The 142,934-nt window shown below is 45.4% G+C and overlaps 5 protein-coding genes and 2 pseudogenes across 6 annotated transcripts; 3 read left to right on the top strand and 4 right to left on the bottom strand.

Annotated features, from left to right (window-relative positions):
* Positions 1–4,025: 4,025 nt before the first annotated feature.
* On the bottom strand, positions 4,026–13,680 carry LOC113178333 (uncharacterized). Its single transcript, XM_077793174.1, has 5 exons — positions 13,607–13,680; positions 11,329–11,416; positions 8,258–8,384; positions 7,464–7,592; positions 4,026–6,436 (listed from the first exon to the last, which is right to left on the bottom strand). The coding sequence occupies exons 2-5, from the start codon at positions 11,341–11,343 to the stop codon at positions 4,584–4,586; spliced, it is 2,124 nt and encodes a 707-aa protein (XP_077649300.1). The 5' UTR covers positions 11,344–11,416; positions 13,607–13,680; the 3' UTR covers positions 4,026–4,583.
* A 4,995-nt stretch (positions 13,681–18,675) lies between these two features.
* Positions 18,676–28,566, top strand: LOC113178622 (uncharacterized). The gene is made up of 5 exons (XM_077793182.1): positions 18,676–18,879; positions 22,453–22,540; positions 24,986–25,112; positions 25,531–25,659; positions 26,189–28,566. Exons 2-5 carry the CDS (start codon positions 22,472–22,474, stop codon positions 27,244–27,246), a joined length of 1,383 nt encoding a protein of 460 aa, XP_077649308.1. The 5' UTR covers positions 18,676–18,879; positions 22,453–22,471; the 3' UTR covers positions 27,247–28,566.
* A 9,715-nt stretch (positions 28,567–38,281) lies between these two features.
* On the bottom strand, positions 38,282–40,597 carry LOC144250396 (vomeronasal type-1 receptor 4-like; annotated as a pseudogene).
* A 5,381-nt stretch (positions 40,598–45,978) lies between these two features.
* LOC144250392 (uncharacterized) lies at positions 45,979–55,943 on the top strand. Its single transcript, XM_077793184.1, has 6 exons — positions 45,979–46,106; positions 48,848–49,085; positions 49,671–49,758; positions 52,204–52,330; positions 52,749–52,877; positions 53,728–55,943. The coding sequence occupies exons 3-6, from the start codon at positions 49,744–49,746 to the stop codon at positions 54,630–54,632; spliced, it is 1,176 nt and encodes a 391-aa protein (XP_077649310.1). The 5' UTR covers positions 45,979–46,106; positions 48,848–49,085; positions 49,671–49,743; the 3' UTR covers positions 54,633–55,943.
* An 11,031-nt stretch (positions 55,944–66,974) lies between these two features.
* Positions 66,975–67,883, bottom strand: LOC144250470 (vomeronasal type-1 receptor 2-like). Its single transcript, XM_077793309.1, has one exon. It carries the CDS (start codon positions 67,881–67,883, stop codon positions 66,975–66,977), a length of 909 nt encoding a protein of 302 aa, XP_077649435.1.
* A 5,617-nt stretch (positions 67,884–73,500) lies between these two features.
* LOC113178334 (uncharacterized) lies at positions 73,501–84,089 on the top strand (annotated as a pseudogene). Its single transcript, XR_013342480.1, has 6 exons — positions 73,501–73,525; positions 76,059–76,296; positions 76,882–76,969; positions 79,418–79,544; positions 79,950–80,078; positions 80,609–84,089. The product of XR_013342480.1 is annotated as an uncharacterized LOC113178334 (transcript).
* Positions 84,090–91,203: 7,114 nt separating this feature from the next.
* LOC113178195 (uncharacterized) lies at positions 91,204–105,725 on the bottom strand. The gene is made up of 5 exons (XM_077793173.1): positions 105,668–105,725; positions 102,246–102,333; positions 95,247–95,373; positions 93,844–93,972; positions 91,204–93,301 (listed from the first exon to the last, which is right to left on the bottom strand). The coding sequence occupies exons 2-5, from the start codon at positions 102,258–102,260 to the stop codon at positions 91,281–91,283; spliced, it is 2,292 nt and encodes a 763-aa protein (XP_077649299.1). The 5' UTR covers positions 102,261–102,333; positions 105,668–105,725; the 3' UTR covers positions 91,204–91,280.
* Between the last annotated feature and the right edge of the window lie 37,209 nt (positions 105,726–142,934).

Here is a 142,934-nt window from a genome sequence, read left to right as displayed (position 1 = left end):
GGACTGACAGCTGGGAAACACCCAGACTACTGCAGCTGTGTTCACCAGGAACCAGTTGGGATAATAAATGCAAAACTGAAAGATGCAGGAAAGTGTATAAAAAAAAAGACAAAGGTGCTAACAGGAAGGAGGATGGTTTGGGGGACTCAGGACTCAGGGGAGAACCTGGGGAGCTGGACTTATGAACATGCTGCATTCTCTGCTGGTGCCTGTGCAGGATGAGCACCATGGAGCTGCTGGCCCAGAGCATGAGCCCCCCCCACACACACCCCACCCACACACACGACATCAGGGAATGTTAGCAATGCTGTCTGCAGTGAGTCTGTGGTTGTGTCATGACGAACACTAGAACACTCTCCAAAATCTTTTAGGATGGTGAAGTTTTTGGTGCTCTTTTTTCCAGTCATGTACATAAGAAAATTAATATTTGCAAGGAGTTACAAAATTCTGCTCAGGTATATGGAGAAGCCAATGTACTTGAGAGCCTTCACTTTAAGCACTGACCACCGCAGGCTGGTCTCTGGGCCTATTTGAAATTCAGATGGCCCAAAACATTCCAATTAAGAGGACACACATTAATAGACAGGAGATCCATAAGCAGATCTTTAATATTACTGCACACCAGGTGGACCTCCCACACCAACCCAGTACATTGTATCCTAGGGAGGTAGGAAACGCATCTCTTAAAATCCACAAGGAACATCTATCTACAGGAGGGTCCATAATCAGGTCACACATCTTCAAATTCAGTTTCAGAAACTTGAAAGGACCCCAATTTTCTTCCTTTGCACAATGAAATAAAGACAGAAGCCAACTGCAGAAGAAAAATCAACACCCCCAAATATGGAGAAATGAAACACCTCATTCTTAACCAACCAATGGTCACAACGGGAAAAGGATTCAGAAAACATCTGAAACAAAAGCAAAACAAAAATAAACACACCAAAACTCAGGAAATGTAGTGAAGAAAAAAAAAAGAACATAGGAGAATGTTCGTGTAATTAGACTTTACAACAAGGTCAAAGAAACCCAGGAAGGCTGACTACGCATCTCAAGAGGAAATGAGCCAACTAAAGCAAAGGGAAGGAAACACTGAGCACTCTAGCAGAGGGAGCTGGTAGAGAGGACAGGAACCCCACCAAGCAGCAGGTTTACTTTTTTAAAAGGTTAACAAAAATGACAAAAGGACTCCCAGGACCATGCCCAGTGGTGCCTCCTCATGGGTTCCCTGCCACCAGGTCACAGGGGATAGAATCTAAGTGTAGAGGAGAGGGACTGAGGGCGGCCCAGGGGAGTGCAGAGTCATGTCAGGCCAGCAGCTCCCAGGCCCAGCACTGCACAGGGGACTCAGGACCACCTGACAGCATCACTGTACCTCAGTGACAGCCATTCCTGACCCCTTTCCTTTCCTCCTCCTCTTCAGGGCTGTTTCCTCAGGTAACACGAGTCTTCACAAGTCAATCCTGGAAGGAGGAAACGGACTGTTTAAGGCTCAGAATCATCACACCTTTCCTGTGCCACAGCCACACACACAGGGAGGACCTCAGCATGTGGGAAGATGGTCCCCAGCTGTCCACTGCACCAGGGACACCCAGGCATAGTACAGTCCTGCAGAAAGGTGCACAGGAGACTTCTGTGACTCCATTCTTTCGACCTCATTTCCCTGCTGGTGAAGCACACACAGGCTGCAGCAGTGGGGGACTGGGCAGCACTGGGCTCCCATTCAGGACACAGTCTGGCCCTGACCGATCTGAAGGTCAGAGCAGCCCCCCTCACCTCTCATGGGATCTCAGGCTGATCTCAGCCCTCAGGATGGAGGACACAGAGCTGGTACCCAATGCTGCACAGAAGAAAATCAACATCAACCTGAAGTATTATTAAGGATGGGCACCAGCCTCACTCCATCAGTACGATGCCAGTTAGTGGACATATTTACTGCAAAGTACCTCAGCACTATAAAGGCAGCCAGGGTTGAACACGTACCAGAGGGGAAGGCCCAGCCCATTGCCCATGCCCTTCCATCATGATGAGTACAGGGCCCAAAGCAGGTGGCAGCCAATCGGGGGTTGGAACCCATGAGTCTGAAACCGTGAGTCAAAACGAATCTTTCCTCCTTGTTCTCAGGTGTTTTGTCACAGCAACAAACACAATGAATGACCTGGCAAAATTGTTTAACCATATCTATTATCTACCAAACATTTACAACAACAGTTTTCATGGAACTACCATACAAACGTTAGGTAACTTGTCTAAACAGTATTTCAAAAACATGTTCAACAATCATACTGTAGAATGGGACCTACAGGCGCATCAGGAAAGAAAATTTGACATGACAAAAATTGTAAGTTCTTCTATGCCAACCAAGAGCCCAGAGAACCAGGAGTAAACACTCAGGGTTGTGCTGGAGTCTGACCCACTTTGATGTTTATTGTTGACACCTTCAAGTCTCACTACTCCCTTTCTATGGTGCCATCTGGGCAAGCTGCTGATAACCCTAAGTGTTCCCTTCTTTGGGCAGCAGCTGGGAATTCTAAAGATGGCCAGGTTCCCTCACTCCAGCACCACCCAGGACCCCCATAAGAGGAGGCAGCCACTTCTGGACAAGTGTAGCAAGTCCACCCTGCGTCCCTGGAAGGCCTCCTTATGTTGTGAACTCTGCAAACACTTCAGTGTTTGGCTTCGCCATTCCTGACAAACCAGCCCAACTGGGTGGGGTTCAGCCCTGAGTTGGGACTGGTCACAAGTGCAAACCAGCAAAAATGTTAGGGGCAAATACATGAGTTTCCACTTCCCATACAAGAGAAATTCCATCCTGGATGTTCATTCTGAAGTGGAAACTCATGAACGTTAACCTTTTCAGTATATCTCACAAGTACTTCAAGGACACAAAGGTATTCGTACACTTATTCCCTGAATTTTCTTATGTTTCATATTCTTGCTGTATTTCAATTTTCACTCTATGTAAATTAAGGTGCATTCCATGCAGTTTTGCTAAAAATGTATCATAAATCTCATGTAATAAAATTTAGTCTCTTTTTTATTATTACCAACAATCATGTTCCTTTCCTCATTAGCACAGAAGATAGAGGTATTTAGAAATAATACAGTGCATGTTCCATAACAGTGAGGGCAGGATGTCAGTCTGAACTACATTTTGTACTTTCATTATACACAGTAAGTGTCCTAGTCAGACTACAGAGATGGGAACACAGCATTTCTCCAAGGGACTGTGCTTCTACTAAGTGTAGAAAGAAAATATATGTGAACGTGAACAATCACTTTACAAAGAAAAACATGAGGTATTTCCGCATGGGAACAAATGAAGGGGAGAACATTGGGTGTCCTGTGCACAGTGAAAAGAACACGTACATCATGTCTGTCTGATTTTGCCAGAATAAATCCTCTCAGGACAAGAAAACCTCGAATGTTTGAAAAAGAAACAGTACACTCCTTACACTTGGATGGTTGCTCTCTGGGGCACATGATTAATTTCGGCACAAATTAAATCATTCCTCCTTGTTCTCTGGTGTTTTGTCACAGCTTCCTCAAAGGTGTCCCTTTGATGCCCCCTGGTTCTGAGGCATGAAAGTCTGTCCTATGTGCTGTGATGGTGACGGATGTTGCTCTTTAGTATGGACTCTGACCACTGCTTGAATTCATAATGCAGGGGGTGCCACACTCGCTGCATTCAAGCTCTACCTCTAGGACATCTTCTCACATGTTGTGCAAGCTGTGAACTGTGCCAGAAGAGCTTGGCACCTGCAGACATTTCCATGGTTTCTCTCCAGCGTGGATCAACTGATGTCCACTGAGACATGAGCACTGAAGACAGGCTTGGCCAAAGTCATGCTTTTGTGACTTACCTGACGTGTACAGAGGGCTGAGTGCATACTAATGATTTGCCACCTTGGTACATTTGTGAAGTTTTTTTCCAGCAGGAATCCTGATGACAGACTTTGACATTAAGGTCTGTTTATATCAAATTATGGATGAGGTTCCTCTCCATCACAGACTGACTGAAAGTTTCTAAGCTTTAAATGAGGCCTAAAGGTTCAGATATTCATTACATATAGAAGATAATTTCTCCACTAGGAAATAAAGTGGTATTACATGACTTGTATTCTGACAAAGACTGTGCTTAATTCATTTGTGGTTTTTTCCTAGGATGAGATCTTGAAAATCTGCGTGATAGGAAATGTCAGTGAACACCTTGACATGCCCTCTTGGTGTGGATCACATGATTGGCCAGGCCAGATGCACCCTACAGGTTTTGCCACATTCATCATATTCATAGGGTTTCTCTCCACCATAAATGCTTGGCATGTGATGTGCCAATGTGACTGAAGTCCCCAACACATTCATTGCATTTCTTTTCCTCTTTGGGGTATGGGAATTGAACCCAGGGACTGAAACATGCTCTACCATCATTTTCCCACTGATCTACATCCCCAGCCCTTTATTTCATTTTGTGAGCATCTCACAATTATGTCCAGGCAGAATTTGCACGTGCCATCCTCCTGATTTTTGCAAAACAGCCGAGATTACAATGTGACCCCCCAACCCTGCACACACTGATTACACGTCTAAGGCTTCTCTACACTATGGATCCTGCGGTGATGGGCTAGGGATGAGTTCACACTGAAGACCTTGCCACAGTCATTACATTTGTAAGGTTTCTCCCCAGTGTGGATTCTGCGATGACATGCAAGATGTGAATTTTGACTGAAGACCTTGCCACAGTTATTGCATTTGTAAGGTTTCTCTCCAGTATGAATTCTGCGATGACATGCAAGATGTGAATTTTGAGTGAACATCTTGCCACAGTCATTACATTTGTAAGGTTTCTCCCCAGTATGGATCCTGCGGTGATGTGCTAGGGATGAATTCAGACTGAAGACCTTGCCACAGTCATTACATTTGTAAGGTTTCTCTCCCGTATGGATTCTGCGATGGCATGTAAGATGTGATATTTGACTGAAGACTTTGCCACATTCATTGCATTTGCATGGCTTCTCTCCAGTATGGATTATCAGATGTTCTGCTAGGTATGAGTTACGGCTGAAGCCCTTGCCACACTCATTGCATTTAAAAGGTTTTTCTCCTGTGTGGATTCTCTGATGATTTGCAAGGGATGACTTCTGACTGAAAACACTGCCACACTCATTGCATTTGTAAGGTTTCTCTCCAGTGTGAATTCTGCGATGTTCTGCAAGGTGTGAAATCTGATTAAAGACCTTCCCACATTCATCACATTTGTATGGTTTCTCTCCAGTATGAATTCTTCGGTGACTTGTAAGGATTGATTTTTGATTGAAGACCTTGCCGCACTCATTGCATTTGTACGGTTTCTCCCCAGTGTGGATTATCAGATGGTGAACGAGGTACGAGTTGCGACTGAAGACCTTGCCACACTCATTACATTTGAAAGGTTTCTCTCCTGTGTGAATGGTTCGATGTTGTGCAAGGTGTGAAATTTGGTGGAAGACCTTTCCACATTCATCACATTTGTAAGGTTTCTCTCCGGTGTGGATTCTACGATGACTTGCCAGGTGTGAAATCTGATTGAAGACCTTGCCACATGTATCACACTTGTAAGGTCTCTCCCCAGAGTGAATTCTCTGGTGGTTTGCCAGGTAGGACTTCTGACTGAAGACTTTGCCACAGTCATCACATCTGAAAGGTTTCTCTCCAGTGTGGATTCTCTGATGTTGTGCAAGGTGTGAACTATGATTGAAGACCTTCCCACACTCGTTACACTTGAAAGGTTTCTCTCCAGTATGAATTCTATGATGACGTGTAAGTTTTGATTTTTGAGTGAAGACCTTGCCACATATATCACACATAAATTGCTTCTCTCTTGTACAGAGTGTCTGATGTATAGTACATTGTGACTCTTGAATAAAGGATTTTCCAAACTCATTACATTGGTGAGCGGCTGGAGGAATGTCTGTTTTTGGTTCTGGTATAAACAAACAAGAACCTATAAAATCATGTTCATATTTATGAGAAATGTTTGCTTTGACACTAGAAGGAATTCTTTGGTGGGCTGGAAGCAAGGAACCATTGTCGAGAGCCTGCTCACTATCGATCCATTTATGAAGGTTCCCTTCATCTTGAAAGGACTGTGGTTCAGGCAGATGTGACTGAAAGCTGAATCCAAGCCAACTGTTGATGAGCACCTTCCCTGCATCCCTGCCTCCACGTTCACCTCTGCAACCAGGGGGACTTTCCTCTTGAGTCATAGAAAATCCTGTGTGATGTCTTCCTACATTGCTCCAACAACATAAGTCCCATGTACTCTTGCGGGTTTCATCCAAGCATGATCCTTCAATGGCACGGCCGTCACATGTCTTCAATGTCACCGTGTGGACTATTTCTCCTGTACAGCTGTGCTGATTTGGTGAACATTCCTTGATGAAACGTTCTGGAGTAATGTCTAGAAGAAAAAAGAAACCACCGGTTTATGACTAATTACTGAAGCAAAAATATTATCTTACACATAAATATATAAGGTTATACCAAAGTAATACTTGTGTTGACAACAGTTATGAGGATTACATGATCATGATTTTATTGTTCAGAAAAAATATATGGAACTGGACTTTTACAGAAGGAAAGCTTGTTTACATGTAATTCATGTAATCAAAATGTCTTTAACAGGAAAACTTAGTTTAAATAAATTCTGACCAAAACACTCCTGCTGTATCAACTAATTAAATAGGGACCTTGATCATGGACTTTGCAGGCCCCAAAATGTGAGAAATAAACTGCTGTGGTTGAAGTGAATAAGTCTATTGGATTTCTAATAGTAATTGGAAGTGAATTGACAGGAAAATGACCATCTCATCAAGATCATGAGAGAAGGCTGACAAATCTTATTCAACAAAAAGGAAACAGTGAATCTTTAGTATAAAATATGAGACATTCTTTACTAATTTACAGCACTGATTTTTAAAAACCTAGAGGTAAATGAAGAATGAAATCATGGCATTGGCTGGTGGGTGGAATGGAAAACATTGTGCTAGGAGAATGAGCCAGACTCAAAAATTGAGGGTCAATGGTTGCTCTCATATGTAGAAACTAGAACAAAATAAGGGAGAAAAGGGGTTAGAGGAGGTGACCAGACATCATAAAGATACAGGGAAGACAGGGGAAGAGAAGGAAGAGAACAAGAGGAGGGAGGAAGGAAGGAAAGGGAAGAAAAATGGAATGAATTTAACAAAATCAGGTTACACTCATATATAAAGATAAGAAAGGGGACGACATCCTCATGTATACATAGAGTAAGTTTGAAGGAGGGAGAGTAGAGAAAAGGAGGAGAGGAGGAAAAGGAGCTTGAAAGCAAATTCCTTGCATGTAAAGTCCAGGAAATGGACTTCACCTTAGCCCTGACCCCCCCCATTGCCAAAGGGCCCCAACTCTACTTAGTGGGCAGCTGCCTCTCTGCCCATGTGAGCTCTTACCTGCGTTCACACCCTCCACACATGCCCACTCAATTGCAGGCCTGGATATTTCCTCTGGGCCATTCACAGTCCAGGGCTCCCTCTCTTGCTCCAACCAGGAGAGGACACTCAGGTCTGAAGGACACATTCCTGCTTGTAAAGAGAAAGGAAGCTGATGCACTGTGGCTTCTCCACAACCCAGCCCTATCTGCACGTGAGGAAGAGGACATTACAGAGGGATACAGAAAATATTTCACTATATCATGTAGGTATCTACCTCTCTTCCTAGAACCACTGAAACAAAAGCACAGGCACAGAAAACAGGTAATGGGTATTTTAATTGTTGTTGTTGTACCAGAGATTGAAATCTGGGAGATTTGACCACTGAGCCACTTCCCTAGCCATATTCTGTATATTATTTAGGGTCTCACTGAGTTGCTAAGTACCTCACTTTTGCTGAGGCTGGTTTTGAACTTGCAGCAATATTTCTGATCCTTGTACCTCAGCAAACCAATCCACTGGGATTGTGGGCATGTGCCATCGCATCTGGGTAGAACTGGATGTTTTAAGAGTCGGCTGTGGGCTTTATGTTGTGCTTCAGCTCTGGAACCACCACTGCAGTATCATGAAGGGGACAGAACATCTGAAGGAAGGGAACAAAGTGCAGAGGCTGCACGATGAAGCTTTCTTTAACCTGCACCAGGGCTTCAGTCACTCAGTCAACTCAGAGGATCCCAAACTCAAAGGGGAAACACAAAGGTATGCACTGAAGATCCTGGCATGGGGCAGGTGCAGGGTGGGGAAGTCAAGCTCACCCAGGGAGACCAGGTTCCTGTAGGTCTCCAGCATCACGTCCCTGTACAAAGCCCTCTGAGCAGGGACCAGGCACTTCCACTCCTCCTGGGAGAATTCTATGGCCACATCCCTGAATGTCAGCGGACCCTGAAATTAAAACAGACTTCACAATGGGGCATTGGGGACAGTTACATTCTTCATGCAAAATGTGAACCACAGAACCCAGGCATGGTGGCACATGCTTGTATCCCAGCTATCCCCAGGCTGAGGTGGGAACATTGTAAATTGGAGGTGGGACTGGGAAACACAGCAAGATCCTCTCTGAGAATGAAGAACATAGGAGTAGGGATGTAATGGCAGAGGGGACCTAGGTTCAACCCCATTACTGCAAAGAAGTAAACAAAGAGAAATGAGAAGGGAGGAGAAGTGTAAGCATGAAACTGATTCAAGTGAGAAGAGCTGCACTGTGAGGCTGTAAACACACATTTGGTATCTGTCTGTCTGCTGATGTCCACCTGGAATCCCTGGAGAGCTAAGAAAGAGTTCTGTGCTAGTGAGAAGACAGGTGCCAAAGCCCCCTAGAGAGCTTCACGAAGGGGCTTTACCCAGAAAGCCTCAGGCAGGAGAGGCAGTTGTAACACAGTCCTGACACCTACCTCCAGGGAAGGGAGAGGGACTGAAGTCCCAACTGATCACCATCACCCAGGATGTAATCAAGCCTGCCTACATAATGGAGCCTCCATAAAATCTCAACAGGACGGGGTGAAAGGGTGTTCAGATCAACGCATGGGTGGAGGGTCCTGGAGGGTGGCGCACCACACAAAGTCATGTGAGCTCCACGTCCTTTGCCCACACCTTGGCTATGCACCTCTTCCATCTGCGTGTTCACCTGTCTCTTCTCAACAGGCGTCACCACAAGGCAAATGCAAGTCAAGTCCTTCACAGATTTACAAAGCACTCTGACCACTTTTTGAATGTGAGGAGGGGATGAAGGAAGCCCCATTTACAGCAGGTCATTCTGAATCATGGGCCATACTTTAGCCTAAGACTGACATCTGAAAAGCGGGCACTCTTGTGGGACAGAGACCTCAGCTCTTGGATCCATCGAGTATCTACACAGACAGTGTCAGGATTAGATGAAATGACAAGGTGCCCTCTGAAGAACTGCTGGCCTGGTTGTGGACATAAACCCTCTCATCTGGGATCACAGAAGATTTCTGGGTGCGGAGTATATACGAGGAGAAACTGAACTTGCTTTGCCTATATTCTCACATGATCTGGTATATTTGAGCATGTTAAATCTCTCTAGTTGTGCTTTATTACACTTTTCCTTAAGATAAAATACTCGCTACATCTGTATAGATGTCTTCCTTACAGACACCACAAGAAACATAGTAGCTGGGCACAGTGTACACAGCTGTAATCCAAGACTCGGGAGGCTGATTCAGGAGGATTCGCATTCAACACGAGCCTCAGCAACTTAGCAAAACGCTGTCAAAAAAACAAACAAACCAAAACCAAAGCAAAACAAAACAAAACAAATCAAGACTGGGGATGTATTACAATGGTAGACTGGCCTGGGCTCAATTCCTGGTTTAAAAAAAAAAAATAAAGAGAGGAAAAGAAACATGCAGATGCAAGAAAACACAGGCTGCATCTATGAGTGGAGACCACATATTCCACACACCAGGTGATGCTCAGGTCTGGGTGAGCCAGAGCATAATCTGTGTCCTGAGAAGATAAGTCCACCCTCGGTGGACAATAGCAAAATCTCAACTGCAGGGGAGGACCACAGAGCAGTGACCTGGGTGGTGACACTTTTTTTTTTACACACCTTTTCCTAAATGCTTTACATGCACTAACTTATACAAAATGGCCCAGGAGAGGAAGAAGGATTCCTATCATTCTGAACACATCATACTGTCACAGACGCCCTAGGAAATTTCCCTTGGATCAAGGAATACAAAATTACAGAGCAAAACCCAGCCGAGGTGATTGGAATCAGAGCTGAACCTGAGCAATCAGAGACTTAGGGGCAGAGACTGTGCAGTGAAAACCGACAGCAGGTTTCCTACATGAGAGACGTGGACCAAGTGCAGGGCAACACCATGCATCTGCCCGGCAGGTCCCTGCAGGTGCACAGGCAGGGGCGGGCACAGGAAGGCGCCCCCACTACTGGCAGCACATTCACAGCCTAGGGTAGAACCAATCCGATGCAGACGAATGCAGGCGCCTCATTTTAAAAATCATAAAACTTACTTAGGGTACTCTGGTCTGAACTCGGGTGCTTCACCACTGAGTGACACTGCCAGACTTTTTTGTTGTTATTGTTATGGGGGATTGTCACCAGGATGCTTAACCACTAAGCCACTACCCAGCTTTATTTATTTTTTCATTTGATACAGATTGGGTCACAAATCTTAAAATTCAGTTTCAGATACTTGAAAGGACCCCACTTTTCTTTCCTGTAAATAACAGAATAAATACAGAAGCCAACTTCAGAGGAAAAATTAACACCCCCAAATAAGGGAAAATGAAACACCTTATTCTTAACCAACCAATGGTAACAACAGGAACAGGATTCAGAAAATATCTGAAACAAAAGTAAAACAATAATAAACATACCAAATCTTACAGAATGCAGCGAAATAAAAAAATTAAAATGAAAGATAGACCTTAGGGTAGTGAAACTTTACAACAAGGAGGAAGAAACCCAGGTCAACTAAGCATACACATCCAGGGGAAAGAGCCAACTGAAGGCAACAGAAGAAAAAGGCAGGAAACAATGAGCACTAGAGCGAGAGAACTGGTGTGGAGGACAGGGACACCACCAAACAGCACACTCACTTTTTTAAAAGATCAACAAAAATGACAGAGGATTCCCAGGACCATACCCAGTGGCACCTCCTCATGGGTTCCCTGCGACCAGGTCACAGTGGGATGGAATCTAAGCACAGAGGATAGGGTAAGGGAGGCCCAGGGGAGTGCAGGCACACTTGACAGGCAGGAGGCCACAGAGTCACGGGAGGCCAGCAGCTCCCAGGCCCAGCACTGCACAGGGGACTCAGGACCACCTGAGAGATCACTGTACCTCAGTGACAGCCATTCCTGACTCCTTTTCTTTCCTCCTCCTCTTCAGGGCTGTTTCCTCAGGTAACACGAGTCTTCACAAGTCAATCCTGGAAGGAGGAAACGGACTGTTTACTGGCTGCCCACTGCACAGCAAGACCCAGGCGTAGTAGCTCTTGCAGGGAGGAGCACAGGAGGCTTCTCTGACTCCTTCCTCTGGGCCTCATTTCCTGCTGCTGAAGCCCACAGGCTGCACCAGCGGGAACCTGGGCAGCACTGGGCTCCCCTTCAGGGCACCCCCTAGTCCTGACCAAAGTGACCCACACCTCTGACCCATCAGCTACCATCAGATCTCAGGCTGACCCCAGTACCTCTCCGGAGTTGGTCCTCAATGCTGGCACAAAGAAGAGAATCACCCTCAAATATTATTAAGGCGGGGCACCAGCCTCACCCCTGAGTGGATGTAAAATGACTCCTCACACTTCCGGGAAGCCAGCATGGAGCGCCTCCCAGAAGGGCAGGTCGAGCCCACCACCCACTTCCTGGCTCTGTCCATCTCTTGGACCCTTGTTCTCATCAGGATCCAGGTGTGGATAGTAAAGGAGCAGAAAGGGACAGACACAGCAAGCTGCATGGACCAGAGTGGGGGCAGGTTGTGGCCAGAGTGTGACAGGAGCTGGGGGTCAAGGAGTCTCCATGGAGCAGGTGATGTCATAACAAAGACCTGAGGGCTTGGACACCTGCAGCCCAGGGGCCAGGTAGAGGACTAGGTAGAGGGACAGGACCCAGTGAAGGCCCTGAGGCTGGAGCAATCTCTGGCCAGGAAAAGAAGGAGGCCCCTGTGGCTGGACGTCAGCAAGCAGAGGACACAGCAGGAGAAGGGGACAGAGGCCCTGGGGAAGAGAGCAATCAGGAGCCAGGTCTCTCCCCATTTGTCTCCCAAGCCTCCAGAACTGTGTGTACTCTAGGTTCCTTCCTACTCTGAAAAACTCATGTGGTTTTTTTTTTCATTCTCCTATAGAATAAAAAAAAACACATGCCAATGTCATAATACATTGTACAATTTTGATACATGTGGAGGTGTCCAGCCAAGTCCCCCAAGTAGAGGCTGGCCTTCCTGAGATGTTGAGGACTATGCCGGGAGGCGTCTGAGGAGCTCACTTTCATGGGAGGAACATGAAGGTGGAAAGGCCCCCTAAACATCCCGCATGAAGTTTAGGAGACAATGGCCAGAAGATTCTAGGGTTCATGGGAGCAATCTCCCAGAGAACGAGAGAGGTGAATGGTGTGTAAGGTGTGAGTGAAAGGAGGAGAAGAGACAGTGGCACACAGAAGCTGAGCAGAAGTGCAAGGCTCCACTGTGGGCAGCACCACAGTCAGAGAACAGTGTGGGGCCTGGCAGCAGAGGAGTTGCCAAAGTGATCCTTGGAGGAATCCCAATGAATGCAAGCAGAGTTTTAAGATAAGGAAGATGTCTGCAGAGCTAAGAAAAAAGAAGAGGGAGTCATCAACTGGGCAATGTGGTACTGACATGAGGAGATATGAGGACAAGCCATTTAAAAAGGAATACAGAAACGGTGATGTCACAAAAGACTGTGAAAATTAAACCATTAGCTTAGGGTGGATGAGAACGCTTGATTGGAAGATGTCACTCCAGAACTAGAAGACAGTGTATATAAACAAATTTTCAGCATGCAAATGTAGTCTAAAAGGGGAGTCCACATTACAGAGAAACAATGTGATTAACAAAGTTTTTTTTTTTATCTTTTAGAGACAGAAGAATGGAAAATAAAAGAGGCTTTATTTCATGTGATTGGAAATGCTCAATGCCAGTGTTCTGAGGATAATGACCAAAGGATTCTGCATGTGGAAAACTGATGATACACACAGGAAGGACACCACACCATTTTCAGACTGTGAGAGGGGCACAGAATGCTTGATCTCAGGGTCAGCACCAGCCAGAGGCAAAGACACACTCTCTTCAGGCAGCAGTGAGACACCAGCCATGAGATGGGAGGGCAGCTTAGACAAGATCTCTTCCTTTTACTGTCTGATACAGGAAAAACCCATCCTGTTTCAACTGCTCTGACATTCCCCAAACAATACCACCTCTCTAGTCACTAAAATGCATATGTGGTTGTTCAATAATGACCAGCTCTCTGCCAGACTCCTTCCTGGTATCTCAGGGTTCCCAAAACACCCTTCTCGGGTTCAGTCAACCTTTAGCATGGCTCTTTCATCTGCCTGTACCTCTGTAACCTGTGTCACTTTATTTGTAACAAGCATGCAAACAAAAGTACCATGTTTCCCTCCAGGTGGTGAGCAGGGGGTCCCAACTTCTCAAGGTGACTGGCAGACCATGTGGGGCAGTGCTGTAGGAGAAAGCTCTGTGTCATCTGATGCTATCTCCAGGTAGCAGTAGCCAGATCTGAATGTCATTACAGAACAGTGATTTGGCAGGTGGCACAGACACCCTGTGTTGGTGGGGAGAAATCCCCACACATTTACGTGACTAGAGGTGAAGAACTCTCTGCTGAGTGGTCACTGTTGCATTCAGCCCGACAAAAGCAAAAACACTTTAATTGCCCTTTCTATCTCCTACACTCCCTACATGACACCACAAATCAGGCAAAGGAAGGAGGGTGACCCTGGACACAATGAGTTCAGTCACTGCCTTCGGGCTGGATAAGGGAGCTATGCTGTTACCTCTAGAATTTTAAAATACACAAGCCTCATGGGCAGTAGTTTTGCAATTTCTTTCCTCACCTCTACTGTGCTCCATACCACCCCCACACGGGAGGGCATCCTGCTCCCTTTGCTTCCCTCTCCTCTCCTGGTTTCTCCCCTGCTTCCCTCTATTCCTTCCCTCCATCTGAACTTCCCCATTTCTGTAACTCCCTTCACCTCCAGTCAGTCTTTCTCCTGAGTCTTTGTCCCCAATCTCCACAGATTTCCACCTCTTTCTTCCCCATCCACACTCTCCATCTGCCCTGCCTGCTGCAGGCCCCTAATCCCATGCTCTGGATGCCTCCTCTCTAAGGTGCTCCTCTGGGCTCCCCTTGTCACCTGTTACCCGTCTTCTTATCCCAGCACCACAGCTGCCTTCTCCAATGTCTGCAGATAATCTGTCATCTGCTCCCACACTCTGCCTGGGGTCCCTCCCGGATTCTGTCTCTTTCTATGTCTTTCATCTCTCTAGATAGCTTGAAGTCTCTCCCTTGTTCTGTCCATATCCCTGTGTGGCTGTCCTTCACCTCTCTGGAGTTTTCGATTCTAGATTTCTCCATCTGCTTCTCTCTGCTGCTTTATGGCTTCTTCTTTCACTCTTGTGCCCTCCCTCTGCAATCCCTTGCCATCTGTGTAAGGTCTCTCTCTGTTGTCTCCTTTCTCTCACTTGTGGTCCAGCTCTTTGTCCAGAGCCTAGTGCCACACATCGCAGGGAGGGGGACCGTCTGGGATGCCCACCTCCAGGGGAGCCTATTTTCCCCTGGGGTGGAATCTGTGCACCTGCCCAATTAGTGTTCTTTAAGGACATTGAGATCTGGCTGTTGCTACCTGGAGATGGCATCAGATGATACCCTGGAAGTCACCAAACAGGCCCAGGTCACCTCCTGCAGACAACAGGGAGACTAATGGAGGGAAAACCTGCAGGGGGGACACCTGGCCAAGGAGGACATGGCAGGTGAGGAGGACAACGCCAAGGTAGACAGGGTCAGGTGAAGGTAGGGCCAGGTAGCAGGACAAGGCCTGGCAAAAGCTGGGCCAGTAGAGGAGCAGGGCTGGGTGAGGAACAGGGCAGGTGAGGAGGACAGGGCTGGTCGAGGGTAGGGTCAGGCCAGGAGACATGGCTGGGTGAGGACAGGACAGGTGAAGGCAGGACTGAGGAGGGCAGGGCCAGGTGATGGCAGGGCCTGGTGTGCAGATGGAGGCCCGCGCGCTGGGGGAGGCTGCAGGGCGGTCAGGAGGCCAAGCCTGACACCTGGCGGGTTCCCTGCCTGGCGCCGCTGCTGCAGGCCTGTGTGACTGTTATCTCTCTGGAGGAGGGGCAGCCACTGAACAGGGAACTCACGTGCCTCACTGTGACCGCTGCTCCATGATCAGCTTCCGGGTCTGGGAGGAGGAGCAGAGCGCTCCTGGAGAAGCCTGGCAGGGAAACAGAGGCGGTGGGCGGGGCCGCGGCGGGCGGGGCGGGGCCAGGGCGACAGGGGGCGCGGCCCCGGGAGAAGGCGGGTGGGGCGGGGCGCGCAGGGGCGTGGCTGCGGAGATTCTTACTTGGAACCTGGAGCCCCTTTTGTGAGTGACAGGCAGGAAATATGTAGGAAGTACCAGTTGAAATGCAAAACCGTCTGTGTAGATGGTGCCACTTTTCGCTGTGTCCCTCAAGTCCTGCATTAACTTCTTTTCCATTTCTATTCTCAGTTCACTTTGAAGGTGATCCTGCACCTGTGCTAACTTCAGAGGCTCTCCTAGGGAACACATCCATGTCGTGGGGCGAGCAGGGCTAAGGCCAGTGATAACTTACATCACCAACAGCTGCTTCACAGCAAAGATGACAGCAAGCTGTACTTTCAAACAGTAGATGCTTTGATGTTTTTATCTATCTATCTATGTATTTATTTATTTTTGTACTCGGGATTGAACCCAGGGACACTCAACCACTGGCCCATATCCCCAGCCCCATATGTATTTTATTTGGAGACAGGGTTTCACTGAGTTGCCAAGATCAGCATGGCCAAAGTAGCAGATTCCAAGGAGGGGCGATGGGAGATTGGAAGAGATAAGAGTCACACAGGCAGATCTTGAAGCTAACACAGCTGGGGTCTAGTGGGGAGCTGCTCTCTGATGGAGAAGCAGGAATCACTCCAGCAGTCTTTATTATATATGTCTCTAAATCAGATTAAAGATTGTGCAAGCATTATTCTTTGTATTCATGAAAGTTACAGAGTTAGCAACAGTATGCAGCTATTTCCTCAGTTACATTGTACAGTTGCAACCTGCAATGTTAGGAGCATTGTGCGGCTCTCAAGAAAGTCCATTGTTTAAATTTACTAATTCTGGGCAGATTCAGGAGCAGCAGAACTGGTGAAATATTGTGGCTATCTTAGCAAGGAAGTTCCTTCATTCCCAGGAGCTGCCCTGCCTGAGAATAAGGTCCAAGCTGATAAGACTCTAGCATGGAGGACATCTCCATAGCAACCAGGCATCCTATGCTGTTGCTCAAACAGCAAGCTACCTTCATACTAGAGGTTCCAAACATAGAAGCTAACTAGTGAGATCAAAATAAAGACATATAAACTAATTTACCTTTTTTTTGCCCAGCTAAGAGATGGCCCTTCCCGGCTCCTGCCTCAAGCCACCTGATGTGCTAGGGAGGTTTACACAAGAGACCAGCAGGAGAGAGAGGAGAGCAAGCCAGATTGTGGGCTTTTATTGGGAAACAAAAAATTCAGGGGAAAATTCCATGCAATGAAGGTCGAGGGGGACAGCACTCCAAGGTCAGGGTCAGTGGTTGGTTTCAGCGTCAATGGTCAGTCAAACCCCCATATGGACAGATCCAGTTGTAAAATGAAAGCGTAGAAATGTTATCCTGAGAGACGAATGCCTGGGGCAAGAGTAAGTTCCCTTCCCTTGCTATATCATTTCTTCAGCAAACCTAATTAACCCTAAGTCCCTACATTTTGTATTGAAAATATCTGAGTCTGAGACTCTGTTTTGAAACGCCAACAGTCTTGTGGGATCTAGTCCAGCTAGGTAAGTGTCCTACCACTCAGCCACAACACCAGACTGAAGAGTAGAAATTTTATGGCACGAAGTAGACTCTAAATGTTGTGAGAAACTGAGGATCAGTACTCAGCATTTGTAGTTTGTTCTCATCTGGTCCTGCTTGTGAAAAAGTTTGGAGTTGTCCTCCAAGAGTGCTACTTGCTGCTGCTGGACCAGTCTGTTTCACAACTGTTCATGGGCACTTCCTTTGAGACTCAGTATATTTCCCTTTATTTTTAAATTCCCACCTCAATGTAGTGCATCATTATCTCAGGATTAGCCAGGTGGAACCTCTTCCTGAATAAAGAAAGTTGGTCTTGCTGTGAGGTAATCTGGAGTCAACACAAGATGTTTACATCTGTTCAAATGTTGTTTGGAATCCAAGGTGACTTGGAGCCAAAGAGTTAGATGTAAAATGGAGGCAGAGATGACATGTCTCAGTCCTGCCTTTAGCCACCCATTGGATATTTGGAGGCAGAAGTGAAGAGTCTAAATCCTTGTGACATTTTTACAGTGCATATATCCTGCAAGTGACTCTGGTAAACCTCAGATATGTGCACTGGGATACCATGTTGTTATGTATATGCTATATACATGCAATGCAAAACTTTGATTGTGAGAAAAAGAAAAAAAATCCCCAAGCTTTGCTTGTGCATCCTGCTATATCCACTTCCATCAGAGCACACTATCTAGTTCTTTCATCCATTCACCTCAGAGGCAGGTACCCAACCCTTGGCTTAGTTCCAGGAACAATGTGATATCAGTCACAAGAGCAGGGTGGGGGTGGGTGGAGGTGTGGGGGGGTGGGATTTATATCCTGAGGGCCTCAGGGTGAAATTATACATGCTGCCCGCCACATTTTCCTTTCACATTCTGATTCGCATCGACTTCATGGATAATCCCAGGGTTTTTGAATTCAATTGCTAAAATTAATTGTAATAGCAGGAACTGAACTAGATCCTATCACCCAATGTTAACCCCACCGGCCCTCCCCAAGGGCGAAGTGACCTCCCACATTTCCATGTTGTCCCAGCTTACCAGGGAGTCTCACCTCCTTTTACAGTCATAAAACACAAAACCGGGAAAGCAGGATAATCAGGCCTCGCCCACACCCTTGCCCACTAAGACCCTGCGTTTTGGGGTTCATGCTCAGGTCCAGCACATCCTGGACCACCGCACTTCCCTGCAAGCTGACCTCACCCAATTCAACTGCTAGCATTTCTGTACCCAGCAAAGGTTCTCTATTCTCAGCACATTGGAAACTCCCGCCCCTGGGTTCACTCCCAGGGTTTCTCCGCCGAGGGGGGTCGGTACAACTTCCTGTCCCTGCCGGTCAGCCTTCCAATCCCGCCCACTGGGTGGGTTTCACTCAGTGCGTCCCGCCCTCTCCATCGCCACGCCCCTGTCCCTGAGCCTTGTAATCCCGCCTACTGGGTGGGTTTCACCCAATGAGTCCCGCCTTCTCCATCGCCACGCCCCTTCCGGTCAGCCTTCCGATCTCGCCCAATGGGTTGGTTTCACCCAGTGAGTCCCGCCTTCTGCATCGCCCCGCCCCTGTCCGTCATGTTTCCCGACCCCCGTCACTAGGTGGTTTTGCCCTCTGAGGCCCGCCCTCTCCATGGTACCCTCCCTGCCCGTCAAGCGTTCTGACCCCGCTCACTGGGTGGGTTTTAACCTGTGAGATCCATTCTCTCCTTCGTCAAGCTTCCGGCCCCGCCCACCAACTCCAGGTTCCTCCTTCTTTGCAATCTTCCTTGAGCCCACGCGTCCACCAGGAGCCTCGGAAGTGGATCCGGTCGTCTCCCGGCAAGTGAGTTCCCTGTCTCTGGGCTGTTTGCGCTACTGGGTCGCTGGCGGGTCCGTGGCGGGGACTCGGTCCCCACAGACCTCTGCGTCCCTGCCGCGCGCCGTCCACCTGTAGTCCCCTCGGTCGCCGCGGGAGAGTCGCGTTGGTCTGCGGCCTGGCGCGAGTCCCAGCCAGGGTTGGCCTGGGCCTCTGGACGCCCTGTCCGTCCCCGCTCCCGCCCCGCCGCCCGCAGCCAGTCCGAGCGCGGGTAGTTCTCCACAGAGGGCGCGTCCTGGTCTCCTAATTCTCCCAAGAAGGAGAAAAGGAAATGGAGAAATCTAGAATCTCAATCTCCAGAGACGTGAAGGACAGCCACCTAGGGATAGGGGCACAATGGGGAGGGACCTCAGGCTGAGCAGGGGAGGAGAGGATGGATTATCTGCAGGGATGGCCGAGGACAACTGGTGTTGGGACAAGAAGAGGTGTAACTAGTGACCAGGGCGCCCAGGGCAGAGGCCTAGTGATGTGCGGCCCAGAGCATGCGGACAGGGGCCTGCAGCAGGCAGGGCAGAGGGAGAGAGTGGATGGGGAAGAAAGAGGCAGACATCTGTGGAGATTGGGGACAAAGACTGGGCAGAAAGACTGACTGGAGGTGAAGGGAGTTGCAGGAATGGGGAAGATCAGATGGAGGGAAGGAATAGAGGGAAGAAGGGGAGAAACCAGGAGAGGAGAGAAAAGCCAAGGGAGCAGGACCCAGGATGGGGGAGGAAATCAGAGTGGAGGTGAGAATGGAGATGATCAGAGTGAGGGAGGGAAGCAGCAGTGAAGACAGGGGACCCTGGGTGTGGATGATGACCTTGTAACATATTGATTTCTGTCTCCAATAAGGTAAGTGTAAGTTAAGTTTTTGTTTGTTTGAACTATACAGCTGAAGAAGGGAATGACAAAACTGCTGTTTCTAAGTTTTGTGTGTTCTGCAGTTCTGCGATTAGGATAGCTTCCTTTTGTAGTCTCCTGGGCCCGAAGGCAGTGACTTGAGCCTTTCAGTGTGGGTTACCCTCTTGTGTTTTCCAGAGATGGTGTAGTGTTGGTGTGTAAGATAGGGAAAGCTGAAGTGCAACACTGTGTACAGCACTCTTAACTGTGGTCATCTAAATACATGGGAATCTGTCTCCGTCAGCAAACAGTTCTGTGTCATATACCATCTTAGGTTTCTGTAATTGCATCCAGATCTGGGCATCACTACCTGGAGATAGCATCAAATGCCACTGGTTGAGGGTTTTAGTACCATAATTCCATACACACCCCAGTTCCCATGCCAGTCACATGTCCTGGGTTGGGACCTGAATTCATTGGTAGGCTATCAATTGGAGCTTCCCATGATCCCTGCTCGGGTCTTGTTAATTTGCTGCATGGGGTTATTTCACTTAGGGAAATACTTTATTATGCATACAGTTACACATGGAAGAATATGCTAGAAGACTAACTGAAACCCAGGAGGGGGTTTTGGGCACCATGACTTTTATCCATTATCACACAACGATGAATGACAGCTCCCTATTACAGCATGTGAAGTGAGTGCCTTTGTTGTGGACTTGAACCCCTAATCTATAGGAAGCCATTTTCTTCAATAAATAGGATCGGTACTGAGATTGTGGGACACCAGGAATCTGCCAGTAGGGGAAACCACATATTGCTGAATAGAGGGGAGGCATTTTGTAATGATTGTAAGACAGTAGAAACAGTTGGGATTTTCTTCTGTCTCAGATAGTAAAGGAAAAGGAAAGATAGATTTTACACACACACACCCACACACACATCCCAAATATCCCAGTACCAAAAAATCCCATATAAAATATATAAAATGTAATGGGGTTTTTTTTGGTACTGGGAATTGAACCATGGGGGACTTAATCACTGAGTCACATACTTCGTCCTTTTAATTTTTATTTTGAGAGAGGGTGTGGCTAAGTGTCCCATGTTTCCATCTTCCTGGCCCAGCTAAGTAGGTGGGATTGCAGGTGTGCCACTGTGCCTGGCTTAAATGCAGTATCCAATTTCCCTTTTTCATTTCTCTTTTCTGTCAGTAGCACATTGCCCAGTTGATGACTCCCTCTTCTCTTTTCTCTTCTTAGCTGTTAGGACATCTGCATATCTTAAAACTCTCCTTGCATTCATTATGATTCCTCCCTGATCACTTTGGCAATTCCTCTGCTGCCAGGCCCCACCCCCTGTTCTTTGATGGCAGTGCTGCCCCACAGTGAGCCTTGTACCTCTGCTCAGCCTGTCTGTGCCCACTGTCTCTCCTCATCTTTTTGATCACAGCTTTGATACCATTCTCCTCTATAGTACTCCTGGAGACTTCTCCTATGAATATTAGAGTTCTGTGGCCAGTTGTGTCCTCAAGTCCATGCCTGGATGTTAGTGGACCTTTCTACCTTCATGGTCCATCCTGTACTTCTTTAGCTCCCCAGGTGCCTCTCCCCTGTAGTCCTCAGCATTTCAGGTAGGGTGATCCTGTACTTGGGGGTGTTGGCTAGATACTTTGACATATATCAAAATAGCACAATATACTATCATATTGGTAAGTTTTATATCTTCAGAGGTCAAAAGCAAAGATCACATGTATTTTTTCAGACAGGCAAGGAAACCTGAGTGCACACTGTTCTTGAGGCTTGGGAAAGATGTGGGAAGACCTGGGTCCTGGTTGTTCTGCTGCCTCAGGGCCTCTGCTGCTCAGCCACCCAGGCCTCTTTCCTTTTCCTGGTAGCAGTTTGCTTAAGCCTCAGGGCCTTCACTGGGTCTTGACCCTTGTCTAGGCCTCCTAGACACTGGGCTGCAGGTGGTCAACACCTCAGGTCTTTGTTCTGATGTTATCTGCTGCATGGAGACTCCTGTGACTGTCCCCCAGCTCCTGTAACACTCCAGCCACAACCTGCCCCACCTCTGGTCCATGCAGCCTACTTTGCATATTTCTTTCTGTTCCTTCACCATCCCCTGTCTGGATCCTCCTAAGAACAAGGTTCCAAGAGAGGGGCAGAGCTAGAAGGTGGGTAGTGGGCTGGGCTTGCCCCTAATGGGGGTACTTAATCCTGGGTTCCAAGAGAGTCCCGAGTCATTTTGCAATAATTCTACTAACTGGATGTGCCATTCAGGGGTGAGGATGTTACCCAGTTTTAATAATACTGAAAAATAGTTGATTTTCTTCTCTGTGCAGCACTGAGTAACTGGCTCTGTGTCCTCCATCCTGGGGACTAAGATCAGTCTGAGATCCCAGGAAAGGTGAGGGAACACTGTGCTGTGGTTCAGTTTGGTCAGGGCCAGGCTGTGCGCTGAAGGGAGCCCAGTGCTGCCCAGCTCCCCACTGCTGCAGCCTGTGTGTGCTTCACCAGCAGGGAGACCAGGCCCAAAGAGAGGAGTAACAGAAGTCTCCTGTGCACCTTCCTGCAGGAGTTTACTACTGTGCCTGGGTCACTCTAAAGGGTGGGCAGAAGGGGACCGTCTTCTCACATGCTGAGGTCCTCCCTGTGTGTGTGGCTGTGGCACAGGAACGGTGTGATGATTCTGAGCCTTAAACAGTCCGTTTCCTCCTTCCAGGATTGAATGGTAAAGACTCATGTTATCTGAGGAAACAGCCCTGAAGAGGAGGAGGAAAGGAAAGGAGTCAGGAATGGCTGTCACTGAGGTACAGTGATGCTGTCAGGTGGTCCTGAGTCCCCTGTGCAGTGCTGGGCCTGGGAGCTGCTGGCCTCCCGTGACTCTGTGGCCTCCTGCCTGTCAAGTGTGCCTGCACTCCCCTGGGCCTCCCTTACCCCAACCTCTGTGCTTAGATTCCATCCCACTGTGACCTGGTGGCAGGGAACCCATGAGGAGATTCCACCGGGTGTGGCCCTGGGAATCCTCTGTCATTTTTGTTGATCTTTTAAAAAAGTGAGTGTGCTGTTTGGTGGTGTCCCTGTCCTCCACACCAGTTCTCTCACTCTAGTGCTCATTGTTTCCTGCCTTTTTCTTCTGTTGCCTTCAGTTGGCTCTTTCCCCTGGAGGTGTATGCTTAGTTGACCTGGGTTTCTTCCTCCTTGTGGTGAAGTTTCACTACCCTAAATTCTTTCTTTTGTTTTCTTTTTTTCTTCCTCACTGCATTTCATCAGTTTTGGTGTAGTTTTTTTATTTTTTATTTTTTTTATTTTGCTTTTGTTTCAGATATTTTCTGAATCTTTTTCCTGTTTACCATTGGTTGGTTAAGAATGAGGTGTTTCATTTTCCCTTATTTTGGGGTGTTTATTTTTCTTCTGCAATTGGCTTCTGTATTTATTCCATTGTGCACAGAAAGAAAATTGGGGTCCTTATAGGCTTCTGAAACTGAATGTTAAGATTTGTGACCTAATGTGTCTCAAATGAAAAAATAGATGTCTGTAGTAGCTTAGTGGTAAATGTCCTGATGTCAGTCTTCCAAAACCAAAAAACAAACAAAAAAAAAGGCGTGGAGTTGGGGGGCGGGGCTGGCAGTTTTATTCAGTGGTGAAGCACCCAGGTTCATTGTCCAGTACCATAACTAAATTTTATGAATTTTTATGTGAATTGTCTACCTTCAGCCCCAACTTCCAGTTGGTTCTGCACAGACCTCTTTTTCCTATGGACTGCTTTGGCTGCACAGTGTCCTGCAGCACAGTCTGTGAACACAGTGACTCTGAGCATCCTGACTCCTGTTTCTTTCTTTCTTAGAAATTGAAATCAGGCCCTTCTACCATTGAGTTATATCCTCAATCCCTGTTGTCTTGTTTTTTTCTTTTTTATAGTTAGAGTCTTGCTTCATTGCTGAGGTGATATTGAACTTCTGATCCTCTTGCCTCTTCCTCCTGGGTCAGGATTACAGCTGTGTACCACTGTGGCTGGTACTATGTGTTTCCTGCAGGGGAGAAATGTATACAGATTTAGGCAGTATCTTGTCTTAAGGAAAATTAAAGGAAAACACAACTAGGAGATATAACATTCTCAGAAATACCAGAAAATATGAACACACAGGGAAAGCAAGCTCAGTTTCTCCCTATATACCTTCCGCACACAGAAAGCTTCTGTAATCCTGAATAAGTGAGGGTTTTTGCCCATATGCTAAGAATGCAGTTCTTCAGAGGGCACTTGTCATTTCACCTAATTCAGACACTGTCTGTGTAGATACATGGTGGATCCCACCAGCTGAGGTCTCTGTCCCACAAAATGGGCCCCTTTTCAGAGGCCTGCAAAAGTATTGCCCATGATTCAGAACGACTTTCTATAAATGGGGCTTCCTTCATCCCCTCACATTCAAAAAGTGGTTAGAGTGCTTCCTAAAACTGTCAAGTACTTTACTTTCATTTGCCTTGTGGTAATGCCTGTTCAGAAGAGACAGGTGAACACGCAGATGGAAGAGGTGCATAGCCAAGGTGTGGGCAAAGGACGTGGAGCTCACATGACTTTGCGTGGTGCGCCACCCTCCAGGACCCTCCACCCATGCGTTGATCTGAACACCCTTTCACCCCGTCCTGTTGAGATTTTATGGAGGCTCCATTATGTAGGCAGGCTTGATTACATCCTGGGTGATGGTGATCAGTTGGGACTTCAGTCCCTCTCCCTTCCCTGGAGGTGGATGGCAGGACTGTGTTACAACTGCCTCTCCTGCCTGTGGCTTTGTGGGGAGAAGCCCCTTCGTGATGCTCTCTAGGGGGCTTTGGCACCTGTCTTGTCACTAGCACAAAAACCTTTCTTAGCTCTCCAGGGATTCCGGGTGGACATCAGGAGACAGACAGATACCAAATGTGTGTTTACAACCTCACAGTGCAGCTCTTCTCACTTGAATCAGTTGCATGCTTACACTTCTCCTCCCTTCTCATTTCACTTTAGTTTACTTCTTTGCAGTAATGGGGTTGAACCTAGGTCCCCTCTGCCATTACATCCCTACTCCTATGTTCTTTATTCTCAGAGAGGATCTTGCTATGTTTCCCAATCCCACCTACAATTTACAATGCTCCCACCTCAGCCTGGGGATAGCTGGGATACAAGCATGTGCCACCATTTCTGGGCTCTGTGGTTCACATTTTGCATGAAGATTGTAACTGTCCCCAGTGCCCCATTGTGAAGTCTGTTTTAATTTCAGGGTCCGCTGACATTCAGGGATGTGGCCATAGAATTCTCCCAAGAGGAGTGGAAGTGCCTGGTTCCTGCTCAGAGGGCTTTGTACAGGGACGTGATTCTGGAGACCTACAGGAACCTGGTCTCCCTGGGTGAGCTTGACTTCCCCTAATGCTGGGGTCTGCCCTGTATATCGTAGCATTTCCCTTTTGTCTTTGGGATTCTCTACATTGACTAATTGAAGTCCTGTTGCCTGTGAAAGACGCTCCACAGTACATCCTCTGTTCTTTGTTCCCTTTCTTCAGGTGTTCTGTCCCCTTCATGATACTGCAGTGGTGCTTCCAGAGCTGAAGCACAATATAAAGCCCAGAGCCAACTCTTAAAATATCCAGTTCCCCGTTTTCTATTTCTGTGCTTTTGATTCAGTGGTTCTAGGAAGAGAGGTAGATACCTGCATGATATAGTGAAGTATTTTCTGTATCCCTCTGTAATGTCCTCTTCCTCACTTGCAGATAGGGCTGGGTTGTGGAGAAGCCACAGTGCATCACCTTCCTTTCTCTTTACAAGCAGGAATGTGTCCTTCAGACCTGAGTGTCCTCTCCTGGTTGGCGCAAGGGAGGGAGCTCTGGACTGTGAATGGCCCAGAGGAAATATCCAGGCCTGCAAATGAGTGGGCATGTGTGGAGGGTGTGAAAGCAGGTAAGAGCTCACATGGGCAGAGAGGCAGCTGCCCACTAAGTAGAGTTGGGGCGCTTTGGCAATGGGAGGGGTCAGGGATAAGGTGAAGTCCATTTCCTGGGCTTTACATGCAAGGAATTTGGTTTCAAGCTCCACTTTCCCCTTTTCCTCCTCTGCTCCTTCTCCCTATTCTCCCTCCTCTAACTTTTCTCTATGTATACATGACGATGACATCCCCTTTGGTATCTTTATATAGTAACGTAACATGATTTTGTAAATTCATTTTTCTTTCCTCCCATTCCTTCCTCCCCCGTGATCTTCTCTGTATCTTTATTGTATCCAGTCACTTCCTCAACTGCCTTTTCTCCTTTATTTTGGACTAGTTTCTATATATGAGAGCAAAAGTTTAACCCTTAATTCTTGAGTCTGGCTTATTTTACCTCTTTCAATGTTTCTTTCCTACTACCCCACCAAAGAATTCCTTTGATTGTCAAAGGAAACATTTCTCATAAATATGAACATGATCTTATAGATTCTTTATCATTTGTAGAAGAACCGCAAACAAACATTCCTGCAGCTCCATACAAATGTAATGAGCTTGAAAAATCCTTTAATCAAGAATCACACCGTACTATACATCAGACAATCTGTACTGGAGAGAAACAATTTACTTGTGAAATATGTAGCAAAGTCTTCAATAAAAAATCTTATCTTACAAGTCATCTTAGAATTCATACTGGAGAGAAACCTTACAAGTGTAATGAGTGTGGGAAGATGTTCAATAAAAGTTCACACCTTGGAAAACATCGGAGAATCCACACTGGAGAGAAACCTTACAAGTGTAATGAGTGTGGGAAGATGTTCAGTAGAAGTTCACACCTTGGAAAACATCGGAGAATCCACACTGGAGAGAAACCTTACAAGTGTAATGAGTGTGGGAAGATGTTCAATGACAGTTCATACCTTGGACAACATTGGAGAATTCACACTGGAGAGAAACCTTTCAGATGTGATGAGTGTGGCAAGGTCTTCCGTAACAAATACTACCTTGCAAACCACCGGAGAATTCACACCGGGGAGAAACCTTACAAGTGTGATGCATGTGGCAAGGTCTTCAGTCACATTTCAAACCTGGCAAGTCATCGTAGAATCCACACTGGAGAGAAACCTTTCAAATGTAATGTGTGTGGCAAGGTCTTTAGTCGTAACTCATACCTCATTCAACATGTGATAATCCACACTGGGGAGAAACCGTACAAATGCAATGAGTGCGGCAAGGTCTTCAATAAAGAATCAATCCTTACAAGTCATCGTAGAATTCACACCGGAGAGAAACCTTACAAGTGTAAAGAGTGTGGGAAGAGCTTCAGTCAGACTGCACATGTTACACAACATCGGAGAATCCACACTGGAGAGAAACCTTTCAAATGCAATGAGTGCGGCAAGGTCTTCCTACAAAAATCAGTCCTTATAAATCATCAAAGAATCCACACTGGAGAGAAACCTTTCAAATGCAATGATTGCGGTAAGGTCTTTAGTCAGAAATCAAACCTTACAATTCATCTTAGAATTCATACTAGAGAAAAACCTTACAGTTGTAAGGAGTGAGGGAAGGTCTTCAATCACATTTCACACCTTGCACAACAAGAGAATTCACACTGGAGAGAAACCTTTGAAATGCAGTGAGTGTGGCAAGGTCTCCATCCTCAACTGAGACCTAGCAAGACAGCTGATGATAATTCATACTGGGAGATGTCTTACAAATGCAATGAATGTGATAAGGTCTTCAGTTGCAGTTCACGTCTTGCTTATTATCACAGGATCCGTACTGGGGAGAAACCTTAAAAATGCAATGAGTGTGGCAGTGTTTTTAGTCACAAGTCATCCCAAGCTAGTAATCAAAGAATCCACATTGGAGAGAAATCTTTCAAATTCAGTGAGTTTGAAAAGATCTTCAGTTGCAACTCATACCTAACAGAGCATCAGATAATTCATACTGGACAGAAGACCTACAAATGAAATCTATGTGGCAAGGTCTTCAGTCTGAATCATCCCTGAGACGACACTGGAGGATCTATACTGGAGAGAAGGCTTCGATATGTAATCAGTGTGCAAGGGCCTCACTTGTCATCCCAACCGCGTCACTAGGAGGCAGGAAAAAGATTAGTTTCTGGCCTCGCATACTGTGGAAAAATTACATAATGTTTTATAACTCAGGACATATCAAAGGGCAGGCACCTTTGAAAAGGCCCAGTTATCTTCATGTTATAAAGTGTCTCATTCTTTGAGATTTCTTGGAAAGTATCCTGCTCGTCTTGGGTTCTGTGCCTTCCTTACGGGTCTTTCACAGCTGTGTCCAGAAAGGCACCCATAGGAGTAAAGGTCTTACTTCGTGAAACGAAGATCCCTGTTGTCCTTGCTCCTGGAGTAGGAGGACACTGCCTATTAAAATTCAGTATTGCCTGCACCAAGAAATATTTCAAAGGGACTGATCAGGATGTAGAATTGAGATATCCGTTATCCTGCCTGGGGTGGCCTGTGCACCCTTGTCCATATTGTCCATAGTGGGATGAGGTAAGGAACACTCTACAAACTACCTGAAGTGGGACAGCCAAGACTGCAGAGAATGGGCTTTTTATCGGAGGAGAGGAGTGTGTTCTTAGGGCCTGATTATGTCCAGGAAGAATGCAGGGAAATGATGGCCACTGCTGCATTTAATGGCCATAGCTGTTTAGCACAGTTGGTGACTAATTGTCTCATTCTTGGAACTGAAAAGTTATCAGAGAGAAGAGATGAACTAAAGAACCACAACAGCACATGCTTCATGAGGATCCACCTTTACCTGCTGAGGTTACATTTGCTGCTGATTTATTCAGAGTGTACCATAGATTTCATATGGTAGTTAATAAAATCTAATTTTTCACATAAGTATCAGTGGATTGTGTTTCTTCTACAACAGTTTTGTTCCACCTCAGTTGGTTCTTTATACTGGAAACTTAACATGCACCATTAGATTCCTAAGGTTCAAAGAGATTTATAAGAGGTTTTTTTTTTTTTTTTTAAATTTCCCTGGTGGATCAAACAACATATAATCTTGGGAACAGATAAACATGTTTTGTACTTGAGTTATTCCGTGCTCTGCCCTCGGGTAAGTATGTGAGTAGGATGAAAGGCTCCCAGAAGCTTGGTGTCAGATATGGACATCCAAGAGCCTGTGTCATTGTTGATGAATGTGCATCTCTCATACTTCCTTTTCCTCTCTTCCCTCCCCTACTACTGGGCATTAAGCACAAGGCCTCTCTACCACTGAGGGACATCCCTAGCCCCTTTATTTATTTTATTTTGTTCCTTTTATTTCAATTCTGGGATAAGTCCTTGCTGAGTTACTGCTGGGCTTGAACATGGATCATCAACCCTCAATCTGACTAGCCCTTGGGATTACCAGCATACACCACATTATTAGTGTGTTTCTAAATGTGTCTCTTATTGGGCAAGTAAGACACACAGAATGCACCTTTTTCCATAAAGCAAAAATAAAAATAGAGTAAGGGTATGTAATCAGATGAGCATTAAAGATGAATGCCAGAAAATTTCGTAGCATACATAGTGGGTTTTGTTAAGTTTGTACTCTGATCCTCATGAGTGTTAACTTCTTACCACCTGACCAGAACTGCCTTAAGCACCACCCACATCAGGTTAGTTCATCAAGGATGCCAATACCATAGCCTGAAATGTCCATCACACAACGAGGCTTGGTGGGGTGGTGGTGGTGGTGGTAGACCTAAGCTGTTCTTGAGGTCCCTGAGGACAGGGAATAGTGCCTGGCTTGTGTTGTGACAGTGAGGCTTGAATGTGGGCACCTGGGTGTGCTTCAGACTTTAGCTGCTGCTGAGGAATTTATCATCTCCTTAGCCAGGGGGAGAGGAGGGACAGTGGTGACAAGGATGGGGTATGCACAGTCCAGCGTCAAAGGCTAGTCAAGTTCTGTGGTCCCTGAATGTTTCATCTTGGTTCTCCTTGCTTGTTGTTTGGGAGGCTCCAATTTCTTCATGCTCATGGTTTTCTGTATTCCATCTGCTGTAACACAGCTGCCATCGCACAGTGAGGTTGTTGGAAATGTTTTGAAAAATCTCCCTAGATCAACCGCCTAATACATGTGTATAATACTGCAGTGAAGATGTTTGGAAATGATAAGTGATCCATATGATTAAACAGTTTTACCAGAAGAGTATTTTTCCCGAGGGATAATATCTTACTTTCAGAATATGATATAAGCAAATATGTTACATGGTTTATTTTTATTTCATAATTATTTTTCCTCATCATTTGCTCCATCACTGATATGCATGTTACAGCATATATTGCTTTCATTTGTTCCAAGAAACGTTCAGGGGTTTACAAATGAATGTGCTTTATTGAGACTGGATTTTGTGACATAGAGGTGGTCCCTAGGTGTCACTAGGAGGTCTGCAGTGATGGAGGAAGGCCTCTTCACACCTGCACAGGAGCAAAGGGGCTTAATCAGTGCAAGAGGGTGAGCTGATGTCTTCCTGATTCAATCTGGGCAAATCGTATGACTTAAGAAATTTGAGATGAGTTCAATGTCTTGTATTTTTTGAAGTATAAGTTTTCAAATTAATTTTTGATTATCCTCTGTATTCTGGTAGTGTCTGTAGTGATATTACCTTTCTCACCATGTATGCTGGTGATTTGAGTTTTCTCTTGCCTTCTTTTTGTTAGTGTAGCTAAGGGTCTGTCAATTTCTTTTTATTTTTTCAAAGAACCAACCTTTTGTCAATTTTTTTCAATTGTTTCTTCTGTTTCAATTTCATTGATTTCAGCTCTAATTTTAATAATTTCTTGCCTTCTACTGCTTTTGCTGCTGATTTGTTCTTCTTTTTCTAGGGCTTTGAGATGTAGTGCAAATATCCAAATGAAAGAAGGCAATCTGAAAGACTACACACTGCAGAGCTCTTATCTACTTGATATTGAGAAATAGGCAATTTTAGACACACCATGAAAAGATCAATCAGTGGTTGTTAGTGGTTTGGAGGAAGGAAGGGATAGATGGATAATGCACAGGGGATCTTTAGGATGCTGCAACTTCAGTATGATGTAGTAAAATGGATCTATAACACTATGAATTTTCCAATTCCAAAAAGTGAACTCCAATGTAAAGTATGGATCTTAGCCCATAATTATCTATATATAGTTTTTTAACTGTGATATAGACCATAATAATGGAAAAATGTTACAATCATGGACTTTGAATGCACAGAAAAGGTATGAGAAATCCTAACTATAGGCTTATTTGTTCTGTAAATATAGATTGCTTTTAATAATCAAATATAAATTTAAAAGCTATAATGCACCCAGCCAAGTGACTATTACCTTGGAAATGCAAGGTGCATTCACTCTTTGATGAGCAGTATCATTCACAACAAGAACCAGCTAATGGAGAAAAAACTCATTAGGGCATGAAGATGATAAGAGCATTGGACAGCACTCCTCCTGCATTCAAGATAAAACCTCTCAGCAGATGCTACACTTCCCTGATAGTACTGTTAACCACCTCCCTCTGTGGCCCCACCCAGAATAAAACCACAGACCTATAGCCCTAAACCTCCTCTAGGACCCTCAGGCCCAGCATCCTGCAGAGCTTTAGATACAGAGGTGATGGCTGTCCAGGACGAGGTTGCCTCCCAATTGCACTGTACCTGGACAGTACTGCAGTGGCCACTGTCCACCAGCAACCCTAACTTAGATGACAGGATGGGTGGACAGCAAGTACACTCCTGTGGTCTGCACTCTAGGGACAGCCCTGAAGGTGACCCAAGAAAGGTGGTTTCTGCTGTGGACTCTTCTTAATCACAGCCACTAGATGAGCTGTGGTGAGCAGGTGGCCAGGTCCTCCCTCTGGTCCTCTGGAAGGCCCGGCTCTGAGAGGATGTGCTGAGTTCTGGGCAATGGAAACTCTTCACAGTATCCATAAGCAGCAGAGGAAGCAGGGTCCAGAGGACTAACAGGGACTTGTGGGTCAGACTGGGTGGGCGCACTCAGGTGAGCGCCAGAGGGTCAGGGTCAGAGGACCCTGTGGGAATCCTTGGCATTATGTGCAGGCCAAGGTCCTCCAGCACCCTGGGGTTCAGATGTCTGTGGGCTCCAGGGGAGCTGTTCTGCAGGCAGGAGGACCAGTGATTGGGTACTGAAGCTGCTGCTTGGGAATCCTTTGGGAAAGTCATGACTGCAGGACTTCTTTGAGCTGTGGTGCAGACTGGCCTGGTGTATCCACTGGCTCCAAGGACATGTGATCCTGCTGTCAGCCCGAGTGCATGCATCTGTGGATGTGGAGGTCTAGCCTGAGAAGAAAGTAAATGGTCCACAGTGGATTGCTTACATCAGTCATCCTGACAGCTCTACAGTGAGCCCAGGAAGGGAGCGGAGACCCAGGTAGGGCACCATTTTAAAAACAGCCTTTTGCAGCCAGGAGTCAGGCCTGGAGTATCCTGTAAGCATCTTCTGGTATCTGTCCAAATGCCTGAGCTATTGGAAGCTTCTCCTCTGCCCTGGATGTCTGCAGGGCCACAATGTATGCAACAGGTGCCAAGCTAAAGTGAACAGTGTGTGCTGCAGAGTCAGGCTCTGGGAGGAAAGGAGACCCTTGAGGTTCACTCCCTTACACGTCTGGCTACATCCTCCATCCCTCCATTGCTGTGACCTTTAAAAATGCATAAGCCTTCATTGCCCTTCACTTCCTCCCACGGTTTCTAATATATATTCCCTGGACCCATATTCTGTAACCTTTTTAAAAACAAAGAAACAACCCCAACAACAAAAACCAGGACAAAACAGAAAACTTTTTTCCCTGTTCCAGGGACCACAGTCTGACCACAATCCTCCTTGCCTTCAGTTGCTCCTGCAAACTCTTGTCACTTGTCTTCCTTCCCCTTCTCTGTATCCACTCCCAAATCTAGTGTCAGCCTGTTCCTTGTGTCCTCTGCCTAACACCCTCAAATCCACAGTGCTCAACCTCCAGCCACCTCCGCTCCTCTGTGAAGTGCTTGCTGCCCCTGACCACCATCCACCACCCTGCAGCCCTGCCCCTTGCTCCTAGGTGCTTCAGTGCACTCACAACCAGGGGCCCCACTCTCAGGCTCCCTCCCTTCCTGTGCACATCCTTCCTCCCTCCCCATGTCTGTCCCCTCCCCAGGCTCCATCTCCTTTGCTTACACTCTGGATCCACCTCAGTCACTGTCCACCAAGGTGGGCTCCTCCTCTCCTGATCTTTGCCCACAGCAGGTCTCCACATGCTTCCCACTGACCATTGGCCCCCATTGCCAATGTCTTGTGTTGCCATCACACCCTTGTTCCTGTCACCTTGCCATCCACCCACCTGGAACCCAGTGGGTTTATGCCTGTGACTTCCTGGCCCGCTCCTCCCTTTGTAGTCATAGCCTGGCATTGGCCTTAACCTTGGAGCAACACGTGACATGCTTCTGCCTTTCCCCCTCTCTCCCCTCCATCATCTTTAGACCTGGCCCTCCAGGCTCACTGCTCCACCATCTCACATCTGTCATCCATTTCTCTGTGTCCTGTGCTCCCTCTTGTCCATCACACAGCCGTGCTCTGTCCCTCCCTCAACACTTCACTGTTAACAGTGGCCCTGGGTGTTTGTAGTAAATGCCCTTGAGTGCCAGGGCTCACAGGTGAGGGAGTGCTGAGGCAGCCACTGGAGGAAGGTGAGGCCTGAGCCTCTCGGCAAGCCTCCAGGCAGGTTCCAGAGCGAGCATTCCCCAGGATGTGCATGGCCAGCTCCACCTCCGTCCTCATCCCTGGGCCTCCCTTTATATCCTCTGCATTCTCATCACATGAAAGTTTTTATTTTTTGACGGGGAGGGAAGTCTATTCATTCCACACATAACCCAGCTACTAGCTGGGTCTAGTTTTAATCTAGCATTTACCACATCTCTTCCACAGCCTCTAAGTGTTGACCATTCCCTAGGAATTTGTGATAATACCTGAGGGGTTGGCTTTTCCATAAAATTAGACTTTGCCTTAAATAAGCAAAGCCTTAAAACCCAAGCTCCTTCAACATTTCAAAAAGGGTCTATTTTCACAGAGAAAACCCAGCAACTCATGTGGCCTTCTGAGAAGATAGCATATGGGTGACAGGCAAGGACACAGATATCAGGGCAATGGAGGGCAAATAAACTAATGTCCTATTATAAATGCTTTTCCTGAAAGTCCCTCCATGATGCTGTTGCCCAGGAAGCCTCATGTGTCTTCCCCTCCCCCTTTTCTGTTCTCCACCTCTGGGACCTGCTGTGATCTTTCCCAGGTCTGTCTCTGCCTGCACCAGAGACTTCTCTCTTTATAGGCGAATTGGTTCTCCTGAGAATACAACCTAGCTTAAATACATACATTTATTTTTATTTAGAGAGTAATAAATGCTACTTTTTAAGATGTAGGTAAGACTTGTCCATGTTTCTACCTGTTTTAAACCTAGATGTGAATATTTTCACAAAATGTGAAACTCTTGTATGGATCCCAGCTGAAGAGGTATGATTCCTAGATGAGAAACCATGTCCTTCCTTTCCTTGTGGCATAGCTGGAGCAGGAGCATTGTGCTCCTACCAGCTTTGCTTTCTTCCACCCAATGTGCCGCAATCTGGCTGGGCACAAAGTAACCGAGCCACCACAAAAGCCTTGTAGATTCAAACAGCAACTCTTTATTCCGGAACTCTCACCCACTCTCTACACACACTACCTGGGAAATACACTCCCTCCACCGGGCTCTGTGTACCAATTTTCTCAGAACCCCTGGAGAACTCAGTGGGAACTCCAAAGGAGCTGGTGCCTGAGGCAGCAGGATACACCCTAATCCCAGCAGGATCAGCCCTATTCCCAGCAGGGTCCACCCTAAACCTGGAGCCACCCTAATCCCTGAGCAGGGTCACCTTTCAACCCCAAATGCCATGCATCATTCCTACTTGCCTATGGCTCTCAGTGTGCAGTGGCCCAGGTGGAGGCTGCACAGGAAAGAAGTTTGCATCACATCAGATCTATCCCCCTCCTTCAGGACCATGTGGGTCCCACCTTCAGCCAGCTGAAGGTGCCCTTTAGGGTTGGAAAGTCAGGTGTCTCTTCTATCCATTCTCTATTGATGTTTTCAGTATGAAGAACAATTAAATTCCTGAACATTGTAGAAAAACATGAAATTATGTTATATGGTACAATTAGGCAACTTTTGACATATATTTTGGTACTGAGGACTGAACCTGGGGGTGCTTTACCATTGAGTGACACTGAGCTTCCTCCCAACCCCTTTTCTTTTTCAGTTTTGAGACAGAGTCTTGCTAAGTTGTTGAGGCTGGCCTTGAACCTGGAATGCTCCTCTCTCAGCTTCCTGTGTTGCTGGGATTTCATGCACATGCCACAGCACCCAGCAGGACTTTGCATTTTTTATGCAGACAAAACAGAGCCTGGATAAAGTAAGTAGAATGGCTCAGAGCTCATGAGAATAAAGAGGCTGGCAGTGGGAAAACACACCGATATTAGGTCATTGATGTTCACCAACCACCCTGTGGGGTTGGGAAACAGAGCAACATTAACATTTAGTATGGAGGAGAAGGTGTGGAAAGTCACAAAGGAGCCCATCAGGAGAAGGATTCTCTGGGTGGCTCTGGACTCAGGGCAGGATCTGGGGGAAACTTTGATGCTGTGAATGTGCTGAACCCATTGCTTGTGCCTGTATAGAAGGAGAACCATGGAGCCACCGGACCAGATCATGAGCATGGAAAAGACAACCTCAGGAAATACAAACAATGCTGCATATAATGAATTTGGTATTTTGTCACAACTTGCAGAAGTACAGTACCCAAAATCTATGTCAGGTTTTTGCTACTCCATATGCTAAGCACATAGAGAGGAAAAATGAATTCGCCACAATGTACAGGATCCAGCAGAGGGAAATGGAGAAGCCAATGTATTTTGTGACTTTTTTTGAGATGCTTCTAACAGGAGTTCATGGGATTGATCATGATGTTCTGGAAGATGCTCAAAGGCTCTGCTCTACCTAACAGTCCTACCTGTACCTTCAATAGATCTGTACTGTCCTGTTATTTCTGTGTCTTGCTCAGTCCTTGTTTTGGGGAAACCAAGGATGTGGACTTCAACTGGACATCCCAAAGGTAACAGCACTGTTTCTCAGTTGGGCCCAAGGAAGTCCCAGTTCATCCTGCTGTGGGTCAGGGACACCAGTCCTGAGCTGGGGGAAAGCCCCAGGAAATCTGCCTGTGCTGCAGAGACATGGTCAAGGAGCACCTGGCCTCTGCCCTGTCTACAAGCCCCTTTGTGCCCAAGGGAATAAAACCCCAGTTTGAAAACAGAGCTCACATACCACTTGTGCAGGTGGATGGGTTCTGAGGGAGCTGTGGGCCTTGCTGAGTTCTTTCTGGGTCCCTGTCTCAAGTGTTCAAAGAGTGAAATCCACAGGTGGTAGTGGAGTGTGTAAGTAAAAGGAGTGAGATTTGTTTGAATGAGAGGAGAAATATGGAACTCCCATGATGTCAGGGGAACCTGGTGAGGTTTTGTACTAGTCCTGGGGTTTGTGGCTTCTGGATAAAGGCTTTGATCAGAGTCCATATTGAAGAGGTATTAAAAAGTGTTTAGCCAATTGTTAGACTCTCTGCTGAACAGGTGTTGGGAGGGTACCAGGGCTATTGATTGGCCTGTGACTTTCTAACTGGCTCTGCCCTTAAGCACTTGAGTCTGAATTTTTCTATAACTTCCATTTGGGTCCACCCCACTTTCATTTCCCCACCACACAGGGACAAAGGAGTTGACTGGAATGTTCCATCCCATGGGGAGGACTTTATGTTTGAAAAACCTTAATTGAGGCCCACTGTCCTGATTGCCTGGTGATTAAACCTCTTATGTTTTTCAGGGGGTGAAGGTCGACATTCACAAGGGACATGGCAATGGGTTTCCATCCTGTTGGATTATAATATGAAGACAAATATGATCTCCACTTTTAAGATCTAACAGGATAATCCATCTGTCAGGGAACTCTTATGAGTGAAGCCCTGCCTATTGCCCACAGAGCTAAAATCCAGGTGCCTTTTGGAGTTCACATGTGAGCAGTTGCCTGTGTCTTAGCCCTCTGATTCTGCAGAGAGGAGCTCTGAACAGTCTCCGTATGGTCCATGTGGCCTTCACTGGACAGAGTACTCTGGACATTAAACAAACAAACAAGAAATTTCAATGTAATAGGGTGAACAAATATACACCCTCACAACTAGTAGGTAATGCCTTTATGGTATATGCCTAGGGGAACAGAAACAAAAGTCAACCTAGGCTTTGCTGGCAGTCTCTGCAAGGGATCTTAAATTAACCCTAATACTCAGGGTGGAGAAGACCTCCTCCAATTAATAGCAATATCTCCTGTAAGAAGAAGGTCCCAAAATCATGCTCTGAGCACAAGTGACAGTGGGGGAACTTGCTTAAAGTGGGTGGCATTATGATAATGTAAGAGAGAGAGAGCAGGCTCAACAACAGCCTGTGCCCCACCCCCTTGAGTGCACCCTGAGGAGAAAGACTATTGCAGTTTTTGTATATGCCAGCCTTTCCACTCCCTCCTGGGTAGGACTCATCATGTAAGTTAAATGTGCTCCATTAGAAGCACTTCCCAGGAGAAGGGAACAAGGCCTGCTCTGCTGGAGGTCTACTAAACCTGAGTGAGGCCCTTTGACCATGTGGTCTTACCAAGGTTTTCTTTAAGGAGGAGATCACTTGCCGAAGGAAAAATAATTAGTTCCCTTAGGAGAGAGGCATTAGTGGGGATCCATTCTCTTCTGGACAAATTTTTAAAACAGGAATACAGTCAGCCTTGCCAGACACCCTACAATATGCCTGTTCTGTCTCATAAGAAACCTCCCACTGATGAGTACCCATTTGCACCAGACTTGAGAGGTGTTAAATGTTGAGTGTGTAATGCTCATTGCTTTAGGATCTTTCTTTGGCAGAGAAAAAGATGACAAAATGACCAGGCTTGGTTTTCATGAATAACCTAATATATGTGACTAGAGATAAGTATATATCTGAAACTAAATATGTTTGTTTGTATAAGAACTAAGTCTATATCTGATCATTTTCTAAATGTATAAGAGATTTAAAGCTATCCTTTTGTTTTTGCTAGTACTGCTAATCTATACAGATCTATAATTATTGTTATCATAGACTATGGATCCTTAATTTTACTTTGAAAGTGAAACATAGTATAAGGAAATCTCTGTAATTGTGACACTAACCTTACTGGTTTCTCTGTACATTAGATGTATTCATGTTCTTCTAGTATTTAGTCTTTTAAAATGTAAAGCTTAGAAAAGCATTTTACCAAGTTGGTGTTATCCAAACTAAAATCGTCTGTAGAAATACTCTCATTCAGATTTATAAAGAAATAGCAAATTCAAATTCAAACTCCTTCAAATGTTCCCAGAAGAGTTCATTTTCACAGGAAAAGCTCAATGAATCGTGACCTTCTCAAAAGATATCATTTGGGTGACAGTCAGGGACAGGGATATTAGGACAGTGTAGGGCACATAAACAAATAACCTCTTATAATAATCATTTGTCCCCAATGTTCCTCCATGATGCTGTCACCAGGAAGCCTCATGGATCTTCCCCTCCCCTTTGCAGTTCTCCACCTGTGGGACCTGCTCTGATCTTACTAACATCCCTACCTGCACCAGCAACCTCACTGTTGGTAGATGAATTGGTTCTCCTAAGGCTATAACTTAGCCTAAATACATAAATGTATTCTGATGTGGAGAGTGGTAAGTGCTACCTTTTAAGGTTGTAGGTAAGGCATGCCCATCTATCCACCTGTTTTGAAAGACAGCTGTGGGTATTTTCACAAAATGTGAAAGTGTCAGATTATGCTGCAACCCTTGAACAGATCTTAGCAGAAGAGGTGCGACTGAGAAACCAGGCACTTCCTTCCTTGTGGCACAGCAGGAAGCAGGAGGACTGTGCTCCCACCAAATTCCTTTTCTTCCACCAATGGAGGTCAGGGTGTGTGGAGTGGCCCAGGTGGACACTACATAGGAAAGGGTTTGCATCACACTTGAGAATCCCTTAATGAAGGGAAACAAACATTTTAAGGAGAGCTGCTAACAAATCTTCCTTGCTCCTTGCCCCTGAGAGAATATTATCTTTATTTCAGTATGCAGAAAAAAATCCTCTCCTTTATTCCAGGAGTTGATGCTGAATCTGTCTTCCCAAGCTCTGTTTTAACAGGTATCCAACAAAGACTATTTGGAACAAAACTTTTCTGGGAGTTATAAACTTACTGGCGATGCTCAGGAGAATTATCCTCTGAAAAGGTCCACACTTATTTCTCCAGTGCATTTGCTCTAGGCTAACTTTCCAGAGTGTAGCACTTGGTCAACCATGTGATCCAACTGACCTGGAAAGACTGGGAACTCATCCATTCCGTTTGCGTCCAGTAACAGGAACAAGGGTGGCTGTCTACAGGATGCTCTGCATAGGGTGAGGACCACCAGCTCTGTTCCCCTCCACCATGGCCACATGGGTCCCACAGTCAGCCAGCTGAGGACCCCTGTGTCCTTTAGGGTTAGAAAGTCAAGTGACTCTTCCATCCATTTCTTTATTGCTCTTTTCGGTATGAAGAACAATGAAACCCTTGAACATTGTGCAAAAACATGCAATTATGTACTTCTGATACAATGAGACAACTTTTGACTTGTAAAATTTGAAACTGGGGACTGAACCCTGGAGTGATTTACCACTGAGCTTCATCCCAGCTCTTTTTCTTTTTCAATTTGAGACAGGGTCTTACTAACTTGTTAGACTGGCCTCCAATGTGGAATGCTCCTCTCTAAGGTCCCAGAGTTGCTGGGATTTCATGCATGTGCCACAGGACACAGCAAGAGTGAATTTTTATTCAAACAAAGCAGAGCCTGGATAAAGTGGATATAGTAGACTCATGGCTCATGAGAATAAAGGGGCTGACAGTGGGGAAACATAGTGAAATTAGATCATTGGTTTTCACCAACCACCAAACCGAATTGGAAAATAGAGCAATATACAAATTTAATACGGAGGAGAGGGTGTGGAAAATCACAAAGGTGCCCACCAGGACAAGGATTCTCTGGGTGGCTGTGGACTCAGGGCAAGATCTGGGGGGAACTTTGATGCTGTGAATGTGCTGAACCCTCTGCTTGTGCCTGTACAAAAGGAGAACCATGGAGCTACTAAACCAGATCATGAGTACGGAAAAGACAACTTCAGGAAGTACAAACAATGCTGCATATAACGAGTCTATGATTTTATCACGGACTGCAGAAGTACAGTACCCATGATCTCTTTTCTCTGCCAGATTTTCACTACTCCATTTGTTAAATACATAGAGAGGAAAAATGGAATTTACCACCATATACAGGATCCAGCAGAGGGAAATGGAGAAGCCAATGTACTTTGGAGCTTTTCCTTTGAGATCCTTCCAACAGGAGTTCATGGGGCTGATGGTGATGTTCTGGAAGACGCTCAAGAGGCAGGTGATGAAAATGGAAACACTCTTGCCCACTCGCTGCATGTATAGGATGAGTTTGCATCCAAAATTACTGAAGAAATATTTCAACCCAAAAGCTGTCATTGTCTGGGGAATTCCTCTACTGAGAATCAACAAGGAGTTGGCTATGGTCAGGTGCCTGAGAATCAAATCTCAGGACCTCAGTGTACACTCATTGCAGGAAAGAACCAAATGATAATAAAGCAGAGAGAAATTTCCCAGAATTCCAACAGCAGTCTGTGATAAGAATGTCATGCCTATAGCCATGTTGCTGGAGGCCATTTTGTCATTCAGCATATTCTTTAAATTATGACAACAGTCATTCCTCTGAGCTAAATGACTTCTTAAGAATAGCTGTATCCATGCACAGTTGTGAGCACCTGTATCCACAGGCTACCTGCAGAGCTGAAGCAGGAGAATCACTGGAGCCCAGGAATTTGAAGCCAGCCTGAGCAACATAGTGAAATCCCCTTCTTTTTTTTTTTTTAGAGAGAGTGAGAGAGAGAGAGAGAGAATTTTTAATATTTATTTTTTAGTTCTCGGCGGACACTACATATTTGTTAGTATGTGGTGCTGAGGATCGAACCCGGGCCGCACACATGCCAGGCGAGCACGCTACCGCTTGAGCCACATCCCCAGCCCCATGAAATCCCCTTTTCAAAATAATTTTTGACACCAAGAGTAACTTTTATTGCATGCACCTGTGGGATTGCAAAGATCTCAAGATGCACATGTTTCTGGGGATAATTAGCAGTATATTTTATAGAAAAAGTGAGCCTGGATGATCAGATGAGGCTATCCTGTGAGGAGCAATGAAAAGTAGGAGCAAATGCATAGAAAGGATTTAGCATTTAACATTTCCAAATGAACGATATTTGTAGTCTCATTGGCAAAAGAACTTCAATCGCCATCCAAACCAAACAACAAATCAGATCTCACTGGATTTCTGACCTAAACTTTTAAGTATAGGGAATGGAGTTTTTAAAATCACAAAAAATTATTTCTGTGGTCTTAGGTAAGAAAATGTATATTAAACAGCACAAACACCCTAAACATATGGTTTAAATGACAAGTCAGGGCATATTACCTTGAGAATCAACTCTCATCAGATGCCATACACAGGGTGAATGAGTTTGATGTATCCTGCACCAACAGTCTTACAAAATTCACAATAGGACAAAAACAGGGAAGCCTTTCTAATATGTACTTCAAGATAAAAAGACATCATTCAATGACTAATAAATATGGGGTAATGTTCAGTGTCTTTATTTAAACCATCCCATAGTATAAGCACATACCAACCTAAATTTAAAATAAAATGGCAGGAAATTCCATGATTGGCAGGGATGGAGATAGGACAGGGATCTCATGAACTGCAATGGGTGTTAAAATTGGTGCAAACATGTGGCAAAACTTGTGGTGTCCACTTACTGGCTAAGATATAAACCTCTCTGCCAGCAATTCCAATCTGATGCATGCTCATGTGTCCTCCAGAAATTGCCCTGGGTCCACATTGGATTTAATGAATGTAAGACTGAGCTGAGGGTTAGTTCCACAGGGAACAGGGGGAGGGAGGAGGCAAGGGAAAGAGAAGTAGTAGGGACTAAAGTGGAGCAAACTGTATGCCACACTCTCCTAATGAGCCTCAGTATTATGTGTAACAATAGTGCACTAATGAAAAATCTAAAAACGCATAAGGAGGAAAAACTCTACATGAGGAACCAAAACAGATGCTAGGAAATCATGTGATTTTAAAATTTATAATAGATGAATGGAAGACTGTCTCCTCTAAACAAAGATTTAGTTCCATAGCAGAAATATCCATTAAGACTGTCTCCTCTAAACAAAGATTTAGTTCCATAGCAGAAATATCCATTGGTTGTCATTGCTAGAATAAAAATATACTGGAATATTTAAATGAATTGTTCACAAATATTACTTTGTTTCTAAACTATGAAATAGGAAATACTAATATCTGATAAAGTACTTTAGGATAGAAATGAAGTTCTCACTAATTTCAGGCTAAAAGCTCCTGTGCACTGACAGCTATTTTAGTGAAATTGTCGGCAATGAACTAGGATTTATGGAGGCCATTTGACTATAAGAGGTATGTCAGAAGCTGCAGCGTGTGAATTGCACACTGAATGAAATGAAATAAATAAAATGTCACGAGTTTGTAATTAATGTTGAAGTATTAATAATACAGATTATTAACACAGATTCATTTGTTACTGAAAACCACTATCATCACTATAATGTTACCTCCTCTGTGTGTCCAGCAGGAAGAGAGTCTCGCTTCAGCCATCACAGCACAGGCATTCAGAGGAGACGTGATTCCTGTCTCACTTAAGTGGATTGTATCAGAGTTGCAAAAGAGCAACTTTTTTTTTTTTTCCCCAGAAACAGTCTCAGGTGTTGGTTTCTGCACAGAAAGAGTTCCATCTTCATCTTTACTATAGGCAATGAAGGTATTACATACATGGATATGGTGGAAATTAAAAAGTTTATTCTAAGGTCTGTCTAAAATAATGTGAAGAATATGTTAGTTGCTAACTTCAGTCCTTAAGCCCCTTCCAAATCAGAATTCACTATCAATGATATTATTCACCCACAAACATCCTCAGTGGTGATTTTATTAAATAACTTAATGTATCAGGTCAGGGACACTTCTCCTTTTACTGAAGGAATTATTCCTCTCCTTAGTCTACCTCTCCACAGAATCTGTTTCTATCTCGGAATCCCTCTGCATACAGGAGCACATCCCCAGACTTCCTTTTCTTACTGATGATACTGATATTGAAACCACTCACTGTGCTTCTTGTGTGCAAGGTGCTGGGCTCAGTGTGAGGTCCTGACAGCCAGCATGGAGGGAGGGAGGCAGCTGGGCCCTGAGATAAAGGTCTGTGCTCCTGTGACCTCACTTCCCCTCAGGGCTGCAGTTATCACTTCACCTGGAGAGGCAATGACAGTGCAGGCCTGGGGAGCCCAGGACAAGGCTGAAAAACTTTCTCCACACTTGCTAAATTACTAACGCAATTATGAGTTCCTTGTTAGTAACTTCAGAATGAGTGTTGAGGAGTCTGGGTGATGCTGTTGGTTTCCCATGATCCCTGGAAGCTGACAGGGTTTCTATGAAATGTGCCAAAAGTTGTGATAAGTGATCTCTGAGGGACTTGAAGAGGGTTTGTGTGTCTCATTGGACTCCATGCTTTCCTGAGTTCTTGACCCCAAATCTTGCTAATTCTGTCTCCTTCCCTTCCTTCCCCATTCCCTTCCCCTCCCAGGAGAGGCTGGGACCCAGAACAGGGCCTATCCTTGTGTCCCTGTGGCCTCAGCTCCAGGCAGGCTGGGGTATGCAGAGTGCAGACCACACCCAGGGTGAGTGCTCCTGATTGTGACACCTTATGCTGTCATCACAGCCATCCCTTGGCCATGGAGCTTGTCACTAGGAAAGCTCAGTTGGAGAGCAGCCAACAGATGGGTCACTTGGAGCATATGCTTATGGGCACTGAGTGGAGGCATAAGGGGATTGAGCATTGTGAACACGGAACCTGTCCCCAGCATTTGGAAGGACCTGGGTTTCGGTGATGTGACCTGGGGTATGACTCTAGCATGGAGGACATCTCCATAGCAACCGGGCATCCTGTGCTGCTGTGGGATCAGCATGCTAGCTTCATACTAGAGGTTCCAAACATAGAAGCTAACTAGTGAGATCAAAAGAAAGACACATAGACTCAATTTACCTTTTTCTTGCCCAGCTAAGGGACGGCCCTTCCCGGCTCCTACCTGGAGCCACCTGATGTGGTAGGGAGGTTTACACAAGAGACCAGCAGGAGAGAGGGGGGGGGCACGCCTGAGAGTGGGCTTCTATTGGGGAACAAAAAATTCAGGGGAAAATTCCATGCAATGAAGGTCGAGGGGGACAGCATTCCAAGGTCAGGGTCAGTGATTGGTTTCAGGGTCAATGGTCAGTCATACCCCCAAAGGGACAGGCTCTCGCACCTGAGAAGGGTGGGGACAAGCTCAGACACAGCTGGCCTGAGCGCCTCACACCCAGTCAGGGAGGTACCCAATCACGTGTGAGAACGGTTTCCCACACTATGCCTATGCACAGAAACTTTCCCAGTCACCAAGTAGCCATGAAGTCATCAGGGACCCCAATCTCAGACACTGTCACTGCTGTCCACACTGAGTGGCTAAGCGCCTCACCATTGCTGAGGCTGGCTTGAAAATCACAATCTTCCAAAACAGTAGATATTTTTAAATCAAAAAGCCTGGAGATCATTCCTACAGACTAAGCACATGCAGGGAGTCCCCAAGTCAAGCTGAACAGTTGAAAATGGAGTCATCCAGCTGGGGCTGATTGTTCTGTTTTTGCATTCCTTGCATCTTTTGGATGACCTGTGGGACCGGGTTGGCTTCCTTAGGTTGGAAATTAATACTGCAGCAAGTTAGGGTGAGGGATTAAAGCTGCCTGTGAAGGCCACTTGTATTGGGTGCATGCTCTTTTTTTGCCAACAGGTGGCATGGGAAAATATAATTAAGAACAAAATTGCTTCCCACCTCAGAAATCTTCCCCACTGGGCTGGAGATGTGGCTCAAGCAAGTGTCCTTGGTTTCAGAAGAGCTGAAATTTACCGTGTTGTTATGTATATGCTATATACATGCAATGCAAAACTTTGCTTGTGATAAAAAGAAAAAACAATCCCCAAGCTTTGCTTGTGCATCCTGCCATGTCCACTTCCATCAGAGCACAGTATCTAGTTCTTCCATCCATTCACCTCAGAGACAGGTACCCAACCCTTGGCTTAGTTCCAGGAACAATGTGATATCAGTCACAAGAGCAGGGTGCGGGTTGGTGGAGGTGGAGGTGTGGGATTTATATCCTGAGGGCCTCAGGGTGAAATTATACATGCTGCCCGCCACATTTTCCTTTCACATTCTGATTCGCATCGACTTCATGGATAATCTCAGGGTTTTTTAATTCAATTGCTAAAATTAATTGTAATAGCAAGAACAGAACTACATCCTATCACCCAATGTTAACCCCACCGGCCCTCCCCAAGGGCGAAGTGACCTCCCACATTTCCATGTTGTCCCAGCTTCCCAGGGAGTCTCACCTCCTTTTTCAGTCATAAAACACAAAAACGCAGAAAGCAGGATAATCAGGCCTCGCCCACAGCCTTGCCCACCAAGACCCTGCGTTTTGGGTTCACGCTCAGGTCCAGCACATCCTGGACCACCGCACTTCCCTGCAGGCTGACCTCACCCAATTCAACTGCTAGCATTTCTGTACGCAGCAAAGGTTCTCTATTCTCAGCACATTGGAAACTCCCGCCCCTCGGTTCACTCGCAGGGTTTCTCCGCCAAGGGGAGTCGGTCCAACGTCAGCCCCTGCCGGTCAGCCTTCCAATCCCGCCCACTGGGTGGGTTTCAGCCAGTGAGTCCCGCCCTCTCCATCGCCACGCCCCTGCCCGTCGGCATTGTAATCCCGCCCACTGGGTGGGTTTCACCCAATTAGTCCCGCCCTCTCCATCGCCACGCCCCTGTCCGTCAGCCTTGTAATCCCGCCCACTCGGTGGGTTTCACCCAATGAGTCCCGCGTTCTCCATCGCCACGCCCCTGTCAGTCAGCTTTCCGGACCCTCGTCACAAGGTGGTTTTACCCTCTGAGGCCCGCCCTCTCCATGGTACCCTCCCTGCCCGTCAAGCGTTCCGACCCCGCTCATTGGGTGGGTTTTAACCTGTGAGATCCATTCTCTCCTTCGTCAAGCTTCCGGCCCCGCCCACCAACTCCAGGTTCCTCCTTCTTTGCAATCTTCCTTGAGCCCACGCGTCCACCAGGAGACCCGGAAGTGGATCCGGTCGTCTCCCGGCAAGTGAGTTCCCTGTCTCTGGGCTGTTTGCGCTACTGGGTCGCTGGCGGGTCCGTGGCGGGGACTCGGTCCCCACAGACCTCTGCGTCCCTGCCGCGCGCCGTCCACCTGTAGTCCCCTCGGTCCCCGCGGGAGAGTCGCGTTGGTCTGCGGCCTGGCGCGAGTCCCAGCCAGGGTTGGCCTGGGCCTCTGGACGCCCTGTCCGTCCCCGCTCCCGCCCCGCCGCCCGCAGCCAGTCCGAGCGCGGGTAGTTCTCCACAGAGGGCGCGTCCTGGTCTCCTAATTCTCCCAAGAAGGAGAAAAGGAAATGGAGAAATCTAGAATCTCAATCTCCAGAGACGTGAAGGACAGCCACCTAGGGATAGGGGCACAATGGGGAGGGACCTCAGGCTGAGCAGGGGAGGAGAGGATGGATTATCTGCAGGGATGGCCGAGGACAACTGGTGCTGGGACAAGAAGAGGTGTAACTAGTGACCAGGGCGCCCAGGGCAGAGGCCTAGTGATGTGCGGCCCAGAGCATGCGGACAGGGGCCTGCAGCAGGCAGGGCAGAGGGAGAGAGTGGATGGGGAAGAAAGAGGCAGACATCTGTGGAGATTGGGGACAAAGACTGGGCAGAAAGACTGACTGGAGGTGAAGGGAGAATGGGGAAGATCAGATGGAGGGAAGGAATAGAGGGAAGAAGGGGAGAAACCAGGAGAGGAGAGAAAAGCCAAGGGAGCAGGACCCAGGATGGGGGAGGAAATCAGAGTGAAGGTGAGAATGGAGATGATCAGAGTGAGGGAGGGAAGCAGCAGTGAAGACAGGGGACCCTGGGTGTGGATGATGACCTTGTAACATATTGATTTCTGTCTCCAATAAGGTAAGTGTAAGTTAAGTTTTTGTTTGTTTGAACTATACAGCTGAAGAAGGGAATGACAAAACTGCTGTTTCTAAGTTTTGTGTGTTCTGCAGTTCTGCGATTAGGATAGCTTCCTTTTGTAGTCTCCTGGGCCCGAAGGCAGTGACTTGAGCCTTTCAGTGTGGGTTACCCTCTTGTGTTTTCCAGAGATGGTGTAGTGTTGGTGTGTAAGATAGGGAAAGCTGAAGTGCAACACTGTGTACAGCACTCTTAACTGTGGTCATCTAAATACATGGGAATCTGTCTCCGTCAGCAAACAGTTCTGTGTCATATACCATCTTAGGTTTCTGTAATTGCATCCAGATCTGGGCATCACTACCTGGAGATAGCATCAAATGCCACTGGTTGAGGGTTTTAGTACCATAATTCCATACACACCCCACTTCCCATGCCAGTCACATGTCCTGGGTTGGGACCTGAATTCATTGGTAGGCTATCAATTGGAGCTTCCCATAATCCCTGCTCGGGTCTTGTTAATTTGCTGCATGGGGTAATTTCACTTAGGGAAATACTTTATTATGCATACAGTTACACATGGAAGAATATGCTAGAAGACTAACTGAAACCCAGGAGGGGGTTTTGGGCACCATGACTTTTATCCATTATCACACAACGATGAATGACAGCTCCCTATTACAGCATGTGAAGTGAGTGCCTTTGTTGTGGACCTGAACCCCTAATCTATAGGAAGCCATTTCCTTCAATAAGTAGGATCGGTACTGAGATTGTGGGACACCAGGAATCTGCCAGTAGGGGAAACCACATATTGCTGAATAGAGGGGAGGCATTGTGTAATGATTGTAAGACAGTAGAAACAGTTGGCATTTTCTTCTGTCTCAGATAGTAAAGGAAAAGGAAAGATAGATTTTACACACACACCCACACACACATCCCAAATATCCCAGTACCAAAAAATCCCATATAAAATATATAAAATATAAGGGTTTTTTTTGGTACTGGGAATTGAACCCTGGGGGACTTAACCACTGAGTCACATACATCCTCCTTTTAATTTTTATTTTGAGAGAGGGTGTGGCTAAGTGTCCCATGTTTCCATCTTCCTGGCCCAAGCTAAGTAGGTGGGATTGCAGGTGTGCCACTGTGCCTGGCTTAAATGCAGTATCCAATTTCCCTTTTTCATTTCTCTTTTCTGTCAGTAGCACATTGCCCAGTTGATGACTCCCTCTTCTCTCTTCTCTTCTTAGTTGTTAGGACATCTGCATATCTTAAAACTCTTCTTGCATTCATTATGATTCCTCCCTGATCACTTTGACAATTCCTCTGCTGCCAGGCCCCACCCCCTGTTCTTTGATGGCAGTGCTGCCCCACAGTTGAGCCTTGTACCTCTGCTCAGCATGTCTGTGCCCACTGTCTCTCCTCATCTTTTTGATCACAGCTTTGATAGCATTCTTCCCTATAGTTCTCCTGGAGACTTCTCCTATAAACATTAGAGTTCTGTGGCCAGTTGTGTCCTCAAGTCCATGCTGGGATGTTAGTGGGCCTTTCTACCTTCATGGTCCATCCTGTGACTTCTTTAGCTCCCCAGGTGCCTCTCCCCTGTAGTCCTCAGCATTTCAGGTAGGGTGATCCTGTACTTGGGGGTGTTGGTTAGATACTTTGACATATATCGAAATAGTACAATGTACTATCATATTGGTAAGTTTTATATCTTAAGAGGTCAAAGACAAAGATCACATGTATTTTTTCAGACAGGCAAGGAAACCTGAGTGCACACTGTTCTTGAGGCTTGGGAAAGATGTGGGAAGACCTGGGTCCTGGTTGTTCTGCTGCCTCAGGGCCTCTGCTGCTCAGCCACCCAGGCCTCTTTCCTTTTCCTGGTTGCAGGTTGCTTAAGCCTGAGGGCCTTCACTGGGTCTTGACCCTTGTCTAGGCTTCATTGACACTGGGCTGCAGGTGGTCAACACCTCAGGTCTTTGTTCTGATGTTACCTGCTGCATGGAGACTCCTGTGACCGCCCCCCAGCTCCTGTAACACTCCAGCCACAGCCTGCCCCACCTCTGGTCCATGCAGCCTACTTTGCATATTTCTATCTGTTCCTTCACCATCCGCTGTCTGGATCCTGGTAAGAACAAGGTTCCAAGAGAGGGGCAGAGCTAGAAGGTGGGTAGTGGGCTGGGCTTGCCCCTAATGGGGTACTTATTCCTGGGTTCCATGAGAGTCCCGAGTCATTTTGCAATAATTCTACTAACTGGATGTGCCATTCAGGGGTGAGGATGTTACCCAGTTTTAATAATACTGAAAAATAGTTGATTCTCTTCTCTGTGCAGCATTGAGTAACTGGCTCTGTGTCCTCCATCCTGGGGTCTGAGATCAGTCTGAGATCCCAGGAGAGGTGAGGGGGCACTGTGCTGTGGTTCAGTTTGGTCAGGGCCAGGCTGTGCCTTGAAGGGAGCCCAGTGCTGCCCAGCCCCCCACTGCTGCAGCCTGTGTGTGCTTCACCAGCAGGGAGACCAGGCCCAAAGAGAGGAGTAACAGAAGTCTCCTGTGCACCTTCCTGCAGGAGTTTACTACTGTGCCTGGGTCACTCTAAAGGGTGGGCAGAAGGGGACCGTCTTCTCACATGCTGAGGTCCTCCTTGTGTGTGTGGCTGTGGCACAGGAACGGTGTGATGATTCTGAGCCTTAAACAGTCCGTTTCCTCCTTCCAGGATTGACTTGTAAAGACTCGTGTTACCTGAGGAAATAGCCCTGAAGAGGAGGAGGAAAGAAAAGGAGTCAGGAATGGCTGTCACTGAGGTACAGTGATCTCTCAGGTGGTCCTGAGTCCCCTGTGCAGTGCTGGGCCTGGGAGCTGCTGGCCTCCCGTGACTCTGTGGCCTCCTGCCTGTCAAGTGTGCCTGCACTCCCCTGGGCCTCCCTTACCCTATCCTCTGTGCTTAGATTCCATCCCACTGTGACCTGGTCGCAGGGAACCCATGAGGAGGTGCCACTGGGTATGGTCCTGGGAATCCTCTGTCATTTTTGTTGATCTTTTAAAAAAGTGAGTGTGCTGTTTGGTGGTGTCCCTGTCCTCCACACCAGTTCTCTCACTCTAGTGCTCATTGTTTCCTGCCTTTTGCTTCTGTTGCCTTCAGTTGGCTCTTTCCCCTGGAGGTGTATGCTTAGTTGACCTGGGTTTCTTCCTCCTTGTGGTAAAGTTTCACTACCCTAAATTCTTTCTTTTGTTTTCTTTTTTTCTTCCTCACTGCATTTCATCAGTTTTGGTGTAGTTTTTTTATTTTTTATTTTTTTTATTTTGCTTTTGTTTCAGATATTTTCTGAATCTTTTTCCTGTTTACCATTGGTTGGTTAAGAATGAGGTGTTTCATTTTCCCTTATTTTGGGGTGTTTATTTTTCTTCTGCAATTGGCTTCTGTATTTATTCCATTGTGCACAGAAAGAAAATTGGGGTCCTTATAGGCTTCTGAAACTGAATGTTAAGATTTGTGACCTAATGTGTCTCAAATGAAAAAATAGATGTCTGTAGTAGCTTAGTGGTAAATGTCCTGATGTCAGTCTTCCAAAAACAAAAAACAAAACAAAAAAAAAGGCGTGGAGTTGGGGGGCGGGGCTGGCAGTTTTATTCAGTGGTGAAGCACCCAGGTTCATTGTCCAGTACCATAACTAAATTTTATGAATTTTTATGTGAATTGTCTACCTTCAGCCCCAACTTCCGGTTGGTTCTGCACAGACCTCTTTTTCCTATGGACTGCTTTGGCTGCACAGTGTCCTGCAGCACAGTCTGTGAACACAGTGACTCTGAGCATCCTGACTCCTGTTTCTTTCTTAGAAATTGAAATCAGGCCCTTCTACCATTGAGTTATATCCTCAATCCCTGTTGTCTTGTTTTCTTTTTTATAGTTAGAGTCTTGCTTCATTGCTGAGGTGATATTGAACTTGTGATTCTCTTGCCTCTTCCTCCTGGGTCAGGATTACAGCTGTGTACCACTGTGGGTGGTACTATGTTTTTTGTGTGTTCTGCAGGGGAGAAATCTGTACAGATTTAGGCAGTATCTTGCCTTAAGGAAAATTAAAATAAAACACAACTAGGAGATATAACATTCTCAGAAATACCAGAACATATGAACACACAGGGAAAGCAAGCTCAGTTTCTCTTTATATACCCTCCGCACACAGAAAGCTTCTGTGATCCCAAATAAGTGTGGGTTTTTGCCCATATGCCAAAAATGCAGTACTTCAGAGGGCACTTGTCATTTCACCTAATTCAGACACTGTCTGTGTAGATACATGGTGGATCCCACCAGCTGAGGTCTCTGTCCCACAAAATGGGCCCCTTTTCAGAGGCCTGCAAAAGTATGGCCCGTGATTCAGAATGACTTTCTATAAATGGGGCTTCCTTCATCCCCTTACATTCAAAAAGTGGTTAGAGTGCTTCCTAAAACTGTCAAGGACTTTACTTGCATTTGCCTTGTGGTGATGCCTGTTCAGAAGAGACAGGTGAACACGCAGATGGAAGAGGTGCATAGCCAAGGTGTGGGCAATGGACCTGGAGCTCATATGACTTTGTGTGGTACGCCACCCTCCAGGACCCTCCACCCATGCGTTGATCTGAACACCCTTTCACCCCGTCCTGTTGAGATTTTATGGAGGCTCCATTATGTAGGCAGGCTTCATTACATCCTGGGTGATGGTGATCAGTTGGGACTTCAGTCCCTCTTCCTTCCCTGGAGGTGGATGGCAGGACTGTGTTACAACTGCCTCTCCTGCCTATGGCTTTGTGGGGGAGAAGCCTCTTCGTGAAGCTCTCTAAGGGGCTTTGGCACCTGTCTTCTCACTAGCATAGAACCCTTTCTTAGCTCTCCAGGGATTCCAGGTGGACATCAGCAGACAGACAGATACCAAGTGTGTATTTACAGCCTCACAGTGCAGCTCTTCTCACTTGAATCAGTTTCATGCTTACACTTCTCCTCCCTTCTCATTTCTCTTTGTTTACTTCTTTGCAGTAATGGGGTTGAACCTAGGTCCCCTCTGCCATTACATCCCTACTCCTATGTTCTTTATTCTCAGAGAGGATCTTGCTATGTTTCCCAATCCCACCTCCAATTTACAATGTTCCCACCTCAGCCTGGGGATAGCTGGGATACAAGCATGTGCCACCATGTCTGAGTTCTGTGGTTCACATTTTGGATGAAGATTGTAACTGTCCCCAGTGCCCCATTGTGAAGTCTGTTTTAATTTCAGGGTCCGCTTACATTCAGGGATGTGGCCATAGAATTCTCCCAGGAGGAGTGGAAGTGCCTGGTTCCTGCTCAGAGGGCTTTGTACAGGGACGTGATTCTGGAGACCTACAGGAACCTGGTCTCCCTGGGTGAGCTTGACTTCCCCTAATGCTGGGGTCTGCCCTGTATATCGTAGCATTTCCCTTTTGTCTTTGGGATTCTCTACATTGACTAATTGAAGTCCTGTTGCCTGTGAAAGACGCTCCACAGTACATCCTCTGTTCTTTGTTCCCTTTCTTCAGGTGTTCTGTCCCCTTCATGATACTGCAGTGGTGCTTCCAGAGCTGAAGCACAATATAAAGCCCAGAGCCGACTCTTAAAATATCCAGTTCCCCGTTTTCTATTTCTGTGCTTTTGATTCAGTGGTTCTAGGAAGAGAGGTAGATACCTGCATGATATAGTGAAGTATTTTCTGTATCCCTCTGTAATGTCCTCTTACTCACTTGCTGATAGGGCTGGATTGTGGAGAAGCCACAGTGCATCACCTTCCTTTCTCTTTACAAGCAGGAATGTGTCCTTCAGACCTGAGTGTCCTCTCCTGGTTGGAGCAAGGGAGGGAGCCCTGGACTGTGAATGGCCCAGAGGAAATATCCAGGCCTGCAAATGAGTGGGCATGTGTGGAGGGTGTGAACGCAGGTAAGAGCTCACATGGGCAGAGAGGCAGCTGCCCACTAAGTAGAGTTGGGGCGCTTTGGCAATGGGAGGGGTCAGGGCTAAGGTGAAGTCCATTTCCTGGGCTTTACATGCAAAGAATGTGGTTTCAAGCTCCACTTTCTCCTTTTCCTCCTCTGCTCCTTCTCCCTATTCTCCCTCCTCTAAACTTTCTCTATGTATACATGACGATGACATCCCCTTTGGTATCTTTATATAGTAACGTTACATGATTTTGTTAAAATTCATTTTTCTTTCCTCCCATTCCTTCCTCCCCCTTGATCTTCTCTGTATCTTTATTGTATCCAGTCACTTCCTCAACTGCCTTTTCTCCTTTATTTTGGACTAGTTTCTATATATGAGAGCAATAGTTTAACCCTTAATTCTTGAGTCTGGCTCATTTGACCTCTTTCAATGTTTCTTTCCTACTACCCGACCAAAGAATTCCTTTGATTGTCAAAGCAAACATTTCTCATAAATATGAACATGATCTTATAGATTCTTTATCATTTGTAGAAGAACCGGAAACAAACATTCCTGCAGCTCCATACAAATGTAATGAGCTTGAAAAATCCTTTAATCAAGAATCACACCGTGGGCTGGGGATGTGGCTCAAGCGGTAGCGCGCTCGCCTGGCATGCGTGCGGCCCGGGTTCGATCCTCAGCACCACATACCAACAAAGATGTTGTGTCCGCCGAGAACTAAAAAATAAATATTAAAAATTCTCTCTCTCTCTCTCTCTCTTTCTCTCTCTCTCTCCTCTCTCTCTCTCTCTCTCTCTCTCTCTCTCCTCTCTCACTCTCTCTTTAAAAAAAAAAAAAAAAAAAAAAAAAGAATCACACCGTACTATACATCAGACAATCTGTACTGGAGAGAAACGATTTACTTGTGAAATATGTAGCAAAGTCTTCAATAAAAAATCTTATCTTACAAGTCATCTTAGAATTCATACTGGAGAGAAACCTTACAAGTGTAATGAGTGTGGGAAGATGTTCAGTAGAAGTTCACACCTTGGAAAACATAGGAGAATCCACACTGGAGAGAAACCTTACAAGTGTAATGAGTGTGGCAAGATGTTCAATAACAGTTCATACCTTGGACAACATTGGAGAATCCACACTGGAGAGAAACCTTTCAGATGTGATGAGTGTGGCAAGGTCTTCCGTAACAAATCCTACCTTGCAAACCACCGGAGAATTCACACTGGAGAGAAACCTTACAAGTGTGATGCATGTGGCAAGGTCTTCAGTCAGAGTTCACACCTGGCAAGTCATCGTAGAATCCACACTGGAGAGAAACCTTTCAAATGTAATGAGTGTGGCAAGGTCTTTAGTCGTAACTCATACCTCATTCGACATGTGATAATCCACACTGGGGAGAAACCCTACAAATGCAATGAGTGTGGCAAGGTCTTCAATAAAGAATCAATCCTTACAAATCATCATAGAATTCACACCGGAGAGAAACCTTACAAGTGTAAAGAGTGTGGGAAGAGCTTCAGTCAGACTGCACATGTTACACAACATCGTAGAATCCACACTGGAGAGAAACGTTTCGAATGCAATGAGTGCGGCAAGGTCTTCCTACAAAAATCAGTCCTTATAAGTCATCAAAGAATCCACACTGGAGAGAAACCTTTCAAATGCAATGATTGCGGTAAGGTCTTTAGTCAGAAATCAACCCTTACAATTCATCTTAGAATTCATACTAGAGAAAAACCTTACAGTCGTAACGAGTGAGAGAAGGTCTTCAATCACATTTCACACCTTGCACAACAAGAGAATTCACACTGGAGAGAAACCTTTCAAATGCAGTGAGTGTGGCAAGGTCTCCATCCTCAACTCTGACCTAGCAAGACAGCTGATGATAATTCATACTGGGAGATGTCTTACAAATGCAATGAATGTGGTAAGGTCTTTGTTGCAGTTCACGTCTTGCTTATCATCATAGGATCCGTACTGGGGAGAAACCTTAAAAATGCAATGAGTGTGGCAGTGTTTTTAGTCACAAGTCATCCCTAGCTAGTAATCAAAGAATCCACATTGGAGAGAAATCTTTCAAATTCAGTGAGTGTGAAAAGATCTTCAGTTGTAGCTGATACCTAACAGAACATCAGATAATTCATACTGGACAGAAGACCTACAAATGAAATCTATGTGGCAAGGTCTTCAGTCTGAATCATCCCTGAGACGACACTGGAGGATCTATACTGGAGAGAAGGCTTCGACATGTAATCACTGTGCAAGGGCCTCACTTGTCATCCCAAGCGCATCACAAGGAGGCAGGAAAAAGATTAGTTTCTGGCCTCGCATACTGTGGAAAAATTACATAATGTTTTATAACTCAGGACATATCAAAGGTCAAGGACCTTTGAAAAGGCCCAGTTATCTTCATGTTATAAAGTGTCTCATTCTTTGAGATTTCTTGGAAAGTATCCTGCTCATCTTGGGTTCTGTGCCTTCCTTACGGGTCTTTCACGGCTGTGTCCAGAAAGGAACCCATAGGAGTAAAGGTCTTACTTCGTGAAACAAAGATCCCTGTTGTTCTTGCTCCTGGAGTAGAAGGACACTGCCTATTAAAGTTCAGTATTGCCTGCACCAGGAAATATTTCAAAGGGACTGATCAGGATGTAGAATTGAGATATCAGTTATCCTGCTTGGGGTGGTCTGTGCACCCTTGTCCATATTGTCCATAGTGGGATAAGGTAAGGAACACTCTACAAACTACCTGAAGTGGGACAGCCAAGACTGCAGAGAATGGGCTTTTTATCGGAGGAGAGGAGTGTGTTCTTAGGGCCTGATTATGTCCAGGAAGAATGCAGGGAAATGGTGGCCACTGCTGCATTTAATGGCCATAGCTGTTTAGCACAATTGGTGACTAATTGGTCTCATTCTTGGAACTGAAAAGTTATCAGAGAGAAGAGATGAACCTAAAGAACCACAACAGCACATGCTTCATGAGGATCCACCTTTACCTGCTGAGGTTACATTTGCTGCTGATTTATTCAGAGTGTACCATAGATTTCATATGTTAGTTAATAAAATCTAATCTTTCACCTAAGTATCAGAGGATTCTGTTTCTTCTACAACAGTTTTGTTCCACCTCAGTTGGTTCTTTATACTGGAAATTTAACATGCACCATTAGATTCCTAAGGTTCAAAGAGATTTATAACAGGTTTTTTTTTTTTTAATTTCCCTGGTGGATCAAACAACATATAATCTTGGGAACCGATAAAAATGTTTTGTACTTGAGTTATTCCGTGCTCTGCCCTAGGGTAATTATGTGGGTAGGATGAAAGGCTCCCAGAAGCTTGGTGTCAGATATGGACATCCAAGAGCCTGTGTCATTGTTGATGAATGTGCATCTCTCATACTTCCTTTTCCTCTCTTCCCTCCCCTACTATTGGGCATTAAGCACAAGGCCTCTCTACCAATGAGGGACATCCCTAGCCCCTTTATTTATTTTATTTTGTTCCTTTTATTTCAATTCTGGGATAAGTCCTTGCTGAGTTACTGCTGGGCTTGAACATGGATCATCAACCCTCAATCTGACTAGCCCTTGGGATTACCAGCATACACCACATTATTAGTGTGTTTCTAAATGTGTCTCTTATTGGGCAAGTAAGACACACAGAATGCACCTTTTTCCATAAAGCAAAAATAAAAATAGAGTAAGGGTATGTAATCAGATGAGCATTAAAGATGAATGCCAGAAAATTTCGTAGCATACATAGTGGGTTTTGTTAAGTTTGTACTCTGATCCTCATGAGTGTTAACTTCTTACCACCTGACCAGAACTGCCTTAAGCACCACCCACATCAGGTTAGTTCATCAAGGATGCCAATACCATAGCCTGAAATGTCCATCACACAACGAGGCTTGGTGGGGTGGTGGTGGTGGTGGTAGACCTAAGCTGTTCTTGAGGTCCCTGAGGACAGGGAATAGTGCCTGGCTTGTGTTGTGACAGTGAGGCTTGAATGTGGGCACCTGGGTGTGCTTCAGACTTTAGCTGCTGCTGAGGAATTTATCATCTCCTTAGCCAGGGGGAGAGGAGGGACAGTGGTGACAAGGATGGGGTATGCACAGTCCAGCGTCAAAGGCTAGTCAAGTTCTGTGGTCCCTGAATGTTTCATCTTGGTTCTCCTTGCTTGTTGTTTGGGAGGCTCCAATTTCTTCATGCTCATGGTTTTCTGTATTCCATCTGCTGTAACACAGCTGCCATCGCACAGTGAGGTTGTTGGAAATGTTTTGAAAAATCTCCCTAGATCAACCGCCTAATACATGTGTATAATACTGCAGTGAAGATGTTTGGAAATGATAAGTGATCCATATGATTAAACAGTTTTACCAGAAGAGTATTTTTCCCGAGGGATAATATCTTACTTTCAGAATATGATATAAGCAAATATGTTACATGGTTTATTTTTATTTCATAATTATTTTTCCTCATCATTTGCTCCATCACTGATATGCATGTTACAGCATATATTGCTTTCATTTGTTCCAAGAAACGTTCAGGGGTTTACAAATGAATGTGCTTTATTGAGACTGGATTTTGTGACATAGAGGTGGTCCCTAGGTGTCACTAGGAGGTCTGCAGTGATGGAGGAAGGCCTCTTCACACCTGCACAGGAGCAAGGGGGCTTAATCAGTGCAAGAGGGTGAGCTGATGTCTTCCTGATTCAATCTGGGCAAATCGTATGACTTAAGAAATTTGAGATGAGTTCAATGTCTTGTATTTTTTGAAGTATAAGTTTTCAAATTAATTTTTGATTATCCTCTGTATTCTGGTAGTGTCTGTAGTGATATTACCTTTCTCACCATGTATGCTGGTGATTTGAGTTTTCTCTTGCCTTCTTTTTGTTAGTGTAGCTAAGGGTCTGTCAATTTCTTTTTATTTTTTCAAAGAACCAACCTTTTGTCAATTTTTTTCAATTGTTTCTTCTGTTTCAATTTCATTGATTTCAGCTCTAATTTTAATAATTTCTTGCCTTCTACTGCTTTTGCTGCTGATTTGTTCTTCTTTTTCTAGGGCTTTGAGATGTAGTGCAAATATCCAAATGAAAGAAGGCAATCTGAAAGACTACACACTGCAGAGCTCTTATCTACTTGATATTGTGAAATAGGCAATTTTAGACACACCATGAAAAGATCAGTGGTTGTTAGTGGTTTGGAGGAAGGAAGGGATAGATGGATAATGCACAGGGGATCTTTAGGATGCTGAAACTTTAGTATGATGTAGTAAAATGGGTCTATAACACTGTGAATTTTCCAATTCCAAAGAGTGAACTCCAATGTAAAGTATGGATTTTAGCCCATAATTATCTATATATAGTTTTTTAACTGTGGTATAGACCATACTAATGGAAAAATGTAACAATCATGGACTTTGTGTGCACAGAAAAGGTATAATGAGAAATCCTAACTATAGGCTTAATTGTTCTGTAAATATAGATTGCTTTTATTAATCAAATATAAATTTAAAAGCTATAATGCACCCAGCCAAGTGACTATTACCTTGGAAATGCAAGGTGCATTCACTCTTTGATGAGCAGTATCATTCACAACAAGAACCAGCTAATGGAGAAAAAACTCATTAGGGCATGAAGATGATAAGAGCATTGGACAGCACTCCTCCTGCATTCAAGATAAAACCTCTCAGCAGATGCTACACTTCCCTGATAGTACTGTTAACCACCTCCCTCTGTGGCCCCACCCAGAATAAAACCTACAGCCCTAAACCTGCTCTAGGACCCTCAGGCCCACCATCCTGCAGAGCTTTAGATACAGAGGTGATGGCTGTCCAGGACGAGGTTGCCTCCCAATTGCACTGTACCTGGACAGCACTGCAGTGGCCACTGTCCACCAGCAACCCTAACTTAGATGACAGGATGGGTGGACAGCAAGTCCACTCCTGTGGTTCTGTACTCTAGGGACAGCCCTGAAGGTGACCCAAGAAAGGTGGCTTCTGCTGTGGACTCTTCTTAATCACAGCCACTAGATGAGCTGTGGTGAGCAGGTGGCCAGGTCCTCCCTCTGGTCCTCTGGAAGGCCCGGCTCTGAGAGGATGTGCTGAGCTCTGGGCAATGGAAACTGTTCACAGTGTCCATAAGCAGCAGAGGAAGCAGGGTCCAGAGGACTAACAGGGACTTGTGGGTCAGACTGGGTGGGCGCACTCAGGTGAGCGCCAGAGGGTCAGGGTCAGAGGACCCTGTGGGAATCCTTGGCATTATGTGCAGGCCAAGGTCCTCCAGCACCCTGGGGTTCAGATGTCTGTGGGCTCCAGGGGAGCTGTTCTGCAGGCAGGAGGACCAGTGATTGGGTACTGAAGCTGCTGCTTGGGAATCCTTTGGGAAAGTCATGACTGCAGGACTTCTTTGAGCTGTGGTGCAGACTGGCCTGGTGTATCCACTGGCTCCAAGGACATTTGATCCTCCTGTCAGCCTGAGTGCATGCATCTGTGGATGTGGAGGTCTAGCCTGAGAAGAAAGTAAATGGTCCACAGTGGATTGCTTACATCGGTCATCCTGGCAGCTCTACAGTGAGCCCAGGAAGGGAGCGGAGACCCAGGTAGGGCACCATTTTAAAAATAGCCTTTTGCAGCCAGGAGTCAGGCCTGGAGTATCCTGAAAGCATCTTCTGGTATCTGTCCAGACACCTGAGCTATTGGAAGCTTCTCCTCTGCCCTGGGTGTCTGCTGGGTCACAATGTATGCAACAGGTGCCAAGCTAAAGTGAACAGTGTGTGCTGCAGAGTCAGGCTCTGGGAGGAAAGGAGACCCTTGAGGTTCACTCCCTTACACGTCTGGCTACATCCTCCATCCCTCCATTGCTGTGACCTTTAGAAATGCATAAGCCTTCATTGCCCTTCACTTCCTCCCACGGTTTCTAATATATATTCCCTGGACCCATATTCTGTAACCTTTTTAAAAACAAAGAAACAACCCCAACAACAAAAACCAGGACAAAACAGAAAACTTTTTTCCCTGTTCCAGGGACCACAGTCTGACCACAATCATCCTTGCCTTCAGTTGCTCCTGCAAACTCTTGTCACTTGTCTTCCTTCCCCTTCTCTGTATCCACTCCCAAATCTAGTGTCAGCCTGTTCCTTGTGTCCTCTGCCTAACACCCTCAAATCCACAGTGCTCAACCTCCAGCCACCTCCGCTCCTCTGTGAAGTGCTTGCTGCCCCTGACCACCATCCACCACCCTGCAGCCCTGCCCCTTGCTCCTAGGTGCTTCAGTGCACTCACAACCAGGGGCCCCACTCTCAGGCTCCCTCCCTTCCTGTGCACATCCTTCCTCCCTCCCCATGTCTGTCCCCTCCCCAGGCTCCATCTCCTTTGCTTACACTCTGGATCCACCTCAGTCACTGTCCACCAAGGTGGGCTCCTCCTCTCCTGATCTTTGCCCACAGCAGGTCTCCACATGCTTCCCACTGACCATTGGCCCCCATTGCCAATGTCTTGTGTTGCCATCACACCCTTGTTCCTGTCACCTTGCCATCCACCCACCTGGAACCCAGTGGGTTTATGCCTGTGACTTCCTGGCCCGCTCCTCCCTTTGTAGTCATAGCCTGGCATTGGCCTTAACCTTGGAGCAACATGTGACATGCTTCTGCCTTTCCCCCTCTCTCCCCTCCATCATCTTTAGACCTGGCCCTCCAGGCTCACTGCTCCACCATCTCACATCTGTCATCCATTTCTCTGTGTCCTGTGCTCCCTCTTGTCCATCACACAGCCGTGCTCTGTCCCTCCCTCAACACTTCACTGTTAACAGTGGCCCTGGGTGTTTGTAGTAAATGCCCTTGAGTGCCAGGGCTCACAGGTGAGGGAGTGCTGAGGCAGCCACTGGAGGAAGGTGAGGCCTGAGCCTCTCGGCAAGCCTCCAGGCAGGTTCCAGAGCGAGCATTCCCCAGGATGTGCATGGCCAGCTCCACCTCCCTCCTCATCCCTGGGCCTCCCTTTATATCCTCTGCATTCTCATCACATGAAAGTTTTTATTTTTTGACGGGGAGGGAAGTCTATTCATTCCACACATAACCCAGCTACTAGCTGGGTCTAGTTTTAATCTAGCATTTACCACATCTCTTCCACAGCCTCTAAGTGTTGACCATTCCCTAGGAATTTGTGATAATACCTGAGGGGTTGGCTTTTCCATAAAATTAGACTTTGCCTTAAATAAGCAAAGCCTTAAAACCCAAGCTCCTTCAACATTTCAAAAAGGGTCTATTTTCACAGAGAAAACCCAGCAACTCATGTGGCCTTCTGAGAAGATAGCATATGGGTGACAGGCAAGGACACAGATATCAGGGCAATGGAGGGCAAATAAACTAATGTCCTATTATAAATGCTTTTCCTGAAAGTCCCTCCATGATGCTGTTGCCCAGGAAGCCTCATGTGTCTTCCCCTCCCCCTTTTCTGTTCTCCACCTCTGGGACCTGCTGTGATCTTTCCCAGGTCTGTCTCTGCCTGCACCAGAGACTTCTCTCTTTATAGGCGAATTGGTTCTCCTGAGAATACAACCTAGCTTAAATACATACATTTATTTTTATTTAGAGAGTAATAAATGCTACTTTTTAAGATGTAGGTAAGACTTGTCCATGTTTCTACCTGTTTTAAACCTAGATGTGAATATTTTCACAAAATGTGAAACTCTTGTATGGATCCCAGCTGAAGAGGTATGATTCCTAGATGAGAAACCATGTCCTTCCTTTCCTTGTGGCATAGCTGGAGCAGGAGCATTGTGCTCCTACCAGCTTTGCTTTCTTCCACCCAATGTGCCGCAATCTGGCTGGGCACAAAGTAACCGAGCCACCACAAAAGCCTTGTAGATTCAAACAGCAACTCTTTATTCCGGAACTCTCACCCACTCTCTACACACACTACCTGGGAAATACACTCCCTCCACCGGGCTCTGTGTACCAATTTTCTCAGAACCCCTGGAGAACTCAGTGGGAACTCCAAAGGAGCTGGTGCCTGAGGCAGCAGGATACACCCTAATCCCAGCAGGATCAGCCCTATTCCCAGCAGGGTCCACCCTAAACCTGGAGCCACCCTAATCCCTGAGCAGGGTCACCTTTCAACCCCAAATGCCATGCATCATTCCTACTTGCCTATGGCTCTCAGTGTGCAGTGGCCCAGGTGGAGGCTGCACAGGAAAGAAGTTTGCATCACATCAGATCTATCCCCCTCCTTCAGGACCATGTGGGTCCCACCTTCAGCCAGCTGAAGGTGCCCTTTAGGGTTGGAAAGTCAGGTGTCTCTTCTATCCATTCTCTATTGATGTTTTCAGTATGAAGAACAATTAAATTCCTGAACATTGTAGAAAAACATGAAATTATGTTATATGGTACAATTAGGCAACTTTTGACATATATTTTGGTACTGAGGACTGAACCTGGGGGTGCTTTACCATTGAGTGACACTGAGCTTCATCCCAACCCCTTTTCTTTTTCAGTTTTGAGACAGAGTCTTGCTAAGTTGTTGAGGCTGGCCTTGAACCTGGAATGCTCCTCTCTCAGCTTCCTGTGTTGCTGGGATTTCATGCACATGCCACAGCACCCAGCAGGACTTTGCATTTTTTATGCAGACAAAACAGAGCCTGGATAAAGTAAGTAGAATGGCTCAGAGCTCATGAGAATAAAGAGGCTGGCAGTGGGAAAACACACCGATATTAGGTCATTGATGTTCACCAACCACCCTGTGGGGTTGGGAAACAGAGCAACATTAACATTTAGTATGGAGGAGAAGGTGTGGAAAGTCACAAAGGAGCCCATCAGGAGAAGGATTCTCTGGGTGGCTCTGGACTCAGGGCAGGATCTGGGGGAAACTTTGATGCTGTGAATGTGCTGAACCCATTGCTTGTGCCTGTATAGAAGGAGAACCATGGAGCCACCGGACCAGATCATGAGCATGGAAAAGACAACCTCAGGAAATACAAACAATGCTGCATATAATGAATTTGGTATTTTGTCACAACTTGCAGAAGTACAGTACCCAAAATCTATGTCAGGTTTTTGCTACTCCATATGCTAAGCACATAGAGAGGAAAAATGAATTCGCCACAATGTACAGGATCCAGCAGAGGGAAATGGAGAAGCCAATGTATTTTGTGACTTTTTTTGAGATGCTTCTAACAGGAGTTCATGGGATTGATCATGATGTTCTGGAAGATGCTCAAAGGCTCTGCTCTACCTAACAGTCCTACCTGTACCTTCAATAGATCTGTACTGTCCTGTTATTTCTGTGTCTTGCTCAGTCCTTGTTTTGGGGAAACCAAGGATGTGGACTTCAGCTGGACATCCCAAAGGTAACAGCACTGTTTCTCAGTTGGGCCCAAGGAAGTCCCAGTTCATCCTGCTGTGGGTCAGGGACACCAGTCCTGAGCTGGGGGAAAGCCCCAGGAAATCTGCCTGTGCTGCAGAGACATGGTCAAGGAGCACCTGGCCTCTGCCCTGTCTACAAGCCCCTTTGTGCCCAAGGGAATAAAACCCCAGTTTGAAAACAGAGCTCACATACCACTTGTGCAGGTGGATGGGTTCTGAGGGAGCTGTGGGCCTTGCTGAGTTCTTTCTGGGTCCCTGTCTCAAGTGTTCAAAGAGTGAAATCCACAGGTGGTAGTGGAGTGTGTAAGTAAAAGGAGTGAGATTTGTTTGAATGAGAGGAGAAATATGGAACTCCCATGATGTCAGGGGAACCTGGTGAGGTTTTGTACTAGTCCTGGGGTTTGTGGCTTCTGGATAAAGGCTTTGATCAGAGTCCATATTGAAGAGGTATTAAAAAGTGTTTAGCCAATTGTTAGACTCTCTGCTGAACAGGTGTTGGGAGGGTACCAGGGCTATTGATTGGCCTGTAACTTTCTAACTGGCTCTGCCCTTAAGCACTTGAGTCTGAATTTTTCTATAACTTCCATTTGGGTCCACCCCACTTTCATTTCCCCACCACACAGGGACAAAGGAGTTGACTGGAATGTTCCATCCCATGGGGAGGACTTTATGTTTGAAAAACCTTAATTGAGGCCCACTGTCCTGATTGCCTGGTGATTAAACCTCTTATGTTTTTCAGGGGGTGAAGGTCGACATTCACAAGGGACATGGCAATGGGTTTCCATCCTGTTGGATTATAATATGAAGACAAATATGATCTCCACTTTTAAGATCTAACAGGATAATCCATCTGTCAGGGAACTCTTATGAGTGAAGCCCTGCCTATTGCCCACAGAGCTAAAATCCAGGTGCCTTTTGGAGTTCACATGTGAGCAGTTGCCTGTGTCTTAGCCCTCTGATTCTGCAGAGAGGAGCTCTGAACAGTCTCCGTATGGTCCATGTGGCCTTCACTGGACAGAGTACTCTGGACATTAAACAAACAAACAAGAAATTTCAATGTAATAGGGTGAACAAATATACACCCTCACAACTAGTAGGTAATGCCTTTATGGTATATGCCTAGGGGAACAGAAACAAAAGTCAACCTAGGCTTTGCTGGCAGTCTCTGCAAGGGATCTTAAATTAACCCTAATACTCAGGGTGGAGAAGACTTCCTCCATTGAATAGCCATAGCTCCTGTAAGAAGAAGGTCCCAAAATCATGCTCTGAGCACAAGTGACAGTGGGGGAACTTGCTTAAAGTGGGTGGCATTATGATAATGTAAGAGAGAGAGAGCAGGCTCAACAACAGCCTGTGCCCCACCCCCTTGAGTGCACCCTGAGGAGAAAGACTATTGCAGTTTTTGTATATGCCAGCCTTTCCACTCCCTCCTGGGTAGGACTCATCATGTAAGTTAAATGTGCTCCATTGGAAGCACTTCCCAGGAGAAGGGAACAAGGCCTGCTCTGCTGGAGGTCTACTAAACCTGAGTGAGGCCCTTTGACCATGTGGTCTTACCAAGGTTTTCTTTAAGGAGGAGATCACTTGCCGAAGGAAAAATAATTACTTCCCTTAGGAGAGAGGCATTAGTGGGGATCCATTCTCTTCTGGACAAATTTTTAAAACAGGAATACAGTCAGCCTTGCCAGACACCCTACAATATGCCTGTTCTGTCTCATAAGAAACCTCCCACTGATGAGTACCCATTTGCACCAGACTTGAGAGGTGTTAAATGTTGAGTGTGTAATGCTCATTGCTTTAGGATCTTTCTTTGGCAGAGAAAAAGATGACAAAATGACCAGGCTTGGTTTTCATGAATAACCTAATATATGTGACTAGAGATAAGTATATATCTGAAACTAAATATGTTTGTTTGTATAAGAACTAAGTCTATATCTGATCATTTTCTAAATGTATAAGAGATTTAAAGCTATCCTTTTGTTTTTGCTAGTACTGCTAATCTATACAGATCTATAATTATTGTTATCATAGACTATGGATCCTTAATTTTACTTTGAAAGTGAAACATAGTATAAGGAAATCTCTGTAATTGTGACACTAACCTTACTGGTTTCTCTGTACATTAGATGTATTCATGTTCTTCTAGTATATAGTCTTTTAAAATGTAAAGCTTAGAAAAACATTTTACCAAGTTGGTGTTATCCAAACTAAAATCGTCTGTAGAAATACTCTCATTCAGATTTATAAAGAAATAGCAAATTCAAATTGAAAGTCCTTTAAATGTTCCCAGAAGAGTTCATTTTCACAGGAAAAGCTCAATGAATCGTGACCTTCTCAGAAGATATCATTTGGGTGACAGTCAGGGACAGGGATATTAGGACAGTGTAGGGCACATAAACAAATATCCTCTTATAATAATCATTTGTCCCCAATGTTCCTCCATGATGCTGTCACCAGGAAGCCTCATGGATCTTCCCCTCCCCTTTGCAGTTCTCCACCTGTGGGACCTGCTCTGATCTTACTAACATCCCTACCTGCACCAGCAACCTCACTGTTGGTAGATGAATTGGTTCTCCTAAGGCTATAACTTAGCCTAAATACATAAATGTATTCTGATGTGGAGAGTGGTAAGTGCTACCTTTTAAGGTTGTAAGTAAGGCATGCCCATCTATCCACCTGTTTTGAAAGACAGCTGTGGGTATTTTCACAAAATGTGAAAGTGTCAGATTATGCTGCAACCCTTGAACAGATCTTAGCAGAAGAGGTGCGACTGAGAAACCAGGCACTTCCTTCCTTGTGGCACAGCAGGCAGCAGGAGGACTGTGCTCCCACCAAATTCCTTTTCTTCCACCAATGGAGGTCAGGGTGTGTGGAGTGGCCCAGGTGGACACTACATAGGAAAGGAGTTTGCATCACACTTGAGAATCCCTTAATGAAGGGAAACAAACATTTTAAGGAGAGTTGCTAACAAATCTTCCTTGCTCCTTGCCCCTGAGAGAATATTATCTTTATTTCAGTATGTAGAAAAAATCCTCTCCTTTATTCCAGGAGTTGATGCTAAATCTGTCTTCCCAAGCTCTGTTTTAACAGGTATCCAACAAAGACGATTTGGAACAAAACTTTTCTGGGAGTTATAAACTTACTGGCGATGCTCAGGAGAATTATCCTCTGAAAAGGTCCACACTTATTTCTCCAGTGCATTTGCTCTAGGCTAACTTTCCAGAGTGTAGCACTTGGTCAACCATGTGATCCAACTGACTTGGAAAGACTGGGAACTCATCCATTCCGTTTGCGTCCAGTAACAGGAACAAGGGTGGCTGTCTACAGGATGCTCTGCATAGGGTGAGGACCACCAGCTCTGTTCCCCTCCACCATGGCCACATGGGTCCCACAGTCAGCCAGCTGAGGACCCCTGTGTCCTTTAGGGTTAGAAAGTCAAGTGACTCTTCCATCCATTTCTTTATTGCTCTTTTCGGTATGAAGAACAATGAAACCCTTGAACATTGTGCAAAAACATGCAATTATGTACTTCTGATACAATGAGACAACTTTTGACTTGTATTTTGAAACTGGGGACTGAACCCTGGGGTGATTTACCACTGAGCTTCATCCCAGCTCTTTTTATTTTTCAATTTGAGACAGGGTCTTACTAACTTGTTAGACTGGCCTCCAATGTGGAATGCTCCTCTCTAAGGTCCCAGAGTTGCTGGGATTTCATGCATGTGCCACAGGACACAGCAAGAGTGAATTTTTATTCAAACAAAGCAGAGCCTGGATAAAGTGGATATAGTAGACTCACGGCTCATGAGAATAAAGGGGCTGACAGTGGGGAAACATAGTGAAATTAGATCATTGGTTTTCACCAACCACCAAACCGAATTGGAAAATAGAGCAATATACAAATTTAATACGGAGGAGAGGGTGTGGAAAGTCACAAAGGTGCCCACCAGGACAAGGATTCTCTGGGTGGCTGTGGACTCAGGGCAAGATCTGGGGGGAACTTTGATGCTGTGAATGTGCTGAACCCTCTGCTTGTGCCTGTACAAAAGGAGAACCATGGAGCTACTGGACCAGATCATGAGTACGGAAAAGACAACTTCAGGAAGTACAAACAATGCTGCATATAACGAGTCTATGATTTTATCACGGACTGCAGAAGTACAGTACCCATGATCTCTTTTCTCTGCCAGATTTTCACTACTCCATTTGTTAAATACATAGAGAGGAAAAATGGAATTTACCACCATATACAGGATCCAGCAGAGGGAAATGGAGAAGCCAATGTACTTTGGAGCTTTTCCTTTGAGATCCTTCCAACAGGAGTTCATGGGGCTGATGGTGATGTTCTGGAAGACGCTCAAGAGGCAGGTGATGAAAATGGAAACACTCTTGCCCACTCGCTGCATGTATAGGATGAGTTTGCATCCAAAATTACTGAAGAAATATTTCAACCCAAAAGCTGTCATTGTCTGGGGAATTCCTCTAGTGAGAATCAACAAGGAGTTGGCTATGGTCAGGTGCCTGAGAATCAAATCTCTGGACCTCAGTGTACACTCATTGCAGGAAAGAACCAAATGATAATAAAGCAGAGAGAAATTTCCCAGAATTCCAACAGCAGTCTGTGATAAGAATGTCATGCCTATAGCCATGTTGCTGGAGGCCATTTTGTCATTCAGCATATTCTTTAAATTATGACAACAGTCATTCCTCTGAGCTAAATGACTTCTTTAGAATAGCTGTATCCATGCACAGTTGTGAGCACCTGTATCCACAGGCTACCTGCAGAGCTGAAGCAGGAGAATCACTGGAGCCCAGGAATTTGAAGCCAGCCTGAGCAACATAGTGAAATCCCCTTCTTTTTTTTTTTTTAGAGAGAGTGAGAGAGAGAGAGAGAGAATTTTTAATATTTATTTTTTAGTTCTCGGCGGACACTACATATTTGTTGGTATGTGGTGCTGAGGATCGAACCAGGGCCGCACGCATGCCAGGCGAGCACGCTACCGCTTGAGCCACATCCCCAGCCCCATGAAATCCCCTTTTCAAAATAATTTTTGACACCAAGAGTAACTTTTATTGCATGCACCTGTGGGATTGCAAAGATCTCAAGATGCACATGTTTCTGGGGATAATTAGCAGTATATTTTATAGAAAAAGTGAGCCTGGATGATCAGATGAGGCTATCCTGTGAGGAGCAATGAAAAGTAGGAGCAAATGCATAGAAAGGATTTAGCATTTAACATTTCCAAATGAATGATATTTGTAGTCTCATTGGCAAAAGAACTTCAATCGCCATCCAAACCAAACAACAAATCAGATCTCACTGGATTTCTGACCTAAACTTTTAAGTATAAGGAATGGAGTTTTTAAAATCACAAAAAATTATTTCTGTGGTCTTAGGTAAGAAAATGTATATTAAACAGCACAAACACCCTAAACATATGGTTTAAATGACAAGTCAGGGCATATTACCTTGAGAATCAACTCTCATCAGATGCCATACACAGGGTGAATGAGTTTGATGTATCCTGCACCAACAGTCTTACAAAATTCACAATAGGACAAAAACAGGGAAGCCTTTCTAATATGTACTTCAAGATAAAAAGACATCATTCAATGACTAATAAATATGGGGTAATGTTCAGTGTCTTTATTTAAACCATCCCATAGTATAAGCACATACCAACCTAAATTTAAAATAAAATGGCAGGCAATTCCATGATTGGCAGGGATGGAGATAGGACAGGGATCTCATGAACTGCAATGGGTGTTAAAATTGGTGCAAACATGTTTCAAAACTGGTGGTGTCCACTTACTGGCTAAGATATAAACCTCTATGCCAGCAATTCCAATCTGATGCATGCTCATGTGTCCTCCAGAAATTGCCCTGGGTCCACATTGGATTTAATGAATGTAAGACTGAGCTGAGGGTTAGTTCCACAGGGAACAGGGGGAGGGAGGAGGCAAGGGAAAGAGAAGTAGTAGGGACTAAAGTGGAGCAAACTGTATGCCACACTCTCCTAATGAGCCTCAGTATTATGTGTAACAATAGTGCACTAATGAAAAATCTAAAAACGCATAAGGAGGAAAAACTCTACATGAGGAACCAAAACAGATGCTAGGAAATCATGTGATTTTAAAATTTATAATAGATGAATGGAAGACTGTCTCCTCTAAACAAAGATTTAGTTCCATAGCAGAAATATCCATTAAGACTGTCTCCTCTAAACAAAGATTTAGTTCCATAGCAGAAATATCCATTGGTTGTCATTGCTAGAATAAAAATATACTGGAATATTTAAATGAATTGTTCACAAATATTACTTTGTTTCTAAACTATGAAATAGGAAATACTAATATCTGATAAAGTACTTTAGGATAGAAATGAAGTTCTCACTAATTTCAGGCTAAAAGCTCCTGTGCACTGACAGCTATTTTAGTGAAATTGTCGGCAATGAACTAGGATTTATGGAGGCCATTTGACTATAAGAGGTATGTCAGAAGCTGCAGCGTGTGAATTGCACACTGAATGAAATGAAATAAATAAAATGTCACGAGTTTGTAATTAATGTTGAAGTATTAATAATACAGATTATTAACACAGATTCATTTGTTACTGAAAACCACTATCATCACTATAATGTTACCTCCTCTGTGTGTCCAGCAGGAAGAGAGTCTCGCTTCAGCCATCACAGCACAGGCATTCAGAGGAGACGTGATTCCTGTCTCACTTAAGTGGATTGTATCAGAGTTGCAAAAGAGCAACTTTTTTTTTTTTTTCCCCAGAAACAGTCTCAGGTGTTGGTTTCTGCACAGAAAGAGTTCCATCTTCATCTTTACTATAGGCAATGAAGGTATTACATACATGGATATGGTGGAAATTAAAAAGTTTATTCTAAGGTCTGTCTAAAATAATGTGAAGAATATGTTAGTTGCTAACTTCAGTCCTTAAGCCCCTTCCAAATCAGAATTCACTATCAATGATATTATTCACCCACAAACATCCTCAGTGGTGATTTTATTAAATAACTTAATGTATCAGGTCAGGGACACTTCTCCTTTTACTGAAGGAATTATTCCTCTCCTTAGTCTACCTCTCCACAGAATCTGTTTCTATCTCGGAATCCCTCTGCATACAGGAGCACATCCCCAGACTTCCTTTTCTTACTGATGATACTGATATTGAAACCACTCACTGTGCTTCTTGTGTGCAAGGTGCTGGGCTCAGTGTGAGGTCCTGACAGCCAGCATGGAGGGAGGGAGGCAGCTGGGCCCTGAGATAAAGGTCTGTGCTCCTGTGACCTCACTTCCCCTCAGGGCTGCAGTTATCACTTCACCTGGAGAGGCAAGGACAGTGCAGGCCTGGGGAGCCCAGGACAAGGCTGAAAAACTTTCTCCACACTTGCTAAATTACTAACGGAATTATGAGTTCCTTGTTAGTAACTTCAGAATGAGTGTTGAGGAGTCTGGGAGATGCTGTTGGTTTCCCATGATCCCTGGAAGCTGACAGGGTTTCTATGAAATGTGCCAAAAGTTGTGATAAGTGATCTCTGAGGGACTTGAAGAGGGTTTGTGTGTCTCATTGGACTCCATGCTTTCCTGAGTTCTTGACCCCAAATCTTGCTAATTCTGTCTCCTTCCCTTCCTTCCCCATTCCCTTCCCCTCCCAGGAGAGGCTGGGACCCAGAACAGGGCCTATCCTTGTGTCCCTGTGGCCTCAGCTCCAGGCAGGCTGGGGTGTGCAGAGTGCAGACCACACCCAGGGTGAGTGCTCCTGATTGTGACACCTTATGCTGTCATCACAGCCATCCCTTGGCCATGGAGCTTGTCACTAGGAAAGCTCAGTTGGAGAGCAGCCAACAGATGGGTCACTTGGAGCATATGCTTATGGGCACTGAGTGGAGGCATAAGGGATTGAGCATTGTGAACATGGAACCTGTCCCCAGCATTTGGAAGGACCTGGTTTTCGGTGATGTGACCTGGGGTATGACTCTAGCATGGAGGACATCTCCATAGCAACCGGGCATCCTGTGCTGCTGTGGGATCAGCATGCTAGCTTCATACTAGAGGTTCCAAACATAGAAGCTAACTAGTGAGATCAAAAGAAAGACACATAGACTCAATTTACCTTTTTCTTGCCCAGCTAAGGGACGGCCCTTCCCGGCTCCTACCTGGAGCCACCTGATGTGGTAGGGAGGTTTACACAAGAGACCAGCAGGAGAGAGGTGGGGGGGGGGCACGCCTGAGAGTGGGCTTCTATTGGGGAACAAAAAATTCAGGGGAAAATTCCATGCAATGAAGGTCGAGGGGGACAGCATTCCAAGGTCAGGGTCAGTGATTGGTTTCAGGGTCAATGGTCAGTCATACCCCCAAAGGGACAGGCTCTCGCACCTGAGAAGGGTGGGGACAAGCTCAGACACAGCTGGCCTGAGCGCCTCACACCCAGTCAGGGAGGTACCCAATCACGAGTGAGAACGGTTTCCCACACTATGCCTATGCACAGAAACTTTCCCAGTCACCAAGTAGCCATGAAGTCATCAGGGACCCCAATCTCAGACACTGTCACTGCTGTCCACACTGAGTGGCTAAGCGCCTCACCATTGCTGAGGCTGGCTTGAAAATCACAATCTTCCAAAACAGTAGATATTTTTAAATCAAAAAGCCTGGAGATCATTCCTACAGACTAAGCACATGCAGGGAGTCCCCAAGTCAAGCTGAACAGTGAAAATGGAGTCATCCAGCTGGGGCTGATTGTTCTGTTTTTGCATTCCTTGCATCTTTTGGATGACCTGTGGGACCGGGTTGGCTTCCTTAGGTTGGAAATTAATACTGCAGCAAGTTAGGGTGAGGGATTAAAGCTGCCTGTGAAGGCCACTTGTCTTGGGAGCTGAGAACATTTTCCTCCAACTAGTTGTAAAGTATTGGGTGCATGCTCTTTTTTTGCCAACAGGTGGCATGGGAAAATATAATTAAGAACAAAATTGCTTCCAACCTCAGAAATCTTCCCCACTGGGCTGGAGATGTGGCTCAAGCAAGTGTCCTTGGTTTCAGAAGAGCTGAAATTTACCGTGTTGTTATGTATATGCTATATACATGCAATGCAAAACTTTGCTTGTGATAAAAAGAAAAAACAATCCCCAAGCTTTGCTTGTGCATCTTGCCATGTCCACTTCCATCAGAGCACAGTATCTAGTTCTTCCATCCATTCACCTCAGAGACAGGTAGCCAACCCTTGGCTTAGTTCCAGGAACAATGTGATATCAGTCACAAGAGCAGGGTGCGGGTTGGTGGAGGTGGAGGTGTGGGATTTATATCCTGAGGGCCTCAGGGTGAAATTATACATGCTGCCCCCCACATTTTCCTTTCACATTCTGATTCGCATCGACTTCATGGATAATCTCAGGGTTTTTTAATTCAATTGCTAAAATTAATTGTAATAGCAGGAACTGAACTAGATCCTATCACCCAATGTTAACCCCACCGGCCCTCCCCAAGGGCGAAGTGACCTCCCACATTTCCATGTTGTCCCAGCTTCCCAGGGAGTCTCACCTCCTTTTTCAGTCATAAAACACAAAAACGCAGAAAGCAGGATAATCAGGCCTCGCCCACAGCCTTGCCCACCAAGACCCTGCGTTTTGGGGTTCATGCTCAGGTCCAGCACATCCTGGACCACCGCACTTCCCTGCAGGCTGACCTCACCCAATTCAACTGCTAGCATTTCTGTACCCAGCAAAGGTTCTCTATTCTCAGCACATTGGAAACTCCCGCCCCTGGGTTCACTCCCAGGGTTTCTCCGCCGAGGGGGGTCGGTACAACTTCCTGTCCCTGCCGGTCAGCCTTCCAATCCCGCCCACTGGGTGGGTTTCAGCCAGTGCGTCCCGCCCTCTCCATCGCCACGCCCCTGTCCCTGAGCCTTGTAATCCCGCCTACTGGGTGGGTTTCACCCAATGAGTCCCGCCTTCTCCATCGCCACGCCCCTTCCGGTCAGCCTTCCGATCTCGCCCAATGGGTTGGTTTCACCCAGTGAGTCCCGCCTTCTGCATCGCCCCGCCCCTGTCCGTCATGTTTCCCGACCCCCGTCACTAGGTGGTTTTGCCCTCTGAGGCCCGCCCTCTCCATGGTACCCTCCCTGCCCGTCAAGCGTTCTGACCCCGCTCACTGGGTGGGTTTCAACCTGTGAGATCCATTCTCTCCTTCGTCAAGCTTCCGGCCCCGCCCACCAACTCCAGGTTCCTCCTTCTTTGCAATCTTCCTTGAGCCCGCGCGTCCACCAGGAGCCTCGGAAGTGGATCCGGTCGTCTCCCGGCAAGTGAGTTCCCTGTCTCTGGGCTGTTTGCGCTACTGGGTCGCTGGCGGGTCCGTGGCGGGGACTCGGTCCCCACAGACCTCTGCGTCCCTGCCGCGCGCCGTCCACCTGTAGTCCCCTCGGTCCCCGCGGGAGAGTCGCGTTGGTCTGCGGCCTGGCGCGAGTCCCAGCCAGGGTTGGCCTGGGCCTCTGGACGCCCTGTCCGTCCCCGCTCCCGCCCCGCCGCCCGCAGCCAGTCCGAGCGCGGGTAGTTCTCCACAGAGGGCGCGTCCTGGTCTCCTAATTCTCCCAAGAAGGAGAAAAGGAAATGGAGAAATCTAGAATCTCAATCTCCAGAGACGTGAAGGACAGCCACCTAGGGATAGGGGCACAATGGGGAGGGACCTCAGGCTGAGCAGGGGAGGAGAGGATGGATTATCTGCAGGGATGGCCGAGGACAACTGGTGCTGGGACAAGAAGAGGTGTAACTAGTGACCAGGGCGCCCAGGGCAGAGGCCTAGTGATGTGCGGCCCAGAGCATGCGGACAGGGGCCTGCAGCAGGCAGGGCAGAGGGAGAGAGTGGATGGGGAAGAAAGAGGCAGACATCTGTGGAGATTGGGGACAAAGACTGGGCAGAAAGACTGACTGGAGGTGAAGGGAGTTGCAGGAATGGGGAAGATCAGATGGAGGGAAGGAATAGAGGGAAGAAGGGGAGAAACCAGGAGAGGAGAGAAAAGCCAAGGGAGCAGGACCCAGGATGGGGGAGGAAATCAGAGTGGAGGTGAGAATGGAGATGATCAGAGTGAGGGAGGGAAGCAGCAGTGAAGACAGGGGACCCTGGGTGTGGATGATGACCTTGTAACATATTGATTTCTGTCTCCAATAAGGTAAGTGTAAGTTAAGTTTTTGTTTGTTTGTTTGAACTATACAGCTGAAGAAGGGAATGACAAAACTGCTGTTTCTAAGTTTTGTGTGTTCTGCAGTTCTGGGATTAGGATAGCTTCCTTTTGTAGTCTCTTGGGCCAGAAGGCAGTGACTTGAGCCATTCAGTTGTGGGTTACCCTCTTGTGTTTTCCTGAGAAGGTGCAGTGTTGGTGTGTAAGATAGGGAAAGCTGAAGTGCAACACTGTGTACAGCACTCTTAACTGTGGTCATCTAAATACATGGGAATCTGTCTCCGTCAGCAAACAGTTCTGTGTCATATACCATCTTAGGTTTTTGTAATTGCATCCAGATCTGGGCATCACTACCTGGAGATAGCATCAAATGCCACTGGTTGAGGGTTTTAGTACCATAATTCCATACACACCCCACTTCCCATGCCAGTCACATGTCCTGGGTTGGGACCTGAATTCATTGGTAGGCTATCAATTGGAGCTTCCCATAATCCCTGCTCGGGTCTTGTTAATTTGCTGCATGGGGTAATTTCAGTTAGGGACATACTTTATTATGCATACAGTTACACATGGAAGAATATGCTAGAAGACTAACTGAAACCCAGGAGGGGGTTTTGGGCACCATGACTTTTATCCATTATCACACAACGATGAATGACAGCTCCCTATTACAGCATGTGAAGTGAGTGCCTTTGTTGTGGACCTGAACCCCTAATCTATAGGAAGCCATTTCCTTCAATAAGTAGGATCGGTACTGAGATTGTGGGACACCAGGAATCTGCCAGTAGGGGAAACCACATATTGCTGAATAGAGGGGAGGCATTGTGTAATGATTTTGAGAGAGGGTGTGGCTAAGTGTCCCATGTTTCCATCTTCCTGGCCCAAGCTAAGTAGGTGGGATTGCAGGTGTGCCACTGTGCCTGGCTTAAATGCAGTATCCAATTTCCCTTTTTCATTTCTCTTTTCTGTCAGTAGCACATTGCCCAGTTGATGACTCCCTCTTCTCTATTCTCTTCTTAGTTGTTAGGACATCTGCATATCTTAAAACTCTTCTTGCATTCATTATGATTCCTCCCTGATCACTTTGGCAATTCCTCTGCTGCCAGGCCCCACCCCCTGTTCTTTGATGGCAGTGCTGCCCCACAGTTGAGCCTTGTACCTCTGCTCAGCATGTCTGTGCCCACTGTCTCTCCTCATCTTTTTGATCACAGCTTTGATAGCATTCTTCCCTATAGTTCTCCTGGAGACTTCTCCTATAAACATTAGAGTTCTGTGGCCAGTTGTGTCCTCAAGTCCATGCTGGGATGTTAGTGGGCCTTTCTACCTTCATGGTCCATCCTGTGACTTCTTTAGCTCCCCAGGTGCCTCTCCCCTGTAGTCCTCAGCATTTCAGGTAGGGTGATCCTGTACTTGGGGGTGTTGGTTAGATACTTTGACATATATCGAAATAGTACAATGTACTATCATATTGGTAAGTTTTATATCTTAAGAGGTCAAAGACAAAGATCACATGTATTTTTTCAGACAGGCAAGGAAACCTGAGTGCACACTGTTCTTGAGGCTTGGGAAAGATGTGGGAAGACCTGGGTCCTGGTTGTTCTGCTGCCTCAGGGCCTCTGCTGCTCAGCCACCCAGGCCTCTTTCCTTTTCCTGGTTGCAGGTTGCTTAAGCCTCAGGGCCTTCACTGGGTCTTGACCCTTGTCTAGGCTTCATTGACACTGGGCTGCAGGTGGTCAACACCTCAGGTCTTTGTTCTGATGTTACCTGCTGCATGGAGACTCCTTTGACTGCCCCCCAGCTCCTGTAACACTCCAGCCACAGCCTGCCCCACCTCTGGTCCATGCAGCCTACTTTGCATATTTCTATCTGTTCCTTCACCATCCGCTGTCTGGATCCTGGTAAGAACAAGGTTCCAAGAGAGGGGCAGAGCTAGAAGGTGGGTAGTGGGCTGGGCTTGCCCCTAATGGGGTACTTATTCCTGGGTTCCATGAGAGTCCCGAGTCATTTTGCAATAATTCTACTAACTGGATGTGCCATTCAGGGGTGAGGATGTTACCCAGTTTTAATAATACTGAAAAATAGTTGATTCTCTTCTCTGTGCAGCATTGAGTAACTGGCTCTGTGTCCTCCATCCTGGGGTCTGAGATCAGTCTGAGATCCCAGGAGAGGTGAGGGGGCACTGTGCTGTGGTTCAGTTTGGTCAGGGCCAGGCTGTGCCTTGAAGGGAGCCCAGTGCTGCCCAGCCCCCCACTGCTGCAGCCTGTGTGTGCTTCACCAGCAGGGAGACCAGGCCCAAAGAGAGGAGTAACAGGAGTCTCCTGTGCACCTTCCTGCAGGAGTTTACTACTGTGCCTGGGTCACTCTAAAGGGTGGGCAGAAGGGGACCGTCTTCTCACATGCTGAGGTCCTCCTTGTGTGTGTGGCTGTGGCACAGGAACGGTGTGATGATTCTGAGCCTTAAACAGTCCGTTTCCTCCTTCCAGGATTGACTTGTAAAGACTCGTGTTACCTGAGGAAATAGCCCTGAAGAGGAGGAGGAAAGAAAAGGAGTCAGGAATGGCTGTCACTGAGGTACAGTGATCTCTCAGGTGGTGCTGAGTCCCCTGTGCAGTGCTGGGCCTGGGAGCTGCTGGCCTCCCGTGACTCTGTGGCCTCCTGCCTGTCAAGTGTGCCTGCACTCCCCTGGGCCTCCCTTACCCCAACCTCTGTGCTTAGATTCCATCCCACTGTGACCTGGTGACAGGGAACCCATGAGGAGATTCCACCGGGTGTGGCCCTGGGAATCCTCTGTCATTTTTGTTGATCTTTTTTAAAAAAGTGAGTGTGCTGTTTGGTGGTGTCCCTGTCCTCCACACCAGTTCTCTCACTCTAGTGCTCATTGTTTCCTGCCTTTTGCTTCTGTTGCCTTCAGTTGGCTCTTTCCCCTGGAGGTGTATGCTTAGTTGACCTGGGTTTCTTCCTCCTTGTGGTGAAGTTTCACTACCCTAAATTCTTTCTTTTGTTTTCTTTTTTTCTTCCTCACTGCATTTCATCAGTTTTGGTGTAGTTTTTTTATTTTTTATTTTTTTTATTTTGCTTTTGTTTCAGATATTTTCTGAATCTTTTTCCTGTTTACCATTGGTTGGTTAAGAATGAGGTGTTTCATTTTCCCTTATTTTGGGGTGTTTATTTTTCTTCTGCAATTGGCTTCTGTATTTATTCCATTGTGCACAGAAAGAAAATTGGGGTCCTTATAGGCTTCTGAAACTGAATGTTAAGATTTGTGACCTAATGTGTCTCAAATGAAAAAATAGATGTCTGTAGTAGCTTAGTGGTAAATGTCCTGATGTCAGTCTTCCAAAAACAAAAAACAAACCAAAAAAAAAGGCGTGGAGTTGGGGGGCGGGGCTGGCAGTTTTATTCCGTGGTGAAGCACCCAGGTTCATTGTCCAGTACCATAACTAAATTTTATGAATTTTTATGTGAATTGTCTACCTTCAGCCCCAACTTCCAGTTGGTTCTGCATAGACCTCTTTTTCCTATGGACTGCCTTGGCTGCACAGTGTCCTGCAGCACAGTCTGTGAACACAGTGACTCTGAGCATCCTGACTCCTGTTTCTTTCTTTCTTAGAAATTGAAATCAGGCCCTTCTACCATTGAGTTATATCCTCAATCCCTGTTGTCTTGTTTTCTTTTTTATAGTTAGAGTCTTGCTTCATTGCTGAGGTGATATTGAACTTGTGATTCTCTTGCCTCTTCCTCCTGGGTCAGGATTACAGCTGTGTACCACTGTGGCTGGTACTATGTGTTTCCTGCAGGGGAGAAATGTATACAGATTTAGGCAGTATCTTGTCTTAAGGAAAATTAAAGTAAAACACAACTAGGAGATATAACATTCTCAGAAATACCAGAAAATATGAACACACAGGGAAAGCAAGCTCAGTTTCTCCCTGTATACCCTCCGGACACAGAAAGCTTCTGTAATCCTGAATAAGTGAGGGTTTTTGCCCATATACCAAGAATGCAGTTCTTCAGAGGGCACTTGTCATTTCACCTAATTCAGACACTGTCTGTGTAAGTACATGGTGGATCCCACCAGCTGAGGTCTCTGTTCCAGAAAATGGGCCCCTTTTCAGAGGCCTGCAAAAGTATGGCCCATGATTCCGAACGACTTTCTATAAATGGGGCTTCCTTCATCCCCTCACATTCAAAAAGTGGTTAGATTGCTTCCTAAAACTGTCAAATACTTTACTTGCATTTGCCTTGTGGTGATGCCTGTTCAGAAGAGACAGGTGAACACACGGATGGAAGAGGTGCATAGCCAAGGTGTGGGCAAAGGACCTAGAGCTCATATGACTTTGTGTGGTGCGCCACCCTCCAGAACCCTCCACCCATGCGTTGATCTGAACACCCTTTCACCCCGTCCTGCTGAGATTTTATGGAGGCTCCATTATGTAGGCAGGCTTGATTACATCCTGGGTGATGGTGATCAGTTGGGACTTCAGTCCGTCTCCCTTCCCTGGAGGTGGATGGCAGAACTGTGTTACAACGGCCTCTCCTGCCTATGGCTTTGTGGGGAGAAGCCTTGTTGTGAAGCTCTCTAAGGGGCTTTGGCACCTGTCTTCTCACTAGCACAGAACTCTTCCTTAGTTCTCCAGGGAATCCGGGTGAGCTCCACATCAGCAGACAGACAGATACCAAATGTGTGTTTACAGCCTCACAGTGCAGCTCTTCTCACTTGAATCAGTTGCATGCTTACACTTCTCCTCCCTTCTCATTTCACTTTAGTTTTCTTCTTTGCAGTAATGGGGTTGAACCTAGGTCCCCTCTGCCATTACATCCCTACTCCTATGTTCTTCATTCTCAGAGAGATCTCGCTATGTTTCCCAATCCCACCTCTAATTTACAATGTTCCCACCTCAGCCTGGGGATACCTGGGATACAAGCATGTGCCACCATGCCTGGGTACTATGATTCACATTTTGCATCAAGACTGTAACTGTCCCCAGTGCCGCATTGTGAAGCCTGTTTTAATTTCAGGGTCCGCTGACATTCAGGGATGTGGCCATAGAATTCTCCCAGAAGGAGTGGAAGTTCCTGGTCCCTGCTCAGAGGGCTTTGTACAGGGACGTGATGCTGGAGACCTACAGGAACCTGGTCTCCCTGGGTGAGCTTGACTTCCCCTAATGCTGGGATCTGCCCTGTATATCGTAGCATTTCTCTTTTGTCTTTGGGATTCTCTACATTGACTGATTGAAGTCCTGTTGCCTGTGAAAGACGCTCCACAGTACATCCTCTGTTCTTTGTTCCCTTTCTTCAGATGTTCTCTCCCCTTCATGATACTGCAGTGGTGCTTCCAGAGCTGAAGCACAACATAAAGCCCACAGCCGACTCTTAAAATATTTCTATTTCTGTGCTTTTGATTCAGTGGTTCTTGGAAGAGAGGTAGATACCTACATGATATAGTGAAATATTTTCTGTATCCCTCTGTAATGTCCTCTTCCTCACGTGCAGATAGGGCTGGATTGTGGAGAAGCCACAGTGCATCACCTTCCTTTCTCTTTACAAGCAGGAATGTGTCCTTCAGACCTGAGTGTCCTCTCCTGGTTGGAGCAAGGGAGGGAGCCCTGGACTGTGAATGGCCCAGAGGAAATATCCAGGCCTGCAAATGAGTGGGCATGTGTGGAGGGTGTGAAAGCAGGTAAGAGCTCACATGGGCAGAGAGGCAGCTGCCCACTAAATAGAGTTGGGGCGCTTTGGCAATGGGAGGGGTCAGGGCTAAGGTGAAGTCCATTTCCTGGGCTTTACATGCAAGGAATTTGGTTTCAAGCTCCACTTTCTCCTTTTCCTCCTTTGCTCCTTCTCCCTATTCTCCCTTCTCTAAACTTTCTCTATGTATACATGACGATGACATCCCCTTTGGTATCTTTATATAGTAACGTAACATCATTTTGTTAAATTCATTTCATTTTTCCTCCCATTCCTCCCCCGCCCCCATCTTCTCTGTATCTTTATTTTATCCAGTCACTTCCCCAACTGCCTTTTCTCCTTTATTTTGGATTAGTTTCTATATATGAGAGCAACAGTTTAACCCTTAATTTTTGAGTCTGGCTTAGTTTACCTCTTTCAATGTTTCTTTCCTACTACCCCACCAAAGAATTCCTTTGATTGTCAAAGCAAACATTTCTCATAAATATGAACATGATCTTATAAATTCTTTATCATTTGTAGAAGAACCGGAAACAAATATTCCTGCAGCTCCATACAAATGTAATGAGCTTGAAAAGTCCTTTAATCAACAATCACACCGTACTATACATCAGACAATCTGTACTGGAGAGAAACGATTTACTTGTGAAATATGTAGCAAAGTCTTCAATAAAAAATCGAATCTTACAAGTCATCTTAGAATTCATACTGGAGAGAAACCTTACAAGTGTAATGAGTGTGGGAAGATGTTCAATAAAAGTTCACACCTTGGACCACATCGGACAATCCACACTGGAGAGAAACCTTTCAGATGTGATGAGTGTGGCAAGGTCTTCCGTAACAAATCCTACCTTGCAAAGCACCGGAGAATTCACACCGGGGAGAAACCTTACAAGTGTGATGCATGTGGCAAGGTCTTCAGTCAGATTTCATACCTGGCAAGTCATCGCAGAATCCACACTGGAGAGAAACCTTTCAAATGTAATGAGTGTGGCAAGGTCTTTAGTCGTAACTCATACCTCATTCAACATGTGATAATCCACACAGGGGAGAAACCTTACAAATGCAATGAGTGCGGCAAGGTCTTCAATAAAGAATCAATCCTTACAAGTCATCGTAGAATTCACACCGGAGAGAAACCTTACAAGTGTAAAGAGTGTGGGAAGAGCTTCAGTCAGCCTGCACATGTTACACAACATCGTAGAATCCACACTGGAGAGAAACCTTTCGAATGCAATGTGTGCGGTAAGGTCTTCCATCAACAATCAAACCTTATAAGTCATCAAAGAATCCACACTGGAGAGAAACCTTTCAAATGCAATGATTGCGGAAAGTTCTTTAGTCAGAAATCAAACCTTACAAGTCATCGTAGAATTCATAGTGGAGAAAAACCTTAGAGTCGTAATGAGTGAGAGAAGGTCTTCAATCACATTTCACACGTTGCACAACAAGAGAATTCACACTGGAGAGAAACCTTTCAAATGCAGTGAGTGTGGCAAAGTCTCCATCCTGAACTCAGACCTAGCAAGACAGCTGATGATAATTCATACTGGGAGATGTCTTACAAATGCAATGAATGTGGTAAGGTCTTCAGTTGCAGTTCACGTCTTGTTTATCATCATAGAATCTGTACTGGGGAGAAACCTTAAAAATGCAATGAGTGTGGCAGTGTTATTAGTCACAAGTCATCCCTAGCTAGTAATCAAAGAATCCACATTGGAGAGAAATATTTCAAATGCAGTGATGTGAAAAGATCTTCAGTTGCAACTCATACCTAACAGAGCATCAGATAATTCATAGTGGACAGAAGACTTACAAATGAAATCTATGTGGCAAGGTCTTCAGTCTGAATCATCCCTGAGACGACACTGGAGGATCTATACTGGAGAGAAGGCTTCGACATGTAATCACTGTGCAAGGGCCTCACTTGTGTTCCCAACTACGTCACAAGGAGGCAGGAAGATGATCGATGCAAATCCTGCCTAGCCAACATGATGAGACTGTCTCAAAATAAAATAAAGAGCTGGGGATGTAGCTCAGTGGTAGAAAGGTTGCCTAGACTGTTGAGTCCCTGGGTTCAATCCCCACACTCCATAAGGAGAAAAAAAAAGGACAATGAATGTTTTGAGGTCTTCAGTCAGATTGGCTTCCACATATCAGGCACTTAGGCTGTAGAGAAACCCTGTGGATGTGATGAATGTGGCAAAGCCTGTAGGGTGCATCTGGCCTGGCCAATCATGTGATCCACAGCAGGAGGGCATGTCAAGGTGTTCACTGACATTTCCTATCACGCAGATTGTCAAGATCTCAGAGAAAAGCCACAAATGAATTGGGCAAAGTCTCAGTCAGCATACAAGCCATGTAAGACCACTTTATTACCTAGTGGAGAAACTATCTTCCACGTATAATGACTATACAGAGCCTTTAGGCCTCATTTAAGGCTTAGAATCCCTCAGTTAGTCTGTGTTGAAGAGGAACCTCACCTAAACATTGGATGCAACAGGCCCTGGGAAAAAAACTCATAAATGTACCAAGATGGCAAATCTTTACTATGCACTCAGTCCTCTGTACACATCAGGTAAGGCACAGAAGCATAATGACTTTGGCCAAGCCTGTCTTCAGTGCTCATGTCTCAGTGGACATCAGTTGATTCGCACTGGAGAGAAACTGTGGAAATGTCTGCAGGTGCCAAGCTCTTCTGGCACAGTTCACAGCTTGCACAACATGTGAGAAGACGTCCTAGAGGTAGAGCTTGAATGCAGCGAGTGTGGCACCCCCGGCATTATGAATTCAAGCAGTGGTCAGAATCCATACTAAAGAGCAACATCCGTCACAATCACAGCACATAGGACAGACTTTCATGCCTCAGAACCACTGGGCATCAAAGAGACACCTTTGAGGAAGGTGTGCAAAAGTCATGCCCTGATCTTAAATCTAAGCTTTAAAATTGGAACAGTACATGACCCAGAGAATACCATCCAGTTGTAAGGAATGTGCTGTTTTTTTTTTTTTTTTCCTAAACATTTGTGATTTTGTTGTCCTGAGAGGATTTATTCTGGCAAAATCAGACATTGTGACCCTGGATAGTGCTTTCATCAAGGGAGTGTCCTCAGGATTCACCAGTGAGTCCATAGGCTACCAAGGACTCTTAACAAATGTACTGTGTTACCTTATTTCACCAATTCTCACACAATCCTCTATGTCAGAAAATTTATAGGAAGGATAAATAAGTCTCTGATTATCAAAGATTAGCTTCTGGCCTCGCATACTTTGGTAAAATTACATAATGTTTTATAACTAAGGAGATGTCAAAGGTGCAGGGACATTTGAAAAGGCCCAGTTATCTTCATGTTTTAAAGTGTCTCATTCTTCGAGATTTCTTAGAAAGTACCCTGCTTATCTTGGGTTCTGTGCCTTCCTTACGGGTCTTTCACGGCTGTGTCCAGAAAGGAACCCATAGGAGTAAAGGTCTTACTTTGTGAAACGAAGATCCCTGTTGTCCTTGCTCCTGGAGTAGGAGGACACTGCCTATTAAAATTCAGTATTGCCTGCACCAAGAAATATTTCAAAGGGACTGATCAGGATGTAGAATTGAGATATCCATTATCCTGCCTGGGGTGGTCTGTGCACCCTTGTCCATATTGTCCATAGTGGGATGGGGTAAGGAACACTCTACAAACTACCTGAAGTGGGACAGCCAAGACTGCAGAGACTGGGCTTTTTATTGGAGGAGAGGAGTGTGGTCTTAGGGCCTGATTATGTCCAGGAAGAATGCAGGGAAATGGTGGCCACTGCTGCATTTAATGGCCATAGCTGTTTAGCACAGTTGGTGACTAATTGTCTCATTCTTGGAACTGAAAAGTTATCAGAGAGAAGAGATGAACCTAAAGAACCACAACAGCACATGCTTCATGAGGATCCACCTTTACCTGCTGAGGTTACATTTGCTGCTGATTTATTCAGAGTGTACCATAGATTTCATATGGTAGTTAATAAAATCTAATTTTTCACATAAGTATGAGTGGATTGTGTTTCTTCTACAACAGTTTTGTTCCACCTCAGTTGGTTCTTTATACTGGAAACTTAACATGCACCATTAGATTCCTAAGGTTCAAAGAGATTTATAACAGGTTTTTTTTTTTTTTAATTTCCCTGGTGGATCAAACAACATATAATCTTGGGAACAGATAATCATGCTTTGCACCTGAGTTATTCCATGCTCTGTTCTAGGGTAAGTATGTGGGTAGGAAGTATCCCAGAAGCACGGCATCAGACATGGACACCCGAGAGCCTTCGTCATTGTTGATGAATGTGCATCTCATACTTCCTTTTCCTCTCCTCCCTCCCCCAGCACTGGGCATTAAGCCCAAAGCCTCTCTACCGACATCTGAAGGATATCTCTAGCCCCTTTATTTTATTTTTTATTTATTTCAATGTTGGGATAAGTGCTTGCTGAGTGGCCTACCCTGGTCTTGAATGTGGATCATCCACCATCAATCTTAATGTCCTTGGGATTACCAGCATCCACCAGCATTGTTAGTGTGTTTCTAAATGCCTTTCTATTGTTGGCCAAGTAAGGCATACAGAATGCACCTTTTTCCATAAAGCAAAAATAAAAATAGAGTATATAAAAGTGGGCATTAAAGGTAAAATAATATCTCTTTTTTTGACTTCTATGTAAATAACTTGTTAGCATACATAATGGGATTTGTTAAGTTTGTTTTATTATCCTTATGGTTGTTAACTTGCACTTCTGACCACTGAGCTGAACTGCGTTAATACCTCCCACATTCTGGTTGGTTTATCAAGGATGCCAACACCGGAGCCTGAAGTTATATATCACACAATAAGGCTTGGTGGGGGTGTGGTAGATCTAAGCTGTTGCAGATGTAGTCCCAGAGTTCAGGGAATAGTGCCTGGCTTGTGTTGTGACAGTGAGGCTGCGGTATGGGCACCTGGGTGTGCTTCAGACTTCAGCTGCTGCTGAGGAATTTATCATCTCCTTAGGGTGAGAGCAGGGACAGTGGTGACAAGGATGGGGTATGCACAGTCCAGTGTCAAAGGCTAGCCAGGGGCTGGGGTTGTAGCCTAGTGGGAGATCTCTTTCGAACTTCCATGGGTGAGGCCCCGGGTTTGATCCTCAGCACCACATAAAAATGAATAAAAATATTGTATCAATCTAAAACTAAAAAAATAAAATAAAAAGTCAAGCTCTGTGGTCCCTGAATGTTTTCTTGGTTCTCCTTGCTTGTTGTTTGGGAGGCTCCAATTTCTTCATGCTCATGGTTTTCCATATTCCTTCTCCTGTCACACAGCTGCCATTGCACAGTGAGGTTATTGGAAATGTTTTGGAAATACTGCTTAGGTCAACCGCCTAATACATGTGTGTAGTACTGCAGTAAAGATGTTTGGAAATGAGTGATCCGTATGATAAATAGTTTTACCAGAAGAGTATTTTTCCTGAGGGATAATATCTTACTTTCAGAGTATATGATATAAGCCAATACGTTGCATGGTTTATTAAATCTAAATGTTTATTTCATAATATGTATTTGTCTCACCATGTTCTCCATCACTGCAATGCAGATCACAGTGTATATTTCACTGAATTTGCTGTTCTAGTGAAAATGTTTAGGGGTACATAAATGGAGGTACTTCTTCATGACTAGATTTTGTGACATGGAGATGGTCACTAGGTGTGACTAGAGCTCTGCATGATGAAGGAGGGCATGCTCAGTGCTGCACAGGGGCACAAGGGCTGAGATCATACAGAATGGTGAACTGAGGTCTCTCTGAGATGACTGAACATGAGCTCTGTGAGCTTTACCAGTGTAGAGAATCTAATGTAACTGCGTTACTATTACTGTTCTTGATGGAGTCTACCTGCAAACGGGATATTCTGTCAAGGTATAGATAAGTAACAGCGGACATGCTTGCAAACGAGGTGTCTGCTGTCCTTGGGAGGACTTGCCTGCAAACGGGATGTTCTGCCAAGTGGGCTAGGAGGGCGCTGAGAAAAATTTTATTATCTGTTATTAACAAAGAGCAGAGCTCAACATACTCCGAGCCGAGAATAGATTAGCCATGAGAAGCGGGTCACTTCTGATTAGAAAGTAAAACTTCTGTATGCTATGTTTAATTAGCTGAAAGACCTGATTTATTGATATTGGAAGGCTGCCTTTTTTGTTCACAGTACTATAAAAAGATTGCTTGTACACAATAAAGGACTTTTTTTCTGCTGCTGCTTTGCTTGCTCTGCTTCTTCTTCTTTGTTTTCTCATGCTGACCTGCAAGTGAATTACTGCAACAACCAGCATCTGGAGAGGTCATGGGTATAGAATGGAAGATGGAGAGAAGGGCATTGATATTCCAGCGGTGTTTCTGCCAAGAGGCGATCTGTGGCCAGGGGGCAGTTCTGCTGCCACTCTCCTGAGGCTGGCATTCCTACACAGCCAGAGGACCTTTCATGGAAGGATGGCGTAACTGCTCCTTTCATGGTGCACATGACACCCGATGTTCTCCCATTTGTTTGTTCCCATCTAGAAATATCTGGTAGTTTTCTTCCATAGAGTATTCATGTTTGTATATGTTTCCTATCTACCGCTTAAACTTAGAGGTACAATCCCTGGTAGAAATGCTGTTATTCTTCTGTAGTCTGACTAGGAAACTGTGTATAATGAAAATATAAAATGTCTGAAGACCGACATCCTGTCCTCCCTGTTATGGAACATGCACTGTATCATATTTCTGAATGCCTCCTTCTTCTGTGCCAATGAAGAAAGGAACATGATTATTGTTGAAAGGAAATTATTAAGTTGCAATTGTAGAAAAGAGACTAAATGGGGCTGGGGTTCTGGCTCAGTTCTTGCACATGCAAGGCCCTCGATTTGATCCTCAGCACAACATAAAAATAAAGTTATTGTGTCCAACTACAACTACAAAAAATATTTAAAAAGACTAAATTTTACTACGTGAGATTTTGAACAAAACTGCATGGAATTCACCTTAATTTACATAAATGTGAAAATTGAAATACAGCAAGAATATGAAACAAGAAAATTCAGGGAATAAGGATAAAAATATTTTTTTATTCTTAAAGTGCTTGTGAGATAGATATACTGAAAAGGTTAATGTTCATGAGTTTCCACTTCAGAATGAACATCCAGGATGGAATTTCTCTTGTATGTGAAGTGGAATCTCATGTATTTGCCCCTAACATTTTTGCTGGTTTGCACTTGTGACCAGTCCCAACTCAGGGCTGAACCCCACCCAGTTGGGCTGGTTTGTCAGGAATGGCAAAGCCAAACACCGAAGTGTTTGCAGAGTTCACAGCATAAGGAGGCCTTCCAGGGACGCAGGGTGGACTTGCTACACTCGTCCAGAAGTGGCTGCCTCCTCTGATGGGGGTCCTGGGTTGTGCGGGAGTGAGGGAACCTGGTCATCTTTAGAACTCCCAGCTGCTGCCGGAAGAAGGGAACACTTAGGGTTATCAGCAGCTTGCCCGGATGGCACCATAGAAAGGGAGTAGTGAGACTTGAAGGTGTCAACAATAAACATCAAAGTGGGTCAGACTCCAGCACAACCCTGAGTGTTTACTCCTGGTTCTCTGGGCTCTTGGTTGGCATAGAGGAACTTACAATTTTTGTCATGTCAAATTTGCATTTCCTGATGCGCCTGTAGGTCCCATTCTACAGTATGATTGTTGAACATGTTTTTGAAATACTGTTTAGACAAGTTACCTAACGTTTGTATGGTAGTTCCATGAAAACTGTTGTTGTAAATGTTTGGTAGATAATAGATATGGTTAAACAATTTTGCCAGGTCATTCATTGTGTTTGTTGCTGTGACAAAACACCTGAGAACAAGGAAGAAAGATTTGTTTTTGACTCACGGTTTCAGACTCATGTGTTCCATCCCATGATTGGCTGGCCACTTGCTTTGTGTCAGTGGCAAGGCCCATGATGTGCTCATCATTTTGGAAGGGCATGGGAGAGCAATGCTGTCTACCTCATGGCAGGTGGATAGCAGACAGAAGCAGAGGAAAGGGCTGGGGACAAGATACACTCTCCCGGGGCTTGACCCCAGTGACTCACCTCTTGGTTTCCACCATCTCCCAATGGTTCTACTGGCTGGGGAGAAAACCTTGACCTTGTAAGCCTTTGGAGGACATTCCAGATCCAAACTGTAACATAAAAGTGTTGATTTCATGTGTGGTTTTAAGCACTACACTACATGGCTCATTTTCAACTGCAGAGAAAATTGATCTTGTATGTGAATTTCTCTTGCCTTTATCGCTCCCAAACTTTGTAATGAGGATTACATATTTAGTATAGATTTGTTCTGTTATTCTCGTGACAACTGTGACAGATTTAGAATGGAATCATGTCTGGCTGTGAAGGCAAGTCACTCATCCCTAGAGCTAAGCACAGTTACCTCTGTGCTTCAATTATTGAACATCTGCATTTGATTTCCTAGTGATTTTTTTGTTTTCTGCTCAACTACTCGGGCCTCAACCTGGGGCTTCATGCACGTGGGCAAGGGTTCTACAACTGAACCACACTCGGGTCCTGAAGTGTTTTTCTTGTATAATTTCTTAACATGAAGGATTAGAGTCTGTGTTCACTAATTTGGACTAAGTCTTCAACAGGTCCTCACTTATGAATCATGATCTTTCAGAGGTTTGAGGCCTTTGAATTATTACTAGGCTTTTCTCCATGTCCATGTGCCATCTCTCTGTTCTGAGTATGAATTCACCCATATCTTGCCCCCCACATTTGCCTACAAGAATGGCATAGCACACATACCCTCATAGGACAGTCACACGTGCTGTACTGGCCAGTGACACCTGGGTTGTGTCTTAGCTGAGTTAGGCCATGTTCAGTTCCTGAAGGTGGTCAGATAGGTCCCAGTTGGCTATGGCCCACCCAAACATGTAAACCCGCCTTCTGCCTCAGGGTGAAGGAAATATTGGTGAGATGCCCACTTCACACAGGGAACCTGGGACAAAAACAGCTATGGCACTCTAGAACACGGCCAGGACTCTGTCCCACAGCTTCTCAACACAGTACTTCCCATCTTCTTGTCACTTTTCAATGGCTCATTTACGTGTCATTACAGTTGCAGTAAATTTGTATTGTCCATACTTCTGCTTCAGATAAAAATTAACTATGACCTGATATTAATTGCAGATGTATTCATTACCATATTAAGCTATAAGAAAGACTATCAGGTCTTTCATGGGAAGTATCTGGTCTCTGAAGAGCCAGTTTGTGATTCATTCCCCTCAATGAAGTGCTAACTCATGATTCAGTAATAGTCACAATGGCAATGCACACTTGTTGAACATATCTTGAGAACCTGTGTCCCAATGTTAATTTCCAGAAACAATTACAGGTTCCTAACTCATGCCACCAAAGACACACTGGAGTTGCTCTTTTCTACAATCTCTGCAGACTGGGGTCTGCATGGGAAAGGCAGAAAATGCTAACACGTGACCCTTGATGGACTGGTGATGTTGGAAATACGTTCATGAGCCTGTATTTTCTCTACATGTCGGCTAAAAAGTGTTACTTTTTCTTCCCCACACTTTCATCTTTATTATATATGTATTTTCACTTTATATAAATCAAGATGCATGTCATCTCACTTGGCATGTAAGGAAGGACCATATAATATAGTGAAAAATATAGTGAATATTTATCCACAGATGCAGATTTTAGGGTGAAATATGAACCAATTATATGGAATTTTCATTGTACATAAGTATCCTGAGATAGGGTGTGAGGAGAATAACTCAATGGCAAATATAATATAGGCTCCCCAAACTGTAAGATACTTGACTTCACACACCAAGTCTAGATCCCTCAACCTTAACTTTGACTAGTTGCTCTTATGAAGCACTGACTGCACGAGATGAATTAACACTGTTGATCAAAGAAACAAACTACTTGTAGTAATGAAAAGATTAAATTTTATTAATTAAAACATCAGATCAATGATACATTCTACTAAAGCAGTGGCAAAACGTATGACCAGCAGTTAAATAATCCTGAAGGAAATGCTATTTTTTTCTTTTTTGTCGAGCTTCGAACCCAGGGCCTTAAACATGCTAGGCGAGTACTCTAGCGAGCCATGCCCCGAGCCCCCATTCTGGTTCTTTTAATTAGATTCTCCAGTCTAATAACTCTCAATTTCAAAAATAGGGCTAATTACTCTTCGGTCTTTGCTAAGAGAGCTATTGTGATTCAATGGAGCACGTGGTTCCCATTCTTTTGCATTCTATCACAGTCTGTCCCTGTTCACCTGTGACTCTCATCCCGTATGAGCCCCAGGATGGCACATCCTTGGTCTGTTTTATTTTACAGTCGGTGGAATGATTTTTCCTATAAACTACAGAAGGGCCTCAGGACACAGGAAGCTTGACGACTTGTATCCACTTAAAGACACGACTCTTTGCCTCTTCCAGATGCTAATTTAGACAATATTTACCTTGAAAGGCAGAGCTTGTCTTCCCAGAAGGTGAACAGAATGACCCTTACCTAATGCAGTAAGCCCTCCCATCCTGTGCTTCTTTCCCAGTGACCATAATAAAGGCCTGGAAGGCAGGCACAACGTGAGACAGGCTTCAAAGCCCAGGGTAAAAGTTACATATAGCAAAGAAGCCTTCTCATGAGACCTCGGATGACTGAATAAAGTAATTCTTGACCTGAAGATAAGTAGTTGATTTCCAAAAGTCCTTGCACCTTTGAGTCTTAACGTATTTTGACTTGGAATTACTCCGCAAAATGTAGTGACCAGGGTTACCCATCGAGAACTAGAGAATTTCTTCAAGTGAATCCTCATCTGCAGGCATGGTCATCAGGTTATAGCAGCCCAGTAAAGACCCTCCATTTGTACGGTTTCATCAATGACGTGTTGCTGCTTTCCAGTCATCTGTGAGGCTGGACTGAAGCCTCTGTGGGGCACATTACAGATATAAGACTTCTTTCCATGTGCTCTGGAGCCTACCAGTGCTTGCACTACTGTCTGTGCTGGGCGTGGACCCCAGGGCCTAGCATGTACAAGGCAAGTACTCTGCCCTGGGCCACACCCCAGCCACGGATCAACTCCTGATCGTCTTCTACAGTCACTGCGTTTATAAACTCTCTTAAAAATGAATGCACAGATGTTGTGCAAGGCAAAGACCTGGCTACACTCATTTGTAAGGCTTGAGTCCAGAGTGAGTTCTTCGATGACTTGCAAGGTTGGAGCTTCGGCTAAAAACCTTACCACACTCATTACATGTGTACGGCTTCTCTCCAGTATGGACTGCCTGGTGGGTAGTCAAGCTTGAGCGCACACTAAAGGCCTTGCCACACTTATCACACTTGTAAGGCTTCTCTCCAGTGTGAGTCCTCCGGTGACTTGCCAGGTGTGAGTTCTGGGTGAAGACCTTGCCACACTCATTGCACTTGTACGGCTTCTCCCCGGTGTGGATCGCCTGGTGAGTAGTCAGGCTTGAGTACACGCTGAAGGCCTTGCCACACTCTGTACACTTGTACGGCTTCTCCCCGGTGTGAGTTCTACGATGATTGGCCAGGTGTGAGTTCTGAGTGAAGACCTTGCCACACTCAGAACACTTGTAGGGCTTTTCTCCAGTGTGGATGACCTGGTGGGTGTTGAGGTTTGAGTGTGAGTTAAAGGCCTTACCACACTCGTTACACCGGTATGGTTTCTCCCCTGTGTGAATCCTCTGATGAATTGCGAGGCTCGAGGTCTGGCTGAAGACCTTGCCACACTCATTGCACTTGTATGGCTTCTCTCCAGTGTGGGTCACCTGATGGGACGTCAGGCTGGAGCGCACACTGAAGGCCTTGCCGCACTCGGCACACCTGTAGGGCTTCTCCCCAGTGTGCACCCTCCAGTGCCTGGCGAGGTTTGAGGTCTGGCTGAAGACCTTGCCGCACTCATCACACTTGTACGGCTTCTCTCCACTGTGAACTCCTCGGTGACTTGCCAGGTGTGAGTTCTGGGTGAAGACCTTGCCACACTCATTGCACTTGTACGGCTTCTCCCCGGTGTGGATCGCCTGGTGAGTCGTCAGGCTTGAGTACACACTGAAGGCCTTGCCACACTCTGTACACTTGTACGGCTTCTCCCCCGTGTGAGTCCTCCAGTGATTGGCCAGGTGTGAGTTCTGAGTGAAGACCTTGCCACACTCAGAACACTTGTAGGGCTTTTCTCCAGTGTGGATGACCTGGTGGGTGTTGAGGTTTGAGTGAGAGCTGAAGACCTTGCCACACTCGTTACACCGGTATGGTTTCTCCCCTGTGTGAGTTCTCCGGTGAATCGCGAGGCTCGAGGTCTGGCTGAAGACCTTGCCACACTCGTTGCACTTGTATGGCTTCTCTCCAGTGTGGATCACCTGATGGTTGGTTAGATTGGAGCGCACGCTGAAGGCCTTGCCGCACTCAGCACACTTGTACGGCTTCTCTCCGGTGTGAGTTCTGCGATGACTTGTTAGGTGTGAGTTCTGAGTGAAGACCTTACCACACTCATTGCACTTGTAAGGTTTTGCTCCCGTGTGATGTCTCTCGTGCACCAAAAGATAGGAGCGCCTGAAGAAAGCCTTGCCACACTCAGCACACTTGTACAGTTTCTCTCCAGTGTGGATTCTGCGATGATGTGCGAGAGAGGAGGTGTAACTAAAGACCTTGCCACACTCATGGCATCTGTAAGGCTTGTCCCTAATGTGTGCTTTGTGCCTGGGAATGAGCAATGAAGAATAAATAAAGTCATTCCCGTATCCTTCCAGCGTTCTGACACTGGAAGGAACGCTTTGAGGTGGTAAAGCTGAAGAACCACTGTGCACAGACTTCTCCTCTTCACCACACTCACTTTTCCCTGCAGACTGAAGCAGCTGGGGTGTAGACAGGCCTGGCGGAAAGTCCAGCCCAAGCCAATCACTCTCAAGCTTGCTCCCTGCATCCTGTCCACCACCACCGTCTCTTCCACCCATGTGGCTTCCTTTATGGATCATGGGCACTCCCTTACAATCTCCTTCACCATCTCTCCACGGAAACTGGAAGCCATGTGCCTTTCTCTGGATGTCCCTGAAGGAAAAGGCTTCAGCATCGTGGTGCTCATGCCTTCCCAGCGTGGCTTTCTGGAATCTCTCTTCTATACTGCTGTTTCTTTTTGAAGGTGATTTTTTAATTATGTGTTTAGGAGAGAAATCTACAAGATATAAAGTTACGTGTTTCCCATTAACAAAAGAAATATTCATATTGAAAAAGATGCTATTATTGCAAAAGTAATATTTGTATTAAGCAGACTTTTAAAACTTAAGAATAACCATAAAATTTACCCCAGATGGGGGTGAGGGTCTGTAATCCCAATGACTCAGGAGGCTGAGGCAGAAGGATATCAAGTTCAAAGCCAGCCTGGGCAATTTAGTGAGACTGTGCCTCAGAAAAAAAAAATTTAAATGCCTAGAAAAGTAGTTCGGTATTAGTGCATTTGCCGACCATATGTGAGGCCCTGAGTTCAATCCCCAGTAATTAAACAAAAACTTGATTAATAATACATAGACCTTGAGAGGGTGAAAAGATAAACTTAGATCTCTGAAGAATAGAATGGTAAGTGGGAGAAGTTTGAAAATTTCCTGTAAGAGCTCACAGCATAGAAACTTTTGTTTTCCCACAGAAATCTTTCACCCGTGGAGTTTCTCAGACAACACTGGGCGACAAACCTTCTACTGGGCACATGTGAGCTCTTACCTGGGTTCACACCTTTGACACAGCCCCACCCACCAGGATTTCTTGTTATTTTCACTTCATTCTTCAAGGTCCAGGGCTCTTGCCCTTCTTCCAACATGGAAATAACACCAAGGTCAGGAAGGAAGATCCCTGTTTATAAAAAGAAAGGAATCCCATCTGTTGTGGCTTCTCCAGAATCCTAGTCCTATGAGTACATGAGAAAGGATGTTATAGAGGGAGCCCAAAAAACATTTCACAAATCCACCCATTCGTTGCCTCCTTCTGACAACTGAGGGAATACTTTAATATAAGACCTCTAGCTCTTCCAAAAACTAATAAATCAAAAGCAAAGCAGCACAATGACTGTTTATTTGCAGCAACTCAAGAGGCTGAGGCAGGAGGATCACAAGTTTGAGGCCAGCCTGGGCAACTTTGTGAGACCCTGTCTCAAAATAAAACTTAAAAAAATGTCTAGGAATGTAGCTTAGTGGCAGACCTAGCATGTGCAGAGCTCTGGACTTGATTCCCAGTACCAGGTGGGTGGAAGGAAGCAAGCAGAGCTAAATCTTCCATAGGGCCTGGGCTATCGGTCAGTGGCAGAGTGCTAGCTAAGCATGTGAGGGGCCAAGGGTTTCATCCCCAGCACTACCATAAAAAAAAAAAGTCTGCCATCTGTGCATACCTGAGCTGTGTAACCACCCAATAATGTATCATATTATGTAGGCAAAACATATACAGAAATGAAGGAGAAAGGACCAGCACAATGGTGCATGTGTGCCTGTAATTCCAGCTAATTGGGAGGCTGAGGCAGGACAGCCTCAGCAACTTAGCAAGGCCCTGTCTCAAAAAAGTAAAAAGCACTACCATCTAGCTAAGTGGTACAACACCCCTAAGTTCAATCCCTAGTACGAGAGTGGGGGGGAGGGAGGGAGGGAAAGAGGGAGGGAGGGGGGAAGGTTGGGCTGTAGCTCTGTGGCAAAGTGGTAGAGTGCTTGCCTAGTATGTGCAAGGCTGTGTGTTTGATCCCCAGCACTGTAAAAAAATAAAAAGATAGGTTAAGAGTCATAGAAAATAGCTGGCCATGGTGGTGCATACCTGTCATCCCAGTAACTGGGGAGGCTGAAGCAGAGAATTTTAAGTATGAGGTCAGCCTCAGCAACGTAGTAAGACCCTGTCTCAAAATAAAAAGTCAAAAAGATAGGGTTATAGCTCAGTGGCCAAATGCTCCTGGGTCCAATTCCTAGTGGTGAGGAAGAGGAGGAGGAGAGATGGTTAAAGTCCAGAGGCTGCTTTAGGAAGATTTTCATTTCTGGGTCAACAGAGCTTCAACTTTACTCAGGTAATAAGAAGCTCCCCCGAGGCAAGTGAAGGAAAAATGCAAAGGTACACAGGACAGATCCAACCTCAGGAGGGATCACGCTCACCCAGGGAGACCAGGTTCCTGTAGTTCTCCAGCATCACGTCCCTGTACAAAGCCCTCTGTGTGGGGTCCAGGCACTTCCACTCCTCCTGGGAGAATTCAATGGCCACATCCCTGAATGCCAACTGTCCCTAAAATGAAAAATACGTTTCATCAAGAAGACATGCAGATAGTTATCATCTCCACATAAAATGGGATGAGAAGAGAAGTGTAAGAAATCTCCTGGAGTGAGCATACCAGACCCAAGCTGGGATGCTATGAAAAACACACTTGACCTCTATATTTGCAGATGCACAATTACTTGGGATCTCTGAAATGATAGGGAGGCTACAAACTCCTAGACACTTCAGGACAGGGACTGGTCACTGGAGAGATCCAGGCAGGATTTGTGGATTAGAACTTGCAGCCTTACTCCCAGAGCACTCATGAGGGGACAGGGGCTGAAGGTTCAGTGGCGCACCAATGGCCAATGATATCACCAATCAGGCCTGGTCATGATGCCTCCATAAAACCCCCAAAGGACAGGATTTGAAGAACCTTCCGGCTAGCTGAACATGAGAAGGGCCCCAGAGGAGGGATCTCCTAGCGAGGGGACGGAAGCTCCATGTGCCTTCTCCCACACCTTGCCTTATGCACCCTCCGTTCGGCTCTTCATCTGCATCCTTGATAGTCCGTGGCAGGGTAAGTAAGCGTATCACTCAGTGCTGTGAGCCGCTCCAGGAAATTAACCAAACCTGAGGAGGGAGTCCTGCAAACCTGTCACTCAGAACCACAGGCATCTGAGGGACTGGGTCTGAGGGACTGGGCCCGCCCCCTGAGGGACCTGAGGCTACTCGTCAGAATTCAATTGAATCAGGGGACACAGAGCTGGTTTCTGCTGCAGAATTTCTTGCTGGTTGTGTGGGAAAACCCCTCACATGTGGAGTCACAGAAGCTTTCTGGGTGATGGGTGTACAGTAGGAGAAATTTAAATTTGCTTTTACTATATCCCCGCACATATTAAAGTACATTTGAGCAACATTATGTCTCCCTAATTCTGTTCCAGTTTATTTTTCCACAAGAGGTTATACCCTGTATGTATACCCTGTATGTATACCCTGTAACACCAAGGTCAGGAAGGAAGATCCCTGTTTATAAAAAGAAAGGAATCCCATCTGTTGTGGCTTCTCCAGAATCCTAGTCCTATGAGTACATGAGAGAGGATGTTATAGAGGGAGCCCAAAAAACATTTCACAAATCCACCCATTCGTTGCCTCCTTCTGAAAACTGAGGGAATACTGTATATCAGTGTGGATTTCTCATTTTTGTGGATAATGTAAGAAGCACATAAATAAAAAGCCAGAACATGGCCGGGATGTGGCTCAGTGGCAGAGTTCCTGCCTAGTGTGGATGAGGCCCTGTGACAGATCCCCAGTACCCGCACAAAGCAAAAGCCCAATTCAGGCTGACCTCCATGGAAGCATTAGTTATGACATCTGCCACACCATGTGATGTGCACTCAACACCTAGGTGAGCTATGGCATGAGCCCTGTCTTCAGAGACGATAGTCCACAGGGGCTTCCAAAAGTCAGAATCTAAAACTGTGAAAACAGCAACAGCAGTGCCTGAAGCTTCTAAATGCTGGCTATTATGACGTGTGTGTGTGTGTGTGTGTGTGTATGTGGGTGTGGGTGGTGCTGGGTGTGTGTGAACCAGGGCCTTCAGCATACTGGGCAGGCACTCAATCACCGAGCCACATCCCAGCTACACACAGGGTGTTCAACACGCCTTCCGTGAAGTAACACCTATGGCGACCTAAGAAAGATTCATTCCCATCTTCCTGAGGAAACAACTGTGTCACAGATACTGAAGAAACTCTGCTCAAATCAAAGAGCTGAGCATGGAAGAACGAGTACCTGACCCAAATATCTAAGAACTGGAACTAAACCTGAAGAATTAAATAGTTAAGTAGCAGAGCATCAGAAGAGAATAAATAGTACGGGAAGTGAGGGACGTAGAAGCAAGTTCAAGCAGAGCAATGTGAACTTCTGCATGCATGCACATGTAGCCACATAAGACTCCCATTCCTACCAGTGTCAACTTGTGAACATGAGAGGGGTCAGAGAATGCAAGACCACAGAAAATACGATAAATCAGGTAAAAACATACAGCTGTCTTTGATAAACAGCATACACTTGCACATCCATGTATGCAAGACAAGCATTTATATATATATATATAAAGCATATATATATATATATATATATATATATATATATATATACATTTAAATCAAATGAAATAACAGGACTTGTCTCTCAGTGATAATTGTCCCAATACTTTTCATCACCACTATTCTCACATGCATGTTGGCATGTTTGGGACAATAAAAATATATAAATCATCCTGAGTTTTGTTTACAAACACTGTCCATTAAGCCATTAAGACAGGACTACACAGGTTGGGGGTGTAGTCAGTGATAAGAGTGCTTGCTTAGCATGGGCAAGGCTTGGGGCTCAATCCCTAGTACTGCCCCCTCCAAATAGGGGAGAACATGTAACAAACAAACAAACAAAAAGAAAGAAATTTGAACTCTAATCCCTATGAGTCACTCACATTCAAAACTAAGAAAACAACTTCATCAATTTAAAATTAGATATTTAGGCAATTATCAATAGAATTTCATGCCTGACTAGTAAAATTGTGACATAACAATTAGGAAACACTACTGTTACATATCAATTTAACAGACTAAAATAAGAAAATGTATCACCGCAAAACATACTTTCAGAAATCAATGGATCTTTAACAATCAGGACAAAAAGTAAATGTGAAGAAAGAAGTGACATTAAGCAGGAACAATTTACCCCACAGCACAATCAGCATTTCCTCCAAATAAAGGCAGAGAAGAGATGGACTAGCAGCCAGGGCTTTGTCTCATCACTATCAGGCAGGCTGCATGAGCATGGGCCATAAAGAGGAAAAAGGTGGAAACAAAAGAGGTAAAGAAGATAGCAGAGATCTGGATCTGTTAGAACAGATGACATGACTGCAACACAGAAATACTGTACTGCAGGAGCTGGTAACAGTGGAAGACAGACTTCCTTCCTTAGTAGCCCTTATTAACACACATGTGCACATGCAAAACATCCTGCACCTCCTTCGGCAAAGATACCAGAGCACCAAATTAAAAGACTTACCCAAAGGATTTAAAGTGAGCATACTACAGTGACATGGCCGTGTTAATGTTTATAGCAGCTCAATTCACAATAGCCAAGCTATGGAACCAACCTAGGTGCCCTTCAACAGTGAATGGATAAATAAGCTGTGGTATATATACACAATGAATATACCAGTCATAAAGAAGAAGGAAATTATGGCATTTGCCAGTAAATAGATGGACCTAGAGGCTATCATGCTAAGTAAAATAAGCTAATCCCCCAAAGCAAATGTTCTAATATGCAGATGCTAACACACAATGAGAGGGAGGGAAAAATAGTAGTTCACTGGATTAGACAAAGGGAAAGGAGGTGGGATGAGAACGGGAAAGACAGTAGAATGAATCGGACATCACTTTCCTATGTTCATATATGAATACGTGACCAGTGTAAAACTCCACATCAAGTACAACCACAAGAAAGGGAAGTTACACTCCATATCCGCATGATATGTCAAAATATACACTCTACTGTCATGTGTATCTAAAAAGAATTTTAAAAAAAACAAGACTTCCAGGATCTCCCTCATGGTGACACAGACCAACAAGGATCTAAAAGCCACGTGGATTCAGTGGTAAACCACGTAAGAGGCTGGGATTCTCACTGCAGGGCCAGATAGACAGTTTGTGGTCCCTGCCTACTGAAGCCTTGACCCTCTCAATTTCTCCTGGGGCAGGGGAGCATCCACCTAACATAACTTTGGGGGGAACTGCCTGAAAGACTGTGTTCTGCCTTCCATGAACCTAAGCAATAGAGACAGGCATCAGGTAGGGAAAGGCACGAAGACAGAGAGTCCCCATTAACCATGTCTAGAGTGTCCCTGGTGGAGACAAGGTGGAAATCCAGAGGATGGCTGACTGGGACACCAGAGAGGGCACAGAACAGCAGGAGGCAACAGGAGAGCCCTGGGTAGAAACTGCAAAGCTTCTCCTACAAGACTGCAACAAAAGCTCAGAGATGACAGATCCCCCGCCTCTAGCACAGACCACTTCCCTCAAGGAAGCCAGACACCAAAACCTGCAAGGTGATTAATTTTCAAACTGCTGGAGTCCAAGCACAAGACCACCAGCCACACAAACAGAAAGAAAACATGGCCCCCATAAGCAGAAAATTAAATAGCCACAAACCGACACTAAAAAATTGGAGATGTGTAAACGACCAAAGAATTAATTCCGAGAGTTATAACAGTGCTCCAACGAAATAAAAGCAGAAACACAAAATCAGAAAACCAATGAATGGATAAAATGAGAATATTAACAGAAACTATGAAGCTGGGCAGGTGGCGCGCGCCTGTAATCCCAGTGGCTTGGGAGGCTGAGGCAGGAAGATTTTGAGTTCAAAGTCAGTCTCAGCAACTTGGTGAGGCCATAAGCAACTTAGTGAGACCTTGTCTCAAAATAAAATAAAAAGAAAGGGTTAGGCATGTACTCGGGGGTTAAGCGCTCTTGGATTCAATCCCTGGTACCAAAACCAACCAACCAACCAACCTACAGGGAAAAGCAGAGCAAGAAAGAATGACAATGAAGAAGGGCAGAGTGTGGAGGCCTATAAGCCCAGTTGCTTGGGAGGCTAAGGCAGGAGGATTAGAAAGCTTGAGGCCAGCCTCAACAACTTAGCAAGACCCCATTTCAAAAATTAAAAATTAAAAAAGGAGAGGTCCCAAGGGACTCACAGGATACCCCCATATATACTCCAGAAGAGGAGGAGAGAGAGAGGTGGAGAACCTATGTGACAACAATGATGGCCAACCATTTCCAAGATATCTGAGATACAGATATATATAGCCAATAAGCTTCAAGATACAGGGTGACATGAGCAGGGTCCTGGGTTCAATCTCCAAGCAAAAAGTATCATCTTGCAACCAAATTTTCTTCTCTATCTAGAATAAATGCAGAAATTAGTAGCACAAGAAAAATGAAAATCCACAAATATAAATGCAAATTAAATAACTTCTTATGTGGATGTCCCAGGGGTATTCTACCACTGAGCTACCTCCCCAACCTTTTTTTTTTTTCCTTTTTCTTTGAGATAGAATCTCACAAATCACCCACAAATCATCCTCCTTCCTCAGCCTCCTGTGTCATTGGGAATACCAGCATGCATCACTGTGCCCAGCTAAATAACATTTGCTTAATCAGTCAATGAATCAAAGGCAAAAGGGGGAACTAAAAACAAGCGAAAAAAAAAAAATCATTGTTCTATGTGACCACCATTATTCTGATGTCAAACTCAGGCAAAGAGAAGGAAAAAAACACCACAGATCAACAACTCCAATGAATACTGATGAAATTCCTCAAAAAAAACTGGCAAATCTAAATGTATAGGACACTGAAAGGATTAGACACTGTGACAGGTGAGATTCATTTCTAGGAACAAGGGTGGAGCAACTAATAAGGTCAACTGCACAACACATGACACTGACAGAGAGGACAAAACGCACGGGACCAGGTCCACAGATTCTGAAAACACCTCAGAGCCAACACCTCTCCTGGCACAAACACTCAAGGACCAGGCACAGAGGGAACCACAGGACAGTAAAGTTAGCTATGATTTCTTGGATACAGCATCAAAAGTACTGGCAAATGTAAGGACTTACAGCTGAAACACTGTTGTACAACAAAGGACGCTGTCAAGAGTGAAAACACCTAATTATATTGTGTAGAGGAGAACCAACACAAATCTGAAAATAAAAAGATAACAGAGGGGGGATCCAGAAACTGCACATGAACCTCTTCTGATATATACGATCAGCAACTTTAAGCTGAATCAGGGAGCCTGGGATGTAGGTTAGTTTTAAAAGTGCTTGTCTGGCAGGCACAAGGCCCTGGGTCTGACCCCACAAACAAATGACTGAAGAAACAAATAAGACTGAGAGATAAGACAGATGTAGTGGCACACACCTTTAATCCCAGCAGCTCTCAGGCTGAGATGGGAGGATGGCAAGTTCAAAGCCATTCTTAGCAACTTAGCAAGGCCCTAAGGAATTTAGTAAGACACTGTCTCCAAATAAAAAAAGGGCTGGGGAATGTGGTTCAGTGATTTGAGTTCCCTGGGTTCAATCCCTGGTACAAAAAAAAAAAAAAGAAAAAGAAAAACGAAAGCTTCACCAGGCACAGTGGTACACGTTGGTGATCCCAGCTACCTGGGATGCTGAGGAAGGAGGATTGCAATTTTGAGGCCACTGTGGGTAACCTAGTGAGACCCTGTATGGAGAGCACTGGGAATATAGCTCAGAGGTACAGTACCCCTTTGTTCAATCCACAGTTCCAAGGGGGACACTGTAGAACATCTTTGATCACTGTCTCACTATCTTTCTATTCCCAGTCACTGAGATTTTGGAATCCAAAACACTGTCTCACTGGATTATCTATAAAAGCGATATATTAAGCAGTGCATATTTCCCTTTATAGTTCTCATTTTCTGGCATTTAAAGGCATCTGTGCGCATTAATATGTGATTTCAAAGTGCAGCTTTTTTCACCCACATCGAGAGGCAGCTGACAGTGTATCCAGATATGCCCTAATGATCCCTGCTGCCCAACAGGACTGACACACAAGCCCTCACAGGCCCACAACCCTGCCAGGCTGTGAAATCCTTCCCAGGAATACAACAGTGGTGCCTCCTCATGGGTTCCCTGCCACAGGTCTCAGTGGGATGGAATCTAAGCGCAGAGGATGGGGTAAGGGAGGCCCAGGGGAGTGCAGGCACACTTGACAAGCAGGAGGCTGCAGAGTCACGTGAGGCCAGCAGCTCCCAGGCCCAGCACTGCACAGGGGACTCAGGACCACCTGACAGCATCACTGTACCTCAGTGACAGCCATTCCTGACTCCTTTTCTTTCCTCCTCCTCTTCAGGGCTATTTCCTCAGGTAACACGAGTCTTTACAAGTCAATCCTGGAAGGAGGAAACATACTGTTTAAGGCTCAGAATCATCACACCTTTCCTGTGCCACAGCCACACACACAGGTGGACCCCTGCATGTGAGAAGATGGTCCCTGGCTGCCCACCCTTCCAGGCTGACCCAGGCACAATACACCCCTGGAAGAAGGCCCAGAGGAGACATCTCACTCCTTTCTTTGGGCCTGGTCTCCCTCCTAGTGAAGCCCACACACAGGTTGCAGCAGTGGGGGGCTGGGCAGCACTAGGCTCCTTCAGGGCACAGTCTGGCTCTCACCAAACTGAACCACAGCGTAGCCCCCCTCACCTCTCCTGGGATCTCAGGCTGATCTCAGCCCTCAGGATGGAGGACACAGAGCCAGGTAAACAGCTCTGGATGTGGTGGTGAATGCCTGTAATCCCAGTGACTTGGGAGGCTAAGGAAGGAGGATTCAGCAACATAGTGAGGCCCTGAACAATTTAGCAAGAACCTGTATCAAAATAAAAAGGGCTGGGGATGTGATGTGCCTAAGTGGTTAAGTGCCCCTATGTTCAATCCCCAGCACCATAATAAACAAATAAATAAATAATAAAAGGACTGAGTACTCAATGCTGCACACAGTAGAGAATCAACCTTACTTATTAAGGCTGTGCACCAGCCTCACCCCATCAATGGGATGTCCAGTAGGTGGACAGACTGCTTGCAAAATGCCTCAGCACCCATGGGAAGCCAGCATTGAGCACCTCCTGGAGGGGCAGGCCCAGCCCACCACCCACCTTCTGGCTCTGCCCCTCTTGGAGCCTTGTTCTCACCAGGATCCAGACAATGGATGCTGAAGGAGCAGGAAAACACAGGCAGCACAGGCTGCATGGACCAGAGGTGGGGCAGGGTGTGGCTGGAGTGTGACTGGAGCTGGGGGTCACAGGAGTCTCCATGGAGCAAGTGATGTCAGAACAAAGACCTGAGGTGTTGGCCACCTGCAGCCCAGGGGCCAGGTAGAGGGACAGGACCCAGTGAAGGCCCTGAGGCTGGAGCAACTTCCAGCCAGGGAAAGGAAAGAGGCCATGTGGCTGAAAGTGAGCAAGCAGAGGACACAGCAGGAGATGAGGGCAGAGGCCCTGGGGAAGCAGAGCAGGTAGGACTGAGGTCTGACATTTCTACTCCACACCTAAATGAAGTTTAAAATCCATTTCCTCACCTGTCTTAGGTAAACAAACAGTTTATTCTTTATTTTATAACTTAAAACACAGTGTAGTATCTTCTATATTGTAGATATAGGCAGAGATGTTCACCTAAGCCCCAGGAAGTACAAGACCACCCTACCTGAAAAACGTTGAAGACTACACGGAGCCTATCTGGCTGTTCATCTGTATCCCTTATAACAAGTGGATAAACTTTATCAAGTGTTCCCTGCACACTGGGTGTTGAACTAGAAAAGTAATAGAAGCTTAGCAGGGGTCATGGGAATCCAGGATGTATATCCAGTTGACTAAAGTCCAAGTTCCAACCTGATCACGCGACTGGCATCTAAACTAGGGGGCAGTGCTTCTATACTGAACCTTCAAATGGTGGCATCTGATCCTATCTCCAGGCAGTGAATGCCAGATCTCAGTTAAATTATAGAACACTAAGTTGTTGTCTTAAGGAGAACTGCTTATGAATGGGAAGAAATCCCCACATATTTTATGGTACTGGGAATTGAATTGACGTGTGCTCTACCACTGAGCTACCCCCAACCCACAACCCTTTTATAAATTTTCAGACAGTCTGCCTACATTGCCGTCGTGGCCTTGACCTTGAGAGCCTCCTGTTGTCCTGAGTAGGAATTCTGGTTTTTCTTCGTTATCTCACACTCACCCACACTACACTATCCCAGGAAAACAGAAGAGATGACCCCAAACTGAATGGGTCATGACCCTGCCTTCTGGCTGAATATGGAAGTAATTTGTACCAATAGTTTTAAAATAGACAAATCCAGACAGTTTTGCAATTGTTATCCTCATGTAAAGACATAATTTAAGCACAAATTTTAATTTGTTGAATTATAAACATAGAAATCATTACACTTCAGCTTCACCATGCCCATCTAATCAAGTCACCATCTGCACCCGGGTTCCCATCTTCATTGCTGCTTCCCTCCCTCCCTCTCATCATCTCCACTCTCACCTCCACTCTGATTTCCTCACCCATCCTGGGTCCTGCTCCCTTGGCTTTTCTCTCCTCTCCTGGTTTCTCCCCTTCTTCTCTCTATTCCTTCCCTCCATCTGATCTTCCCCATTCCTGCAACTCCCTTCACCTCCAGTCAGTCTTTCTGCCCAGTCTTTGTCCCCAATCTCCACAGATTTCTGCCTCTTTCTTCCCCATCTACAGGCTCCCTCTGCCCTGCCTGCTGCAGGCCCCAGTCCCCATGCTCTGAACACCCACATCCCTTCCTGAAGTGATCCTCCCTGGGCTCCCCTTGTCAGGTTACCCCTCTTCTTGTCCCAGTACCACAGTTCCCCTCTGCCATGCAGATTATCTGTTCTCTCCTCCCAGGCTCTGCCAGAGGTCCCTCCAGGTTTTATTTTTCCCTGAGTGGCTGTCCTTCACCTCTGTGGAGATGGCGATTCTAGATTTCTTCTCTCTGCTGCTTTATGGCTTCTTCTTTCACTCTTATGCCCTCTCTCTGCAATCCCTTGCCATCTGTGTTTTCCCTTTTCTCTCATTTCTGGTCCATCTCTTTCTTCTGAGCCCTCTGCCCACCTCCAAAGGAGCACATATTCCCTGGGAATCTGGGGTGTGAGAATCCTGGAAGTCACCACACAGGCCCAGGTCGCCTCCTCCAGAGTGCAGGGTGACTATGGAGGGAAGACCTGCAGGGGAGTCACCTGGCTAAGGAGGACAGGTTCTGGGGAGGAGGACAGGGCCAGGAAGATAGGGCTGGGTGAGGGCAGAGCCTGGGGAGGGGGACAGGGTCAGGTGAGGACAGGGCCCGGTGAGAAGGACTGGCAGGGTCTGGTCAGGGGAGGACAGGCCCGGCTTGGCACCGGCTGGGCTGTAGACCTCAGTGGCCAGGAGGATCTGCGGAGGAGCGCGCAGGGCGGGCTGGCGGGCAGCGCCGAGGACCCGCGAGCAGGGAAGGCCACCGTCGGCGGGAGGGAGCGGCGCCAAGCGGAGCGTCCACGCGGCGGGGCTGGACACCTGTGGGACCCGCGCCGGGGCTTCAGGCCGACCCGGTTCTCCCGCAGAGACGGGACTGACTCGGGGTGGAGGGCGCGGTGCGGGGACGCGGAGGTCTGTTGGGCCCCGCGTCCCGGCCACGGGCGCGCAGGGGACCGTGAAGCGCAGAGATCATAGAGCCAGGGAACTCACGAGCCAAGCTGTGACCTTCACTCCGCGATCCGCTTCCGGGTCTGCCGGGAGCCCCGCGCGCAGCCGGGAGGAAGCGTGGGCGGGACCGGGACGTGACGGGCAGGGCCGAGCCGTGGTCAGGAATCGCCAGTGGATCCGAGAGTCCAGGCGGGGCGGGGCCGCGTTGGTGGGCGGGGCGTGACGGAGGGGCGGGGCCGGGGAGGCCGCCATGGCGGGTGGGCGTGGCGCGTAGGAGGCGTGGCTGGCGGGATGCGGTGCCTGAGACCGCGGCGATGGGCGGAGCCTGACGCGGAAGAAGGGGCCTGTGGGAGGCCCTGGGGACCGCACCTGGGGCGGGCGTGACGGGCAGGGGGCGGGGCGAGCGGGAGGCCGCGCCTGGTCTGGGGCAGCCTGAAGCAGGGACCTGGCCAGGCAGGTCCTGTGGTCTTTGGAGACAGGGAGTCACTGAGCTGCTTAGGGCCTCACGGATGCTGAGACTGGCTTTGAACTCACAGTCCTCCTGCCTCAGCCTCCGGGAACCCCTGGGATGAGAGGCGTGCACCACCGCACTGGGCTCTTTTGTGCATGTTTCTAAAACCACTGGCCTTATCCTGGGCGTTGGAAGCCTGACCTCCCCCGGAGGCTGAGGAAACTGAGGTCTGCATACGGGTGAGGGGGCAGGATTAACTAGGAGCGGCCACTGGATCTCCGTAATTCCCAGGTTTAGAAATTAAGTCACTTATAAAACAAAACAACAACAACAAAAAAAAAACCCAAACAGGAAACCGGGCGTAGTGTCACATACCTTTAATCCCAATGTCTTTGGAGATTGAGGCAGGAGGATTGCAAATTCAAGATCAGCCTCAGCAAATTTGATGTGCACCGCCATTTAGCAAGACCCTGTCTCAAAATTTTAAAAAAGAGCCGAGTAAGTGGCTCAGTGGTAGAAGTGCACCCCGGTTCAATCTTCACTACAGCAAAACAACCACAAGGACAGAACAATAACAATAAAATACTGAAATAAAGGAAACTTTGTAAAGGGTGAACAAGGGAAAGACATGGGGCCAACTCTGCCTGGTAGCTCAGTTCGCTTAATCCTGGAGTACAAGGAAGGTCACATTGGTCTGTTTTTGTTATTGTTGTTGTTTGTCAGAATATCAAGGTTGATGTCATCTAGTCAATAGATAATATTTCAAATATACTCATAAGTCTCTAGCAATATTTTACCTTGGCCTTATTTAGTCTAAATAAAATATGTTGCAGAAAAACCAGCCTCTACCTCAGAGCAAAGCCTGTCCAAGGAAGGGACATCACCTTTGTCCTTGGAAAAACTCACAGAGCACTCCTAGGCACATTCCCACCCTGCTAAGTTGTTTATCTACAAATAACAGGAGAGATCTGCTGCGCCAGGTGTCCCTGACTCAGTCAGGCTAGGTGGGGATCCATAGCAACCCCCTAGCAGCCACCAATCAGCCTGAATCAGGGAAATACCTGGGATGTCAGATGACCCTCCCAGTAGTTTATGGTGGTTGATAACATGATGGGAAACCATGTAGTTCAGTACATACACCCCTCTTGGCTTAAACCAATCAGTTCAAATGAATACCCCTTTTATACTGACCAATCACCCCTCCCCAACTTGTTCCCGTCAGTGAATGTGCTAATCATGTTTAAGAGTTGTTATTTGATTTTCCTGCAGTGTGTGATGATTTGCTAAGAGATGCTATGATATATGTGATGTCCCTGCCTTCTCCAAAGAATGTATAAGACTGCTGCAAACCCTGGGCTCAGGGCCTCTCAGCGTCGCCAGTTGCTGTGTGCGCGTGGAGGACCGAGCTAGTAAACACCTCTTTGCTGCTTACATCGATCTTGGGTCTCTGGTGGTCTTTTGGGGGTCCCGAATTCGAGCATAACACAGCAATGCACAGAGGCATGAAATAAATTCAAATGTTGAAAGTAAGTCGTACGTTTTCCCTACTCGTTCATCTTAATATTTAAAGTATCATTGAATTTGATGTATTTAAAAGATGGTGCTATTTTGTTCTTTCTCCCCCCCCCCTTTTATTTTTATTTTTTATGGTGTGGGGGGTATTGAACCCTGGGCCTTCTACACTGTTAGGCAAGAGCTGTCCTGCTAAACCACATCCCCTAACTGCTGCTTTTATTTTTTTAATATTTATTTTTTAGTTGTAGTTGGACACAATACCTTTATTTTACAGGGTGCTGAGGATCCAATCCAGGGCCCCACAGATGCTAAGCAAGCGCTCTATCACTGAGCCTCAACCCCAGCGTACTCTAGCTTCTTAATCACTTTTTTTTTTAGCAGGCTGTCAGCAGAATGGCAAAACACTTTGTGTTGGCAAAGGAGGGTATTTTCCAATGGCACTTGTAAATGCAGGGGTAGCTGTTTTTCAGTGAGATTATTTAAGTATTATACCACAAATCTTATCTCAGGGGAGAGATCAGACAATCTGGCATATACAAAAAGCTATGCCTTAACCTTGCTTTTCCTAGGTTGCATTCAAGGGTTTGGAGCACAGGATGTTGTTAAGCCTAAATAGTCATTCTTATCTTTATCAGGATACTGTTGTGGCACATTAGTAATAAATCACTGGGTCAGTCTTATGGTGGGACAGGAAGCTTTATTGCTGGCGGCTGAGATGCAGAGATCTAAACCTCTTGCCACCCATTGACCCTAATTGAGGGTAAGGACAGGCTTATAAAGCTAAAAACCACAAAGGGGGTGGGGGAGGGGAAGAAGCAGCAATCATAATCACAAGATACATTTCATAAACGTGGAAAATTACCAGATTGTATACAAAAAATAGTCACATTCACATAAATTACGTTTTCACAAGGGAAGAAAAAGAAGAGACATGACAAAATCAAAACATTTTTCTGTTTTGATACTGTCAAAGCAGAAACTTCTGGTTAGCAGGTGAGGGGGGCAGATGTGGGTACCATTTGGGAAGGGGCCTGGGGAATTTGGGAGTATATAAAGTATACCTAAGTAGGGTATCTGAACAAAAGGGAGTAAGTCTGGTAACAAGATAACAATACCATCAACTTTAAATGAGTTCCCACTGTGGATTGTGCCCAGAGGCTCTTGCTGGACTTTTATCTTATGGTAGCAGTCATTGGATCTATGACGTCCTCACATTTAAACATACACAGGCATGAACTGATTTTCAGTGGAGGTGTTACAGGACTGGAACATGTTGGGAAACTGAGGCAGTGTGAAAGTGATAAGTCCTGCTTCTTCACTTATTGAAGTAGAATTAGAGAAGCACCCTGAGGCAAGCATATAAAGCAAGGCTTATTTAAAAAGGGGTAACATAGACTTCTCCCACCGGAGAAGGGGGTCACAGCTGGTATTCTGGTATTGTAAGGGTCCGGCGAAGTGTCGGAGGAAGAGACCACACAAGAGACTGGCTTCATGCAATTGGCATAGGGGATTTATTGATTCAGCATGTTGAGGTTCCAGGCTCACTCAGGAAGATAGAGCAGCCCAGAGCCCAGAGCAGAGGTCAAGCAGAGCTTAAGTACACTTTTTGGGGAGGGCGGGGGGCTTTGCATACATCAGAACAAGTCATCATGAGGCACGGGAAAATTTAACAACAACTCTGAGACATGATTAGTAGGTTCATTGGCGTCAACAGATTGAGCAGGGGTGCTTGGTCACTCCTAAGTGGGGTACACATTCAAACTGATTGGTTTTGGGGCCTGGATGCCCACGTGCTGAGCTACTCAGAGCCCTTAGCTATTAAACAGCCAGAGGATCAGGAGGAATATTTACTGGGCAGTTCCAGTATTGTCCTAACAGCTACAGGGATTACAGGTTCTGGGGGTAGCAGAGGAATTTTAACAATACCTAGTCTTTTACTTTTTAACTCAGGCCCTGCAGCTTGGAAACTTTACAATGCCTGGTCTCTTACACTTTAACTCAGGCTTTGTGGCTTAGAATCAGCTTAGAAATTTTACCTTTACAGTATCCCAAGACACGAGAGTGTTTTGCCTTTTTATATGTCCTAGGCTTCCTTTGTTCTCCTGCTCTCTTCCCCTCCCTCTCTCCTTCCTGTGTATGTGATTAGGCTTAGGAGATGCTCCAATGGGATGGCCAAAAGGCAAGAAGCAGATAGGTTGGAGGGGCCAAGCTGGGGTGTCATCAACAACTCCCTATTGGGAGGGACAATCCCTGAGACCGGTTTCCTTAGCAATAGGTTGGAGCAGGGGCAGGTTATCTTGAGAAGGTGGAGGAAGGGCGCTGAAGGAAGCCTCTGGATTCAATCCTTGCCTGTGTGCCTGTCTAATTCCAGTTCCAAAAGCCTCCCCTCAAACCCCAGTTCTTGTGATCAAGTCAGATAGTCTCTGTTCCTCCAGGACTTTATATACTTGAAAGGTAATATCAACTAACTGTAAGGTTTAAGTCAGTTGTTTGCTCCACTCACTGAAGCTTCTTCCTGATGTCTGGGGCACTCTATTCAAGGAAGGTCATATTGAACCATGGGGAGATTTTCAGGGACCTCTCGCAGAAGGGCCAAGAGGCAGATGCCTGCACATATAGGGACTCTCAGCTACCCCCCTGCCTTTCCTGAGATTCCCTGGCCTTGAGTTACAGCCAGGGCCTGGGGAATTTGGGAAAGCCTTGTCCCTGGTGCTGAGGGCAGACAGGTGGCACTGTTATGCCAGATTCATGGGACCCCGATAGACCTCCAGGAGCCGAATCCAATGCAAGCACACAAGAGTCTTTATTGCAAGCTCAAGGTGGACTCACAATTGTTCCCGATGCAGCGGTCCCAGGGAGTGAGTCCAGGTCCTTTGTTCAGTGAGATTTGATAGGTTTTGGGGGGATACTCTATGTGTCACAACATCACACAGCAAGTCATTCCATACCGCGGGAAAGTCAACAACTCTTAACATTGATTAGCACATTCACTGGTGGGAACAAGTTGGGTAGGGGTGATTGGTTAGTACAAGAGGGGGGTTTCTTTGAACTGATTGGTTTAGGCCACGAGAGGTGTACGTGCTAAACTACGTGGTTTCCCAACATATTAGCAACCACCATAAACTACTTGGGGGTCATCTGGCATCTGGTTTCTCAAAAATGGAGTCACATCAGTTTCTCAGTAATCAGGAATAGAACCTAGGGGCACTTAACCATTTAGCCACATTCCCTGCCATATTTATTTATTTTTAAATTTTGAGACAGGGTCTCCCTAAATTGCTTAGGGTATCACTAAATTGCTGAGGCTGGCTATGAACTTGATGGGATTATAAGTGTGTGCCCAGCAATTTTTTGTTTAGTTTTGCTCTTCTTGTGCATAATTAGTCTTCCTGCCAGTTCTCCTGTGCATTTATGTTGATGGGATACTGCCATAGCAAGGATTGCTCTGCCCTAGTTGAAGGGTGTCCCCTGGCCAAATGGGGTGTCCTGTCAGACCTTAAAAGGGGAGGCTGCAAAAACAGACAAAAATACTCTATATTTCATTTCAAGAATTTTAGGAAAATATAATTTAAACAATAACAACTACAAAGGGTGTAGAGAAAGCAAACACTTTACTAATGAATAAATGTTATATCAGTAGGTGACGGGCAATAAAAGGTAATCTGCTAAGGGATTGAAAAGAGAGAAAGAAAACTCACCTTTTGTACAAACCATTCCATACTAGTTTTCACATAAACACTAATTAGTCTTTAGTAATAGCATACAGGACTACAAAGCACAGTTGTTTTATTCTGATTTATTTGGTAATGTTGGCAGCCACCTGTTACCTAATTAGTTTATGTAGAGACACACATTTAAAAAGCCAATAAAAATCCAAAGTCACACCTTTTTGACTGCTGTAGTTTTATACCTTGGAGCAGGGGCTCATTCCAGCTGGATCAAATAACCCCCCAAAATGCAGGGATATGCAAACTCTCTCCCTTGTTTGCACTGCAAAAGCAGAGCTCTTAAGTACTTCTGAAAGACATTCAAAGGCCATTAGGCTACAAAAGCATTAGGTTGTTGTTTGTTTTGGTACTGGGTATTGAACCCAAGGGCACTTTAGCATTGTGCTACATTCCCAGTCCTTTTCAATTTTTATTTTGAAATAAGTCTTGCTAAGTTGCTCTGGGTATCACCAAATTGCCCAGGCTAGCCTTGATTTTGTGATCCTCCTGCCTCAGCCTCGTGAGTCTCGGGTATTATAGGTTTGTGCCACCATGTTGCCAAAAAATGTTATTCAAGTTTTAAAAACACATTTTAAGACGGGACTGGGGATGGGGCTGGGGCTCAGCAGTAGCACAATTGCCTGCCATGTGTGAGGCACTGGGTTCAATTCTCAGCACCACTTTATGAGTAAATAAAATGAAAGTCCATCAACAACTGCATATATATATATATATATATATATATATATATATATATATATATATATGAAACATTTCAGGAGAAAAAGAAAGCAGACACATTTACAAGCTGTCAAAGGTAAATATTCTGACCAACAGAGGGAGGAAAGTAAATCTCTTCTCTTTTTAATTTATTCATTTATTTATTTAGATACTGAGGATTGAATCCAGGTGTGAGGTACCACTATCTATATCCCCATCTCTTTTTATTTGTTATTTTAAGATAGGATCTTTCTAAGTTGCTCTGGGTATCCATGAATTGACCCAGCTAGCCTTGAATTTGTGATCCTCTTGTGTCAACCTCCTGAAACATGCCACCACACCCTCCTTTTCTCTTATTTTCAAAATAGGAATTAAGTCTCTCCTTTTACACTCATATTTGTTATTAAGATGCACATATACAATATCCTTTAAACATCTTAATGTTGATCAAAAGAAAATTTTAACTAATTGAAAAATTACACACCCCATGGCTTTATTTCAAAAGATATTAGTTAACAATTCATTTCAGTATGCAATAGGTACATTTTTTCAGGTTCCAGCTGCAAAGACAATGCAGTTTTCTTTGTTTGTGAGGGTTTTAGGGTAAACAAACAAAAAATATAGATGTTTACTTTAATAAAGGAGGGAATACATGGTTTCCAGAATTTTTTTGAGGTATGGAGAAAAAAATGTGGTAAGAATTCAGTTCTACCTCCTCTGCTTCCCAGGGCCTCTGCCCTGTCTCCTGCTGTGTCCTATGCTCACTCACCTCCAGCCATGCAGGACTCTTTCCTTTCTTGGCATGAGGTTGCTCTGAGAAACTGATGTGACTCTATTTGTGAGAAACCAGCCTCTACCTCAGAGCAAAGCCTGTCCAAGGAAGGGGGCGTGACCCTTGTCCTGGGAAAAACCCACTGAGCACTCCTAGGCTGAGTTATTTGTCTGTAAACAGGGGAGATCTGCAGCACCAGGTGTCCCTGACTCAGGCAGGCTAGGTGAGGACCCATAGCAATCCCTAGCAACCACCAATCAGCATGAGACAGGGAAAATACCTGGGATGGCAGATGAATCCCCAGTAGTTTATGGTGGTTGATAACATGTTGGGAAACCATGTAGTTCAGCACGTACACCCCACGTGGCCTAAACCAATCAGTTCAAAGGAACCCCCTTCTTGTACTAACCAATCACCCCTACCCAACTTGTTCCCACCAGTGAATGTGCTAATCAATGTTAAGAGTTGTTGTTTGACTTTCCCGAGGTGTGAAATGATTTGCTGTGTGATATTGTGACGCACAGAGTATCCCCCCAAACCTATAAAATCTCATGGAACTCACTCCCTGGGACCGCTGTGTTGGGAACGGTTGTGAGTCCAGGCTCAAGCTTGCAATAAAGACTGTTGTGTGATTGCATCGGATTCGGCTCCTAGAGGTCTATTGGGATTCCATGAATCTGGCATTACAGCTTCAGCCTCATGGCCTTCACTGGGTCCTGTCCCCCTCCTAGCACTCTGTGGCCCCTGGGCTGCAGATGGCCAACACCTCAGGTCTTTGTTCTGACATCATCTGCTCCATGGAGACTCCTGTGACCCCCAGTTCCTGTCACACTCCAGCCACACCCTGCCCCACCTCTGGTCCATGCAGCCTGTGCTGCTTGTGTTTTCCTGCTCCTTCAGCATCCATTGTCTGGATCCTGGTGAGAACAAGGCTCCAAGACAGGGGCAGAGCCAGGAGATGGGTGGTGGTTTGGGCCTATTGCCTGTGTTAGGTATTTTCTGTTACTACATTTTTAGCCAACATAAAACACTTCTGATACTAGATGTGTGGGTCCCCCACACCAACTGAATGTCTTGTAATTCACTTCCATTAGGTAATTGGAGTTGAAGTCCAGCAAGAGATCGTAGAGTCAGAGAGGAGATCAGCAAGCTGAAAGTGATGTCAGGAGGAAAGGAGTATGACTTAACCTGAGAAAGAGCGGTGCCTGACTCCTCTTTCTTCCCTCCAGGACCGCTTCCTCAATCAACAGTCTTTAGAAGTCAATCTGGAAAGTAGAAAACAAACTGTTTAACCCTTCAAGTGTACACATTTGTCCCCAAGATAATTTCATTATATATATATGCAAATATTCCAAATTTAAAATAAAGCTCAAAGTCTGAAATAATCTAGTCTCAAGTCAGTAAAGGGATATTCAACCTATGTATGCATTTCTCTTGCTTTTCTTTCTTTTCTTTTTTGTGGTCCTGGAGATTTAACCCAGGGATGTTCTTTCACTGAGCTACATCCCCAGCCCCTTCTATTTGGAGACAGGGACCTGCTAAGTCACCAGGCTGGACTTGAACTGGTCTCTTGCCTCAGCCTCCAAGTTGCTGGGATTACAGGTATGTGCCACCAATCTGGACCACATGTATTCCTCATCTCTCCCCCTCCCCGCAGCAGTAGTGCCAAACCATGGCTTCCTGTTAGAGTGCTGAGGCATTTTGTAAATACATCTCATTTGCCCCCCTCCTTGGTTTAGTCTGCTCTTTTGCTGCTGTGAATAAAAAGACCCGACCAGCACAATTGTAGAGGAGGGAAAGTTTCAGAGGACCTAGTCCATAGAAGGCTGACTCCATCCCTCAGGGCTTGAGGAGAGGCTGAATACCGTGGTGGGAGAGTATGGCAGAGGGACGCAGCTTCTGTGGTGATCAGGAAGCAGAAAGAATCCTCTAGCCAGATGCAAGTATATACCCAAAGCTACGTCCCAATTTCCACCTCCTCCAGCCACACCCCACCACTTTAGTCACCACTCAGCTAATCCCTATCAGGGGATTAATAATCACTGATTGGGTTAAGACTCTAACAACCCAATCATTTCTCCTTGGAACCTTCTTGTACTCTCTCACACCTCACATACAAACGATACCACCTCTTATCAAAGACTCTTGATCATACTTTGTGAAGGGTCATGGAAAATAATATTCCTAAGAGACAGCTCTCCAGGAGAAATGGAAGAGGAGAAAGGGGAAATTAGCCAAACATCAAACCTCTCCCAGTACGTCCTTCCCCTGTAAAACAGGTCCTGAAGGAAAGGCAAACTTTCATCCCTTCCTGGGTTCTTCCCCAGCATCTCAACCAAAAGCAATATTTTAGGAAAGATTGTGTAATGAGATGGACATCATTACCCTAGGTACATGGAAGATTGCATGAATGGTGTGACTCTACTGTGGGAAGCCATTCTGACACGTGACTGGGTGGCTCTGTAAAGGTAAAATTTCTAAGCTGATTCTAAGCTGCAAAAGTCTGAGTTAAAGTGTAAAATACAGGGCATTGTAAAGTTTCTAAATTACAAGGCTTGGGCTAAAAAGTAAAGACTAGGTATTGTTAAAATTCTTCTGCTACCCCTGGAACCTGTAATCCCTGTAGCTGGAGCTGCCCAGTAAATATCTCCATTGATTCCCTGGTTGTTTAATAGCTAAGGGCTCCAAGCAGCTTGGCACGTAAGCATCTAGGCTCCAAAACCAATCAGTTTAAATGTGTACCCCGTTTAGGAGTGACCAATCACCCCTGCCCAGACTGTTCCCGCCAATGAATGTACTAATCCTGTCTCAGAGTTGTTGTTCAATTTTCCCGTGCCTCATGATGATCTGTTCTGATGTATGCAAAGCCCCCTGTCCTCTCCAAAAAGTGTACTTAAGCTCTGCTTGACCTCTGCTCTGGGCTCTGGGCTGCTCTCCCTTCTTGAGTGAGCACTGAGCCCCAGCACGCTGGAATGGATCCCCAATAAATCCTTTTGCCAATTGCATGGAGCCAGTCTCTTGTGTGGTCTCTTTCTCCGACGCTCCGCCGGACCCTTACAGCTCCCGTTAAGGGTCTGAGGCATTCTGGCTGTGTTGGAACATTCCCGGCCCTTTCCTGATGAGAGAGCCCATCCGTGTGGGGGTGTGACTGACCACTGACCCCGGGGGCCCAATCACTGACCCTGACCTTGGAGTGCGGTCCCCCCTCAACCTTCATTGGATGGAATTCTCCCCTGAATCTCTTGTTCCCCAATAAAAAGCTACTTCCAGGCTGTTCACTCTCTCTCTCTCCTGCTAGCCCTGAGTAATCCTTGCTGCCCTGCTGGGCGGTTAGAGGAGGGAACCAGAGAGGGGAGCCAGGCTGCTGTCTTTGAATTTGTGATCCTTCTGCCTCAGTCTCTCTAGGATTATAGGCATGCACCAACATACTCAGCTTTCTTTTTCTTAAGTAATCTAGCTAAGGGTTTGCCAATTATGTTGATTTTTCCCAAAAGCCAACTCTAGGTTTTGTTGGTTTTGCCATAAATTTTCAGTTTTCTATTTCTATTCAGTAATCTTATTATTTTCTAATCTTATTATTTCTTTCCTTCTGCTAATTTTGAGTTTAGATTTTTTTTCCTACTTCTTCGAGATGTTAGGTTGATGTGATTTTTTTTCCTGTCTCAAAATAAACATTAAAAAATCAAACAAAAAGGGCTGGGGATATAGTTCAATGTTAAAGCATCCCTGGGAACAATCCAGAGTATCCCCCCTCATTAAAAAAGAAAAGGAAAAAACCCACAAAAATTTTTATTTTGAGCTGAGTACAGTAATTCTAGAGACTTGGGAGGTGGAGATGGGAGGACTGAAAATTCAAGACCAGCCTCAGCAACTTATTGAGGCTCTAAGCATCTTAGACCCTGTTTGTTTAAAAAAAAATCTTTTTAAGACAAGGTCTTGTTGGGCTGCACAGGCTGTCCTCTAAGTTGTAGTCCTCATGCCTCAGCCTTTAAAAAAAACAAAGCAAAATTTTTATTTGTGTGCTGGGAATCAGATTCAAGATCTTGCACATACTAGGCAAGCACTCAACCATCAAGGTATAGCCCCAACCCCTATTTAAAATTAAGTGCTTCTGAGTAGCCAGGATGACTGGTGTGAACTACATACCTGGTAGTCTGGTGTGTTTTTATTGGTATATTGTTTTATTTAGGAGTAAAAGTGGGATTTTGAAGTCTACAATTGTGCTGCTCTTTATCCTTCATTTCTGGCAGGATTTGTTTTATGTGTTTAGGAGTTCTAGTGTTAGTTAAATATATATTTCTATTTGTTCTGTCTCCTAGTGAATTGACTGTTTCATCATTATGCAGCGACCTCTTGTCTCTATGACGGTTTGTGCCCTGATACTTTCTGATACTGTACAGCTGCTCCTGATCTCTTCTTAAGTTCTCATTTCTAGCCTGGACTTTTACCCTTTGACTCTCTTTAGATCTAATGTGACTCTTGTAGGGAACATACAGTTGTCTCCTTCCTGTTATCCATTCAGTCGATGCACATCTTTTACACGTAAGTGTTGACTCTGTTTACATTTAAAGGATTTCTCTTGGGAAGTACTCACTGTGGCCACCCTGAATTATGCTGGGTTGTCTCTGGCTTGGTTTTCCCTAATAAATGCCCTCACTGCCTTCTTTCTTGTTTAGTGTTGGTAGGGATGAATTTTCATTACCTTCTCAGTTCCCTTTGTGTATATTCTATAGATATTTTTCTTTGCAGTTATCATTATTCAAAAAACATACTAAAGTTGTAACTATGTGTTTTAAACAAATGACAGGTTAAATTGAGCTCCTATACGAAATACACTCCTTTCATCTGCCTTCTTCCCCACTTAATGTTAGTAGTGACACAAATGGCCTCTTTTTGTATTATATATACCTTAACATAGATTTACGATTATTTTTTATGCTTCTGTTATTAAGTCTATCAGATATAGGTGGGTACAGTGGTATGCTCCTGTAATCCCTGCCACTCGGGAAGCTGAGGCAGAAGGATCACAAGTTCAAGGCTAGCCTATGCTATTTAGCTAGATCTTCTCTCAAAAATAAAAACTAAAAAGGGCTAGGGATGTAGCTCAGTGGTAAAGCACCTCAGATTTTAATCCACAGTACCAAAAAAAAAAAAAAAAGAAGAAGAAGTCAGATATAAAAGTGGCTAATACACCAAGAGTGCTGTAGAATTTTGTCAATATTTTTAATTTATGTTTATCTGGGAGTCTTATATCTTCATTTTTGCTTCAATTTAAAGGACTTCCTACAGCATTTCTTCTTTTGGCCCTGGGGATTGAACCCAGGGACACTTTACCACTGAGCCACATCTCCAGTTCCCTTTATTTTTCATTTTGAGGCAGGGTCTCTTAGGGCCTTGCTAAATTGCTGAGGCCGACTTTGAATTTGAATCCTCCCTCCTTGGCCTCTTGATTGCTGGGATTACAGGCCTGTACCACAGTGCTGGCTTTCTCATGTTCTCTCTCTCTCTCTCTCTCTCTCTCTCTCTCTCTCTCTCTCTCTCTCTCTCTCTCCAGTGCTGGGGATTGAACCTGGGGCTCTGTGCCTACTAGGCAAGTCCCCTACCAGAGAACCACTTCGCCAACCCATTACTTTCCTCTTGAAGTAATGAAGATTCTTTGTGTCTGCCTTCTGATAGTGTATGCTCTCTTCTCATGTACATCTCTTACTTTTATCTTAGTTGGATATTTTAAAACTTTGTTGACTTACATGTCCATTTAGTTCCTCACGTTTGGGGAATGCACATAATGTCACACTTAGTTGAGTCCAGTAGGAGATCCCTATGTTCTCGTCATTTTTCTTTATGGTTTTTTTCAATTTCTCTCTCTCTCTTGAATTTAAAAGTCCTTTGAATGTCTAGCTGGGACCTGCAGTTTGTTGCTGCTGCCAGCATTGAGAGAGAGGCTATCATACTGCATATCACTTCTCACCACCCTAGGAAAAGAGCCAAATTCAGAATTCTAAGCATGGTTCCTGTGTATTACTTTTGCACCATTGTAAAACTGAGAAATTCTAAGTTGAACTGTGGTAAATTTGGGACTATTTGTCTATGTGTGTGCACGAGTGCATGGATATACAAACTTGTGACATTTATAAAAGACAAATCATCATTTCATATGTAAGCTTTGTGTTCTTTCAACTGCTGAAATTGTCTTAAGCATTTTCCATTATCTTAAATTTTTCCTGTGCCATCACTTAGTGAATTAAATAATGCACAGAATGTTAACATATCCTGTGAATGCTTGTGTGCATGATATACAGTGACCTTCTATGTAGTTCCATGTCATTAGGCTTGAACTTGTTTGAGGTTTCTTTACCTTTTTGTTTGTTTGTTTTGTTTCAGGTTTCTTAGAGAACTCTGTCAAAGTACTCTGCCGCAGTCCGGCTGCAGCAGAATAACCGGGGGGTGACGAATAACTTGTGTACGTTGATACAGCAGGAATAGGAGCCATTTATTGTAGGACAACAGAGCTATTTATACATTTTGCACAGCTTATCTTAATTAGCATAAACTAGATACATCAGTCAACCAATAAGGAATCTCCACGCGTAATGGCTCGCTTTTGTTACTTCTCAAACCACTCCCTCTGGCATTTTGCCAGGCACCATCCAGACTTGTTTACGAACTCTTAACATTTCCCTGGCAAAATACCAGGTGTTATTTTTGACTTATTTACAGACCTTAACAGTACTCTTAATCCTGGGTTGTGTTGTTTAACTCTTTGATTCTTTAGCCTCATTTTTTTTATTTCTTAACTTTTTGGGGTGCTGGGGGTTGAACCCAGATTCTTATGCAAGCTAGGAGGGCAGGAGCTCTACCACCGAGCCATATCCCTAGCAAACTTGGGTTCAGTTTTGAAGCCTGACTGTCTGGGTTCACATGCTTCTCAGCTAGTTCTTAACTATTTGTCCTGAAGTGAGTTTGTCTATGACAGGGTGGCCTCATGAGGAGATGGGGTATTTCTTTCCCTCACCGCTGTTATGTTGCTACACGAATCAGCAGGTGTGAAAGCATTTAGAATAATTCCTGGCATGGGGAAAGTGTTCAAAAGTTTTAGTCATTGTCATCATTATGTTTTTTAGATTCTTTTTATTTTAAAACCACTGTGGACTGTGTCATTGTCACAGGGAAGCAGGAAGCTGAAACTCCAAACCTTGGTTCTTGTGTTCTGACAAAAGAAGACTTAAAGTCATGCAAGATAACTTTATTAGAAGTGAAAATAAAGTTTTTAAAAAAGTGAGACTTAAGCAAAACCACTTTTAAAGGAGAGAGTGGGTTTTCTCCAAGCAGAGGACAACGAAGGAAACAATGCTATCCCCAATTTTATTACTGTTTAATCAGGTGTTCAGCCTCCTTTACGTTAGGCAGTGGAGTTTTTGACCTCAGTTGGTCCTCTCTGAAACTGTCATGGTAGCCATACTATGGGGGGCTTCATGGTCAATGCCATGGGATCAATAGTTGGTTAGAAGTTACCTTAGTGTGCCTGTGCTACTAAAGGAATCTTCCTTCCCAGACAGTTGGAGACACATATAACCATAATTCCTAGCTTTGTGTCAACATCAATTGTGGGAAGCCATCCTAACACGTGATTGGGCGACTCCCGTTAAGGGCCTGAGGCACTTTGGCAAAGTCGAAGTTTTTCCCGACCCTTTCCTGATGAGAGAGCCCATCCGTGTGGGGGTGTGCCTGACCACTGACCCCGGGGACCCAATCGCTGACCCTGACCTTGGAGTGCAGCCCCCCCTCAACCTTCATTGGATGGAATTCTCCCCTGAATCTCTTGTTCCCTAATAAAAGGCTAGTCCCCTGCGTGCTCACTCTCTCTCTCCTGCTAGCCCTGAGTAATCCTTGCTGCCCTGCTGGGTGAGGGAACCAGAGAGGGGAGCCGTCTTGGACCTAGCAATAGAAATAAGGTAACTGAGTCTGTGTTTTTATTTCGATCTCTTCTAACTAACTTTATGCCTAGAACCTCATTAATGAAACCACTGCGCAGGCCGCGTGGTAGAATCAATGGACCCTGTAAAGAGTTAGTCCCATTAATCCTTTTCTCTTGACATATTTCCCAATTCACTCCTTTTGCTTCCGTTTATTTTTTTACAAATTAACTAACACCCTTTGCTTTTTCTTCTACTTTGGAAGTAGTTTAAAGAAGAATCCTAAAGTAATTTAAAGAACACATGTGACCTTGCCTGCCTTTCATTGTTCATTGCTAGCTACTGCCTAACAACATCTCTGACAATACCATATAGGCTGTAGCTCATCTAGATACTGAACATCCCCAGATGTGTAGAACATGATATCTAATGGTATAAAGATAACTGTGCATTGATGTGTGTGTGTGTGTGTGTGTGTGTGTGTGTGTGTGTATTTCTTATCTCCAGAAATGAGGAATCCATACTGATCTAGAGGATATCATAGCCTTCTATGGAAAAATATAATGAAATAAGATCAGAGACATGTAATTTGCTTAAAAATACTATCCATGAAGACTGTCAGAGCATTCATTTTAATGGGGTTGATTCTTATACCTTTCTCCTGTTGTTATTTTTTTGCAAATGGTAAATCTCTTCATCTGCCTGAAGTTAAATGTATTTTTGTTTCAGGGTCTGCTGACATTCAAGGATGTGGCCAGAGAATTTTCTGAGGAGGAGTGGAAGTGCCTGGGCCCTGCTCAGAGGGCTGTGTACAGAGACATGCTGCTGGAACCTACAGGAACCTAGCCTTCCTGCTTGAGTACTACTTCCCCCAAGGTCGGGGTCTGCTCTGCAAATATTTCCATTTTCCCCTGTGTGCCTCTAGGGGGCCCTGTGTGCCTCTTGGGGGCCCTGTGTGGCTTGACTGAGAATGAAATCCTGTGGCCTCTGCAGGGAGAAGCTTCAGCGTGACCTCTGACTTTCAAACATCTCCTTCCTTCAGGTGATCCTCCCCCTGCATAATCATGGGCAGTTCTGGAGCTGAAGTAGGCCTAGAGCCTTTCAGATTTTAAAACATCCACTGCTCTTATTGTTTACCTCTGAGCTTGTAAATCAATAGTTCTTGGAAGAAAGCTAGATGTCTTCATTACACTGTTCCCTAAACTTTTGGTGGAAGGTAATTAGTGGATTTTTCTTGCTCCCCCCATCTGCAATGTCCTCTCCCGCAAGTTGAGCATGGCTGCATTCTGGAAAGCCACCACACAGCATGTCCCTTTCTTTCATAAGCAGGAATCTCTCTTCCCCATATGAGTGTTGTCTCTATGTTGGAACCCTGGACTATGGAGACCAAGGTGAAAATATCATGAAGCACCCCTCCCAAGGTGGTGTTCTGTCAAAGGTGAGAGCATGGGTATGAACTCAGGCGGCAGAGGAAGCTACACCACTCATAGTGGGCCAGAGAGTCATGCAGACAGGGCAGTGGGAGAACAAAACCCTATTTCCCATCCACCTGAAAGCAATTTTCTCTCCTGCCCTTGTCAGCTGTTCTTCAAATGGAAGTATTTATCCTCCCAGAAGTGCTGCAGCTCAGACAGGGCAGAGTTTCCCTTGTGATGAACAGCCAGTGGTCAGTTCTCTGCCAGTAGATGTCAGAGCTGAGGCCTCCACACTCCTGCACCTGGACCTACCCGTCTTCCGGATTTCCAGGGCTCGGAAGAGCTCTTCCAGGGTTAGGAAGCCTTGGCTGTTCTTCCTTTGCATCTGGGGCCCTACAGACTGCACCCAGCTGTCTCAATTCTGTTGTGGTCCCACATATATTTTTCCATTCTGCTTTTAATGTGCTGCTCAGATGGTAGAACAGGCCTAGGATACAGACTCACGGTGGGAAAATTAGGCAAGAAGGAGAACATGGGATCCAAGCAAATTCAAAGGCTAGCAAGCCGACTCCATGAAAACTTGACTTCAGAATAATTCTCTTGGGCTTTACGCTCTGTCATCCAGGCCAACTGGGCTGCCAGTCCTGCTCTGGAGACTCATTAGGTTAGGGTCCCCATCCCCACTCTTCTGTTCTTAGGTATATTGAAGAGAAAATACCAAAGGTGTGTCTGACCAAACATTTGATAAGAAGATTACCATGAATGTGAGTACTGGACTTGACCACTGTCCCATCAAGAGGCAAAAATAGAGATGGGGTACTATTGTGAGCAGAAACCTGTGAGCAGAGCTCAGAAAATGGGCAAAATGAAGGAAACTTATCATATTTCTTCTGCCCCACAGAGCTGGACTATAGAAGTATATGGCTGAAAATGGGGATTTTTTAAGACAAGGGAAAAGAGACTTTTCCCAAGTGTGGGAATGGGGGATGTGGTGGAGTCTTTAAAACCAAGGTCTAATGAGATGTCCTTAGGGTACTGGGGAAGCTGCCCTTAGAAGGAGTTCCGGAAGGATACCTCGGATAGGGTCCCTGAGCTTTCAAGGAGAATGAGTCATAACAAGAACCACCGTGATCCCTTGATTGCTCTCAGTCCTGTTTGGCAATGGAAACTCTCCCTCTGTTGTGAGCTCCTGTATGCTCCTCCTGCTGTCTGCCACGAGGCCATCATGAGAGCTGAGCTGATGCCAGCACCATACCCTGGAATCTCCAGAACTATCAGCTAAATTAACCTCTTTCTTAATAAAGTTATCCTTTGATGAAAATGCTCTGATATAGACCTCAAATGCCATTCAGAAATCATCATGGCTGCCATTCCAGAGTGCATGGGCCCCCAGGTCAGGGCTACATCCACCTTGATGTCAGAACTTGGGACCAAATCCAAGGAGAGTCATACAGTTGAACTCTGGGGGCAAACCTCATCTCAACCAAGAACTATGGCATGGATGAAGCCAAGGCAAAGAGCCCCAACCTGGGCAATGCCCTAGCAGAAAAGTTCCACAGGACTGCCACCCAGAGAACTGCTTTTGGGAACATTCGGCAAAACCCCAACCGAAAACACCCAGGTGCACATCAGCAGGAAATAATTAAATCAGGGGTCTAGTATTCAATGCTGGAAAAGGATCCAACCACAAGCAACATCTCAGATAAACTCAGAATGATGACATTTAAAATGAGTGGACATAGGAATTTCTGCTGTCTGATATTCATAGAGAGTACAAAAGAGGCTACAGTGCTGTGTGCTGATGGATGGAGGAACGGTGTGCACTCTCGGGAGAGGGAGAGCAAGGACCAGTAGCCCAACCTGCCCTGTCTTATATAAAAGACTCATACAGATTTGGGTTCGGTTTTTGAAATTCAATTGTTAAGTCCAACAGTGACCTGTGCATGAATCTTTAGGTATTTTACATCTATGTTACAATTCATTTCACATGGAAGAAAGGGAAAGGGCTTAATGTAATGGTGTCTGCAGATATTAAGTTGCTTGACACCATGATTGATCTTTTAAATAAGGTATCAATTCTAGGTTACAAACTAAGATATAACAGACATACAACTCCCAGGGTAAAAGAGTAAAAGGTAGGATTCTCTTTGAATTAATACAAAAGATATTAAGAGACAGAAAAACAACAGTGCAGATATCATTAAAAAGCAAACAGTAAGTTGATGAAACTAGTTCCAAATAGCTCCATTATTTTACTCAACAAATGTAGACTGCCTTTCTAATAGTGACAAATCTTTTGCTGACAAAAATTATTTCTTGATGGTACCATGCATACTCTGACTGGTTGTCATATATACAGAAATAGAGGCATGCACACATGTACGTGATCACCCAGTAGTAGGTCTGTTCTGACAGATCCCTGTACTGTGATTGTGCCACCCTGTGTTTATGGCTCAGGGAGGTGAGTAATAACCAGGAGACATGGGACAGGGGCACACATCACATGTTTCTGAGGACACTAGGGGAGGTTCTCATCTTTATCCAGGAAAAGCAGACCCTAGTGACACTAGCATCTCTGCTCAGGAGAATAAAGGGGCTGAGAGCAGAGACACCTGCATTGATTAAGGCAGAGAGGTGCAGCATCCTCTGACTGGGAGGACCAGAAACACCCCACCAGAGCTGAATGGTGAAGGAGAGAGTGTAGTGGGACATGAAGGTGCACACCAGAAGGAGGACGGTTTGGGTAGCTCTGGACTCTGGGGAGGACCTGGGGGAGGGACTGTTGCCGCGGAGGTGCTGGAACCTCTGCTTGTGCCTGTACAGGATGAGAACCATGGAGCCACTGGCTCAGGGCATGATCCCCAAACAGAGCACATCAGGGAAGGACAGCAAGGTTATTCTTAGTGCCTCTCTAGTGTTGTCATGAGCACCACCAGAGCAGTATCCAAAATCTCTTTGTGATATTATTACTACCTCTGTCAGTTACACACAGGAACAGTGATATTGACCAGCAGGTGGAGGATCCAGCACAGGAGCATCGAGGTGCCAGTGTACCTGGGGGCTTTCACTTGGAGCTCTGCCCACGTGAAGTCCCTGGGGCTGATGGTGATGGCCTGGAAGACACTCAAGAGGCAGGTGCTGCTGAAGGACATACCCCTGCCCACCCTGTGAACATAGAAAACAAGTTTGCATCCAAGATCCCTGAAGAAATGTCTAAAGCCAAGAGCTGCCATGGTCTGTGGGACTCCCCTGAAGAGCAGGAAAAGGGAGTTGGCTACAGTCAGGTGCCTAATAATCAAATCTGTGCATCTTAACCTACACCCTTAATTGTATATTTCAAAACAACTAGTAGAGAATAGTTTGTTTCCAACACATAATACATGATAAACGTTTGATGTGATATGCCAGTTATGCTCTCTGGAGCATTGTATATTTTATACATGTATTGAAATGTCACTCTGGTCATCCCAGACGTCAGAGTTGAGTGAAGTAAATCCAGGTGTTTAATGTCCCAGTGTTGTCTTAGACCAAAGGAGAAGGTTAATCCAGTAACGAAGGTAGTATTTGGAATTTCCCTTTTCTTTAAACCCGGTGTATATAAGGAATCCTTGATAATTTTTATCATACAGGGATTTAACATTTTATTTTATTTTGGGGGTACTATGGATTGAACACAGGGGCACTTGGCCACTGAGCCAGGTCCTTTTTGAATTCTATTCAGAGACAGGGTCTCACTGAGTTGCATATGGCCTCGCTGTTGCTGAGGCTGACTTTGAATTCAAGATCCTCCTGCCTTAGGATCCCGAGTCGCTGGGATTACAGGTGTGTGCCACTTTGCCAAGCAAAGCAGTTATTTTAGATTTACATTTTTCTTATACTTTAAAGTGCAGTATCTTTTACATATTATCTTGGATCTCTTTAAAATATGTAGATGGTATATTCAATTAGGTGATTTTCTTGTTTTACTTTGTAGCATTTTTTTTTGCTTTTCCAATACATATGCCTGTTATATACTCATTTAATAAACTCATTTAATTCTTGTGTTTTATTGTCATTAATATCACTTCCTAAACAGTATTTGATAAGCTAGGCACAATGGCAAATTCCTGTAATCCTAGTAACTCCGGAGGCCGAGGTGGGAGGATTGCAAGATCAAAGCCATCCTCAGGAAATGAGCAAGGTCCTAAGCAACTTAGTGAGACCCTGTCTCAAAATAAAAAAATAAAAAGGACTGGGGATGTGGCTCAGTGTTGGTTGCCCTTGGGGTAAATTCCTAGTAGAGCCTCCTTTCATATACTAGATAATATAGAAAATGGAGGTTGTCTCCTGGTGCTCTCCTAGACTTCACTTGGAATTAAGTCAGCTATTTCTCTATAGGAAAGATAAATTGATGCTTAGTGACATTTCTTTGTCAAGTTGAATGAACAGTCATGGTATCTTGCTTTGTTTTTATCATGATCATAGGTAGGATCCTGCCATATCTCTTTGCTTGCATCAGTTCAACCGTATGTCCTTCAGCTTATCTTTATTAAGAAATGAATCGACTTATATATTTTCTAACAGAAATAATTTTCAAAAGATATCTGAAAATCACAGTGTTCCTTTCATAGAAGCTCATACGAGGACGAGTGAATCTCATATAACAGCAACAATTATTGCAGTTCTTATAGGAGAATCACTTGGTCCTCGTATAATCTTCAGTGTGCCAATATTTGCTAACACTAGTTTTAGTATTTTTTTAATTCCAATGATTTCAGAGGTGACAAATATATTTTTGAAAATATCAGTAAGTATTTTGTGAAGTATTTGGAAACCTTATTCTTCAATGCCTTTGAGTACCTTAAGTTTCATTGAATTCTCCAATATTTGGGGGATAGTATTGGATATCAGATCCATGGCCTCACACAGGCTAATCACCCACTGTACTACATAGCTACATCTTCTGACCCTAAAATATGTCTTTTGGTACTTGGTATTGAAGTGAGCAATAACAAAAAGCCTTCCAATAACAACAATGAAAAAGCCAGGAGAAGAAGGATTCTCAGCTGAGTTCTTCCCGACATTTAATCAGAAACTAATGTAACTCCTCCCTGAAGTATTCCAAGAAATATTAAAGGAATGAATGCTTCCATTTTTTTTCTGTGAATCCAGTATCACCATAATTCCAAAACCAGATGAGGACAAATGAAGGAAAGAAAACTGAACAATATTCCTGTTTTGTTTGCTTGCATCACAGCGGGTCATTACTCCAAACTAGGCAAGTGCTCTCCTGCTGACCTAGGCCGCAGCATGGTCGAATCTTCAGTTGGTTTGTGATCCATGCCAAACGTGTAACAATTATTCCAAAATCTTCCTGCTGGCACACAGACCTGACCTATGATTCTACTGATAAATGAGAATGCAGGGACCTATTGTCATTAGACACACCATAGTCCCATTCTTGCACAGAGAAAGCCCAGTAGACTTTCTTTTTTCTGAATATGTACCGGGGATTCAATGCAGGGGCACCCTACCACTGAGCCACATCCACAGTCTTTTTGTTTCTGATTTTGAGGCAGAGTCTTGTTAAGTTACAGCTTTGCCAAGTTGCGGAGCTAGCTTGGAACTTGCAATCCTCGTGCCTCAGCCTCCTGCCTTGCTTGAATTACAGGTACTCTCTGCTGTGGTGCAGGTGTGTCCTTGGATCTTCTTAAATACCAGTTCTCAATGGTATCTCAGAGGCCAGGGTCTAAAGGATTTCATATGTTAAATTTTGATCATTTTCTGGAATAGTGTGGTGCCCTTCCTTCCCCCGCAGGATGGTGGGGCAGAGCTGTGGTCTGCAGCCTCAGTCAGCCCTGTGAGTACAGAGAAAATACTAATTCTCCAGTGCACTACTATGTTGCTAAGCTCTGGAATTCAGTAGGTCATGTGCCTAAATGCATTTTTGACTTTGGATATTTCAACGTAGAATGTGTAACCCATTCTAAGATGAGAAGCATCTATATATGTGTGTATTTATTGAACATTTTATTGGTGCATTATAATTATACATTAGAGTGGAATCAAATTTTTTTTAGTTGTAGATGAACAAAACAAATTCATTCATTCTTCCTTCCTTCCTTCCTTCCTTCCTTCCTTCCTTCCTTCCTTCCTTCCTTCATTCATTCCTTCTTTCCATCCTTCCTTCCATGGAGCAGAGGATGGAACCCAGTGCTAGGCAAGTGCTCCACCACCGAGTCACACCCAAAACCTCCTCTTTTGACTTAAAATCTCCCCTGCCCCAGCTTACAAATAAGAGATAGAAGATGCCACTCTTGGCTTTCTGGGTCTGGCTTATTTTGCTTAAAATGATGCTTTCCAGTACCATCCATTGTTATGCACATGACATTATTTCATTTTTTATATTATAAGAAGTCAGAGTTCCCAAAGTGTCATCACTCTCACCTGGAGTTTTGTGGTTGAGCAGATAGAATGGCCTTGGGTCCCTGGGTGGAGTGAATTTAAAGACTCCCAGGAATTGATACACTTCTATTTTATTTCAGGGTATTCATTGATTCAATAGGAGTTGGTTGAAATTATGACCCTGACCCTAGATTCATAGTTCAAGTTGAGCAGGATCTGGCTGTGAGCTGCTAAGTTGATGGTGGAGGATAAGAGTCTTATTCTCAACTTGAACTTGGAAAATCTTCTCCACTTTTCTATTTTTTTATTGCCTCTCTCTCTCTCTCTCTCTCTCTCTCTCGTCTGTTTCTGTATTTTTATTTATATGTGTGTTTTTATAAGTTTGTGTTACTGAGAAATTGAATCCAGGGGTTCTCTACCCTGAGCCACATCCCCAGCCCTTTATATGTTTAGTTTTGAGATGGAGTCTTGCTAAATTGTCCATGCTGAGGTTGAAATTGAGATGCCCTCCCCTTCTTATTCTTCAGTTGCTGGGATTCAGATAATCATTTGCATTTTATAAGATGTCCTATTGTTTTCAAAGAAACCATCCATCTTGTCATATTTTATTTATTTTTTCCTAAGAATCTATGTTCTGGCTAAAAATTTTCATCCTTTTCTATTTTTAGTAATGTCATTTTGGGTCTCTAGTTCATAAGGTGAGCACACCTTTATATTTTAGAACATGGTCATTTAGATGAAGGCTTGCCCCTGAAGGCAGGATTTACACTGCTGCTAAGGTTCTCCACAAAAGGCTTTCTCTTTTATTTTACTGAGACTTTATGATTTCTACTTGAATTTCATTGTTTATTTCAAGCTACTCAATTTCAGGAATTTCCAAGAATGTGTTTCATAGGTTAGGACATATTTAACATTATAAAGAAGTGACATGGCATAGCCCTATTTAATTTTGTCAGATTAATATTTTTATTTTTATTATTTTTGGTACTGGGATTGAACCCAGGTGCACTTAAGCACTGAGCCACACCCTAAGCCATATTTTCTATTTTGTTTAGAGGCAGAGTCTCTCTGAGTTGCTTAGTGCTTCTAAGCTGAGAAGCATCTGCATATGTGTGTAGTTATTAAACATTTTATTCCTTTTATAATTATCCATTGGAGTGGAATCAAAATTTTTCTAGTTATAGATGGAGAAACATTTATCTTTATCTTTTCTTCCTTCCTTCCTTCCTTCCTTCCTTCCTTCCTTCCTTTCTTTCTTTCTTTCTTTCTTTCTTTCTTTCTTTCTTTCTTTCTTTCTTTCTTTCTTTTTTCAGTAAGCTGAGGATGGAACCCAGTGCTAGGCTAGTGCTCTACACTGAGTCACACCCAAATCCCGCCTCTTTTGTCATAAAAGCTCCCTGCCACAGCTTGTAAATTAGAGAGAGAATTTTGACCCTTGACTTTCTGGGTCTGGCTTATTATGTTTGACATGATGCTTTCCAGTACCATCCATTGTTATGAACATGACATAATTTCATTCTTTTTATGAATATTACTCTGTCCTGCACATAGGACACACCTTCTTTAGCCATTCATCCATACTCAGCACCTGGGCTGGTTTCAGAACTTGCCTGTTGGGACTGGCACTGCTAGAAATCTGGATATTACTGTGTATACAGAGTCACATCTATTTGTTGTTGAAAGTATACAGTTATGTGCTAAGCTCTTTGCAGTCTTGGGAACTGTAAGTAGGAAATTAAATTCTTTTAAAGAATGTAATAAAATGAGTGTGGTAAAAAGCTGAAACACCAAACAGAACCTTCCATCAATCAATGAGAGAATCACTCGATTGGTTACATCAATCTGGACAGGTCTTCCGGGGCAGAACCAGGGGTCCTGAGGCAGTATATAAAGCCCGGTAGAAGGGCCCTTCCCTCAGTCCATCTTTTCAGCTCCTGCAGGCCGCAGGGTCTCCAGTGGAGTTGGCTCTTTGTTCACATACCCGTGTGGCCAGAGACAGGCAGAAAGACAAAAAGTGAGTTTTCATTATTATTTTTTGCCGTGGTTTAATCCCAATAGAAAAATATGGATATGAAAAAAGATATTTAGTGCGTGATCTTAGGTATTAAGAATTAATTAGGTCTGGGGGTATAGCTCAGTTGATACAATGCTTGCCTCGTATAGACAAGGCCCTGGGTTCAATCCTCAGCTAGAATTCGTTAGTGGTGTGATATCCTTTCTTTTTTTTCTTTTTTTAAAATTTTTGTTAGTTATACATGACAGCAGAATGCATTTCAAGTCATTGGTGTGATAGCCTTTGTTAGTACAGAACGTAATTAAAAACATTTTAGAAATATAATATTTCTGAGTCAGAGTTCCCGAAGTGTCGTCACTCTCACCTGGAGTTAGGGTGACCTTGGGTCCCTGGGTGGAAGGAGTTTAAAGACTCTCAGGGATTGATACACTTGTATTTTATTTCAATGTATTCATTGATTTGATAGGAGTTGGTTTAAAAAAATGACCCTGACCCTAGAATTAAATACCAAGATGAGCAGGATCTGGCTGTGAGCTGCTAAGGTGTTGGTGGAGGATGAGAGTCTTATCCTCAACTTGACCTTGGAAAATCTCCACTTTTCTATTTTTGTTTGTTGCATATCTCTCTCTTTCCCTTCTCTCTCTCTCTCTCTCTCTCTCTCTCTCTCTCTCTCTCTCTCTCTCTCTCTTTTTATATGTGTGTGTTACTGGGGGATTTAATCAAGGGGTGCTCTACCACTTGGCCACATCCCCAGCCCTTTGTATTTTTCATTTTGAGATGGAGTCTTGCTAAATTTTCCAGACTGATCATGAATTTGAGATGGCCTCCCCTTCTTATTTTCAATTGATGGGTTTCAAATAATCATTTGCATTTTTAAAACAAATCAGACTTATTTTTATTTAAAATAAGTTTTCCCCCAAAGAATTTCTGAATTTGTTCTTTTCTTTTGCTGTGGCAAATATTGTCTTTTGTTTTCTTAACATAGTTTTTCCAGCAGATTTAGTATCTTTTTATGACAGCCTGTTATAAGATGTCCTATTGTTTTCAAAGAAACCCTCCATCTTGTCATATTTTATTTATTTTTTCCGTAGAATCTATTTTTGGCTAAAAATTTCCATTCTTTTTGGTTTTTAGTAATGTGATTTGGGGTCTCTAATTCATAAGCTGAGCACACCTTTACATTTTAGAACATGGTCATTTAGATGAAGACTTTCCCCTGAAGGCAGATTTACACTGCTGATAAAGATGTCCACAAAAGGATTTCTCTTTCATTTTACTGAGACTTTATTATATCTATTTGTATTTCATTGTTTATTTCAAGCTACTGGATTTCAGGAATTTCATTGAATGTGTTTCATAATTTACGACATATTTAACATTACAATGGAGTGACATGGCATAGCCCTATTTAATTTTGTCTGATTTTTAAAAAATTTTTATTATTTTTGGTACTGGGATTGAACCCAGGGGCACTTAAACACTGAGTCACAACCTAAGCCCTATTTTAGATTTTGTTTAGAGATTGGGTCTCACTGAGCTGCTAAGTGGTTCGGTTTTGCTGATGCTGGCTTTGAACTCACTATCCTTCTGTCTCAGCCTCTGGAGCCACTAAGATTACAGGTGTGTGCCTCCAGGCCATGCTAATTTTGTCAAATTATAACCAAGGGGAATACTGACTGAAAACATCCAGTTTTCTTTCTTTCTTTTTTTTCCTTTTTGTTTACTGGGGGGATCCTCCTGCCTCAGACTCCCTAGCCACTGGGATTACCGTTGTCTGGCACCATGCCTGACTACTTTTCCAGTTTTCTAATATAGCTAATCTTGTGATGTGATTACATTCCAACAAGTCTACAGTAAATTGAGTATAGCATAAGGCAAATATTTATTCAAAGCCTTCAACCTACAGAGCCTGGTGCTTAGCCAGGCCCACCTTCAATGTGCTCAGAACACTTAAAGAAGCCTACTCCCCACACATGTTGACCATCTCCTGGGATTTACTGAATGCTGGTGTCCAACAAACACTGGCAGCATGGTGCACTGTGGAGTGTCCATTGGTTACCCCGAGGTTGTGTGGCTATCTGGGAGCTCCAAATGCCTGGCACCACTGCCCAGCATCGTCAGAGAGTATCCTGCCAAGTATTATTAGTCTTGGAAAAAAGCAAAGTTTAAAATGCAAAGGTTTGTATAGTACAGATGACACTTTTGTACCATCATAAGGTGTGAAACGTGCTGCCTTAAGCTTGCAAGTTGGTGGCTCAGTGTATTGAATTGTCTTTGAAGCCAATGACATGACAATTTTCCTAGGCATGGTATGATGTGGTATGAGGGTCTCTGCATTCCCTTTGTGTAAAGCAGGGTAGGTTTAGTAAGCAGACTTGCTCCCTGGGAATGACAGAATCCTCAGTGCCTCTGTGTGCGGGAGAATCCAGGGATGTGGGGAACTCAGGATCTCATTTTCTCTCCTCTAGGGAAACAGAACCCCTTGGGCAGGATCAGCCCAATGGATCCCAACACCCTCTCCATGGAACAGGGGAGGCAGTTCTTAAAGCAGTGTGGGATCCCACAAAGAGACGTAAGTGTGCGAGTCCTTGGGGCTAATGAGAGGCTGGGGAAGGGGTGGAGTCGAAGACAGAGTCCATTCTAAGGCAGGCTCTCTGCCTGGGCTGGGAGTGGGTGTTCATGGTTTAACAACTTCAAACACCTGGGTGCTGGCCAGTTAAAATGTGCAGGCACCATCAGGATGGACACAGGTGCATGTGACTGCTGTGGGAATGCCAGCCTTGTCCTTGTACTCTCAGGTGGTGCCCTTTGGTGCCATGTAAAGGTCATGAGCCACCTCGTGGTGGGCTGTGGACTAAAGAGACTTTAATTGATTACACATCATTAGAACTTAAGGAATCAGGAGGTCATTCATCTCTTTATCCCAAGACCTCTTCCTGCCTAGAGAACCTGAACTGTATCTTGATTCTCTTCATCAGATTGATGTCTTGAAAGAGAAATGGATGATTGTCGCCTCTGTGGAGGTTCTGCTGAGATTCCCTCTGAGGCCAGGGGAGGACCCAGCAGCCCGCTGTGTCACCAGTGGAAAATACCAGCCTTTGGTGGACAGGCCCCGCACGATCTCACATAGAGGAGGAGAGCATAAGAAAGGGTAGGTCCAGCGTCAGGAGCTCTGTGGGAACTGCCTGGGGGTGCCCAGGTGTGGACAGCAGATTTCTGCCTGAACTCTCTTGGGGGTGTCTGTCCTGCTTGTTGCTGACTCTAACACAGCTTACATTTGAGTTACCTAGGTGTAAGTTTGCATCTCTTGTTGGCTTGCTAGGTACCCTGAGTTTGCTTGTCCTGGTGTGGCTTTGTGCCATCTTCCCTGTGGACTCTGCCATGTGCTTATGGGTTTCTCTGTGAAACATCCCAAAGTGTTCATGAGCTTACATATTAGAGCTTTGAAATGCTTTGTCATTGCATCTGGCTGGTTTTCTGATTAAGAAATTATTTTGTAAAACCAGCGGGTTTTCTGGCCAGATGAAGTTTTGCATGCCTATAATTCCAGTGGCTTGGGAGGCTGAGGCAGGAGGATGTCAAATTCAAATCCAGCCTCAGCAAAAGCAAGGCACTAAGTAACTCAGTGAGATCCTGTCTCTAAATCAAATACAAAATAGGCTTGGGGGTGTGGCTCAGTGGTCGAGTGTCTCTGAGTTCAGTCCCCAGTACCAAAAAAAAAAAAATAAATAAAATAAACAAAGTAACAAGGAAATAAACAACAAAAGCAAAATAAACAAAACAAATAAAGTAAAATAAATAAAACCAAAAATAACACTGTTGGGTTTTCTGATTTTTCTGGGTATAATTGGGAAAACCCAGTAGTTATTGGCTTCCTGTCTACTGGCTGTGATAAATATTGTTTGAGGCTTTCATCCTGTAGAGCACGTTCCTGCCAAGGGTGCACATGGCATCTTGCCCTCTGTAAGTCAGTGGGCTTCTCTCAGGCAGCGTCTCCTTTAGGGAGCTGGTCGATGCTGGCAGAGGGTCACAGAATGGGACATTAATCCTGAGAATACCAGATTGTGGTGGGTGTGACTTGGTGTCCGTTAGTCCCTCCCATATGGAGTTGGGTGTAGGCTGGACATTTTTCTTGGGTTTGTATAATTTTTAAAAACTCTTTTATCATCACCAGGAAATCTAACCATCAATTAATGAACAAGACTGAGCAGAAGCCTAGGGCTGTGACACAGGTGTCAGGTGTTTACACCCATCTTCCACCTCAAGGAGCTGCTAAAGATAAGAACCTGAAGAAGCGACAGAGGGGAGCAGAGGGGCAGTGGGCTCCCCCACCAGAGGAGGAGGACACTGTGGTGAGTGTAGGGTTGGAACTTAGGAGAAGAGGGTTCTGCCTGGACCCCATGGAGCGGGTCTCCAGAGGGCCCTCTGTGTCTGTGACGACTGCTCTGTCGTACCTCAGGGACCTGGTTTGTGCTGTCTTTGCCAGGAAATTTGGCCTTCAGAGCCCCTGAGGAACAACCCCATTCCCTGTTTGGTGTCCCCTCCAGCCTGGTGTCTGTGCAGTACCAAACTCTGATTTCTTGGCCTCACCCTTAGACACAAAAGTCCTTCCTTCCTGGGTGCCTGACAGGTTCTGGGTAGGACCATGATATCCTGAGTTTCCTGCAACTGTAGGCCATGCATCTAGGTTCCAAACACCCGTCCCTGTCCTGACCTCAGAAGGCTGCCTGTGGCTGCTTCCAACTCACTAGCAGGCGGTCTCTCCTCCACAGGCCACGTGCAAGGACTGCGGAGCCTCTGGGCACACCCCCCACAGCCTCAGGTGCCCAGGGAGGTGCTGTGCTCCAGCCCTTTCCTGGCAGCCCCTGGACTCAAAGAAGGACAAGGAAAACCTGAAGCCAAGGAAGCCCCAGCCCCTGAGAGGCCAGGATGATGTAGTCAGGAGAGAGAAGGATCCAGGGCAAAGGTGAGGATGCTGCAGAATCAGAATGGCCTTTGCACGCTCAGTATCTCCCCCTCCCTCTTCTGTGCCTCCATCTGTGAGCACAGACAGGGACATGCCAGAGGGACAGGCCAGGACTGCACATCTTGGGGCCACACCCAGAGCACACTGTGGGGCTGAGAAGCCCTGGTGCGTGGGACTTGGAATGCTGCTCAGAGCAGGCAGAGCCGCAGTGGGGTCTAGTGCAATTATGGAGTTCAGAAGTCCAGGGGAGAGGGGGATTCCTGGAAGTGGGGGCTGCTTCTGGGATAAGGGAAGGTGCAGCATCAGATAAGAAGTGCCCAGGGCCTGTCCTGCCTCCCTCGTCCCCACACTAGGGCTGGGACCGAGCTCTGGAAGTGCCTTTGGCTCCCCATCCTTGGTGTGGACAGGAGGTCAGCCATGTCAGATAAGGTTCTCGGGATCTGTTCTGCAGGCAGGAGGAGCAGCAGAGGAAGGCTCTGCCCCAGAGACTTCCCAAGAGGTCCTCAGAGGAGATGGCGAGGATCCGGAGGGCAACTGCAGGATCTCCTGTCCCCATGAGGGTGAGTCTGGTCTCACAACCGGGTGCCCTGAGTGGCTCTCTTCCATGCCCCTAGTAGGGTTACGTTGCAACTGAGGCTGGCCTGCAGGACGTCCTGCATATGCAGACTCCTTCCTTCCTTCCTTCCTCCCTTCCTTCCTTCCTCCCTCCCTTCCTCCCTCCCCTCCTCCCCTGCTCCTTCTTTTTCTTTTCCCTTCTCCTCCTTGTTCTCCTTTCCTCCACCTTCCTCTCATTCCTCGCCTCTTCATTCATTTTTTTCAGGACCGGGGACTGCACCCAGGTGTGTCTAACCACTGGGCCACATCCCCAGATCTTTTTATTTATTTATTTATTTATTTAAGGCAGAGTCTTGCTAAGTTGCTTGTGGCCTTGCTAAATTGCTGACTCTGTCCTTAAACTTGGGATCCTCCTGCCTCAGCCTCCCCATCCCCTGGGGTACAGGTGTGCACCAATGTGCCTAACTTTATATTTCTTTATTTGGATATTTTATGCTATTTTTTTTCCAAGCTGACTCCCAATGAAAGGGGAAAAACTTTTGTGCACCTGAAGTTTTTGTACACAAGACCCTTTTATGTATCTCTTCAGGCATTTCCTACACTTTTGATAAAACTCCCAAATCGCCCTTCAGACGAGTGTTTTCCATTATACTCTCCATATTGTGGAGAAAAAGGCTCCTTTTCTTGATCTTAAAAACAGAATGTGTGATGAAACTTAATTGATAGTCAAAAGAGTAATATTGGATGGGGAAGAAATCAAATGGTTAGGCCATAAAACCAAACCAAATCCAAACAGGAAAACAGCCCAGATTAGTGTTGGGCTTTTTAAATCCCTGATTGAGATGAAACCCTCATGTCCCTGTTGTCTTATTTATTCTACTGGTGGCCGTTTTCCTTCTTCCTAAACTGCTAGCTATTTTCACATAGTTTCTGTTACATGCTGGGGAAAACGGTGGCACTTTCCATAGGGAGATAATTTTGAATGCCGAGGTGTCTGATTTGAGCTTTCCTGTCCCACAGAAACCTTGCCGGCCACTGCCTGTCCTAGCACCTAAGAGGAGACATACCCCGGACCCCATTCTCAGAGGCCCTCTGGCTGGGAAGACAGCTGACCTGAGGTCATTAGGCCCTGCGTGGGCTCACAACAAGAATCCCCAGCTGAGCTGCAGTGGAGCAGCCCAGGGACCTGAGGTGGGTGTCCCTGTCTGCCCCCGCCCTGCTGTCAGCTCCAGGCCCACAGCTACAGGGTCTGCTCTTTGCCCCATGGTGTTGCTCAGCCTGACCCTGGTCCTGTCTTTGACCTCTAGGCCCACAGCAAACATCCTGCCGGGGATTCACAGTCGAGTTCCAGGCCCGTGAACAGTGTGGTCAGAAGCAAACCCAAGAAACTGAAGTCCTTCCAGAGTCCCCAGGTGACTCCTCCAGCTACCCCAAGTACAAGAGGATTGGCACCCAAACCAGCACCCAAGGCGACCACCCAGGCTCCAAGCTGGAAGCCCACTGTGGGCCTGCAGCCTCGGCTCTTCTCACCTGGCCTGAGCCCAGTACAGGGCGGTACTGTCTTCCTGCCTCTAAAGTCCAGCCCCACTCAGGGGAAACCCACGGAAAGTGGCTCCATGAGAAGGCACAAGGGTCAGCCCAGCCCCAGGCTCAGCCTGGCTGCCACAGGCCCTCCTTCTGTGAAGTCCCCTCTGGCTGCCCCCCGCCCTCGTGTCTGGAAGGAGTCTGAGGACCTGGCTCCCTGTGTCCCAAGGAGTGTCCTCTATGAGGACCTTCTGCTGTCTTCCTCCTCTGAGGACAGTGACTAGGAGGGAGACCCCTACATGGTGGAGAAGACTCAGCCCCCAGCCTCCCAGGAACTGGAAGTGACTGAAAGGTGGAGGAGGGTTAAGAGGCTGGGAACAGCCCTGGGCCACAAATGGCACTTCCCAGGCTGGGGTGTGTGTACCCAGAGTGGACCTGAGACCACCTGGGGATCAGTGGATAACTGCCCATCATTTGGCCAGTTGGAGCCCATTTATATGGGGCTGATGAAAATTTCCTGAAATCCTTTGAAAATTAGACATAATAGGATGAAACCCTAAGTGAACCCCAGGAATGATGTCACAACATCACGTCAATAGACAGTTATGAAATCCATCTGTGCATGCACCCACCTGGCTGAGCTCAGAGACACTGCGCCCCAGGCCTGTCATTGGGTGGGGGAGGGCTGTGTGTCTTTTCCTCAGTGGCATCTGCAGTCTTCACCTTCTGACTCTGACTGAGTGCCTCAGCTGGGAACTCTCCCTGCCTTCAGCACATGGGGAAGATGCTCTTCTTTCTTGGGGATTTTTGTTTTGTAGGTGAATTCATTGAAAGATTAGAACTGTTCAGCTCTGTGCCCAGGGAATGGATCCAGAGTCCTGAAGAGGGCCAGGGCTCACTAGCACTTATGAAGCTTTTTTGCACTGAATTCTATGAGATAGGCCTGGCGTTTGAGCTCATTTAGGAAGTGCAGATGGCGATCCCTCTCCTTGTTGAGAGACTGAAGTATGTAACCTGCTGAGATAATGAGTGGCACAGGGTAAATAATAGTGTGTCACTGTGATTATCATACTTGTCTGAATTTAAATTAGTATCTTACTTATGAGGGAATTTTCCCTTTGGCTTGGTCCCTGTTGTCATTAAATGTCACTCTAAAATTGTGTTGGGTTGACTTCTCTCAATATTTGTCCATTTTATGAACTAGGACTGTTGATATTTCCCCATCACTTCAAGCTCATTTCCTTTTTTTTAGACTGACAAATAAACCAATTGTATTTTTGACAACATGTAAAAGAATATGTCCTATTTTTTTAATAATGCATCAAAATAGTTTCCTTTTCAGGTCTCATAACCATGAATACTTTAAACTTGTGCTGAGTATGAGCATTTGTGATACCTACCCATATTGTGGTGTGTGAGGGAAAGTCTAGCATGTGGTGGGCAAGTCATGTAGTGAGGCAGGCAGGCTGGACTTGGCTGTCTGCATTCAGTTGAGGGAAGGAAGAGCTGTGGCCAGAGCGTATTGAAAACTTTCTATGACTTTCCCCATAAGGCTCATGGACTCCCTCAATTTTATCCAGGATTTTTGAGGGTGCATAGACCCCATTTTAAAAACCCCTGGACCAGCTGGGTTTGTTTTCTTGTAAAAGTTATCTTTTCTTTGTAATTAACATGTAATAGCTGGATATGAAGATGGGTCACTCCTATATGTTTTAATCACCAAATTTCTTTACTTGAGTAAAGAGGACCTTGGTATATATGCCACACACCTGATCCCTCCAGCATCAGCAGCTGCTGCTCTGAGTCAGTATCTGCATTTTAATACCCACCCAGGTGTTTCAGGTGGTGTAAGGGTGTGAGTAGAGGGAAAATAGCCTGGTTCCTCTTGTGGCTGTGTCCCAGTCCACCTCATGAGCTGTAATAACGGCTCAGGACTGGGTCCTGACCCAAGATACTGCTTTCCTCAGTCTGGCGGGAGGCTTGCTCTAAAACACCTGGTCCTGGTGCATCAGAACTGGACCCTGGAGCTGTGAGACTCAAGAGGGAAGCAGGCAGACCCGAACTGGCCCAGAGTACAGTTCCCTGGGACTTGCTGACACAAGAGAGGGAGGGAGAATAAGAGGACCTTGCATGAGGGTCACAAGGAAGGCACACATAATGGTCAGCACACATAATGGTCAGCACCAAGGTGACTTCATCCTCATCGACTGTACCTGGTTTATCCCCAGCTGGCATCAAAGTCCTTGGGCACATTCCTGGCCCCCAGGGCACTCAAGTCCAATCTTAGAACTGCACAAACCACTCTACTGCTTTTGTTCATGAAAAACTATGGGGGAAACAGACGGGGGTTTCTCTGGGCACATGGTGGTGTGACCCTAGATAGCTGCTGTCAGGTCATGCTAAATCCACCTGGACAAGGAGTGTTCACCTCCTCCCCTAGATAATTCTATCCTGCAGTGAAGGTTAAGAAACCTGGCGGAGGAAAGCAGAGGTGGTGCTCTGCTACCCTCCCTTCTCCTTTCTCGGTTTGAAGGAAACAGTCCTGAATCAATAAAAGGCAGAGGGGATTCTCTAGGGTGGGATTTCAGTGGCCGGACCAAAGCCCAAGTCCTCTTTCTGCCTTGGGGACTTTGTTGTCTTTCTAGGACTTTGACCTAAAAAGTGAGAAGATTTGAGAATCTAGGCTGCCTCCTGGTGGGTGGTCCAAAACCAATGAACAGAAAGTGGCCAATAGAGAAACAGGTAGAACTGCTCAAGTGGGCTTCCACCAGCGATGTCCAAAATATACCACATTTGAGAGCCATTTCTTAAACTCTGGGCTGCCTGCGTTGATGTCAAGGTTTTCCCTGACCTAGAATCAACAGTCCAGGGACAGGCACTGGGGAATGTAGAAGGACCACAGGGCAGAGCCTCAGCATTGCTGGGCCTCAGGGAGTCCTCTCAGCCCATGTACCCAGCCTGGCATGGGCGGTTGGAGAATCCTTGGAGCATATGGAATCATGAGCTTCCAAACACCATGAGGCTTTGGTAATGGGAAGTTCAGAATCCCAGTCTTCCGCATTAGGCCAGATGCCAGAATCTGTGATGCTAATTATTTCCAGGGTGTTTGGAGGTAATCAAGAAGCAAATCTTATGGAACCTCATAAAGGAATCTTGAATGGGAGTTCCATTGGGTGTGAGTTTTGTGAGTGTGTGTGTGTGTGTATCAGGGAGTTTCACCATCCTGCAGTCCTCTCCCTATCTATGTGCAGCTGGTCGATGGGACAAATTCAGGAGTGAATAAGTTTGTAAGCGGATATTAGTCCCCTTCTCTACATTTTAAATATCTGTGAGTATGTGAATAGCATGGAAAACATACATGTATGTCTAATTTGTTTCTGAACCATGAGCAAACAGTCAATTTATTTAAACCAAAGGACTTTGAAGTGCGGCACAGCTCACAGCAGCGTGTCAGGGTGAAGCAGGTCCCAAGCATGATTCCAAAGTCCGCGGCTGCTCAGGGAGCTTCTGCCTCACTTGATCAGGAAGCTCAGCAGCCCCATTGTCAGCTCCAGAATCTCACCTCTTCTGGTAGTTTCCCATCTGGAAGGCACAATCCACAGAGTTTCTTCCACAATCTTCTCTGAAGGACAGCCTTTCTCTGCCAGGATTCCTGTCAGTGCAGTGAACACCATTCACTCTGCTCCTCCCTGAAGGTCCACGGAGAGGTTTCACTCACCATGTAGCTCAGGGTGGACCAGAGTTGTCTGCCAGGGGACCAGGTGGCCAGAGGCTAAATTTCAGCCAGAGCCTCTCTGCAAGGAGATCTGGGTCATGAGGATGTTCCTTTTCCCGTCCCGGACCTTGTAGGCCGGCAGTTACAATGGGGACTGCATGGCACAGTCACACCTCCTTACGTTCTTCCTCTGCAAATGGCAGTGTGGGGACAGAGTCACCGTTTTGCAAGTCCCACTGAAGGACATCAGCAGTTGCCAGGACGTGGGGTAGGGTCTAGGACCTCATCTCTGCCCCTAACTCAGCTCCAGCTTCAGAAGGCTTGCTTGTTCTGTGCAGCTGTGGGAATGCACGGAATCTATGGCCCAATTGGTGTGTGTTCTGTGAGTGTGTGTATCATGGTGTTGCATCTTCCCCTAATGTGATCCCTACCCAGACTCCTGGAACACCTCCTTTTTACAGACTTTGTCTCTGATGGAGATTTGGAATATTCACAGGGGTCTGGTGGCTGTTGGACTGTGGGCTCTGCTTGATGTCCCAGTGGTCAGTACTGTATGTGAGAGAAGGAGCCAGACCCTGAACTGTGTTTCTGTCAGTTTCTGTTACCTTCCCCCAGGCTGCAATCTCTTTTTGAGTAGCATTAATGAAAATACAAGACTGAGGAATGGAACATGTTTGTGAAAGCTTTTTATCAGTTGCTAATGACCCAAAGAACAATTATGCTTTTGTATTTATTATCTTCAAAGCAAGGGGTTTGGTGACGGTCTTACTTAGAAACCTCTTATTTTTTTCTCCAGAATTCATTTCCCATCAATTTGGACATTTGGGTTGATCTGCAAGATTTTCAGCAAAATAACTTTATGAATGTGGATCTTTATCCCTTCCAGCAGGGTAGGAAATCCAAGTGGGACAATGCCCACAGAAAGAGAGAAACATGTTTTTTTTTACAGAAAGCAATGCTGGGACCAGAGGGTTTAATAAGCCGTTTCTTTAATTCATTCAGTATCAGATAAGTTGATGTACTTTCTCAGTTGAAGAGTACTTCATGGTTACCACAGTCCTCTATGTTACCTTTGAGTAGCAAGTTTTGGTTGCATTTGTAAATAAAGAAAATATAAAATATGAGTTCTAATGAATCCTTTTGTTTTCCCCCACAAACTTATCCAATATTTGACCCAGATCTGAGATAGGAATTTGGGAATAAATGGAAAGATACTGAGTTAGCAAGGTAGTGCGCTTTAAACAACTGAAATGCAAGAAAAACACCCATGAACCATTGCAACTCCTGAATGATATGCCCTTGGCTGATCCCTTCCAAAATGGGGGGAAGCCCAGGAAAGACTTGCTCCCCAGCCCCTCCTCCAGGCAGCCCCTCACTGTGCCCTTCCATCCACATGGAAACCACAGCTGACATTGTGCTTCTCACTGTCGAGATAGCTCACCTTCTCTCTTGAAAGTGCATCCACTTCCTGAATAAACCTCCCTCCCTTTGTGTGGCAGGGCCTGAGAGTCTCCATCACATATGCCAAGAACACTGCTGGTCCTGGGTGGAAACCCCTCCCCTCCAGGACCTCCTTGAACCCTTCCTCAGAGATCTCTCTTCTCCAGGGATAGGTCCAATCAGACACCACTCCCTCAAGTAAGAGGGACACTGTCTTA

This window comes from Urocitellus parryii, chromosome 15 (assembly GCF_045843805.1).
Source record: "Urocitellus parryii isolate mUroPar1 chromosome 15, mUroPar1.hap1, whole genome shotgun sequence".
In the NCBI taxonomy this organism is placed as follows: domain Eukaryota; kingdom Metazoa; phylum Chordata; class Mammalia; order Rodentia; family Sciuridae; genus Urocitellus; species Urocitellus parryii.
The sequence above is the reverse complement of the archived record's forward strand: the minus strand, read 5'-3'. Positions and strand labels throughout refer to the sequence as shown.

Bases quoted from the DNA above. Each gene is read 5' to 3' on its own strand.
- LOC113178333 (XM_077793174.1), bottom strand. The intron at 7,593-8,257 runs GTGAGCTTGACT...CTTTACAAGCAG, and splicing joins CAGGAACCTGGTCTCCCTGG to GAATGTGTCCTTCAGACCTG. The intron at 6,437-7,463 runs GTAAGAGCTCAC...TTTTTCTTCTAG, and splicing joins TGTGGAGGGTGTGAACGCAG to ACATTACTCCAGAACGTTTC.
- LOC113178622 (XM_077793182.1), top strand. From the start codon at position 22,472: ATGTTATCTGAGGAAACAGCCCTGAAGAGGAGGAGGAAAGGAAAGGAG. The intron at 25,113-25,530 runs GTGAGCTTGACT...CTTTACAAGCAG, and splicing joins CAGGAACCTGGTCTCCCTGG to GAATGTGTCCTTCAGACCTG. The intron at 25,660-26,188 runs GTAAGAGCTCAC...TATCATTTGTAG, and splicing joins TGTGGAGGGTGTGAAAGCAG to AAGAACCGCAAACAAACATT.
- LOC144250392 (XM_077793184.1), top strand. The intron at 52,331-52,748 runs GTGAGCTTGACT...CTTTACAAGCAG, and splicing joins CAGGAACCTGGTCTCCCTGG to GAATGTGTCCTTCAGACCTG. The intron at 52,878-53,727 runs GTAAGAGCTCAC...AAAAAAAAAAAG, and splicing joins TGTGGAGGGTGTGAACGCAG to AATCACACCGTACTATACAT.
- LOC144250470 (XM_077793309.1), bottom strand. From the start codon at position 67,883: ATGGCCTCCAGCAACATGGCTATAGGCATGACATTCTTATCACAGACT.
- LOC113178195 (XM_077793173.1), bottom strand. The intron at 93,973-95,246 runs GTGAGCGTGATC...TTTTATAAACAG, and splicing joins CAGGAACCTGGTCTCCCTGG to GGATCTTCCTTCCTGACCTT. The intron at 93,302-93,843 runs GTAAGAGCTCAC...TATATCTTGTAG, and splicing joins TGTCAAAGGTGTGAACCCAG to ATTTCTCTCCTAAACACATA.